The 144,179-nt window shown below is 39.8% G+C and overlaps 2 protein-coding genes across 3 annotated transcripts in view; both read left to right on the top strand.

Moving 5' to 3' along the window:
* The first annotated feature begins 35,153 nt into the window (after nucleotides 1–35,153).
* On the top strand, nucleotides 35,154–136,254 carry polg2 (polymerase (DNA directed), gamma 2, accessory subunit). Of its 2 annotated transcripts, XR_014608261.1 has the most exons (9): nucleotides 35,157–35,887; nucleotides 36,000–36,117; nucleotides 36,286–36,391; nucleotides 133,193–133,378; nucleotides 133,566–133,706; nucleotides 133,832–133,912; nucleotides 134,115–134,225; nucleotides 135,703–135,803; nucleotides 135,903–136,254. XR_014608261.1 is itself a non-coding variant. In XM_084129378.1 (8 exons), the coding sequence occupies exons 1-8, from the start codon at nucleotides 35,452–35,454 to the stop codon at nucleotides 136,066–136,068; spliced, it is 1,335 nt and encodes a 444-aa protein (XP_083985504.1). In that variant the 5' UTR covers nucleotides 35,154–35,451; the 3' UTR covers nucleotides 136,069–136,254. The 2 variants fall into 2 exon arrangements, 1 of the variants encoding a protein (XP_083985504.1); XM_084129378.1 differs by lacking the exon at nucleotides 134,115–134,225 and having other exon boundaries at nucleotides 35,154–35,887.
* Nucleotides 136,255–138,809: 2,555 nt separating this feature from the next.
* The window catches only part of srp68 (signal recognition particle 68), an 80,255-nt gene continuing 74,885 nt past the window's right edge, over nucleotides 138,810–144,179 (top strand). Inside the window, exons 1-5 of the mRNA XM_084129377.1 lie at nucleotides 138,810–138,966; nucleotides 139,364–139,430; nucleotides 139,526–139,639; nucleotides 139,737–139,932; nucleotides 140,077–140,159. Coding sequence (XP_083985503.1) covers nucleotides 138,879–138,966; nucleotides 139,364–139,430; nucleotides 139,526–139,639; nucleotides 139,737–139,932; nucleotides 140,077–140,159 — 548 coding nt within the window. The 5' untranslated portion in view covers nucleotides 138,810–138,878. The remainder of the gene's footprint in view (nucleotides 138,967–139,363; nucleotides 139,431–139,525; nucleotides 139,640–139,736; nucleotides 139,933–140,076; nucleotides 140,160–144,179) is intronic.

The following is a 144,179-nucleotide window of genomic DNA, read 5'->3' as shown; positions in this document are numbered from 1 at the left end:
AGGAGGAGTAGCTAAAAACTCAAGAGTCTGACATATCCAAAAAATCCACATTCAAACCAAAATATCTGACTTCCTGTTGCTCGGAGCTAATGACTGTAAATTAGAAAGTTGTCCGGCTCGATGAGACCAATATGCATACAGATTTTTGTAACTGTGGGTAAAGGTAACCCCCCCACTTTTGTCAAAAGCATTTTGAAAGTGACACACTTCCTGCTACCAGTTGGTGGCGCTATAACTTTGACTCACAATAGTTACATCCATCTGACCGGCCTCTTACCACGAACACACTGCTGAAGTTTCATCAAGATCAGTTAATGTATGCAGAAGTTATAACACTTCGTGTTTCTCTTTTCTCGCCATAAATTTGTGTCCTCGCCATGGCCAAACCGTTTGAGATATCAAAAATCCATCCGCAATTTAGAATCCTCAATGTCTTGACTTCATGCTGACCGAGTTTGGAGGCGAGTGGATGAATTCTGTAGGAGGAGTACATCAAATTCCACAGCATGCGTTTTTCAAACAACCTATAATAGCCGACTTCCTGTTGGGCGGAGCTAATAACTTAGAGTGCGGAAGTTGTTCAGCCCCATGAGATCTATATGTGTACCGAGTTTCATATTAATTCATGCAAGAGTTTTTGATATATGGACCAAGTTTTCAGACCGTGTTCAAGGGGGCGCTGTTACGCCTCCTGCCACGCCCGGGTACCAGCTTCAGCCCGGCCCTGATGACCGTGGGCTCTGACCTGTGTGCAAAGTTTCAAGAGTTTTTGAGCATGTTAAGAGCCCCAAAAGCCCCTGAAACCTTGAAAAACAAAGATTAAATGGAATAGACAAATCCCCCCCACCCCCTCCACACACACACACACACACACACACACACACACACACACAGAGACAGAGAGAGAGAGAGAAAATTCTCCAGAAAATCCACATTCAAACCAAAATATCTGACTTTCTGATGGTCTGAGCTAATGACTGTGAATTAGAAAGTTGTCCAGCTCGATGAGAACAATATACATACCGATTTTTGTGATTCTAGGAAAAACTAAGCCCCCATTTTTGACTAAAGGTGGCGCTACTGAGCCCCTCACCATGCCCATTTCTGAAACTTTGCACATGTCTACTGGCTAATAAATGTGATGTGTCTGTCGAGTTTCATGCATTTTCAAGCATGTGAAGAGTCTCAAAAGCATCCGAAAAGAATATTAAAGTTTGATGCATTGCCACGGCAACAGTATCTAAGATATCAATAATCCTTTCACAGGTCTACATCTGCCATGTGTCTACATTATACACATAAAGTTTGAAGCAAATCGGATAAAAATAAGAGGGTGATTTCAAAGCATTTTGAAAGTGACACACTTCCTGCTGCCAGTTGGTGGCGCTATAACTTTGACTCACAATAGTCACATCCATGTGATCGGCCTCTTAAAACAAACACACTGCTGAAGTTTCATCAAGATCAGTTAATGTATGCAGAAGTTATAACACACTTCCTGTTTCCATTATTCGCCATAAATTCGTTTCCTCGCCACGGCCAAACCGTTCGAGATATCAAAAATCCCCTGGCAATTTTTCATCCTCAATGCCTTGACTTCATGCACACCGAGTTTGGTGGCGATCGGGTGAATTCCCTAGGAGAAGTGTTTCAAATACCAGACCATGCGTTTCCAAACAACCCTTAATAGCTGACTTCCTGTTGGGCTGGCGTAAAAAGTAAAAGTACGAAAGTTGTTCGGCCCGATAAGATCTATATATGTACCGAGTTTCATATTATTATTACATGCAAGCGTGTCTGATTTATGGACCAAGTTTTCGGACCCCGTTCAAGGGGGCGCTGTTGAGCCCCCCTGCCATGCCCGGGTACCAGCTTCAGCCCGTCCCTGATGGCAGGGGGTTCTGACTTGTGTGCAAAGTTTCAAGAGTTTTTGAGCACGTTAAGGACCCCAAAAGCCCCTGAAACCTTGATTAACAATATAAAAGCAATAGTCAAATCCCCCCCTCCCCTCACACACACACAGACACAGAGAGGGAGAGAAAATTCTTCAGAAAATCCACATTCAAACCAAAATATCTCTCTTCCTGTTGGTTGGAGATAGTTAATGTAAATTAGAAAGTTGTCCGTCTTGATGAGATCAATACACATACCAAGTTTTGTTGCTGTTGATAAAACTAACCCCCCCACTTATGACTAAAGGTGGCGCTACTGAGCCCCTCACCACGCCCGTTTCTGAAACTTTGCACATGTCTACGGGCTAATAAATGTGATGTGTCTGTCGAGTTTCATCCAATTTCAAGTATGTTAAGAGTCTCAAAAGCATCAAAAAAGAATATTAAAGTTTGATGCGTTGCCACGGCAACAGTATCTAAGATATAAAAAATCCTTTCACAGGTCTACATCTGCCGTGTGTCTACATTATACACATAAAGTTTGAAGCAAATCGGGTAAAAATAAGAGAGTGATTTCAAAGCATTTTGAAAGTGACACACTTCCTGCTGCCAGTTGGTGGCACTATAACTTTGACTCACAATAGTCACATCCATGTGATCGGCCTCTTACAACAAACACACTGCTGAAGTTTCATCAAGATCAGTTAATGTATGCAGAAGTTATAACACACTTCCTGTTTCCATTATTCGCCATAAATTCATTTCCTCGCCATGGCCAAACCGTTCGAGATATCAAAAATCCGTCCGCAATTTAGCATCCTCAATGTCTTGACTTCATGCTGACCGAGTTTGGAGGAGATTGGATGAATTCTCTAGGAGGAGTACATCAAATTCCACAGCATGCGTTTCCAAACAACCCATAATAGCTGACTTCCTGTTGGGCTGGCATAAAACTTAGAGCACGAAAGTTGTTCGGCCCGATGAGATCTATATGTGTACCGAGTTTCATATTATTACATGCAAGTGTGTTTGATTTATGGACAAGTGTTCGGATCCCGTTCCAGGGGGCGCTGTCGAGCCCCCCTGCCACGCCCGGGTACCAGCTTCAGCCCAACCCTGATGGCCGCGGGTTCTGACCTGTGTGCAAAGTTTCAAGAGTTTTCGAGCACGTTAAGGGCCCCAAAAGTGCCCGAGAAGTAGAAAAAAAAATAATAAAAATAATCCTAACGAAAACAATAGGGCCTTCGCCCTTTCAGGGCTTGGGCCCTAATAATCCTACCGAAAACAATAGGGCCTTGCCTAAAGGCACCGGGGTGGCGGTGCCGCCGGCTTGGGCCCTCCATCGCTGCTCGCAGCTATATTTATATATATATATATATATATACAGTATATATATAACAAAAGATATATACATTATATATATATCAGACAAGTAATATTCTCTGTCTTGTCACTTCACAAAAAAATGGTACAAATTGTACTACTGACTATTTAAACAAAGCAGTGTAATTTTGATAAGTTAGGTTGACTATTTTATAATTATATTTTATTAGGGCTATAATGAACAGGCTGCGATGTCAAGATTGCAATGCTGGTGTGTGTGTGTGTGTGTGTGTGTGTCGTGGGCGTGATTGAACAGTGGAGACATAAAAATATACTTTATGGTGCTAACTTTAAAATTGAAATAAAATGCTCACGGCTGCACGGGAATTCATTCCTACTTCCATAGGAATTCATTGAAAAAGCTCGCTCTGCTCCCAACCATAATCAATGTCAGTGCGGACGAACATATTTTACTTTCGTTTTTAAGTTAGCGATTCAAAAGCCCCCAGCAGTGTCACACGTCGATTAACCGGTGGGAAATTTTTTATCACAGTCACATCCCTAATATATTTATATATAAATACAATAGGCCTACCTGAAAGAGAATTTTACTTGCCCGACCAGAGTATATCCTGATTAGAACGTCAATAACAAAAAAATAACTTGGGAATCACTAAAACGAGAGATTATTCTAATTTCATTGCATTCATTTTAAGTTGCAATCAGCAGTTAATAATAAATGTATTACTGATCAATGGTAACAAGGTTGCACTGCTGAGGCTCATGCAGCTTCTCCAGGAGAATTGTAAACAAATGAGCGCAGCACACAAAAAAGCAACCCAGTTAACAACATACTGACTATAAAAATTACAAATATGGAGTTTTTATATATTTTATAACATATGATAGAGTTAAGCAACCTCACTTGACGAGTAGGCAACTATTTCCTGAATACAATCACGATTGAAACTGTGACATTGATTTCATACAACAGGTTAATAAACAGTTACAATTAAGTCACTTACATTTTAGATGCAATATTGACTGTTTTTGTTCTGTTTCAGCAGCAAAAATAGTTAAAGATCACAGCAGAACCATCGCGCATCTCACAGCAACTTGTTTTCTCATTACTGAATGATTCAGCATTTTGAACGAATCGGTTGACTCAAAGATTCAATGACCAATCCATAAACATCTGTCTCAATCATGAATGACTCAGTCATTCGAACGAATCGTTTGAACGAATTAATTAATGACTCGCTCATTAAGACGATCGCCTGGCGACACCTAATGGCGGTTTAGTGTTATGTTTAAAAGTATCATTCTTTCCAACGTGTGTGCACCATTATCAATGTCTGTGCGGACGTCTTTACTTTCACTTTTATATTAGCGATTTAAAAGCACCCGCTCGTGTCACACATCGATTAACCAATGGGAAAATATCCTCACAGTCATATACCTAATAAATTTATATTTAAATACAATAGGCCTACCTAGTAAAACGTTTTATATACTATTTTGATATCCTTTTGGACACAAGAGGGCAGTATAGCCCTATGTTTGCTTTTTTTGTTGAACCAAATAGCACTAAATAGCCTGTTCATAACTTTTTCATACTTCTTGAATTGCAAAAACAGAATAAAATGGGTTTAGTTCTAATATTTGTATAATTTTATATAAAAATAAATGGTGCATAATTACATTTTTAGAAGGCAAGGCAAGGCAAGGCAAGTTTATTTATATAGCACATTTCATACACAATGGTAATTCAAAGTGCTTTACATACTATTAAAAATAATCAGAAGAAATAAGAATATACAGTTTAAAATAAAGAAACGAGAAAGAACTAAAAATAATTAAAATAGTTTAGAATAAAGAACAGTTTAAAATAGAGAAACGAGAAAGAACTAAAACTAATTAAAACAGTTTAGAATAAAGACTAAAATAAGACACAGTATAAACAGTCGGACAAACAGTGACACAGTGCTCATTCATTAAATGCAAAGTTAAACAGATGTGTTTTGAGTCTGGATTTGAATGTGACTAATGTAGGAGCACATCTGATCTCCTCTGGAAGCTGGTTCCAGCTGCGGCTGGCATAATAGCTAAAAGCAGACTCTCCATGCTTAGAGTGAACTCTTGGAACTTCTAGCTGATGTGATCCTAATGATCTGAGTAATCTGTTGGGTTTGTATTCCGTGAGCATATCTGCAATGTATTGAGGTCCTAGGCCATTAAATGATTTATATACTAGTAATAATACTTTAAAATCAATCCTATAAGTAATCCTATAATACATTAAAGATGCTAAATTGTGAACGGATATTGAATATCTCAAACGGTTTTGCTATGGCGAGGGATTAAATTAATGTCAAAAAGTTATGTTATGAGAAAAAGTTAGAAGTTATGAGATGTTTCCTGCTTCCTTTTTGACATTAATTTAATCCCTCGCCATAGCAAAACCGTTTGAGATATTCAATATCCGTTCACAATTTAGCATCTTTAATGTATTTTCATCATGTTGAAAAAGTTTGGTAGGAATAAAATAAATATTTTAAGAGGAGTGGCTAAAAATTCAGAGGCTGATTTTGCAAAAAAATCCACATTCAGACCAAAATATCTGACTTCCTCATGGCCGGAGCTAATGAATGTAAATTAGAAAGTTGTCCGGCTTGATGAGAACAATATACAAACTATTTTTTTTTTACTGTAGTTAAAACTAACCCCCCCACTTTTGTCAAAAGCATGTTGAAAGTGACACACTTCCTGCTGCCAGTTGGTGGCGCTATAACTTTGACTCACAATAGTTACATCCATCTGATCGGCCTCTTACCACGAACACACTGGTGAAGTTTCATCAAGATCAGTTAATGTATGCAGAAGTTATACCACTTCGTGTTTCTCTTTTCTCGCCATAAATTCGTTTCCTCGCCACGGCCAAACCGTTCGAGATATCAAAAATCCGTCCGCAATTTAGCATCCTCAATGTCTTGACTTCATGCACACCAAGTTTGGTGGGGATTGGATGAATTCTCTAGGAGGAGTACTTCGCATTCCACAGCGAGCGTTTTCCAAACAACCCATAATAGCCGACTTCCTGTTGGGCTGGCGTAAAACTTGACCTGGGGAAAGTTGTTCGGCACGATGAGATCTATATGTGTACCGAGTTTCATATTAATTCATGCAAGCGTGTTTGATATATGGACCAAGTTTTAGAACCCTGTTCAAGGGGGCGCTGTTGAGCCCCCCAGCCACGCCCGGGTACCAGCTTCTGCCCGTCCCTGATGGCAGGGGGTTCTGACTTGTGTGCAAAGTTTCAAGAGTTTTTGAGCACGTTAAGGACCCCAAAAGCCCCTGAAACCTTGATTAACAATATAAAAGCAATAGTCAAATCCCCCCTCCCCTCACACACACAGAGACACAGAGAGAGGGAGAGAAAATTCTTTAGAAAATCCACATTCAAACCAAAATATCTCTCTTCCTGTTGGTCGGAGATAGTTAATGTCAATTAGAAAGTTGTCCGTCTTGATGAGAACAATACACATACCAAGTTTTGTTGCTGTTGATAAAACTAACCCCCCCACTTATGACTAAAGGTGGCGCTACTGAGCCCCTCACCACGCCCGTTTCTGAAACTTTGCACATGTCTACGGGCTAATAAATGTGATGTGTCTGTCGAGTTTCATCCAATTTCAAGTATGTTAAGAGTCTCAAAAGCATCAAAAAAGAATATTAAAGTTTGATGCGTTGCCACGGCAACAGTATCTAAGATATCTATAATCCTTTCACAGGTCTACATCTGCCGTGTGTTTACATTATACACATAAAGTTTGAAGCAAATCGGGTAAAAATAAGAGGGTGATTTCAAAGCATTTTGAAAGTGACACACTTCCTGCTGCCAGTTGGTGGCGCTATAATTTTGACTCACAATAGTCACATCCATGTGATCGGCCTTTTACCACGAACACACTGCTGAAGTTTCATCAAGATCAGTTAATGTATGCAGGAGTTATAACACACTTCCTGTTTTCATTATTCGCCATAAATTCGTTTCCTCGCCACGGCCAAACCGTTCGAGATATCAAAAATCCGTCCGCAATTTAGCATCCTCAATGTCTTGACTTCATGCTGACCGAGTTTGCAGGCGATTGGATCAATTCCCTAGGAGGAGTACATTAAATTCCACAGCATGCGTTTCCAAACAACCCATAATAGCCGACTTCCTGTTGGGCTGGCGTAAAACTTAGAGCACGAAAGTTGTTCGGCCCGATGAGATCTATATGTGTTCTGAGTTTCATATTATTACATGCAAGTGTGTTTGATTTATGGACAAGTGTTCGGATCCCGTTCCAGGGGGCGCTGTCGAGCCCCCCTGCCACGCCCGGGTACCAGCTTCAGCCCGGCCCTGATGGCCGCGGGTTCTGACCCGTGTGCAAAGTTTCAAGAGTTTTCGAGCATGTTAAGGGCCCCAAAAGTGCCCGGAACCTTGACAAAATAATAATAATAATAATAATAATAAATATAGCTGCGAGCAGCGATTGCGGGCCCAAGCCGGTGGCACCGCAACCCCGGTACCTTTAGTTACCTAAAGGCACCGGGGTGGCGGTACCGCCGGCTTTGGCCCTCCATCGCTGCTCGCAGCTATATTTATATATATATATATATATATATATATACACACACACACACACACACACATACATATATATATATATATATATATATATATATATATATATATATATATTACCGTTCAAAAGTTTGGGGTCAGTAATATTTTTAATGTTTTTAGGAGAAGTCTCTTCTGCTCACCAAGGCTGCATTTATTTGATTAAAAATACAAACAAAAACAGTAATATTGTGAAATATTATTCCAATTTAAAACAGCTGTTTTCAATTTTAAAATATTTTACATAGTAATTAATTTCTGTGATCAAAGTTGAGTTTTCAGCATCATTACTCCAGTCTTCAGTCACATGATCCTTCAGAAATCATACTAATATGATGATTGATGCTCAATAAATATTCATTATTATTTTCAATGTTGAAAACAGTTGTGTACAGATTTTTTTTTTCTAAATGCTTTGATGAATGTAAAGTTCAAAAGAACAGCATATATTTCAAATATAATTTTTTTTTAACATTATAAATGTCTTTACTGTAACTGTTGATCAGTTTAACTCATCCTTCATAAATAAAAGTACTGATTTATTTTATTTCTTTCCCCCAAAAATAAAATTTTAATTATTACTAACCCCAAACTTTTGAGCAGTAGTGTTTAACGTTACAAAAGCTTTAGATTTCAGATAAATGCTGTTCTTTTGAACTTTCTATTCATCAAAGACTGTACACAACTGTTTTCGACATTTAAAATAATAATGAATGTTTCTTGAGCATCAATCATCATATTAGAATAATTTCTGAAGGATCATGTGACAGTGACGACTGGAGTAATGATGCTGAAAACTCAGCTTTGATCACAGGAATAAATAACAGTTTAAAATATATTCAAATAGAAAGCAGCTGTTTTAAATTGGAATAATATTTTACAATATTACTGTTTTTGTTTGTATTTTTAATCAAATAAATGCAGCCTTGGTGAGCAGAAGAAACTTCTCTGTTATGTGCGCGCCACAGACTGCACGCACGTCCGCTTAGAGTTCCGCCTTTTGCGTTCCGTCAATATTACGTTATTAGAAAAATATTTTTTTAGAGAATCGATTTTTTGACATTTGTGAATCGATTCAGAATCGTCCACGTCCGCATCGCGATGCATCTAAGAATCAATTTTTTCTCCCACCCCTAGATTTCATACAACAGGTTAATAAACAGTTACAATTAAGTCACTTACATTTTAGATGCAATGTTGACTGTTTTTGTTCTGTTTCAGCAGCGAAAATAGTTAAACAAAGATCACAGCAGAACCATCACGCATCACGTGTTTTCTCATAACTGAACGATTCAGCATTTTTAACGAATCGGTTGACTCAAAGATTGAATGATCAATCCATAAACATCTGTCTTAATCATGATCGACTCATTCGAACGAATCGTTTGAACGAATGAATCAATGACTCGCTTATTAAGATGGATGCCTGGCGACACCTAATGGCGGTTTAGTGTTGTTTAAAAGCATCATTCTTTCCAACGTGTTTTTCTTTCACTTTTATATTAGCGATTTAAAAGCACCCACTCGTGTCACACGTCGATTAACCGGTGGGAAAATATCCTCAGACACATACCTAATAAATGTATATTTAAATACAATATTGGCCTGGTAAAAAGTTTTATATACTATTTTGATGTCCTTTTGGACACAAGTGGGCAGTATAGCCCTATGTTTACTTTTTTTTGTTTAACCAAATAGCACTAAATAGCCTGTTTTTAACTTTTTCATTCTTCTTGAATTGCAAAAACAGAATAAAATGGGTTTAGTTGTGATATTTGTATACTTTTATATAGAAATAAATGGTATATAATTACATTTTTAGAAGATTTGTAGTGTTTCCTTTTTGGACATTACTTTAATCCCTCGCCATAGCAAAACCGTTTGAGATATTTATTATCCATTCACAATATAGCATATTTAATGTAGTTTCATCATGTTGAAAAAGTTTGGTGGGAATAAAATAAATAGTTTAAGAGGAGTGGCTAAAAATTCAGAGGCTGATTTAGCAAAAAAATCCACATTCAGACCAAAATATCTGACTTCCTGATGGCCAGAGCTAATGAATGTAAATTAGAAAGTTGTCCGGCTTGATGAGAACAATATACAAACTATTTTTATTTTACTGTAGTTAAAACTAACCCCCCCACTTTTGTCAAAAGCATGTTGAAAGTGACACACTTCCTGCTGCCAGTTGGTGGCGCTATAACTTTGACTCACAATAGCTACATCCATCTGATCGGCCTCTTACCACGAACACACTGCTGAAGTTTCATCAAGATCAGTTAATGTATGCAGAAGTTATTCCACTTCCGTGTTTCTCTTTTCTCGCCATAAATTCGATTCCTCGCCGCGGCCAAACCGTTCGAGATATCAAAAATCCGTCCGCAATTTAGCATCCTGAAAGTCTTGACTACATGCACACCGAGTTTGGAGGGGACACGGTGAATTTTCTAGGAGGAGTATTTCACATTCCACAGCAAGCGTTTTCCAAACAACCCATAATAGCCAACTTCCTGTTGGGCTGGCGTAAAACTTGACCAGGGGAAAGTTGTTCGGCACGATGAGATCTATATGTGTACCGAGTTTCATATTAATTCATGCAAGCGTGTTTGATATATGGACCAAGTTTTAGAACCCCGTTCAAGGGGGCGCTGTTGAGCCCCCCAGCCACGCCCGGGTACCAGCTTCAGCCCGGCCCTGATGGCCGTGGGTTCTGACCTGTGTGCAAAGTTTCAAGAGTTTTTGAGCACGTTAAGGACCCCAAAAGCCCCTGAAACCTTGATTAACAATATAAAAGCAATAGTCAAATCCCCCCCTCCCCTCACACACACACAGACACAGAGAGAGGGAGACAAAATTCTTCAGAAAATCCACATTCAAACCAAAATATCTCTCTTCCTGTTGGTCTGAGATGGTTAATGTAAATTAGAAAGTTGTCCGTCTTGATGAGAACAATACACATACCAATTTTTGTTGCTGTTGATAAAACTAACTCCCCCACTTATGACTAAAGGTGGCGCTACTGAGCCCCTCACCACGCCCGTTTCTGAAACTTTGCACATGTCTACGGGCTAATAAATGTGATGTGTCTGTCGAGTTTCATGCAATTTCAAGTATGTTAAGAGTCTCAAAAGCATCAAAAAAGAATATTAAAGTTTGAAGCGTTGCCATGGCAACATTATTAAAGATATCAAAAATCCTTTCACAGGTCTACATCTGCCGTGTGTTTACATTATACACATAAAGTTTGAAGCAAATTGGGTAAAAATAAGAGGGTGATTTTAAAGCATTTTGAAAGGGACACACTTCCTGCTGCCAGTTGGTGGCGCTATAACTTTGACTCACAGTAGTCACATCCATGTGATCGGCCTCTTACAACGAACACACTGCTGAAGTTTAATCAAGATCAGTTAATGTATGCAGAAGTTATAACACACTTCCTGTTTCCATTATTCGCCATAAATTCGTGTCCTCGCCACGGCCAAACCGTTCGAGATATCAAAAATCCGTCCGCAATTTAGCATCCTCAATGTCTTGACTTTATGCTGACCGAGTTTGGAGGCGATTGGATGAATTCCCTAGGAGGAGTACATTAAATTCCACAGCATGCGTTTCCAAACAACCCATAATAGCCGACTTCCTGTTGGGCTGGCGTAAAACTTAGAGCACGAAAGTTGTTCGACCCGATGAGATCTATATGTGTTCCGAGTTTCATATTATTACATGCAAGTGTGTTTGATTTATGGACAAGTGTTCGGATTCCGTACCAGGGGGCGCTGTTGAGCCCCCCTGCCACGCCCGGGTACCAGCTTCAGCCCGGCCCTAATGGCCGCGGGTTCTGACCTGCGTGCAAAGTTTCATGAGTTTTTGAGCACGTTAAAGGCCCCAAAAGCCCCCGAACCCTTGAAGAACAATAATAATAATAATAATAATAATAATAATAATCCTAACGAAAACAATAGGGCCTTCGCCCTTTGGGCTTGGGCCCTAATAATAATCCTACCGAAAACAATAGGGCCTTCGCCCTTTCAGGGCTTGGGCCCTAATAATAATAATAATAAATAATCCTACCGAAAACAATAGGGCCTTCGCCCTTTCAGGGCTTGGGCCCTAATAATAATAATAATAATAATAAATAATCCTACCGAAAACAATAGGGCCTTCGCCCTTTCAGGGCTTGGGCCCTAATAATCCTACCGAAAACAATAGGGCCTTCGCCCTTTCAGGGCTTGGGCCCTAATAATCCTACCGAAAACAATAGGGCCTTCGCCCTTTCAGGGCTTGGGCCCTAAAATAATAATAATCCTACCGAAAACAATAGGGCCTTCGCCCTTTCAGGGCTTGGGCCCTAATAATAAATAATCCTACCGAAAACAATAGGGCCTTCGCCCTTTCAGGGCTTGGGCCCTAATAATCCTACCGAAAACAATAGGGCCTTCGCCCTTTCAGGGCTTGGGCCCTAATAATCCTACCGAAAAAACAATAGGGCCTTCGCCCTTTCAGGGCTTGGGCCCTAATAAAACATAGCTGCGAGCAGCGATTACGGGCCCAAGCCGGTGGCACCGCAACCCCGGAGCCTTTAGTTACCTAAAGGCACCGGGGATGGCGGTGTCACCGGCTTGGGCCCTCCATCGCTGCTCGCAGCTATATTTATATATATATATATATATATATATATATATATATATATATATATATAAATAAAAAAAAATAAAAAAAAACATATATATATTTATATTACATTTTTTGGATGCTAAACATTTGTTTATTATAGGCTTTGTACTTCACTCACGTTCCACTGTTGAAGGGAAAAATTATCCTCTTCACATGTGCAAATATGTGCTTGGAAACATCACAGTTTAGCGGTGATTACTGTGTTTAAATAGTCAGTAGTACAATTCATACTATTCAGAGCAGTGTAATTTTTATATGTTCGGTTGACTATTTTATTATTATATTTTATTAAGGCTATAATGAACAGACTGCGATGTCAAGATTGCAATACGCTCGCTCTGCACCATTATCAATGTCCGTGCGGACGAACATATTTTACTTTCGTTTTTAAGTTACCGATTCAAAAGCCCCCAGCGGTGTCACACGTCGATTAACCGGTGTGAAAATTTTCCCACAGTCACATCCCTAATATATTTATATATAAATACAATAGGCCAACCTGAAAGAGAATTTTACTTGCCCGACCAGAGTAGCCTGATTAGAACGTCGATGACAAAAAAATAACTTGGGAATCACTAAAACGAGAGATTATTCTAATTTTATTTTCATTCTTTTTAAGTTGCAATCAACAGTTGATAATAAATGTATTACCAGTAATCAGTTGATCGATGGTAACAATTGGTTGCGCTGCTGAGGCTCGTGCAGCTTCTCCAGGAGAAATGTAAACAAATGAGATCAGCACACAAAAAACAAACTCAGTTAACAACTTACTGACTATAAAAAATATAAATATGGAGTTTTTATGTATTTTATAACAGCTAAGCAACCTCATTTGATGAGAAGGCTGTTTCCTGAATACAATCACGATTGAAACTGTGACATTGATTTCATACAACAGGTTAAAAAACAGTTACAATCAAGTCAATTTTAGATGCAGTATTGACTGTTTTTGTTCTGTTTCAGCAGCGAAAATAGTTAAACAAAGATCACAGCAGAACCATCACGCGCATCTCTCAGCAACGTGTTTTCTCATTTCTGAATGATTTAGCATTTTGAACGAATCGGTTGACTCAAAGATTGAATGATCAATCCATAAACATGTCTTAATCATGAATGACTCAGTCATTCAAACGAATCGTTTGAACGAATGAATCAATGACTCGCTCATTAAGACGGTCGCCTGGCGACACTTAAAGCCGGTTTAGTGTTATGTTTAAAAGTATCATTCTTTCCAACGTGTGTGTGATTTGTGTGTGCACCATTATCAATGTCCGTGCGGACGTCCGTATATTACTTTCACTTTTATATTAGTGATTTAAAAGCAACCGCTCGTGACACACGTCGATTAACCGGTGGGAAAATATCCTCACAGTCATATACCTAATACATTTATATTTAACTACAATATTGGCCTACCTGGTAAAATCTTGTATATACTATTTTGATATCCTTTTGGACACAAGAGGGCAGTATAGCCCTATGTTTGCTTTTTTTGTTTAACCAAATAGCACTAAATAGCCTGTCTTTTACTTTTTCATTCTACTTAATTTGCAAAAACAGAATAAAATGGGTTTAGATCTGATATTTGTATACTTTTATATAGAAATAAATGGTGTATAATTACATTTTTAGAAGATATTAGGCTTTTAGTGTTTCCTTTTTGTACATTATTTTAATCCCTCACTATATCAAAACCGTTTGAAATATTTAATATCCGTTCACAATTTAGCATATTTAATGTATTTTCATCGTGTTGAAAAAGTTTGCTGTGAATATAATAAACCACTTAGGAGGAGTAGCTAAAAACTGAGAGTCTGAAATTTTCAAAAAAATCCACATTAAGACCTAAATATCTGACTTCCAATAGGTCGAAGCTAATTACTGTAAATTAGAAAGTTGTCCGGCTCGATGAGACCAATGTACGTACTGATTTTTGTTACTGTATATACAACTAACCCCCCCCCCACTTTTGTCAAAAGCATTTTGAAAGTGACACACTTCCTGCTGCCAGTTGGTGGCGCTATAACTTTGACTCACAATAGTTACATCCATCTGATCGGCCTCTTACCACGAACACACTGGTGAAGTTTCATCAAGATCAGTTAATGTATGCAGAAGTTATACCACTTCGTGTTTCTCTTTTCTCGCCATAAATTCGTTTCCTCGCCACGGCCAAACCGTTCGAGATATCAAAAATCCGTCCGCATTTTAGAATCCTCAATGTCTTGACTTCATGCACACCGAGATTGGTGGGGATTGGATGAATTCTCTAGGAGGAGTACTTCGCATTCCACAGCAAGCGTTTTCCAAACAACCCATAATAGCCGACTTCCTGTTGGGCTGGCGTATAACTTGACCGGGGGAAAGTTGTTCGGCCCGTTGAGATCTATATGTGTACCGAGTTTCAAATTAATTCATGCAAGCGTGTTTGATCTATGGACCAAGTTTTGGGACCCCGTTCAAGGGGGCGCTGTTGAGCCCCCCTGCCACGCCCGGGTACCAGCTTCAACCCTGATGGCCGCGGGTTCTGACCTGTGTGCAAAGTTTCAAGAGTTTTCGAGCACGTTAAGGGTCTCAAAAGCCCCTGAAACCTTGATTAACAATATAAAAGCAATAGTCAATAGTCTCACACACACAGAGACACAGAGAGAGGGAGAGAAAATTCTTCAGAAAATCCACACTCTTGGTCGGAGATAGTTAATGTAAATTAGAAAGTTGTCCGTCTTGATGAGAACAATACACATACCAAGTTTTGTTGCTGTTGATAAAACTAACCCCCCCACTTATGACTAAAGGTGGCGCTACTGAGCCCCTCACCACACCCATTTCTGAAACTTTGCACATGTCTACTGGATAATAAATGTGATGTGTCGGTCGAGTTTCATGCATTTTCAAGCATGTGAAGAGTCTCAAAAGCATCCGAAAAGAATATTGAAGTTTGATGCGTTGCCACGGCAACAGTATCTAAGATATCAATAATCCTTTCACAGGCCTACATCTGCCGTGTGTCTATATTATACACATAAAGTTTGAAGCAAATCGGGTAAAAATAAGAGGGTGATTTCAAAGCATTTTGAAAGTGACACACTTCCTGTTGCCAGTTGGTGGCGCTATAACTTTGACTCACAAAGGTCACATCCATCTGATCGGCCTCTTACAACGAACACACTGCTGAAGTTTCATCAAGATCAGTTAATGTATGCAGAAGTTATAACACACTTCCTGTGTCCCTTATTCGCCATAAATTTGTTTCCTCGCCACGGCCAAACCGTTTGAGATATCAAAAATCCGTCCGCAATTTAGCATCCTCAATGTCTTGACTTCATGCTGACCGAGTTTGGTTGCGATTGGACGAATTCTCTAGGAGGAGTACATCAAATTCCAGAGGATGCGTTTTTCAAACAATCCATAATAGCTGACTTCCTGTTGGGCGGAGCTAATAACATAGAGTGCGGAAGTTGTTCGGCCTGATGAGATCTGTATGTGTACCGAGTTTCATACTAATACGTTCTTGTATGTGTCCAAGATTTCAGATTGTGTTCTAGGGGGCGCTATTGAGCCCCCCTGCCACGCCCCGGGTACCAGCTTCAGCCCGGCCCTGATGACCGTGGGCTCTGACCTGTGTGCAAAGTTTCAAGAGTTTTCGAGCACGTTAAGGGCCCTAAAAGTGCCAGAGAAGTAGAAAAAAATAATAATAAATATAGCTGCGAGCAGCGATTACGGGCCCAAGCCGGCTGTTCCGGCTTTATATATATATATATATATATATATATATATATATATATATAAAAGACAGAAAATATTACTTGACTTACCTTATTCTGATTTTATGATACACTCAAAATATTCCACAACAAATCCTTTAAATTTAATGTAAAAATAAAAATGAAAGTAAGCAGTGTTGGGCTCACGTAACCCTCTCATTAGAATCAAAATGTTTCAACATTTGCAATGTATTTGGATGCTAAACTATTCTTTATTATAGGCTTTGTTCTTCACTCGTGTTCCAATATCGACGGAAAAAATCATCCTCTTCACACGCGCAAAAATGTGCTTGAAACATCACAGTGGAGCGGTGCTTACTGTGAATGTACGAATTGTACTGACTATTTAGAGCAGTGTAATTTTTATATGTTAGGTTAACTATTTTATTATTATATTTTATTAAGGCTATAATGAACAGGCTGCGATGTCAAGATTGCAATGCTGGAATGTGTGTGTGTGTGTGTGTGTGTGTATGTGTGTTCATGTTTTTCTATCCCGGTGGGGACTTCAACCTGAATGCACACAGACTCATGGGGACTCGTGTCACAGTGGGGACCTAAATAGAGGTCCCCATGGGTAAACAAGCTTATAAATCATACAGAATGAGTTTTTTTGGAAATGTAAAAATGCAGAAAGTTTTCTGGGATAGGTAGGTTTAGGGGTAGGGTTAGTGTGAGGAGATAGAATATACAGTTTGTACAGTATAAAAACCATTAAGTCTATGGAGAGTCCCCACAAAGACAGTAAACCAGTGTGTGTGTGTGTGTGTGTGTGGCGTGGGCACGATTGAACAGTGGACACATAAAAACATACTCCGTCATTATACAGGACGACATTCAAACTGTAAAGTGTTAACTTATATTTGTGTACAGTCGCAATAAAACACAACATTGTGCTTTTGTAAAATAATTTCAAGCAATCCACCCCCCGAAAGGCGCTAATTTTAAAATGAAACTAAAATGCTCATGGCTGCACGGGCATTCATAACGGTGCGCATCCACGGCGAGGAACGAGCAGAACAGAGTGAACGTTTTTCAGTTAATTCCTACTTCCATAGGAATTCATTTGAAACGCTCGCTCAACCACTATCAATGTCAATGTGGACAAACATATTTTACTTTCGTTTTTAAGTTGTCGATTCAAAAGCCCCCAGCGGTGTCACACGTCGATTAACCGGTGGTAAAATATTCTCACCGTCACAAACCTAGTATATTTTTATGTAGATACAATAGGCCTACCTGATTTTGAACACAAGAGGGCAGTATAGCCCTATGTCTGACTTGACTTTTATGGGACTAAATAGTACAATTACTATTTTTAAACTTATAAATAATTATTAAATTGGAAAAAAATAAAATAAAATGGGTTTAGTTGTGATATTTGTATACTTTTATATAGAAATAAATGGTATATAATTGCATTTTTAGAAAATTTGAGGCTTTTAGTGTTTCCTTTTTGGACATTACTTTAATCCCTCGCCATAGCAAAACCGTTTGAGATATTTATTATCCGTTCACAATTTAGCATATTTAATGTATTTTCATCATGTTGAAAAAGTTTGGTGGGAATAAAATAAATAGTTTAAGAGGAGTGGCTAAAAATTCAGAGGCTGATTTTGCAAAAAAATCCACATTCAGACTAAAATATCTGACTTCCTGATGGCCGGAGCTAATGAATGTAAATTAGAAAGTTGTCCGGCTTGATGAGAACAATATAAAAACATTTTTTTTTTTACTGTATTTAAAACTAACCCCCCCACTTTTGTCAAAAGCATGTTGAAAGTGACACACTTCCTGCTGCCAGTTGGTGGCGCTATAACTTTGACTCACAATAGTTACATCCATCTGACCGGCCTCTTACCACAAACACACTGCTGAAGTTTCATCAAGATCAGTCAATGTATGCAGAAGTTATTCCACTTTGTGTTTCTCTTTTCTCGCCATAAATTCGATTCCTCGCCACGGCCAAACCGTTCGAGATATCAAAAATCCGTCCGCAATTTAGCATCCTCAAAGTCTTGACTACATGCACACCGAGTTTGGAGGGGACACGGTGAATTTTCTAGGAGGAGTATTTCACATTCCACAGCAAGCGTTTTCCAAACAACCCATAATAGCCAACTTCCTGTTGGGCTGGCGTAAAACTTGACCGGGGGAAAGTTGTTCGGCACGATGAGATCTATATGTGTACCGAGTTTCATATTAATTCATGCAAGCGTGTTTGATATATGGACCAAGTTTTAGAACCCCGTTCAAGGGGGCGCTGTTGAGCCCCCCAGCCACGCCCGGGTACCAGCTTCAGCCCGGCCCTGATGGCCGTGGGTTCTGACCTGTGTGCAAAGTTTCAAGAGTTTTCGAGCACGTTAAGGGTCCCAAAAGCCCCTGAAACCTTGAAAACAAACATTAAACTCAACAGACAAATCCATCCCACCCCTCACACACACAGAGACAGAAAGAGAGAGAGAAAATTCTCCAAATAATCACATTCAAACTAAAATATCTGACTTCCTTTTGGTTGGAGCTAATGAATGTAAATTAGAAAGTTGTCCGGCTTGATGAGAACAATATACGAACCGAGTTCCCTTTCAAGGGAACTCGCGTTGCGTCGAGAATGACGCTATGGGGAACGCTTTGCGTGATGACGTCTTGAAGCACATGTAAAATCAGTCCAATGGTGTGGCGGAACGTCAGAGGCGGGTGACGTCACGTACCAGGAAGCTATAAAAGCCGGCCTGAAACAGAAAACGAAAGCTTTCTGAGTCTTCAGTTGCGCTCTGTGTAAATCTGTCTTGTTATTTGGTGTTGTCTGTCAATATATATATTATCAGTATGGCGAGCAAGCAGCAGTTTAGAGTGTGTGTCCATCCCTGCCCGCGTTATTTAACGGGAGGTGACACACACACTCTTTGTGTTGTTTGTTTGGGAGAGGAGCATGCCCAGTCAGCACTCGAGGGTGGTGACTGTGTGCATTGCTGTGCGCTTCCATTGCGTACGCTCCGATCCCGCTTGGCTCGGTTCAATCCCGACCACGCTCCCCAGGGCTCGGGTCCCGCCGCTGCCGAGGCACGGCGTCGATCTCAGACCTGGGGTTCACAGATGGATTTATCAGTGGATGTTGAGACGGGCTCTGCCTTATCTCAGCATCCGTCTGATAGATCCAGTGCCTCTTATCAGGGTGTGGAAGCACGCGCTGCGGTTTCTTCCCCCCCGATAGAGGTACCAGTACTGCAACTATCCAGCTCTGAGGAGTTGGATGTTGTGAGTATTGAAGCTGAGTCTGAGGATTCGCCACCTCAGTCTCATGCGTTTGAGGAACTGCTCGATGTCATTACTAGAGCTGTTGACAGACTGTCTATTGAGTGGCCAGAAGATAGGCAGGACGTTCGTTCGAAAAGTAAGCTCGACGAACGCTTCCTGCCATCTCGTGCGCAGCCCCAGCGCAGGAGCCTGCCGTTTTTCCCCGATCTCCACACCGAGGTGTGGAGATCGTGGGCGAAACCAGTATCTCACAGAGTTTATACACCACAAACATCTCACTACTCCTCAATATCTAAATATAAAGAGTATGGTTATGGGGAGATGCCGAAGGTGGAAGAGACGCTTGCGGGCTATCTCTCTCCAGCAACGGCATCTTCTCTGAAAGCTCCTACACTTCCCTCTAAGCCAGTTAAAGTAACATCTTCCCTGGTTCATAAGTCGTATGCAGCCGCTGGTCAAGCTGCAGCGTGTCTGCATACGATGTCCATTTTACAAGCCTATCAGGCTGAATTATTGGGGGATTTGGAGGAGGGCGGGGGAATTGGTCCTGACACTGTGGCCGAACTTCGCAGAGCCACAGATTTGTCTCTCAGGGCCACCAAGGAGACCGCTAAATCTATCGGGCGGTCTATGGCAGCCCTGGTGGCCACTGAGAGGCATCTGTGGCTCAATCTAAGTGATATCAAGGATAAAGAAAAGCATGTTCTCTTAGATGCTCCGGTCTCCACTGTTGGTCTGTTTGGTGATGCAGTTAGTGTTGCGGTAGCAAAATCACAAGAAGCCGCTAAGCAAGCTGCTGCTCTCCAGAAACTTCTCCCCCGCCGTTCTTTCTATGAGGCTGCTGAGCGGGAGCAGCCTCACTCCTCTAGAAAGAGCGCTGAGCACCGTGCCACTCAGAAACAGAGCGTGTCCTCCCGTGCTCCCCCACAAAAATCTCGGGGACACGGAGGGCGCGCTCAAACCCAGCAGTCCTCGAGGGGTAAAGCGGATCTGCGGACCGTTATTACCGCCAAGAAGGCTGCTGGGAAGAAATCCTGACGTCCGAGGGCTCAGGACTAATGAGGGTAGTCCCCCCCGAAGCAGAGCGGTTAACACCTCTTTTTACGGTGCCCGTCTCTCTTCGGTACCCTCAGGGGACCGTTCTGCTAACCCTGCCGCCTCCGGTGTTACAGGGCGCAGCGGTCTCCGGCGAGCACATATCTCAAGGACCACCCGGAAACGTAGTGGCCTCGGGATGCCCGCCCCCTCCGAGGAGGGTGTTAGAGCAGTCTGTTCGATCGTTCCCTGCCGGTGCGCCGTTACAGGGCGACGAATTGACTGCTCAACAACAACAAATTCCAGAAACCAGTCTCGAGAGGCTGGTACCTCTAGTAGAATCTTTGACAGCGTGGAAGCTACTGTCAAATGTTTCTCGTTGGGTCCTGCAGACCGTGGAAAAAGGGTATCAGATACAATTCAAAAAACGCCCACCTCGGTTTATGGGGGTCCTGCCCACAGTGGTGGGCCCCGAGCAGGTTCTGGTCATGGAACAGGAAGTGAACACTCTGTTAGAGAAAGGGGCCATAGAATATGTACCTCCCTCCGACAGGGAAACCGGGTTTTACAGCCGGTACTTCATTGTTCCGAAAAAGGACGGGGGATTGCGTCCCATTTTAGATCTTCGAGTTCTGAACGATTCAGTCATGCAGCTCAAGTTCAAAATGTTAACATTGAGACAGATCGTGCCACAGATCAGGTCCGAGGACTGGTTTGTCACGATAGATCTCAAGGACGCATATTTCCATATTTCCATCCGTCCGTGTCATTGGAAGTTCCTGAGGTTTGCTTTCGGGGGCAAAGCATACCAATATCGTGTTCTTCCATTCGGCCTAGCTTTATCACCCCGCACTTTCACCAAATGCATGGATGCAGCTCTGGCGCCGCTGCGCCTCCAGGGTATTCGCATCATGAACTACATCGACGATTGGTTGATTTTAGCTCAGTCGCATCAGTTGGCGGTTCAACATCGAGATGTTGTTCTCGCCCACATGAAAGAGCTGGGGTTACGGCTGAACGCCAAGAAGAGTGTGCTTTCTCCACTCCAGAGGACCACTTTTTTAGGCGTGGTTTGGGACTCAGTGTCGATGCAGGCGCGCCTGTCACCGCCACGTATAGAGTCCATCCTTGCAGCTGTGAAAAGTGTAAAGCTAGGCCAGCTACTCACTGTCAAACAGTTCCAGAGACTGTTGGGTCTCATGGCAGCAGCTTCCAACGTGATACCTTTTGGACTGCTGCACATGAGGCCCCTGCAGTGGTGGCTCAGGACCAGGGGGTTTTCCCCGAGGGGCAACCCTTTTCGCACAATCAAGGTCACGCGGCGATGCCTACGTGCCTTGGTTATGTGGAAGAAACCGTGGTTCCTGTCCCAGGGCCCAGTGTTGGGAGCTCCTTGTCGTCGCAAACTGCTAACGACGGATGCTTCCCTCACGGGTTGGGGAGCGATCCTGGAGGGTCGCTCATCTCAAGGTCTGTGGGAAGACCATCATCGTTCCTGGCATATCAATCGCCTAGAGATGTTAGCTGTCTTCCGGGCTCTGAGGAGCTTTATCACAGATCTCAGGGGACACCATGTGTTAGTGCATACGGACAACACGTCGGTAGTCGCCTATATCAACCACCAAGGGGGTTTGCGCTCGCGCCCATTATCCAATCTGGCACGCCATATCCTCTTGTGGTCCCAGGGGAAGTTGCTGTCGCTCAGGGCAGCCTACATCCCCGGGGTTCAGAATATAGGAGCAGACACTCTGTCGAGGCAGGGGCCGAGGCCCGGGGAATGGAGGCTCCACCCCGAGGTGGTGGAGCTAATATGGAGGGAGTTTGGCCAAGCTCAAGTGGATCTGTTTGCGTCTCGAGAGACGTCTCACTGTCCACTTTGGTTCTCCCTCACGCATCCAGCTCCTCTGGGACTGGATGCTATGGTGCAGACGTGGCCGAGGCTACGTCTGTACGCTTTTCCCCCAGTTGCTCTGCTCCCGGGAGTTCTGGAGAGAGTTTGCAGGGACCGGGTTTGCCTGCTTCTTATAGCCCCGCGCTGGCCGGGCAGAGTATGGTTTCCCGATCTTGTGTCCCTCCTCGACGGGCCTCCTCTGGAGCTACCCGTCAGGAGGGACCTTCTGTCCCAGGCGGAGGGCTCGATATTTCACCCTCGGCCAGAACTGTGGAACCTGTGGGCTTGGCCTCTGAGGGGGCCCAGCTCATAGAGTCAGGTCTCTCAACTGAGGTTGTGGAGACCATTCTACAGTCTAGAGCTCCCTCCACGAGGAAACTTTATGCCCTGAAGTGGAGAGTATTCACTTCTTGGTGTAGTGACCGTCGGTTGGACCCAGTTAACTGCCCAGTTGGTACAGTGCTGGAGTTCCTGCAAGAGCGGTTCACTGCAGGTCTGACCCCGTCCACCTTAAAGGTTTATGTGGCGGCCATAGGTGCTTACCACATTCCTTTGGGTGGAATGTCTGTGGGGAAAGACCCTTTGGTATCTCGTTTCCTTCGTGGCACTTGGAGGCTGAGGCCTGCAGTTCGCTCTAGGGTGCCACCTTGGGATTTGTCCATTGCGCTGCAAGGCCTTTCCCTGGCCCCCTTTGAGCCCATTGAGGAGGTTCCTGAGAAATTCCTGACTCTGAAAGCTCTGTTCCTTCTCGCCATTTCTTCTCTCAAGAGAATAGGGGATCTCCAAGCGCTGTCAGTTGCTCCGTCGTGCTTGGAGTTTGCTCCGGGTATGGTTAAAGCCTTTCTTCATCCTAGACCGGGTTACATCCCCAAGGTCCCCACTAATGTGGCCAGACCTATTGTTCTGCAGGCCTTTTGTCCTCCTCCCTTTCAGAATGCGGACCAGGAGGCTAATAATTTGCTTTGCCCAGTTCGGGCGTTAGACGCTTATGTCCACAGAGCTGCCCTGTGGCGTAAAAGTGATCAGTTATTTGTATGCTTTGGGTCCCCTAACAAGGGAGGTCCGGTGTCTAAGCAAAGAATGAGCAAGTGGGTGGTCGAGGCTATCTCACTTGCTTATGAGGCGGCTGGGCAGCCTTCTCCTTTGGCTGTCCGGTCACACTCTACGAGGAGTATGGCGGCCTCTAAGGCCCTTATTTCAGGAGTGTCCTTACAGGACGTCTGTGATGCGGCAGGCTGGTCCTCACCGCACACCTTCGTCAGGTTCTACTCTTTGGATCTAGACTCTGCTCCAGGGTCTCATGTTTTGTCTTCCTAGTGTTGCTCTCCAGATTTCACACAGGACAGACACTTGTAGCTATGGAGGCGTTGGTATAGACGTTCCCCATAGCGTCATTCTCGACGCAACGCGAGTTCCCTTGAAAGGGAACGCCTCGGTTACGACTGTAACCTCGGTTCCCTGAAGAGGGAACGAGCGTTGCGTCGCCCTGCCATATCTCCTTCATGCCTGTCAGCCCGACTTCAGACTATACGAAGCTTTCGTTTTCTGTTTCAGGCCGGCTTTTATAGCTTCCTGGTACGTGACGTCACCCGCCTCTGACGTTCCGCCACACCATTGGACTGATTTTACATGTGCTTCAAGACGTCATCACGCAAAGCGTTCCCCATAGCGTCATTCTCGACGCAACGCTCGTTCCCTCTTCAGGGAACCGAGGTTACAGTCGTAACCGAGGCGTTTTGTGACTCTATGTAAAACTAAGCCCCCATTTTTGACTAAAGGTGGCGCTACTGAGCCCCTCACCACGCCCGTTTCTGAAACTTTGCACATGTCGACTGGCTAATAAGTGTGATGTGTCTGTCGAGTTTCATGCAATTTCAAATATGTTAAGAGTATCAAAAGCATAAAAAAAGAATTTTAAAGTTTGATGCGTTGCCACGGCAACATTATCTAAGATATCAATAATCCTTTCACAGGTCTACATCTGCCGTGTGTCTACATTGTACACATAAAGTTTGAAGCAAATCGGGTAAAAATAAGAGGGTGATTTCAAAGCATTTTGAAAGTGACACATTCCTGCTGCCAGTTGGTGGCGCTATAACTTTTACTCACAATAGTCACATCCATGTGATCGGCCTCTTACAACGAACACACTGCTGAAGTTTCATCAAGATTAGTTAATGTATGCAGAAGTTATAACACACTTCCTGTTTCATTTTTTCACCATAAATTTGTTTCCTCGCCAAGGCCAAACCGTTCGAGATATCAAAAATCCGTCCGCAATTTAGCATCCTCAAGGTCTTGACTTCACGCTGACCGAGTTTGGTGGCGAATTGTGGAATTCCCTAGGAGGAGTACATTAAATTCCACAGCATGCGTTTCCAAACAACCCTAAATAGCCGACTTCCTGTTGGGCTGGCGTAAAACTTAGAGCACGAAAGTTGTTCGGCCCGATGAGATCTATATGTGTACCGAGCAGCGATTGCGGGCCCAAGCCGGTGGCACCGCCACCCTGGTGCCTTTAGTTACACTAAGCCCTCCATCGCTGCTCGCAGCTATATTTATATATATATATATATATATATATATATATATATATATATGTATATATGTATATATGCCAGTTGGTGGCGCTATAACTTTGACTCCCAATAGTTACATCCATCTGATCGGCCTCTTACCACGAACACTGCTGAAGTTCGCCCTTTCAGGGCTTGGGCCCTAATAATCCTAACGAAAACAATAGGGCCTTCGCCCTTTCAGGGCTTGGGCCCTAATAATAAACAATAATCCTACCGAAAACAATAGGGCCTTCGCCCTTTCAGGGCTTGGGCCCTAATAATCCTTACGAAAACAATAGGGCCTTCGCCCTTTCAGGGCTTGGGCCCTAATAACAAATAATCCTAACGAAAACAATAGGGCTCTTCGCCCTTTCAGGGCTTGGGCCCTAATAATCCTACCGAAAACAATAGGGCTCTTCGCCCTTTCAGGGCTTGGGCCCTAATAATCCTTACGAAAACAATAGGGCCTTCGCCCTTTCAGGGCTTGGGCCCTAATAATAAAAAAATAAATAATAAATACAAAAACAAAAGTTTATAATATCAGGGCAGTTATATGTATTTGAAAAGCTTTAAAATTTGTATTGTTTTTAGAAGCTTTTTGTTTTGTGATCTCATGTTTGAAAGAGTTTCTAAGTATATTGTGAGATCAGTGTTATAAAAGGTAATATAGGAGGGTTTCTTTTGAGTTATTTTTGTCTTGTGAATATAAAACTTCGCCAAAATAATTAAAAGATTAATGATATAATTTTGTTTTTCAGAAAAATATGGGTTTTGGAAACAAAGTAAAATGTCATGAGGTTCTAAATTAAGACATCTGTTTAATTTTTTTGTCATGTCTATTTTAAAGTCAGTCCAAAAAGAAATAGAAAAAGGGCAATACAAAAATAAATGTTCAATATCTTGTCCGACCAAAAGTGATGTGTTACAAAAAGTGCATTTATCACAAACAGTAATATATCTACTAATGGTTGCATTTACAGGATAGCATCTATGAATAATTTTGTACATTACTTCTTTTAATTTATTAGAAATAACATACTTATAGGGTAATGTCCAAATGCTGTGCCAAGATATACAATAAGGTTTAAGCCATTTTGATTTACATGGAGGACTGGAACCGACATTAAAGGATTTTTTAATGAAATTGTTATTAAAACCTTTATAAAATAAGGAGAGACCATTTACAAAAAGTTGAGGATTTTGTAAGGTTGTGTTATTAATATCTACGTCTGAGAATTTGGTTAATATTATTATGCCATTAGGGATAGCTTTAATTACACTGTTAAATTCTTTTTCATTTACAAATAAACCATATTTTGAAATAAAATTAGGGTACGTGTAAAATTGCCCATTCTTGTCAATAAGCTGGTTTACAATTAAAATGTTGTGTCGAACCCAATTCTCAATGTACAATGATCTCTTATTATGAATTATATTACCATTGTTCCATATAAAACACCTGCTAGGAGAAAAATTGTGTTTGTATAAAAGTGACCAGTAGCCTATAGTAATGCTTGTTTGTGATAATTGGCCAAAGCAATTGGAAGTTTACCAGTTATATAAGGACAATGCAACAAAAAATGTAATCCCCCAAGTCTTTGAATAGAAAGATCTCGCATTAACCATGTCTATTTTAAAGTCAGTGTTGTAAAGTTTTTCTTGTTCGAAGCAGATCCAGGAGACGTTGGGATCACGTTCAAACAGAAGTATTCTTTATTGAGCGCGGCTGAGGATTCGTCCAACATGATCTAACTAACTTAACTTTACATGGTATCTTATAGGCATTTTAGGAGGAGGGACTTTTGGGGGTGGAGACAAATTCAAACAAAGCATGTAAATGAGTATACAGGTTAAGGTAACACCCTAGACTGAGGGTCTAGTCAATCCTAATTCAATCAGCATAAGGCTCCAAGGGCCATTTGGGTCTGAAAGCCATTTGCAGAACAAAAGGTGAGATTCTCAGTGAATCATTCGTGTGCTAATCCCATCAGTTCTGAGTGATACTGGGACTCAAAGAGCCATTAAAGACAATGAGGAGAAAACAGGAAAGGCAACTTTGCTGAGCAGAATCATTATCTTACCCTTAAACACTAAATACAATATTCTTTACCGTGATGTTATGTAAGGAAGCATATTTGAAATAGATTCTTAAATTTGAATCCTTCAGTCCAAAAAGAAATAGAAAAAGGGCAATACAAAAATAAATGTTCAATATCTTCAAGTGATGTTACAAAAAGTGCATTTATCACAAACAGTAATATATCTACTAATGGTTGCATTTACAGGATAACATCTATGAATAATTTTGTACATTACTTCTTTTAATTTATTAGAAATAACATACTTATAGGGTAATGTCCAAATGCTGTGCCAAGATATACAATAAGGTTTAAGCCATTTTGATTTACATGGAGGACTGAAACCGACATTAAAGGATTTTTTTATGAAATTGTTATTAAAACCTTTATCAAATGTGGAGAGACCATTTACAAAAAGTTGAGGATTTTGTAAGGTTGTGTTATTAATATCTACGTCTGAGAATTTGGTTAATATTATTATGCCATTAGGGATAGCTTTAATTACACTGTTAAATTATTTTTCATTTACAAATAAACCATATTTTGAAATAAAATTAGGGTACGTGTAAAATTGCCCATTCTTGTCAATAAGCTGGTTTACAATTAAAATGTTGTGTCGAACCCAATTCTCAATGTACAATGATCTCTTATTATGAATTATATTACCATTGTTCCATATAAAACACCTGCTTATAGGAGAAAAATTGTGTTTGTATAAAAGTGACCAGTAGCCTATAGTAATGCTTGTTTGTGATAATTGGCCAAAGCAATTGGAAGTTTACCAGTTATATAAGGACAATGCAACAAAAAATGTAATCCCCCAAGTCTTTGAATAGAAAGATCTCGCATTAACCATGAGTTATATTTATTTTGTATTTTTTCAATAACAGGCCTGAAATTAGAGTTGACCATTACATCACTGGTTTTAGAAATTTTAATTCCCAAATAGGTTACCATACTTTTAACAGGAATATTACACACAGTGGATAGGTTGTTGTTTTTAAGTTGTAGGATTTCACATTTAGACAAATTTAAATTCAATCCAGAGAATTTTGAGAAGCTATTAATCATATTCAGAGCCAAAGGTACCTCAGAACTATTACCAAAAAAGATTGTCGTGTCATCAGCAAGTTGCAATATTTTAATTTGTCTTTCATGAATTTCAATTCCTTTAAAGGGGTGTTGGTTTATCATATTACTCAACACTTGAGCTACAATTAAAAAAAGGAATGCAGAAATTGGGCAGCCTTGTCGGATGCCTCGGTTTATTTCAAATCTGGGAGATGTTCCGTTAGCAAGTTTAATAGAGCTATTACTACCATAGTACATAGTTTTTACACTTTTTATGAAATATCCCCCGAAACCAAAAAGTTTTAAGGAATCGAATATAAACTTATGGCTTACTGTATCGAAAGCTTTTCTAAAATCTAAAAAAAGTATTAAAGGGTCGCCATTTAGTAAATTGCTATATTGTACTAAATCAATAACTAAACAAACATTAGAAGAAATATGGCGTCCTTTCATGAATCCACATTGAGTTTCATCAATTATCTCATTTAAAGCATTTTTCATACGTTTGGCAAAAACTGCTGCCATTATTTTATAATCATTATTTAATAATGATATAGGTCGCCAATTTTCTAATAATAGTTGATCTTTTTGAGGTTTAGGGATCAATGTGATGACACTTTGTCTGAGTGATGTAGGTAAGGAACCCTTGATGATGGCCTCCTCATATACTGCTAACAGGAATTTAGATATATCGTTTATAAAGGCTTTATAGAATTCTGAAGAAAGGCCATCATTTCCAGGGGATTTGTTGTTTTTTAGTGTTTTTATACATAACTCAATTTCACTTAGAGAAAGGTTTTTGGAACATTCAATTTTACTTTCTAAACATAGCATTTTTGGACTTTAAGAGGAACTGAATTATCTTGATCTTCTCCTAATGAATATATATCTGTATAATATTCAGAAATAAATTTAGAAATCATGCCTAGGTCTTCAGTAACAATGTCATTTATTTTTAACTTTCTAATTAGGCACATTTCTGCATTCCTTTTCTCGAGACTAAAAAAATATTTACTGTTTCTTTCACCTTCTTCCATCCATTTTCTTCTAGATCTTACAAAAGCACCTTTGGCTTTTTCTTGATAAATGTGGTCTAATTCTTTCTGCAAATTATTTAAAACATCATTATTGGATGGGTGGGTAGATGTTTGAGTTAAATTTGAAATCTCTCTAATTATATCTTGAATACGTGTTCTTTTCTTCATGGCCAATTTTTTTCCAAATTGAATGCAAAATTTTCTTATTTCAAACTTTAATAGTTCCCATATCTTGCCATATTCCTTCTTAATATTTGCCTGTTTCCAGTATTTATTTATTAATAATTGGATTTGTTTCACATAATCTTCATGGTATAAAAGTGAATTGTTTAGTTTCCAATTGTCACGATGTGGTTTTGTGTCCTGTCATGTTTAGTGGTTCCCTGTCTGTCTATTAGTCATCCCAGGTGTTTCCCATTAACCATGCCCCCTTGTTATCCTGTCTAGCTCGTTTACCCCTGTATTTAAGCCCTGTGTTTCAGCCCTGTCTTTGTGAGTTCTTGTTTGACTGTTTTTGTATGTTGGCTGTTTGGTTCCTGTGTCCTGTTTCCCGAGTCTGTCTAGTTTTAGGTTTATTAAATAAAGTTTGCTGCATGTGGATCCGCTTCCTCCTATCATTCAGCCAGCAACGTTACAGAAGAACTCACCATCAAAATGGATCTAGCAGCAGCTTTGGAGAGTCTCCAGCCAAGAAGGCGGCCACGCCTAATTCTGGTTCCCAGGATGGCCGCCTTCACGCTTCCTGAGCTTCTTCATGTTCCTGAGCCTGAGCTTCTTCACGTCACTTCTGCCGATCCAGAGACTGTTCACGTCACATCTGCTGATCCAGAGACTGTTCACGTCACTTCTGCTGATCCAGAGACTGTTCACGTCGCTTCTGCCGATCCAGAGACTGTTCACGTCACTTCTGCCGATCCAGAGACTGTTCACGTCACGTCTGCCGAGCCAGAGACTGTTCACGTCACATCTGCCGATTCAGAGACTGTTCACGTCACATCTGCTGATCCAGAGACTGTTCACGTCACGCCCGCCGAGCCAGTGTCTCTGGACAAGATGGCTGCCGCCGAGCCAGTGTTTCTGGACAAGATGGCCGCCGCCGACGAGCCAGTGTCTCCGGACAAGATGGCCGCCGCCGAGCCAGAGTCTGTGATGGTCCTGCCCAGCTCAAAGCCCTCTTCGCCGCTGGTCCTGCCCAGTTCAAAGACCTCTTCGCTGCTGGTCCTGCCCAGCTCAAAGCCCTCTTCGCCGCTGGTCCTGCCCAGTTCAAAGCCCTCTTCGCCGCTGGTCCTGCCCAGCTCAAAGCCCTCTTCGCCGCTGGTCCTGTCCAGCCCAGAGCTGCCTTCGCCGCTGGTTCCGTCCAGTCCAGAGCTTCCTTCGCCGCTGGTTCCGTCCAGTTCAGAGCTTCCTTCGCCGCTGGTCTCGTCCAGTCCAGAGCTTCCTTCGCTGCTGGTCCTGTCCAGTCCAGAGCTTCCTTCGCCGCTGGTTCCGTCCAGTCCAGAGCTTCCTTCGCCGCTGGTCTCGTCCAGTCCAGAGCTTCCTTCGCCGCTGGTCCTGTCCAGTCCAGAGCTTCCTTCGCCGCTGGTCCCGTCCAGCACAGAGACTTTTCCGCCGCTGGTTCTGCCCAGTCCTGAGCCTGTCTCCATCCCAGAACCTCAGCCCTCACCAGAGATGGCCGCCGGCATGCCAGAACCTCAGCCCTCACCAGAGATGGCCGCCAACGTGCTTGTTCTTGAGACGGTGTCTGTTCCTGAGCCGGTGCCTGTTCCAGCCTATGTCTCCGTAGCTGTCCCCAAGAAAATTTTTTGGGGGGGCAGTAGGTCCCGTGATTGGACCATGGAGGCCGCGCCGCCATGGTCGCCTCTTCAGCCAGCTCCGCCCTGGCCGCCTGAAGGGTCGTCTCCGCCCGAAGGGTCGTCTCCTTCCTGGCCGCCCGAAGGGTCGTCGCCGCCTGCACAGCCTTCTCCGCCGTGGCCGCCCGAGGGGTCTTCGCCTTGGCCACCTGCACATCCTGCTCCGCTCCACCCTGGTTGCCCTCGCTCCACGGCCCAGGCCCGCCTTGCCTGTGTCCTGGTTCCGGTTCCCAGTACGGGCCTGACCCTCCGTTCCCTCCCCCAAGACCGCCTCCGCTTCACCGCCCTCCTGAACTTTTTGTTGTTGTTTTTATGGGCGTCAGGAGCCGCCCATGGGGGGGGGCTATGTCACGATGTGGTTTTGTGTCCTGTCATGTTTAGTGGTTCCCTGTCTGTCTATTAGTCATCCCAGGTGTTTCCCATTAACCACGCCCCCTTGTTATCCTGTCTAGCTCGTTTACCCCTGTATTTAAGCCCTGTGTTTCAGCCCTGTCTTTGTGAGTTCTTGTTTGACTGTTTTTGTGTGTTGGCTGTTTGGTTCCTGTGTCCTGTTTCCCGAGTCTGAGTTTGTCTAGTTTTAGGTTTATTAAATAAAGTTTGCTGCATGTGGATCCGCTTCCTCCTATCATTCAGCCAGCAACGTTACATCAATAGCCTAGATTTCGAGAGTTACACTGGATATCTCCAAATTTAATACTTAAGGTTAAAATTTTGTGATCAGTAAGAATATGGGGAAATTTCAGTTTGCAAAACTTTTTGTTCCAAGTTAAATTAGCCAAAAATTAGCCAAAAATCAATTTGCAATTGCTGAGTCATTTGCTTATTGCTCCATCTAACAAGGGGGTGTCTATCTCTCCATATGTCCATGAGAGCTAAATTATCACAAAAATTCTGGAGATTGTTATTCTTATTAAAGACTTTGGTGGGGAATCTATCTAGAACATTATCATGAACCATATTAAAATCTCCACCAATAATTATCTTTGCCATTGGAAATTTAGTTGAGAGAATATTGACATTTTCTTCTATTGTGTCTAACAAATCACAATTCAAAGAAGAAGAGTTGTATCCATAAACATTGCATAATATAAACAAATTACTGCCAGTTTCAATAACTATAATTACCCAATGCCCTTTCACATCACATTTGTTACAAAGAACTTTCCCTCTAAAGTTGCCTTTCAAAGTGCTCACACCGGCTGAATGATTATTTCCATGAGCTAACCAGAGATCCTCTCCCCACTGGTTCTTCCAAAATAAAACATCTTCCGCACTAGAGTGGGATTCTTGTAAAAAAATAAAATCCGCCTTCATTTCTTTGCAAAACAAAAATATAGCTTTTCTTTTAACAATATCTCGAATGCACTTTACATTAACTGAGATAAGTGATAACTCCATTATGAAATAACAACAGGAGAAAAAAGAACAGAAGTATGAGGAGGGTTTGGTCTATCCTCAATTTCAAGAGCAGAACAAACCTAATATAGCTCAATATATGAACATAAATTAAAGCACTTTAAGTTTGAACAAAAAAACATGCATGTGTTTGTTGCCATGCATCTTAGAGGTCAGCTTAACTGTAGTACTGTTCAGTTTATCTTTTGGCCTTCCACATTCAGTTTGATTTCGATACCTTCAATGAATGCCTTGGACACGACATAGTAGGCCTAGGCTTTTCTGTTATCTTCGTGTGCTTTCTTCACATGTGGCCATAAAAGCGATCGTCTGTCCTTTTCCTCTTTGGTCAAATCTTCCACGAAGCGAAGCTTGTGTTGTTTCAGGAATTCGTTGTTTTTGGCATTCTTCCAAATGGCATCTCGCACAGATCGCAAAGTGAATAAAACAATGATGGCACGAATCCTACCCGATTGCGGTTTACCAAGCCTGTAAGCAATGTCAATGACTTCAAACCCTTTTTTGCAAGACTCAGGGGCAACAGCGTTACAAATTTTGACAACTTTTGCTTTTACATCTTCGTTTGGTTGTTCAGAAAGGCCATAGAGACGTAGGCACCAGCGTCTTTTGTAACGTTCGGCATCAGCGACTCGTTCTTCCAGACTGACGAGAGATTTTTGCTGCTGCGCGAATTTCTCACCCAGCGTAGTTTTGTCATCCTTAAGATCCTGAATCTCAGCATAAAGATGATTTAAAGGATGTGTTGAGGTCCTCAATTGTGTTGGAATTGGTAATTATCATCTTCTCGAGTGAGTCTGCTCTTTGATTAATTTTCAGGGTGAGGGCCGTGATGATATTTTCCTGCAACTCAGGGAAGGTTCACCTCTGTTTTTCTTTGGCATGGGGCTGCTCAGTGGAGTGTCAGGGGCGGGAGGAAGAATTACTGGTAGGTCTCCTTTAGATGAATCAGTTGGAGAGGTGGGTTCAGCTGCGTAGAAATGGTCTGAGATCGCTTTCTTTCGTTTGTCTTTGGTGCTCATTTTAATCGCTTGTTGTGAGCCACGCGGTAACGGCTATCTAGATCAGCAACTTATTCTTAATATTTTTTTCAAGAAAAAAAATAAAGTTTTGCTATGACAGTATTTTACACTATGGTTTCAAGTTAGCTTTTTTAGAAAGATTTAACACATGAAAAGTCTTAGAAAAGAGGATAGAATCAAAACCCTTCAGAGCATTTCAACATACGTCTCGGTCGCCATCTTGTCTCGACCTTTAGAACAGATAAGTGAACTTAAAAATGCAATTTTCAGCTGAGTGTATTATCTTAGCCCCCCCTTTTGAATGCAACTTTCAAATTACTTGACAAAAAATTACATCCTGAGAAAAGTGGATTCTGGGGATCGAAACCCATATACAGTATATAAACTGGACACAGCGACCCCATAGGTTTCAACGGAGAAAAGTGAAGTCAATTAGAAGCTCTCACTTCCTGATGGTCGAGCATACTGCGCAGACTCAAACTGAGCTTGACGACGTAGATGTGACGTGAGCAACCCGTCTGTCTTCTAGTAGCTGTGCCAAGAGAAATCTGAATCATTCCTTTCCGAAACTTGCAGAGACAGGAGAAACTTTTGCTAAGTATTCTGATTAATTATTTTGTCATTTTGCCTCCACGTCCCCCCGATTGCCCGCAAGCTTCTCCTCCTGTCCATACGGTAATCTCTCTACTGTGCGGCAGAGAGTCGCATGGTTATGACGCAATCGTTAGCCTATTTTTTTACAAAAACGGCTTCTACGGGGCCATAACGTAAGATACAAGGTAATGGAGCCTTTTATACATTTTCGTGTTTCTTTAGAAATAAATAATGGACAAATGGACTCTTTAAACGCCTCAGATGTAAAGTTATTCGCTGTCAAAGTGACACCAAAATGAATGGGAGTCAATGGTCTGCTAATCAATGGTGGCGCCCGGGGAAGCTTCAATGTTTTCCGGAACACTGCCCCCCTGGGTGAAACCCCATAGACTCCCATTCATTCTGCACTCGCCTGCGAGCGCCCCCCCCCCCCCCCCCCAAAATGGACAGAGACGTGTTACTGCAGCCAGTCCAGAAACCGGAAGTAACCAGAGAGTGCCAATTCTCTTCCTTTTAGACATTCTCTAATAGTCTCTCACTTCCTCCAATATGGATCAATGATTTTGATGACATCACTCTGCACGTCAGCTTCTCTATAGGGGATAGGAAATGATTCATGCAGTGTAAATATTTTTTTCCATCGGGGCGAATGAAGTCTGGTTTTGTGTTAGTGTCAGGTGAACTGCTGCTGTGCGCATACAGTCTGCTCCGGTCCAGAGACACAAAAGCCCAGAGCGGGCCACCATTTCTCCAGCAACCTGTCTGTCACTCACAATTAGAGCATCTACTAAGCAACAATGATAGCCTTGTAAAATAACATAAAATAGCTTTGATAAGGTATCTAAAAGAAACAGGAAATTATACACGAGTATAGTTTTATTTGATTTATATTTACTACCATTATGATTAAGTTATTATCATTATTAATCATTATTGAATATTTTTTTCCTCTGAGCACTGCCGAACGCTCCACACTCCAGTTCAGTAGGTGGCGGCAATTGCACCGAAAGCATGTTTGCCAAGCGCCAATAAACAATACAAGAAGAAACATGCAGCATGAAAATTATTGCAGACTTCATTGCATGAGAAGAAAAGTACTGACCATCTCATGCAACACCCGCAGACATACGGAACACGAAGTAAAGGGTATATTATGAGACAGTTCTTTCAAACCTGCCATAGCGGTGAAGTCTTGTTAGCCAGTTTTTTTTATTTTGGACCGCTGCAGAAATTTTCACGCTTAATCTGGAGAATATATGGTTTTCTTCTTTTTTAATCCATTACTGCCAACTGCTAACGATTTACGTTAACCCTTTGGCAAAATGTTACTTAACTGCATCAGAAGGCGTCTCCAGCTTTTAAGCGAAAAGATCCCTTGGTATCATAGGAATATATCAAATTGCATTACCCGTGACGACAGATCTGATGAAACCAGCCTCTTGATGCAACTTTGCGCTGAGCGTTATTACATTTCTTCTGAAGCTTTTCACACCAGGTCATGTACATATGGGCCCTTAGGAACAGAACTAAAGAAAAACATTATTGAGCAGTGGACTTCAGCAATACGTTCAAGGGCATATGTATTTGGGATAAATACTTCAGCGTTAAGTAGAACGTGTGAGAAACCTGTCAGGATTGTTGACATAAGGGCTCTTAAAGAAATCCTTAACCAAGACCGTTTTACTAAAGAAGAAGCATCTCAAAAGATTCAAAAACTTTTGGAAGACAGTGTGTCTGTTCGGACGAGTCTCCTACAGGGTGAGTGCAGACCCGTCTTCTATGCAGTGCGCTTAGTTACCATAGGTCGCACACTTGGCGCAGTCCATGCGATGGTTTTAGTCATCTGGGATTTTATTATTTCCCCCTCAAGGTGCTTTACAGCAGTATACTCAGGCTTTGGAGCTTGTGAATAGGACATTGCCTTTTGGATTGGCAGAGATTGGTCTGTGCCATCATTTCGATAATCAGCTCAGACATTCATCCAGTTGGTGAGTGAGGCCTTATTATCTTATTTTTTATTTTTAGCAGCTGTGTTATTTTAATGAGTGACTTTTTTACTAGATCACTCTAATATCCACGATGAAATAATGTAAATTAGTCATTATTTTAATTGCTTTGCCTTTACATAATGCAACCTTTTCATTAACCTCTGTTAGTTCATTTGAGGTAACCGAATCATCTTTAGTCTGGTTCTGTTCTCCTCGGACTTCTTCACAGTGGATGGACTACTGGGCTCATCAAAGACTGCAGTGGTGGAGGAAGGTAAAGCATGGAAGCACAAATATGGGAGAATTGGGTACCGACACTTAGCAGTAATTCTCAACTGGTTGGGCCATGGGACCCACCATTTTCCCATGGTCATTAAGCTGTGACCCAAATATTTTCCATATTTTCTTAAAGATGGCTGACACACAAGTACAGTCCCTCTTTACTTAAAATTACATTAAAGGTATAGTTCTTTCTTCTGTTGAACACAAAAGGACATATTTTAAAGCAACACTAAGGAACATTTTTTACCTTAAAATAATGTTTCCAAAATCATATCAGTGGTTCTAAGTCCATCAAAATCATATCAGTGGTCGTAAGTCGCTTTGAAGCCCTATATCTGCTATAACCACACTATGCAAGTTTGCCAAAACGGGTCGCGTTTTTGTAGTTCGAATGAGACATAAGAAAACTACAAATTTTACTTTCTTTACGTCAAGCGTTACAATAGTCATTATTTAGTTTTTCTTTGTTTCTGATGTCGCAATACAGTGGTGTGAAAAGTGTTTGCCCCCTTGGTAAATATGATCAAATATGGCTGTAAAAAATAAATCTGCATTTTTAATCCTTTTGATATTTTATTTAAAAAATTTGCAAAAATCTAACCTTTCATTGAAGTAAAATAATTGAAAGTGGGGGGAAAATCACATTATGAAATAAATGTTTTTCTCCAAAACACGTTGGGAACAATTGTTTGCCCCCTTTTGTTAAATACTTTTTGCAACCTCTTTTTTCCAAGATAACAGCTCTGAGTTTTCTCCTATAATGCCTGATGAGTTTGGAGAACACCTGACAAGAGATCAGAGACCATTCCTCCATACAGAATCTCTCCATCCTGTTCTCCATTACAAGATTTCTAGCACAGGCTGTCAGGTTTAGATTTTTTATCTGTTGGTATTTGATCGAATCCGTGATGCCATGTATCTGAACAAGATGTCCAGGACCTCTGGCAGAAAATTAGGCCCACAGCATTAAAGATACAGCAGAGTATTTCATTTTACACACGGGGTACTTTTTTATCCCTGTATGAACCAAACCCATCTTAAGTGTTTGCTGCCAAAAAAGCTAATGTTTTTGTTTCATCTGACCATAGAACCCATCCCGTTTGAAGTTCCAATAGTGTCAGTTACTTTTCAAATGTTCTATGAGTTCTCCAAACTCATCAGGCATTATAGGAGAAAACTCAGAGCTGTTATCTTGGAAAAAAGAGGTTGCAAAAAGTATTTAATAAAAGGGGGCAAACAATTGTTCCCAATGTGTTTTGGAGATTATGATAATTTCATAATGTGATTTTCCCCCCACTTTCAATTATTTTACTTCAATGAAAGGTTAGATTTTTGCACATTTTTTTAAATAAAATATCAAAAGGATTAAAAATGCAGATTTATTTTTTACAGCCATATTTGATCATATTTACCAAGGGGGCAAACACTTTTTCACACCACTGTACATCATACTTTCATGAAATCATGCAACATACTCTACCTTGTCTGTGGACATCGTTCATTCCAAAGCCGGTGCTAGATAAACAGCGAGCCTGCGTGCGACAGTAGGCTGGGGGCGGTGAAATTATTTACGACAGCGGTAATGGACAATTTCGCTTCCAACCTGTAGGGCGACCGAAGAGGAAAAGTTCCTTAGTGTTGCTTTAAAGCAGGGGTGGGCAAACTTTTTGGCTCAAGGGCCACACTGGGTTTTAAAATTTGACAGAGGGCCGGCCCAGTAGCAGATTATGAAACACGATCTCATGAAAGTGCGTATCTATACCACAAATTTTATTTCTCGTGCCATTTATACGCCAAAAATGTTTTTTTGTTTTTTTTTTGCGTGCATATGCTACGCACTCTAAACCCCTTGGTTAGGATTAGGGGTGTGGAGTGCGTGCCTATTACACGCCATAAAGTGCGTATCATATGCACGCGAAAACTGCGTAACATAAGCACTACAAATACAATTCGTGGTATTCGCTCTTTCATGAGATCGGGCTGAGCAAACACATTTACGTTGTGGCAACGTCTGCGCGAAATTCAACAACTGAGAGACGACATTCTGACAATACATTTTTTATGCTAGATATCCCCCATTTAGCATGTTATGTTTTGAGGTTAATTTTTAATTAGTCAGATGCCTAATAATTATAGCCTATACTTTTTAAATATTGTTTATCCTTATTATTATTTAATGGGCCTAATAGTAAATTAGAAACAACACCTGCAAGTGCACACTTAGAAAAGTAAAAATGACAGAAGGTTACGTTAATTCAACTTTATTAAAACTGCATATGGCAATCAATTTGCACTTCCAAAAGTCATACATTTGTGGGGAAAAAACTAAATAAACGAATATACAAATTTATTTTAAGAATAATAAAATAAAACATAAAAAACAAAGGCAGATCAGAACATTTAATGAACAAAACTGGGTTCTGTACATGGCACACAGGGGGGAGTGTATTCGAAAGCCGGGCGATAAAGGTCAGTAAACGGAATCAGTCAGGATACATCCACAAATCCAGAGGAGCAAAGAAATAAATAGAAACTAATAAAAAACTAAACAGGTGTGCAAGCGGTTACCAAACATTTTTTTCTCTGTGAGTTTCCAAAAAAGGAAAAAACATTAACGTGCAACAAGTCTATGCGCTTAAGTCGCGGTCTGTTTGGTTTCCATGGTGACGCGCCATTGCTTGTTACGTGACACACCGCAGCCACAACAGCGCTGAATGAATGATGATCTGCTTTTATGTCATTTTTCCTTTTTTACATTTGTTAGCTATGGCATGAAATATCTGATATTCCGATTGTCAAATATATGCAACGCAATATATATATATATATATATATATATATATATATATATATATAACGCAAATTATTGCAAGAAAAAGGCAAAATGAATGCGATCTTAAGAGCATTTTTTAAATACTCGACGGGCCGGATTAAACAGCCTAACGGGCCGTATGTGGCCCGCGGGCTGTAGTTTGCCCACCCCTGCTTTAAAGAATGTTGGTAATCAGACAGTTGATGGTAGCCATTGACTTCCATAGTATTTTTTTCCTGCTATGGAATGGCTACCGTCAACTTTTTACTTTACGCCAAGACTGCACAGGATCAGTCAATTACCACGCGAGGTACACAAAACTGTGTGACGTTTTTGGGATGGGAAAACTCCCGTTATAACCAATATACGGTGCAATGATTCTCTTATTGATAGTGTGTTTGTACTTTGTTGGTAATAATGAAAGGATTCGCAAGCATGCAGAACTCGTGCTAAATAAACTCAGCGAATTCTGACTGAACACATCTGATTGGCCATTGCGTTCACATGCTCAACAGATATATATCTGATTGGTTACAAAGCTCAACACTGCAAAATCACGTTGTAAATGGAAACCTTTGACACTCTTCACAGAGCGCTTACACAAACACTCAGAGGCATGTTGTGAAGCATTTGAAATCAGTGGGTATCAGTGCTTATTTTTTTCCTAAGGAGCATGTGCTCGCGAATTAAAAAATTTAGGAGCGCGTTAAAAAAACTTAAGGGCCGCAATGCATATTTATCAAATAATGTGTTTTACCTTAATAAAGGGATACAAGGAGACATTTACAAGCAAATTGTTATATAGTAGACGCGTCACAATAATTGCTGAAGCTTTTATCACAGTATATGGTATTATCACGGTATTGAATTAAGTCACATAAAAAGTGTTGTCCTCCTAACAGGTTTAATAACTTTTTTTTATAGCAAAAAGAAGAACCTTTAAATACAATAAAATAATACACAAAAAATGTATAAAGTAAACAAATGTTTCAAACAATTAAAGTGCAAAATAATTATAAAGAACATTAGCACTTAACAATAAGGTCTCATTAGTTAACATTAGTTAATGCTTTACATAACATTAACTTATTATGAAAAATAGCATTTGTTGCAGTAGTTATTATTCTTTGTTAATAAAGATAAACAATTATTATATATATATTATATTATTTAATAAAAATACAACTGTTCATTGTTAGTTCATGTTAGCTCAGGTCCATTATATTATAATAATATGAACAGATACAACTTCTGATTTTAATGTATTAGTAAATGTTGACATTAACTAAGATTAATAAATGCTTTAGAACAATTTTTCATTGTTAATTCATGTTAAATAATGAATCAACTAATGTTAACTAATTATCGTAAAGTGTTACCGAACAGTAATAAAGAATCAGAACATTTTCAATCAATATCTAGGCCATTTTTTGAGTCCAGATTAAAATGTAAAGATGTATATGCCTGATTTCACAGACAAGGCTTAAGACTAGTCCCAGACTAAAATTGATGTTTGAGCTTTCTTAACTGAAAGCAACTTGTACTGACGTAACTTAAAATATGCCAGTTCCATTGTTTTGTCATGCACACCAGTAATATTTTTTTCTAAGGCACGTGTATAAAAGCTTCTTAAATGTCCTAAATTAAGTAAGGCTTACTTCTGTCTTAATTTAAGCCCTGTCTGTGAAACCGGGCCTTAAAGGCACACTATGTAACTTTTCTCATTCTCTGCAAAATCGGACTAGACAACAAGTTGTCTGTCACATCATACAGTGCGAATTAACCACTTTGCGCTGCACACAAGTTTCGTGTGTGCAGTGTGTTTTCATTTTCGTTTCAGTAACTTTCAGAGACAGAGATATAAGTTGTTATGTGTCTTCCATCGGAGCTGCATAAATCTGTGTGGTCTGTGCATGACTCAAAGGGCACCTATTATGACTCTTTTCACAAGATGTAAAATAAGTCTCTGATGTCCCCAGAGTGTGTATGTGAAGTTCTAGCTCAAAATACCCAACAGATAATTTTTTACAGCATGTTTAAATTGTCATTTTTTGGGGCTCAGAAAAACGCGCTGTTTTAGTGTGTGCCCTTTAAATGCAAATAAGCTGCTGCTGCACGGCACAGGGGGCGGAGCCTCACAAGCTCGCGCTCAGAGCCAGGACAATCTCATCTGATAATATCAGAACAGAAACTCTCAGTTGCGGTGTTCATTTCGACTTGGAGTCGGACAATAATGCCTACAGAGCCAGAGAATATATGCTGTATGGAGATAGAACAGGTATAGTTTAGTTTAATTATGGTTATAACTTATTTGTCATCTGCATTTATCCACTATTAATACAAGCCTGCTGTAGCAGACCCTGTCCGAATGATGACCAAAATATACTGATGAGTTCTATGAAGTTTATTGTACATCACACAAAAGATGAAGCGTTAGTTTTACTCCAGAGAATCACAGTAAGAGCTGAATAAACACAGTATAAGAAGTGAGCATTAAAGTCTTATCCATAAACTCTCTCTCCCTTTCATTATCATGGAACATACACAGCGAAGTACACAAAACACTCGTTACAACTAACAGTAAACAAATATATACACACCTTTTCAGTGGTTGCTTAATAAACTGGTAAACCTTATATCCGTAAAACGACTCCATGAGCTGTCATAAAGTGCACGCTCTCACTTTCATTTCTGCCGTGGTCAGTAACGTTAGTCCTGTCGCTCTGAAGACCGTAAGCTGGATCACAAACAGTACAGATCCATCCTCGAGTAACAACGAGAGTAAATGAAGACTGCTATGTTCATTCTTACATCCAACAACAAAACACCTCAATCGCTTAGGAGACATTCTTGTCTACAGCTGCTCAAGCGTCGAAACACTGGTGGAGTGTGTCCAGCTCACTCAGGGCGGGTCTATGCTCAAACTGTAGTGTCAATCAACAGTCGTGGGAGGGGCCTGTGCAAAGTGACGTCACATTGCCCCGAATCTGAGAACAGCTTGTTCTGAGACAGTGCTTATGATTTATGGGGATTATAAAAAAAGCACTGGATGGATTTTTAGCATTATAGGGTGGTTGTGTACACACACTGCCAACACACATTTATGTTCAAACACCATGTAAAAGTGAATTTTGCATAATAGGTGCCCTTTTAAATGTTTCGCTTTCCACTCAGGTATAGAAGCTGCTGTTGGTTAATTAAGATTTGACTGATGAACTCGTGCCGTGTCGGCTCACTGTGATAATAATTTCCAGTTTTTGGACGTCTTTGATATGTACTTTGATCACTCGCTATGGTTACAAGTGAAACTCATTGCAAGCGCGATAATAGAATATGGGTTTGTGACTTGGTTCGTTCATACAGAAAGTATTCAGGCCGCTACTGTAAGCTGCATACGCGAATTGGTCTGAACAACTTATTGGGTCATTCCGTGCTCCCTAGCTAAAATTTTAGATTTTGATAAAATAAAATAAAAATCTGATAAATGAAGAAGAAAGCCAAAATATTACATGTCATGGATGTATATTTACTGAGTAATCCACTATTTTGTAGAGGGCGGTCAAAATTACAATTTTCACCTGAGATTTGGAGCCAGATTACAGCAGGCCAGGGTAAAAATGACTTTAGAAAGATGGCAGTAGCATTTTTTTTTTTTTTTCACAGGGACTGGTTGGTCTATTAGTAAAATCGGTTGACTTTAGCAATCTTTGTTGCATTATATGCGAACGGTTAAAAATGGGAAAAGGGACTTCTTGTGTTTTTACCCAAAGTTTGCATGCCTGTAACTTAATATCCTTTTAGATTCTGGTTCTTAAAAAACTTCTCTTTTGATATCTTAATTTTTACAGCCCAATATGGTTCATTTCCAGAGATACTGTATGATGATTTCAACGTGGCTCCATGAGTAAATTGGTAAATTTTACACACAAAAACCAAATGTGTGTCACTTTGCATACAGCTGATGTTCTTTCTTTTAAAGAGGAATATCTGAAGAACAAATAATGTTGAAACTAGATGGTACATTTTACACACAAAAACCAAATGTGTGTCACTTTGTATACTAGTTTTAAATATCTAGTTTTAAAACTAGAAATCTAGTTTTAAATATACTTCTTTTGAAGTGTTGGTGCTTAATGTAAAAATATATAGTGTAAATGACAAATCACGTTTGAGATTTGTGCTGGCTACTGTATACAGGCCACCAGGGCACCATAAAGATTTTATCAAAGAATTTGCTGACTTTCTATCAGAGTTAGTATTGGCTGCAGATAAAGTACTAATTGTTGGTGATTTTAATATACATAAAGATAATGAAAAAGATGCATTGGGATTGGCATTTAAAGACATTCTGAACTCTATTGGAGTTAGACAACACGTGTCAGGACCTACTCATTGTCGTAATCACACTCTAGATCTAATATTATCACACGGAATAAATGTTGATGCTGTTGAAATTCTGCAGCAGAGCGATGACATCTCAGATCATTATCTAGTCTTGTGTAAATTACATTTAGCCAAGGCTGCAAAGCCGACTCCGTGTTACAAATATGTGAAACCTATCACTTCTGCCACTAAAGATTGCTTTATTAATAATCTTCCTAATCAGTTTCATCATCTCAGCATCCCGGATAGCTTAGAAGAACTCGATATTGCAACAGAAACTTTTAACTCTCTCTTTTTCAGCACTTTAGAGACACAGTTGCTCCGTTGCGCTTAAAGAAGATTAAAGAAAATAGTCCAACGCCATGGTACAATGAGCACACTCAGGCACTTAAGAGAGCAGCCAGAAAAATGGAACGCAACTGGAAGAAAACAAAACTAGAGGTATTTCGCATGTCATGGAAAGAGAGTTCGATTGCATACAGAGAGGCCTTAAAAGCTGCTAGATCTGCTTATTTTTCAACCCTATTAGAAGAAAATAAACAAAACCCTAGGTATTTATTTGAAACAGTGGCTAAACTAACGAAAAAGAAGGCTTCAAGCCCAGAAATTTCCAAGCAACACAGCAGTAATGACTTTATGAACTTCTTCACTTATAAGATTGATAATATCAGGGACAAAATTATAACTATGCAACCGTCTACTACAGTATCACATCAGGGAGTGCATTGTAGTCTCCCTAAGGAAAAATTCGATTCATTTATTGCTATAGGAGAGGAAGAATTCGCTAAACTCATTAAATCATCTAAACCGACAACATGTATGTTAGACCCTATACCGACTAAGCTACTGAAAGAGATGCTTCCAGAGGTTATAGATCCTCTTCTTACTATCATCAATTCATCTTTGTCTCTAGGATACGTACCAAAAACCTTTAAGCTGGCTATGATTAAACCGCTTGTTAAAAAAACGCAACTTGATCCTACAGAATTAGTCAATTACAGGCCGATCTCGAATCTACCCTTTCTGTCAAAAATACTAGAAAAGGCAGTATCTTCACAACTATGTTCCTTTTTAGAAAGAAATGATATCTGCAAGGATTTTCAGTCAGGATTTAGACCGTACCATAGTACTGAGACAGCTCTCATTAAAGTTACAAATGATTTGCTCTTATCATCCGATCGTGGTTGTATCTCTCTATTGGTGTTACTCGATCTTAGTGCTGCATTTGACACTATTGACCACAACATTCTTTTAAATAGACTTGAAAATTATGTTTGCATTAGTGGAATTGCTTTAGCATGGTTTAAATCATACTTATCTGACCGTTAACGGTTTGTAGCAGTAAATGAAGAGATGTCTTATCGATCACAAGTTCAGTATGGCGTACCACAAGGCTCAGTACTAGGACCACTGCTGTTCACTCTGTACATGCTACCATTAGGAGATATCATTAGGAAGCATGGAATTAGCTTTCACTGTTATGCCGATGATACTCAGCTCTATATTTCTTCACAACCTTATGAAAACTACCACTTCACAAAATTAACGGAATGCATAGCTGATATAAAAAATTGGATGACTAGTAATTTCCTACTACTAAATTCGGAAAAAACAGATTCTAATTAATGGACAAAAAACTTCCTCACGTAATAACCTAGAATACTGTCTAACACTCGATGGCTGCTCTGTTAAGTCTTCGTCGTCGAAGGAACCTGGGTGTGCTCTTTGATACCAATCTTTCATTTGAAAGTCACGTGTCTAGTGTCTGTAAAACCGCATTTTTCCATCTTACAAATATATCTAAATTACGTCATATGCTCTCATTGACAAATGTGTAACAATTAGTTAATGCGTTCATGACCTCAAGGCTAGATTATTGTAATGCTCTATTGGGTGGTTGCCCTGCACACTTAATAAACAAACTACAGCTGGTCCAAAACGCAGCAGCTCGAGTTCTTACCAGAACCAGGAAGTATGACCATATTAGCCCTGTTCTGTCAACACTGCATTGGCTCCCTATTAAACATCATATAAATTTTAAAATATTGCTGATTACTTACAAAGCACTAAATGGTTTAGCTCCGCAGTACTTGAGCGAGCTCTTAACGCATTATAGTCCTTCACGTCTATTGCGATCTCAAAATTCCGGCCAGTTGATAATACCTAGAATATCAAAATCAACTGCTGGTGGTAGATCCTTTTCCTATTTAGCACCAAAACTTTGGAACGGTCTTCCTAACATTGTCCGGGAAGCAGACACACTCTGTCAGTTCAAAGCTAGACTAAAAACACATCTCTTTGACCTAGCATACACATAACACATTATAGACTTTTATAATTCAATGTTAGGCTGCATAGATCAGGTCAGCCGGAACCGGGGACACTTCCCATAAATCATGATGTACTTGTTACATCATAAGAAGAATGGCATCTACGCTAATTTTAGTGTTTTTGTTTATTCCGATTTTTTCCGCAGCCTGCCGGATCCAGGCCGTATCCAGATCTGACGAAGGACCTTCGCCTGGACCCGATGTCATAGCGGGGTGCTAAAGTGCCAACTAGTTTCTCCTTATGGAGGATCCCTTTACAACTCTACAGATAAAGCGTAGTCGGGAAAATTCGGTTCGCGTATCTACCCCGAAATGATAAAATTCTGTATCAAAATGTTAAGGCCAGACAAGTAGTTTTTTAAGGCTTGGTTTGTAGGGAATTACAAACCTGCGCACATATATTCAAACGCCCATACCAAGACTGAACTCGTAATACGCATGTGCACGCCATCAGCGTTCTCACAGGTTTCGCGTTTAAAGTCTGTGTAGAGTTTCCTGTTAAAACGGTGTCGTGTTAGCAGCCCCTAAATTAATAACTAATGATCGTTGCGACGGAAGTGAATCAATCAAATTAACTTTAGCTGGAAAATAACTTTATTCAAGAACTGCTATAAAGCCAAAACAATCTCTGTTACTTTAAACTATCCTTGTATCTCTGTGAAGCTGCTTTGGAACAATCTACATTGTTAAAAGCGCTATATAAATGAAGATGACTTGACTTGACTTGACTTGCATACAGCTGATGTTTTTTCTTTTAAAGAGGAATATCTGAAGAACAAATAATGTTGAAACTAGAAATGTATCTTGTTTTGTTTTTCTTTTAGTTGTTTTTATCAGCACAATTTCATAGAACATACACAGTACCTCTCTGAGTGGCTTAAATATTGTTTTTCCAAAGTTTGCGTGCCTGTAACTCTAAAAGTATTAAAGATATCTTAATATCCTTCTAGATTCTCATTCTTAATAAACTATTCTTTTATAATCTTCATTTTTAAGGCCCTGTCTGGTTCAGTGCCAGATATATAGGATTTTGTTTTTAAGGCCCAGTGGTTCAGTCTCAGTGGTATTGGGATGTCAATGTGTATGTAGTTACGATACTGCATATTTGAACTCTTTCTAGCTTCAGAAACTGTTGAAACAATGATGCCTTCTTTCAAATATCCTTGAAGCTGATTCAAATATAGATTATTATAAAGGTAACACTTTACAATAAGGTTCCTTTATTAAACATTAGTTAATGTATTAACTAACATGAACTAACAATGAGCAATACATTTATTACTGTTTTTGTTAATCTTTGTTAATGTTAGTTAATAAAAATAAAGCTGTTCATTGTTTGTTCATGTTAGTTCACAGTGCATTAACTAATGTTAACAAGATTTTAATAAAGTATTAGTAAATGTTGAAATTAACATTAACAAAGATGAACAAATGCTGTATAAATGCAGTTCATTATTAGTTAATGTTAACTAATGTAGTTAACTAATGAACCTTATTGTAAAGTGTTACCGGTTTGTTCTATGCAGTTTTTATAGAGGGAAACAAGATACATTCCTAGTTTCAACATAATTTATTCTTCAGACATCCCCCTTTAAATGCAATAAGTATCAGCTGTGTGTAAAGGGACTCACATTTGGTTTTCGACCATTGAAATGGGTAAAATTCAACAATTTGAACATGGAGCTGCATTTAAATATCTATGGGATTGAACCATATACGGCCTTGGAAATTAAGATTTAAAAACACTCAGACTGGTATGTTCTATGCAATTGTTTTGATAGAGAAAAACTAGATAGATTTCTGGAACATTATTTGTTCTTCTTTTTTTTTTTTTTCTTTTTTTTTTTTTTACATTTTTGTGTGAAGCGCATTGTATTGCTGTTGAGTATGAAATGCGCTGTACAAATAAATTTGCCTTGCCTTGCCTTCAGCTGTTCTTCTTTGAAAAAAAAAAAAAAATCAGCAGTATGCAAAGTTACCCACATTTGGTTTTTAACCACTGAAAATGTGTACAATTTAACAATTTACTCTTAGAGACATATTGAGATTCCAATATGTATGGATTTGAACCAAATATGGCCTTAAAAATATGGATACCAAAAGAAAAGTTTGTTAAAAACCAAAATATAAAAGGATATTAAGATATTTTCAAGACTACTCGAGTTACAGGCAATATAATAAAATATTATATATAATTAAATATGTTACATGTTAATAGCCAAATTCCCCAACACATCTACTTACTTTGTGTTGATCACAAAGAAAAAAACTGCAAGGCCAAATTATGAGAAACAGAAACGATTAATTCATTGCTTGGCTGGGTCTTCAGGCTGTGTAGTCTGTTAGTTTACCTTACCTCCTGATATGAGTCATTCGTTTTTTTTCATCACTCTCTGACACAACTCATTGTTCCCGAGTCATATTAAAGGTTTGTTCAAAATCGACCCATCTCTAACACACATGCTATGCAACACAGGCAACAACTAACAGCTGGCAAATCAGACGGCTCTTGCACGTATGGATAATTCCGCTGTAATTCAATAACAACAACATTTATTGGTTTTGTGAAACATAGTAAAACCAATGTTATTTGCGTATCAAGCAGAAATAAAGCAACCGTTTTCAGGCCTTCCTGCTCTCTAATGTCGCTGCAGTGCTGAAAAGCTTTTCCAGTATTAATGCAGGTCCTAGCTCTTGCCTGATCATAACCCTTTTTAGGGGCCAAGCACCGAAGGTGCAGAGGCACCTATTGTATTTGTTCCGGTTCTTATTAGGGGCCAAGCACCGTAGGTGCGGAGGCACCTATTGTATCTGTTCCCGTTCTTATTAGGGGCCAAGCACCGAAGGTGCGGAGGCACCTATTGTATCTGTTCCCGTTCCTATTATTATTAGGGGCCAAGCACCGAAGGTGCGGAGGCACCTATTGTATCCGTTAGATTTCTTATTAGGGGCCAAGCACCGAAGGTGCGTAGGCACCTATTGTTTTCGTTCGCGTACTTATTATTAGGGGCCAAGCACCGAAGGTGCGGAGGCACCTATTGTATCCGTTCTTTTTCATCACTCTCTGACACAACTCATTGTTCCCGAGTCATATTAAAGGTTTGTTCAAAATCGACCCATCTCTAACACACATGCTATGCAACACAGGCAACAACTAACAGCTGGCAAATCAGACGGCTCTTGCACGTATGGATAATTCCGCTGTAATTCAATAACAACAACATTTATTGGTTTTGTGAAACATAGTAAAACCAATGTTATTTGCGTATCAAGCAGAAATAAAGCAACCGTTTTCAGGCCTTCCTGCTCTCTAATGTCGCTGCAGTGCTGAAAAGCTTTTCCAGTATTAATGCAGGTCCTAGCTCTTGCCTGATCATAACCCTTTTTAGGGGCCAAGCACCGAAGGTGCAGAGGCACCTATTGTATTTGTTCCGGTTCTTATTAGGGGCCAAGCACCGTAGGTGCGGAGGCACCTATTGTATCTGTTCCCGTTCTTATTAGGGGCCAAGCACCGAAGGTGCGGAGGCACCTATTGTATCTGTTCCCGTTCCTATTATTATTAGGGGCCAAGCACCGAAGGTGCGGAGGCACCTATTGTATCCGTTAGATTTCTTATTAGGGGCCAAGCACCGAAGGTGCGTAGGCACCTATTGTTTTCGTTCGCGTACTTATTATTAGGGGCCAAGCACCGAAGGTGCGGAGGCACCTATTGTATCCGTTCGGTTTCTTATTATTAGGGGTTCAAGCACGAAGTGCTGAAACCCTATTGTAATTGTGCTGATTTTTATTAGGGGTTCAAGCACGAAGTGCTGAAACCCTATTGTAATTGTACTGATTTTTATTAGGGGTTCAAGCACGAAGTGCTGAAACCCTATTGTAATTGTACCGATTTTTAGGGGTTCAAGCATGAAATGCTGAAACCCTATTGTTATTGTGCTGATTTTTATTATTAGGGGTTCAAGCACGAAGTGCTGAAACCCTATTGTAATTGTACTGATTTTTATTATTATTAGGGGTTCAAGCACGAAGTGCTGAACACCTATTGTAATTGTACTGATTTTTATTATTATTAGGGGTTCAAGCATGAAATGCTGAAACCCTATTGTAATTGTAAGGATTCGTAAAACGCATCGTGCAGGACAAACCGTAAGGCCTAGAGACTTGAAACCTGGCCAGATGGTAGGCCTCAATGTGGGGACAACCTATCAGAGTATGACCCCGATTGGCCCATAGGTGGTGCTACAGCAACCAAAAGTTCAAAATCGCTCATAACTCTTAGACCGTTTGTCCCAGGATCAAGTGTCTTATATCGTTGGAATCCTTGGCTCGAGGCGGACAAAATGGCTATCTCCGATTTGGATGTAGGCAGGGAAACATTTCTGCTATGTCGAATTTTGTCCAAAACCTACTTTTGCGAACTAGTCCCTGGTTTTTCGCCCGATCGGAACCAAACAAGTGCAGAAATGTTCTTTAGAGTCTGATTATTAATAATTATCGAAAAAAAAAGTGGAAATTTCCATTCACGGTTGCTAGCAGACGCAAAATTAACGTTGTGGGAGGAGCCTGTTTTACTAAAATGGCTATAACTCGAGAAGTAAATTAGCTGCCTTCACCAATCTAGATACACATGTGTAGGAGGTCAGTCTGGGGTCACACTAAAAAAATCGCGTCGATTGGCCACATGGTGGCGCTATAACATGAAAGAAACATATAAACACTGGACTTTTTGTCCGAATGACTTGAAATTTGGTATGCAGTGTCTTTGTCCAAGCTGCCATGTATGTCTATGAGGACATTGGCGTATCTCAAAAAACATGGCCGCCATCAGCCAATGAAGTTTGACCACCTATTAGACAAGGTTAATGGAGTCCGATCGGAACAAAACTCAGTAGGCATGTTTGGCTCAAGGCCATAGAGGTCTGTAAAAATTTTGAAAGAAATCGGACACTAGTTGGCGCTAACGAGTTTTAAGGCTCTGTAATCACGTGGTGTTACAAATTTCATCAGAAAATGCATATCATTTGATAGATCTCCTCATGCTGAACAACTTTGCCTCTAGAACCATTGCTGTCAATCAAACCGTTCATTAAATATTTGCGAACATGTTAAAAACCTACTTTTGCGAACTAGTCCCTGGTTTTTCGCCCAATCGGAACCAGACCAGTCTAGGACAATTCTCTGGACTCTCTAGATCAATAATTATCGAAAAAAAGTTGAACTTTTGCATTTGCCTGGCTGTAACAGGGTCATTTAGGAAAGGGGAGGGACAAAAAAACACTCAAAAGCCTATAAATCCTAAACGAAAACTCAGAACTTCACAATAATTGGTGAGCATATGTAACATAACATCATTAACAAGCATGCAAAATGTCATGAAGATCGGACTATAGGTGGCGCTATAACTGTTAAAAAGCTTTGAAAACCATATATTTCCTATGGTAAATTGCTTTGACCAAGTGTCCCAAAAGCCTATATCTTTTAAATGAATGCTATATTCTTAAAAACAAGTCAGAACATGAAATTACTCTTAATAAGCATGAAAAATTTCAGACAGATCAGACAAAATTTGCCTCTATAACAGTTAAAAAGGTGAAAATGATATAACGTCATATTAAGCCAATAAGTGGTATTTTACTGCCCCCTGCTGTCATTTCATCATACTGCTGCCTAATATTGTTATATAATTCATATTTAGACTTTATAAAATCATTATTTTAGCATTTACAATGACATTTTGTCAAAACTCATCTATTGGAGTATTGTGTCACAATTGTGATTGACAATTGTGTCACTGAGATATAGAAATGGAAAACGAAAGTAAAACGGGCATTTAAGCCACGCCCCCGAATACAAATTCACTCATAACTCGAAAACGGAAAGTCGTTGCGCGCTCAAATTTTGATGGTAAGGTCCTCTCCAGGCTCTTGATCGAAACGTGTCGTCACGGGCCTCGGGAGCGCGACCCCCGACTTTGAACAGCCGTAACTCCTGACCCAGACCACCCCGAACCTTGTGTGAGAGCTCGTTGGAAAGGGCCCGTCGTTGGCTAGCTTTGAACAGTCATAAGTCCCGGCCCTAATCGCCCAAAAACAAAGTGATGGTGTCATTCAACAGGGCTCCTCGAGCACTATCTATGCTCTGAGTTTCAGAATATTTCGCGTTCTGGTTCCCGAGATATAAGTGAAAAACCAAATTCCCATTCATTCACTCATTCATTCAAACACTTCAATTGTAAAATGCAAGCTATAATACCACTTTTGTCCACTTGAGGGAGCAGTAGGATTACACATTACGTTTTCATTAGCTTTCAGTATTGGGAAACAAACAAATGCTTTAAACAGCAATCTTTTTTATTATAATTGGACTGTAGCTATCGATTATTTTAGTAATCGAGTATTCTATTCAAGTAATCGGATAAAAAAATTTTGGTAAAAAATAGATTCAAGTTAACAACAGCCTTTAAAATTACTTAAAATACAAATATATAATAACAAGCCACAATAATTGGTTCAAGTAAAGTATCAAAGTAAGTAATTATATTGGTTTTACTGAAGAACACTGTTAAAATATACCCATGTAAAATAAATTATATAAACTAATATAAACATAACTTATGTACATAAATAACAAATGCCTGCAGAGGGCGCCAGCGGCCTGGTTGTTGTTACACTAAGCCTGGCATTATCAAATCCTTGTTTAATATTGTCCAAACAATTAATTCAAATGTCAACTTAACCTTTAATATTTGGCCACTTCTGTACGATAGAAATGCTACAGTCACTGTAATTTCTTGAACGAGAACATGTGCACATCAAAACACGCAAACTCAGAGCAAGAGTTTAAACTTATATTTTGAAATCGCAATGTTTAAACTTTTATTTTGAAATTGCGATGAACAGCAGTTTGAGAAACCCAGATGTGCTCCACAAATGATAACAGTGCAACTATGAAACACAAACTGCGTCCGACTTGCGTTCCCATATTTGCACGTCATTGGAAACCTAAATAAACAGCACTGCAGAGACTGAGTTTGCTTGGAGCAGCGTTTACTGTGGACGGAGCTGAGGTAATTTTAACATGTAGGCTAATCTGCACTCATGTAATTGAAGCGTCTTCTCTGTGAAAAAAACAAACAAACAAAAAACAGAGGATATATTTATTTAACTGAATCACAGCCTTTGTGATTTCACAATGGCACTATGCTAAATTATGACTGTACATGGTGGGCTCCAGACTGCGACCAATTGGTCGCATTTTGCGACCATTTTTCCTGCCGGTGCGACCAAATATTTATTTAGGTCGCGCTGGCGCGACCACAACGTTGCCGAGCAGCGAATCCAAACAAAATGAAAGCGGAACGAAAATGCGCTAACTTACTCCTTTATGCTTCACAGACCGTTTATTAGTTTGAATCAATAATAGACAGCGCAGCCCATAGATATAATATATAAACGCGTTTATATATGATATCTATGGCGCAGCCTATGAGCGCAGCAGCCCGAACTTGCCAGTCGCGGGCCGATCTCGATCACGCGACACTGTTACTAGGAGATCCAGACTCTGGAGATCCAGTGAAGAAATCCATTGAATTCGCCTCAGAATTAATAACATAATCAGATATCAGATCAAACAGCGCTGATGTGGAAACCAGGAGAAACACTGGGCTTTCAGACCACAAATCAGCGACATTCACCATGGATTTAATGTAGTAACTGTAACCATAATGTGACAGAAATAGTCAAACGCTTACAAGTACTAACTGTTAGGCTACTCATCTTTTTCCAGCACTTCAAAACTATCATATAGAAATGTTATTTTTAATGTGATGACCAACACATTTTTTTTGTTCATCCTTCAAAAATGGTCTTATTTAAACTCTTATTTATACACTTATTTAAAAATAATAAAATAAATAAATTACCATTGTAAACAGTAGGATGCTTATTGGCTATTTTCACTCCCTAATATAATTTATTTCACTCGGTTTGCTTTTTAATTAATATTAAGACATTATGAATGATAATAATTAAAGTTAATTTCATCTACACCCTAAACTAAGCTTAGTGCTTTATTGTCAGCCCCAGTGCTACCAGATATTTTTTTGTAAAACTCAGTGTCTGCGGTGCCGCTGCCCTCAGATGTTAGTCTGGTGCCTGTGAACTTAAAATAAAACTGCACATTGTAATATCTGTACATTAAGTCTATTTATTATTAAATAATAAATAAATAATTTGTCAGTAGTTATTTTGGGGGAAATTTGAATAATTGCATTGCAAGTTGATTTAAGGTGTGCCCCTAAATTTTCAGTCAGGGGCTACAGCGCTCCTAGTAAAAAAAGTTAGTCTGGAGCCCTGTTTAAATATCGCGTTGTCCTAGAAAACTGTAATTCTGCGGTTGTTGGATTCTCATCTGTGGAATGCACCACTTTCAGTATTTTGCCAATTACTCGAGGGGTAAATTGCAATCAAGGATTTTTTTAAATCGAGTACTTGACTATAATCGAGGAATCTTTACAGCCCTATACTGGTAACATAGTTTTATATTATTAGATCACAAAGAAATGCCTATTTTTATACAATTAAATATATTTTCTCAATAACATATCCAAAAAACATATTTGTGTGTGTGTGTGTGTGTAAGCATGCATTATTGAGTTAACATGGAAAGACTGGTTTGATTTAGTGCAGAAAACTGGTGCAAATCATGAAGTTTAAAGTGAAAGTGAGCCAATAAGTGGTCTTTTACTGGCTTCTGCTGGCCATTCTACTTATTAATGAAGTCTTTTCACATGTGCTTTTGGATTCATTCATATTTAGAGTAGACACAAAAAAAATCACTTGTATAACAATAACTATTATAACACAATCATATTTTGTCAGTGTTTATCACTTCATTTGCACTGACACTTCACATAATTGCTAGTAATGTGGTAAATCATGGTAAATCACGCTAGAAACATGGTAAGTCATAGTAAATAATAGTAGAATGTGGTGTATCAAGGTAAATCATGTAAGAATCCTAGTAAATCATTCTAGAACGTGGTATATCATGCTAGAACATGGTAAATCATGGTAAACTATGCTAGAACAGGGTAAATCATGGTAAACCATCATAAATCATGATGAACTATGGTAAATCATTTTAGAATGTGGTATATCATGGTAAATCATGCTAGAACATGATCTTTTCCATCTATGATGTCAGTGGTTACATGCTTGCTAAATAAAACTTAATAACTTTTTATGCTTTTGTGCTTTAAGGCCTTAAAGGCCTTAATTGCTTGAACCCCGATAAATGCTGCTTGCAGCTTTAATTATTATTATTATTATTATTATTATTATTCTTCTGCCGTAAAACGCATCGTGCAGCCCAAACCGTAAGGGCTAGAGCATTGAAACTTTGCCAGATGGTAGTACAAAAATCGAGGAGAGGTTCAGAGATTATGACCCCGATTGGCCCATAGGTGGCGCTATAGTGACCAAAAGCGTGAAACAGCTCATAACTCCTAGACCGTATGTCGTAGACTCAAGTGTCTTATATCATTGGAAAGCTGGACGTATATCTCCGATTTTATTTCCGTCATGATAGATTTTCCGCCATTTTGAATTTTGTCAAAAACCTACTTTTGCAAACTAGACCGTGGTTTTTTGTCCGATCGGAACCAAACCAGTGCAGAAATGTTCTCTGGAGTCTGATGATCAATAATAATCAAAAAAACGTTGAAATTTCGGTTCATGGTCGCTAGAGGGCATAAAATGAACGTTGTGGGAGGAGCCTATTTTACTAAAATGGCTATAACTCAAAAAGTAAATGAGATAGATTAACCAAACTCAGTACACTTGTGTATAGGTTCATTCTGGGGTCACAGTAAAAAAATCGTGACGATTGAACACTAGGTGGCGCTATAACATGAAAAAAACATGAAAAGGGCTATAACCACCTGACCGTTAGTCCGATTGACTTGAAAATTGGTATGCAGTGTCTTGGTCCAAGGTGCCATGTATGTCTATGAGGACATTGGTGTATCTCAAAAAACATGGCCGCCATTGGCCAATAAATTTGAGCACCTATTAGACAAGGTTAACGAAGTCCGATCGGAATGAAACTCGGTGGGCATGTTTAGCTCAAGCCCCTAGAGGTCTGTAAGAATTTTGAAAGAAATCGGCCACTAGTTGGCGCTAACGAGTTTTATGGCTCTGTAATCACGTGGTGTTACACATATCATCACAAAATGCATATCATTTGATAGATCTGCTCATGTTGAACAACTTTGCCTCAAGAACCAGTAATGTCAATCAAACCGTTCATTAAATATTTACGAATATGTTAAAAACCTACTTTTGCGAACTAGTCCTAGGTTTTTCACCCGATCGGAACCAAATCAGTCTAGGACAATTCTCTGGACTCTCTAGATCAATAATTATCAAAAAAAAGTTGAACTTTTGCATTTGGATGGCTGTAATAGGGTCATTTATAAAATGGGTGTGGCAAAATACATTAAAAAGCCTATAAATCCTAAATAAAAACCCAGAACTTCACAAAAATTGGTGAACTTATGTGACATAACATCATTAACAAGCATGCAAAATTTCATGGAGATCGGACCATAGTTGGCGCTATAACTGTTAAAAAGCTTTAAAACCATATATTTCCTATGGTACATTGCCTATATTGGCTGTAAATGGTGTTTTCCATCTATTATGTCAGTGGTTAAATGCTTGCTAAATAAAACTTGATAACTTTTGATGCTTTTGTGCTTAAAAACCCTTAAAGGCCTTAATAGCTTGAACCCCGATAAATGCTGCTTGCAGCTTTAATTAGGGGTTCAAGCACGAAGTGCTGAAACCCTATTGTAATTGTGCTGATTTTTAGGGGTTCAAGCACGAAGTGCTGAAACCCTATTGTAATTGTACTGATTTTTATTATTATTAGGGGTTCAAGCACGAAGTGCTGAAACCCTATTGTAATTGCTCTGATTTTTATTATTATTATTTTCCCCTAAAACGCATCGTGCAGCCCAAACCGTAAATGCTGGAGACTTGAAACTCAGCCAAATGGTAGTCCTCAATTTGGGGAGAACCTATCAAAGTATGGCCCCGATTGGTCAATAGGTGGCGCTATAGCAAGCAAAAGTATGAAATCAGCCATAACTCCTAGACGGTTTGTCATAGAATCAAGTGTCTTATATCACTGTAATCCTTGGCTCAAGACGGTCAAAACGTATATCTCCGATTTCATTTCCGCCTGGGAAAATTTTCCGCCATTTTGAATTTTCTCAAAAACCTACTTTTGCGAACTAGTCCTAGGTTTTTCGTCCGATTGGAACCAAACCAGTGCAGAAATGTTCTTTGGAGTCTGAATATCAATAATTATCGAAAAAAAGTTGAAATTTCGATTCACGGTCGCTAGGGGGCGCCAAAACGTACGTTGTGGGAGGAGCCTATTTTACTAAAACGGCTATAACTCGAGAAATAAATGAGGTATCTTCACCAAACTCGGTACACATGTGTAACAGTTCAATCTGAGGTCACAGTAAAAAAATCGCGACGATTGAACAGTAGGTGGCGCTATAACTTGAAAAAAACATGAAAAGGGCTATAACCACCTGACCGTTTGTCCGATTGACTTGAAAATTGGTATGCAGTGTCTTGGTCCAAGGTGCCATGTATGCCTATGAGGACATTGACGTATCTCAAAAAACATGGCCGCCATCGGCCAATGAAGTTTGAGCACCTATTAGACAAGGTTAACGGAGGCTGATCGGAACGAAACTCGATGGGCATGTTCGACTCATGGCCCAAGAGGTCTGTAAGAATTTTGAAAGAAATCGGCCACTAGTTGGCGCTAACGAGTTTTTTCGGCTCTGTAATCACGTGGTGTTGCATACATCCACACAATATGCATATCAGTTGATAGATCTCCTCATACTGAACAACTTTGCCTCAAGAACCATTGCTGTCAATCAAACCGTTCATTTAATATTCGCAAACATGTTAAAAACCTACTTTTGCGAACTAGTCCTAGGTTTTTTGCCCAATCGGAACCAAACCAGTCTAGGACAATTCTCTGGACTCTCTAGATCAATAATTATCAAAAAAAAGTTGAACTTTAGCATTTGGATGGCTGTAATAGGGTCATTTATAAAATGGGCGTGGCAAAATACACTAAAAAGCCTATAAATCCTAAATGAAAACTCAAAACTTCACAAAAATGGGTGAGCATATGTCACATAACATCATTAACAAGCATGCCAAATTTTATGGACATCGGACCAAAGGTGGCACTATAACTGTTAAAAAGCTTTAAAACCACATATTTCCTATGGTAAATTGCCTGTATTGGCTGTAAATGGACTTTTCAATCTATTATTTCAGTGGTTAAAAGCTTTCTAAATAAATCTTAATGTCTTAAATGCTTATGTGCTTAAAGGCCTTAAATGCTTGAACCCCGATAAATGCTGCTTGCAGCTTTAATTATTATTATTTTCCCCTAAAACGCATCGTGCAGACCAAACCGTAAGAGCTGGAACCTTGAAACTTGGCCAAATGGTAGTCCTCAATTTGGGGAGAACGTATCAAAGTATGACCCCGATTGGCCCATAGGTGGCGCTATAGCAACCAAAAGCGCGAAACTGCTCAGAACTCCTAGACCGTATGTCGTAGACTCAAGTGTCTTATATCATTTGAAAGCTGGACGCCTAACGAACAAAACGTATATCTCCGATTTCATTTCCGCCATGATAGATTTTCCGCCATTTTGAATTTTGTCAAAAACCTACTTTTGCGAACTAGTCCTAGGTTTTTCGCCCGATCGGAACCAAACCAGTGCAGAAATGTTCTCTAGAGACTGAAGATAAATAATTATCGAAAAAAAGTTGAAATTTCGATTCACGGACACTAAGGGGCGCCAAAACGTACGTTGTGGGAGGGGCCTATTTTACTAAAATGGCTATAACTCCAGAAGTAAATGAGGTATCTTCACCAAACTTGGTACACATGTGAAAGTGGTCAATCTGAGGTCACAGTAAAAAAATCGCGGCGATTGGCCACATGGTGGCGCTAAAACATGGAAAAAACATAAAACAGGCTATAACCACCTGACCGTTAGTCCGATTGACTTGAAAATTGGTATGCAGTGTCTTGGTCCAAGGTGCCATGTATATCTATGAGGACATTGGTGTATCTCGAAAAACATGGCCGCCATCGGCCAATGAAGTTTGAGCACCTATTAGACAAGGTTAACGGAGGCCAATCGGAACGAAACTCGATGGGCATATTCGACTCATGGCCCTAGAGGTCTGTAAGAATTTTGAAAGAAATCGGCCACTAGTTGGCGCTAACGAGTTTAATGGCTCTGTAATCACGTGGTGTTACACTTATTGTCACAAAATGCATATCATTTGATAGATCTGCTCATGCTGAACAACTTTGCCTCAAGAACCATTGCTGTCAATCAAACCGTTCATTAAATATTTGTAATTATGTTAAAAACCTACTTTTGCGAACTAGTCCTAGGTTTTTCGCCCGATCGGAACCAAACAAGTCTAGAACAATTCTATGGACTCTCTAGATAAATAATTATCAAAAAAAAGTTGAACTTTAGCATTTTTCACATGGGTATATTGGGTCATAAAGAAAATGGGCGTGGCAAAATGCACTCAAAAGCCTATAAATCCTAAACGAAAACTCAGAACTTCACGAAAATTGGTGAGCATATGTGACATATCATTCTAAACAAGCATGCAAAGTTTCATGTAGATCGGACCATAGGTGGCGCTATAACTGTTAAAAAGCTTTGAAAACCATATATTTCCTATGGTAAATTGCCTGTATTGGCTGTAAATGGACTTTACCATCTATTATTTCAGTGGTTAAAAGCTTTCTAAATAAATCTTAATGTCTTAAATGCTTATGTGCTTAAAGGCCTTAAATGCTTGAACCCCGATAAATGCTGCTTGCAGCTTTAATTATTATTATTATTATTTTCCCCTAAAACGCATTGTGCAGACCAAACCGTAAGAGCTGGAACCTTGAAACTTGGCCAAATGGTAGTCCTCAATTTGGGGAGAACCTATAAAAGTATGACCCCGATTGGCCCATAGGTGGCGCTATAGCAACCAAAAGCGCAAAACTGCTCATAACTACTAGACCGTATGACGTAGACTCAAGTGTCTTATATCATTGGAAAGCTGGACGCCTGACGAACAAAACGTATATCTCCGATTTCATTTCCGCCATGATAGATTTTCCGCCATTTTGAATTTTGTCAAAAACATACTTTTGCGAACTAGTCCTAGGTTTTTCGCCCGATCGGAACCAAACCAGTGCAGAAATGTTCTCTAGAGTCTGAATATCAAAAACTATCGAAAAAAAGTTGAAATTTCGATTCACGGACGCTAAGGGCCGCCAAAACGTACGTTGTGGGCGGGGCCTATTTTACTAAAATGGCTATAACTCCAGAAGTAAATGAGGTATCTTCACCAAACTTGGTACACATGTGTAAGAGGTCAATCTGACGTCACAGTAAAAAACCGCGGCGATTGGCCACATGGTGGCGCTATAACATGAAAAAAACATAAAACAGGCTATAACCACCTGACCGTTAGTCCGATTGACTTGAAAATTGGTATGCAGTGTCTTGGTCCAAGGTGCCATGTATGTGTATGAGGACATTGGCGTATCTCAAAAAACATGGCCGCCATCGGCCAATGAAATTTGAGCACCTATTAGACAAGGTTAACGGAGGCCGATCGGAACGAAACTCGATGGGCATGTTCGACTCAAGGCCCTAGAGGTCTGTAAGAATTTTGAAAGAAATCGGCCACTAGTTGGCGCTAACGAGTTTTACGGCTCTGTAATCACGTGGTGTTACAAATATCCACATAATATGCATATCATTTGATAGATCTCCTCATCCTGAACAACTTTGCCTCAAGAACCATTGCTGTCAATCAAACCGTTCATTAAATATTCGCAAACATGTTAAAAACCTACTTTTGCGAACTAGTCCTAGGTTTTTCACCCGATCGGAACCAGACCAGTCTAGGACAATTCTCTGGACTCTCTAGATCAAAAACTATCAAAAAAAAGTTGAAATTTTGCATTTGGATGGCTCTAATAGGGTCATTTAAAAAAAGGGCGTGGCAAAAAACATTAAAAATCCTATAAATCCTAAATGAAAACTCAGAACTTCACAAAAATCGGTGAGCATATGTGACATAACATCATTAACAAGCATGCCAAATTTTATGGAGATCGGACCATAGGTGGCGCTATAACTGTTAAAAAGCTTTAAAACCATATATTTCCTATGGTACATTGCCTATATTGGCTGTAAATGGTCTTTTCCATCTATTATGTCAGTGGTTACATGCTAAATAAAACCTGATAACTTTTGATGCTTTTGTGCTTAAAACCCCTTAAAGGCCTTAATAGCTTGAACCCCGATAAATGCTGCTTGCAGCTTTAATTAGGGGTTCAAGCACGAAGTGCTGAAACCCTATTGTAATTGTGCTGATTTTTATTATTATTATTATTCTTCTCCGCTAAAACGCATCGTGCAGCCCAAACCGTAAGTGCTAGAGACTTGAAACTTGGCCACAAGGTAGTACAAAAATCGAGGAGAGGTTATCAAAGTATGAGCCCGATTGGCCTATAGGTGGCGCTATAGCGCAAAAAACAAAAAAAAATCACTATTTTGCTCATATCTCAATAACCATTTGTCACATTTCCGGTATGCAAATTTTTCCGCCATTTTGGATTATGTCCAAAACCTACTTTTGCGAACTAGTCCTAGGTTTTTTGCCCGATCGGAACCAAACCAGTGCAGAAATGTTCACAGGAGTCTGAATATCAATAATTATCAAAAAAAAGTTGAAATTTCGATTCACGGTCGCTAAGGGGCGCCAAAATGTATGTTGTGGGAGGAGCCTATTTTACTAAAACGGCTATAACTCCAGAAGTAAATGAGGTATCTTCACCAAACTCGGTACACATGTGTAAGAGGTCAATCTGAGGTCACAGCAAAAAAATCGCGGTGATTGGCCTCATGGTGGCGCTATAACATGAAAAAAACATAAAACAGGCTATAACCACCTGACCGTTAGTCCGATTGACTTGAAAATTGGTATGCAGTGTCTTGGTCCAAGGTGTCATGTATGTCTATGAGGACATTGGTGTATCTCAAAAAACATGGCCGCCATCGGCCAATGAAGTTTGAGCACCTATTAGACAAGGTTAACGAAGTCCGATCGGAACGAAACTCGATGGGCATGTTCGACTCATGGCCCAAGAGGTCTGTAAGAATTTTGAAAGAAATCGGCCACTAGTTGGCGCTAACGAGTTTTAAGGCTCTGTAATCACGTGGTGTAACAAATTTAGTCAGAAAATGCATATCATTTGATAGATCTCCTCATATTGAACAACTTTGCCTCAAGAACCACTGCTGTCAATCAAACCATTCATTAAATATTCGCGAATATGTTAAAAACCTACTTTTGCGAACTAGTCCTAGGTTTTTCGCCCAATCGGAACCAAACCAGTCTAGGACAATTCTCTGGACTCTCTAGATCAATAATTATCAAAAAAAAGTTGAACTTTGGCATTTGGGTGGCTGTAACGGGGTCATTTAGAAAAGGGGCGTGGCAAAATACACTCAAAAGCCTATAAATCCCAAAGGAAAACTCAGAACTTGACCAAAATTGATGAGCATATGTGTCAGAACACGGTGAGGAAGCATGCAGAGTTTCATGGAGATCGGACCATAGGTGGCGCTATAACTGGCAAAAAGCCTTCATTCTTATTAGGGGTTCAAGCATGAAATGCTGAAACCCTATTGTAATTGTAAGGATTCGTAAAACGCATCGTGCAGGACAAACCGTAAGGCCTAGAGACTTGAAACCTGGCCAGATGGTAGGCCTCAATTTGGGGACAACCTATCAGAGTATGACCCCGATTGGCCCATAGGTGGCGCTACAGCAGCCAAAAGTTGAAAATCGCTCATAACTCTTAGACCGTTTGTCCCAGGATCAAGTGTCTTATATCGTTGGAATCCTTGGCTCAAGGCGGGCGACATGGCTATCTCCGATTTGGATGTGGGCAGGGAAAATTTTCTGCTATGTCGAATTTTGTCCAAAACCTACTTTTGCGAACTAGTCCTAGGTTTTTCGCCAGATCGGAACCAAACCAGTCTAGGACATTTCTCTGGACTCTCTAGATCAATAATTATCGAAAAAAAGTTGAACTTTTGCATTTGGGTGGCTGTAACAGGGTCATTTAGAAAAGGGGCGTGGCAAAATACACTAAAAAGCCTATAAATCCCAAATGAAAACTCAGAACTTCACCAAAATTGATGAGCATATGTGTCAGAACATGGTGAGGAAGCATGCAGAGTTTCATGGAGATCGGACCATAGGTGGCGCTATAACTGGCAAAAAGCCTTCATTCTTATTAGGGGTTCAAGCATGAAATGCTGAAACCCTATTGTAATTGTAAGGATTCGTAAAACGCATCGTGCAGGCCAAACCGTAAGGCCTAGAGACGTGAAACCTGGCCAGATGGTAGGCCTCAATTTGGGGACAACCTATCAGAGTATGACCCCGAATGGCCCATAGGTGGTGCTACAGCAACCAAAAGTTCAAAATTGCTCATAACTCTTAGACCGTTTGTCCCAGGATCAAGTGCCCCATATCGTTGGAATCCTTGGCTCAAGGCGTACAAAATGGCTATCTCCGATTTTGATTTAGGCAGGGACAATTTTCTGCTATGTCGAATTTTGTCCAAAACCTACTTTTGCGAACTAGTCCCTGGTTTTTCGCCCGATCGGAACCAAACCAGTCTAGGACATTTCTCTGGACTCTCTCGATCAATAGTTTTCGAAAAAAAAGTAGAATTTTTGCATTTGGTTGGCTATAACAGGGTCATTTGGAAAATGGGCGGGGCAAAATACAGTCGAAAGCCTATAAATCCTAAACAAAAACTCAGAACATCACGAAAATCGCTGAGCATATGTGTCATGACATGGTGAACAAGCGTGCCGAGTTTCATGCAGATCGTGACCATAGGTGGCGCTATAAATGGCAAAAAGGTTCCCTTATTATTAGGGGCCAAGCACAGAATGTGCGTAGGCACCTATTGTATCTGTTGGCGTACCAAAAATAATTCTTCTTCTTCTTCCGCTCTGGGAGTCTATGGCAGCCCATAGAACCGATCGCGGGAAAGTTGTAATGGTTTGACATTCTGATAGAGGACAGTCCCAACATTAAATACACCAATTTTGGTGTGTCTAAGTCATTCCCTCTAGCGCCACCAACTGTCCAAAGTTTCACTCATGTTTATTCTAATAACTTTTGAACCACAAGGGCTAGAAACAAAATTCTTTTTTCCTCTGATTCCTGACCCCATGACGATTCGATTGCACCCTATGACGTCATTTTCCGTCATGAAAAGTTTTCCGCCATTTTGAATTTTCCGGAAAAGCTACTTTTTCGAACTCCTCCTAGGCCGTTGCTCCAATTTCCATGAAAATTGAATCAGATCATCTACAGACCATGCCGACAAAAAGTTATGGAATTCAAGTTGATTCGCTTAGCAATTTTCGAAAAAACCCACAAACAAATTTTACGTAGCGCTTGCGAAAACAGACGTAAGGCTGTATCTCCGCAACGCTTTATTGGATTCAGACCAAACTTGGCACATGTCATCACAAGCATGACCTGAGGCTACATGCTGCGTTTCGGCACAGCGCCACCTACTGGTCCGGAGATATGAAAAATGGCTATTTTTGCTTATAACTTCTGAACAGTTTGCCCAAAAATCATCAAATTGGTCTCGTTAGATTCAGGCCAACATGCTGAGTCGACTGATATCCAATTTTACCATATCGGCCATTTTGGCTGTCGACCATTTTGAATTTTGTGCTAAAATGCTGTATTTTAAGAACGCATGAATGGATTGTTACGAAACATGGTATGGGTCATCAGCACGATGCCCTGAAGGAGCGTGAGAAGTTTCGAAACAGCGCCACCTTGTGGTCAAAAGTTATAACAACATTTCCAAAAAGGCTAATAACCTTTGAATAAATCTGCCTATTGAAATGCCACTGGTCTTAATAGATTCCCTGGGTCACGCTGAGAACATAGATACCAAGTTTGCCAAATTTGGCCGAACTTCCTGTCCGCCATCTTGATTTTCAGTCAAAACCTACTTTTTCGAACTCCTCCTAGACCGTTTGTCCGATTTTCACCAAAATCGAATCGTATCATCTCCACACTGTACCGACAAAAAGTTATGGAATTCGTGTTGATTCGTCAAACCGTTCTCGAATACCGCGCAAACAAATTTTACGTTGTGCTACAGCTACAGATTTAGTGCAAAAGTACTAAATCGCCCATAACTCCTAGACCGTTTGTCCTAGACTCGAGTGTCTTACAACACTGTGATCCCTGGCTCAAGGCGGACAAAATGGGCCAATTTCAATTTAGGCCAGAAAAATGTTCTGCTATGTCGAATTTTGTCCGAAACCTACTTTTGCCAACTAGTCCTAGGTTTTTCGCCAGATCGGAACCAAACCAGTCTAGGACATTTCTCTGGACTCTCTAGATCAATAATTATCGAAAAAAAGTTGAACTTTTGCATTTGGGTGGCTGTAACAGGGTCATTTAGAAAAGGGGCGTGGCAAAATACACTAAAAAGCCTATAAATCCCAAATGAAAACTCAGAACTTCACCAAAATTGATGAGCATATGTGTCAGAACATGGTGAGGAAGCATGCAGAGTTTCATGGAGATCGGACCATAGGTGGCGCTATAACTGGCAAAAAGCCTTCATTCTTATTAGGGGTTCAAGCATGAAATGCTGAAACCCTATTGTAATTGTAAGGATTCGTAAAACGCATCGTGCAGGCCAAACCGTAAGGCCTAGAGACGTGAAACCTGGCCAGATGGTAGGCCTCAATTTGGGGACAACCTATCAGAGTATGACCCCGAATGGCCCATAGGTGGCGCTACAGCAACCAAAAGTTCAAAATTGCTCATAACTCTTAGACCGTTTGTCCCAGGATCAAGTGCCCCATATCGTTGGAATCCTTGGCTCAAGGCGTACAAAATGGCTATCTCCGATTTTGATTTAGGCAGGGACAATTTTCTGCTATGTCGAATTTTGTCCAAAACCTACTTTTGCGAACTAGTCCCTGGTTTTTCGCCCGATCGGAACCAAACCAGTCTAGGACATTTCTCTGGACTCTCTCGATCAATAGTTTTCGAAAAAAAAGTAGAATTTTTGCATTTGGTTGGCTATAACAGGGTCATTTGGAAAATGGGCGGGGCAAAATACAGTCGAAAGCCTATAAATCCTAAACAAAAACTCAGAACATCACGAAAATCGCTGAGCATATGTGTCATGACATGGTGAACAAGCGTGCCGAGTTTCATGCAGATCGGGACCATAGGTGGCGCTATAAATGGCAAAAAGGTTCCCTTATTATTAGGGGCCAAGCACAGAATGTGCGTAGGCACCTATTGTATCTGTTGGCGTACCAAAAATAATTCTTCTTCTTCTTCCGCTCTGGGAGTCTATGGCAGCCCATAGAACCGATCGCGGGAAAGTTGTAATGGTTTGACATTCTGATAGAGGACAGTCCCAACATTAAATACACCAATTTTGGTGTGTCTAAGTCATTCCCTCTAGCGCCACCAACTGTCCAAAGTTTCACTCATGTTTATTCTAATAACTTTTGAACCACAAGGGCTAGAAACAAAATTCTTTTTTCCTCTGATTCCTGACCCCATGACGATTCGATTGCACCCTATGACGTCATTTTCCGTCATGAAAAGTTTTCCGCCATTTTGAATTTTCCGGAAAAGCTACTTTTTCGAACTCCTCCTAGGCCGTTGCTCCAATTTCCATGAAAATTGAATCAGATCATCTACAGACCATGCCGACAAAAAGTTATGGAATTCAAGTTGATTCGCTTGGCAATTTTCGAAAAAAACCCACAAACAAATTTTACGTAGCGCTTGCGAAAACAGACGTAAGGCTGTATCTCCGCAACGCTTTATTGGATTCAGACCAAACTTGGCACATGTCATCACAAGCATGACCTGAGGCTACATGCTGCGTTTCGGCGCAGCGCCACCTACTGGTCCGGAGATATGAAAAATGGCTATTTTTGCTTATAACTTCTGAACAGTTTGTCCAAAAATCATAAAATTGGTCTCGTTAGATTCAGGGCGACATGCCGAGTTGACTGATATCGAATTTTACCATATCGGCCATTTTGACTGTCAGCCATTTTGAATTTTGTGCTAAAATGCTGTATTTTAAGAACGCATGAACGGATTTTTACGAAACTTGGTATGGGTCATCAGCACGATGTCCTGAAGGATCCTGAGAAGTTTCGAAACAGCGCCACCTAGTGGTGAATTTTTTTTCCAAATGCTTATAACTTTGGGTGTGATCGACTTATTTTCACGAAACTCATCTCATTAGACTCCTGAATCGTTACCGAGTCCTACGATACCAAACATGCTAGGTTTCGCCTTACGGTTTGTGTAGCGTTGTGATTTAGCGCTTAAAAAACATTTGGCTATATCTTCGAAACCGTTTGTCCGATCGAGACGAAACCACCGTCAGAAGTTTGGAAACATAGGTCGATAGCTATACACCTATGCCCAAATGCGAAAATATTGATGTTTAGGGGTAGTAAATTCCAATCAAAGTCATGTGTCAGTCATTTTTTATGTGTTTTTTCATATAAATGTCTATAACTCTGAAGCGAATTGAGATATTTTCACCAAAATCGACACACATATGTATGGGCTCACTCTGAGGACACATAAAAAAAATGGTGGGACTTGAGCCTCTTGGTGGCGCTATAATAGAACAAAACATGAAATTCCCATTGACTTCAATACAGTTTTGTGAAATAAAATGCTATACTAAACAAATGCATTGGTGTAATTTAATGAAACTCAGAATGTGCCATCAACACCATCCCCTGAAAGTACCCAACATATTTCAAGACAGCGCCACCTTTTGGTCAAAAGTTATAACAAAATTTCTAAAAATGCTAATAACTTTTGAATAAATCTGCCTATTGAAATGCCACTGGTCTTAGTAGATTCCTTGGGTCAAGCCGAGAACATAGATACCAAGTTTTCCTTATTTGGCCGAACTTCCTGTCCGCCATCTTGATTTTCATTCAAAACCTACTTTTTCGAACTCCTCCTAGACCGTTTGTCCGTTTTTCACCAAAATCGAATCGTATCATCTCCAGACCGTGCCGACTAAAAGTTATTGATTTCGTGTCGCTAGATGAAACCGTTTTTGTATAGCGCAGCAGCAAAGTTGAGGCATGATGCCAAAAGCATTATTCAGGCTTAATGTCTGCAATGCCTTGACATATTGACACCAAACTTTTTACTTGTCATTGTCACTTCACTCTGACCACATCACATCAGTTTTGTAACTGCGCCACCTATTGCTCGAAAGTGATAATGCATTAAATCATATTTTTATTTACTGTTTCTATGATTTTTCAGGCATTTTGCCTAAAATCCTCTTTAATGTCTTTAATTGCTCGTTGCAGTTGGTCTGACACTTTCAGCAATGTTGGCATGTCTTGTCATCTGATTGTGCTTGGCCCCGATAATTGCTGCTTGCAGCTATATTTATTAGGGGCCAAGCACAGAATGTGCGTAGGCACCTATTGTATCTGTTGGCGTACCAAAAATAATTCTTCTTCTTCTTCCGCTCTGGGAGTCTATGGCAGCCCATAGAACCGATCGCGGGAAAGTTGTAATGGTTTGACATTCTGATAGAGGACAGTCCCAACATTAAATACACCAATTTTGGTGTGTCTAAGTCATTCCCTCTAGCGCCACCAACTGTCCAAAGTTTCACTCATGTTTATTCTAATAACTTTTGAACCACAAGGGCTAGAAACAAAATTCTTTTTCCCTCTGATTCCTGACCCCATGACGATTCGATTGCACCCTATGACGTCATTTTCCGTCATGAAAAGTTTTCCGCCATTTTGAATTTTCCGGAAAAGCTACTTTTTCGAACTCCTCCTAGGCCGTTGCTCCAATTTCCATGAAAATTGAATCAGATCATCTACAGACCATGCCGACAAAAAGTTATGGAATTCAAGTTGATTCGCTTAGCAATTTTCGAAAAAAACCCACAAACAAATTTTACGTAGCGCTTGCGAAAACAGACGTAAGGCTGTATCTCCGCAACGCTTTATTGGATTCAGACCAAACTTGGCACATGTCATCACAAGCATGACCTGAGGCTACATGCTGCGTTTCGGCGCAGCGCCACCTACTGGTCCGGAGATATGAAAAATGGCTATTTTTGCTTATAACTTCTGAACAGTTTGCCCAAAAATCATCAAATTGGTCTCGTTAGATTCAGGCCAACATGCTGAGTCGACTGATATCCAATTTTACCATATCGGCCATTTTGGCTGTCGACCATTTTGAATTTTGTGCTAAAATGCTGTATTTTAAGAACGCATGAATGGATTGTTACGAAACATGGTATGGGTCATCAGCACGATGCCCTGAAGGAGCGTGAGAAGTTTCGAAACAGCGCCACCTTGTGGTCAAAAGTTATAACAACATTTCCAAAAAGGCTAATAACCGTTGAATAAATCTGCCTATTGAAATGCCACTGGTCTTAATAGATTCCCTGGGTCACGCTGAGAACATAGATACCAAGTTTGCCAAATTTGGCCGAACTTCCTGTCCGCCATCTTGATTTTCAGTCAAAACCTACTTTTTCGAACTCCTCCTAGACCGTTTGTCCGATTTTCACCAAAATCGAATCGTATCATCTCCACACTGTACCGACAAAAAGTTATGGAATTCGTGTTGATTCGTCAAACCGTTCTCGAATACCGCGCAAACAAATTTTACGTTGTGCTACAGCTACAGATTTAGTGCAAAAGTACTAAATCGCCCATAACTCCTAGACCGTTTGTCCTAGACTCGAGTGTCTTACAACACTGTGATCCCTGGCTCAAGGCGGACAAAATGGCTATCTCCAATTTCAATTTAGGCCAGAAAAATGTTCTGCTATGTCGAATTTTGTCCGAAACCTACTTTTGCCAACTAGTCCTAGGTTTTTCGCCAGATCGGAACCAAACCAGTCTAGGACATTTCTCTGGACTCTCTAGATCAATAATTATCGAAAAAAAGTTGAACTTTTGCATTTGGGTGGCTGTAACAGGGTCATTTAGAAAAGGGGCGTGGCAAAATACACTAAAAAGCCTATAAATCCCAAATGAAAACTCAGAACTTCACCAAAATTGATGAGCATATGTGTCAGAACATGGTGAGGAAGCATGCAGAGTTTCATGGAGATCGGACCATAGGTGGCGCTATAACTGGCAAAAAGCCTTCATTCTTATTAGGGGTTCAAGCATGAAATGCTGAAACCCTATTGTAATTGTAAGGATTCGTAAAACGCATCGTGCAGGCCAAACCGTAAGGCCTAGAGACGTGAAACCTGGCCAGATGGTAGGCCTCAATTTGGGGACAACCTATCAGAGTATGACCCCGAATGGCCCATAGGTGGCGCTACAGCAACCAAAAGTTCAAAATTGCTCATAACTCTTAGACCGTTTGTCCCAGGATCAAGTGCCCCATATCGTTGGAATCCTTGGCTCAAGGCGTACAAAATGGCTATCTCCGATTTTGATTTAGGCAGGGACAATTTTCTGCTATGTCGAATTTTGTCCAAAACCTACTTTTGCGAACTAGTCCCTGGTTTTTCGCCCGATCGGAACCAAACCAGTCTAGGACATTTCTCTGGACTCTCTCGATCAATAGTTTTCGAAAAAAAAGTAGAATTTTTGCATTTGGTTGGCTATAACAGGGTCATTTGGAAAATGGGCGGGGCAAAATACAGTCGAAAGCCTATAAATCCTAAACAAAAACTCAGAACATCACGAAAATCGCTGAGCATATGTGTCATGACATGGTGAACAAGCGTGCCGAGTTTCATGCAGATCGGACCATAGGTGGCGCTATAAATGGCAAAAAGGTTCCCTTATTATTAGGGGCCAAGCACAGAATGTGCGTAGGCACCTATTGTATCTGTTGGCGTACCAAAAATAATTCTTCTTCTTCTTCCGCTCTGGGAGTCTATGGCAGCCCATAGAACCGATCGCGGGAAAGTTGTAATGGTTTGACATTCTGATAGAGGACAGTCCCAACATTAAATACACCAATTTTGGTGTGTCTAAGTCATTCCCTCTAGCGCCACCAACTGTCCAAAGTTTCACTCATGTTTATTCTAATAACTTTTGAACCACAAGGGCTAGAAACAAAATTCTTTTTCCCTCTGATTCCTGACCCCATGACGATTCGATTGCACCCTATGACGTCATTTTCCGTCATGAAAAGTTTTCCGCCATTTTGAATTTTCCGGAAAAGCTACTTTTTCGAACTCCTCCTAGGCCGTTGCTCCAATTTCCATGAAAATTGAATCAGATCATCTACAGACCATGCCGACAAAAAGTTATGGAATTCAAGTTGATTCGCTTAGCAATTTTCGAAAAAAACCCACAAACAAATTTTACGTAGCGCTTGCGAAAACAGACGTAAGGCTGTATCTCCGCAACGCTTTATTGGATTCAGACCAAACTTGGCACATGTCATCACAAGCATGACCTGAGGCTACATGCTGCGTTTCGGCGCAGCGCCACCTACTGGTCCGGAGATATGAAAAATGGCTATTTTTGCTTATAACTTCTGAACAGTTTGCCCAAAAATCATCAAATTGGTCTCGTTAGATTCAGGCCAACATGCTGAGTCGACTGATATCCAATTTTACCATATCGGCCATTTTGGCTGTCGACCATTTTGAATTTTGTGCTAAAATGCTGTATTTTAAGAACGCATGAATGGATTGTTACGAAACATGGTATGGGTCATCAGCACGATGCCCTGAAGGAGCGTGAGAAGTTTCGAAACAGCGCCACCTTGTGGTCAAAAGTTATAACAACATTTCCAAAAAGGCTAATAACCGTTGAATAAATCTGCCTATTGAAATGCCACTGGTCTTAATAGATTCCCTGGGTCACGCTGAGAACATAGATACCAAGTTTGCCAAATTTGGCCGAACTTCCTGTCCGCCATCTTGATTTTCAGTCAAAACCTACTTTTTCGAACTCCTCCTAGACCGTTTGTCCGATTTTCACCAAAATCGAATCGTATCATCTCCACACTGTACCGACAAAAAGTTATGGAATTCGTGTTGATTCGTCAAACCGTTCTCGAATACCGCGCAAACAAATTTTACGTTGTGCTACAGCTACAGATTTAGTGCAAAAGTACTAAATCGCCCATAACTCCTAGACCGTTTGTCCTAGACTCGAGTGTCTTACAACACTGTGATCCCTGGCTCAAGGCGGACAAAATGGCTATCTCCAATTTCAATTTAGGCCAGAAAAATGTTCTGCTATGTCGAATTTTGTCCGAAACCTACTTTTGCCAACTAGTCCTAGGTTTTTCTCCAGATCGGAACCAAACCAGTCTAGGACATTTCTCTGGACTCTCTAGATCAATAATTATCGAAAAAAAGTTGAACTTTTGCATTTGGGTGGCTGTAACAGGGTCATTTAGAAAAGGGGCGTGGCAAAATACACTAAAAAGCCTATAAATCCCAAATGAAAACTCAGAACTTCACCAAAATTGATGAGCATATGTGTCAGAACATGGTGAGGAAGCATGCAGAGTTTCATGGAGATCGGACCATAGGTGGCGCTATAACTGGCAAAAAGCCTTCATTCTTATTAGGGGTTCAAGCATGAAATGCTGAAACCCTATTGTAATTGTAAGGATTCGTAAAACGCATCGTGCAGGCCAAACCGTAAGGCCTAGAGACGTGAAACCTGGCCAGATGGTAGGCCTCAATTTGGGGACAACCTATCAGAGTATGACCCCGAATGGCCCATAGGTGGCGCTACAGCAACCAAAAGTTCAAAATTGCTCATAACTCTTAGACCGTTTGTCCCAGGATCAAGTGCCCCATATCGTTGGAATCCTTGGCTCAAGGCGTACAAAATGGCTATCTCCGATTTGCTCGCCCTTCAGGCACCAATTTCGAGTAAATTGCATTTTTTTGAAAAAACTATTTTTGCGAACTTCTCCTTGGTTTTTCACCCGATTGGAACCAAACCACTGCAAGAATATTCTCTGGAGTCTGACAATCAATAATCATCCAAAAAATTCTAAATTTCAATTAACGGTCGATAAGGGGAACCAAAATCTTTGATGGCACCAGGGCCACTTTTACTAAAACGGTTATAAATTGTGAACGGAAAGAGATTTTTTTGCTAAACTTGGGACACATCTTCCTGAGTTCAATCTGAGATCACTTGAAAAAAATCGCAACAATTGGCCACTAGGTAGCACTATAAAATGGTTATAACTTGTGAACGGAAAGAGATATTTTCACAAAACTTGGGACACATGTTCATGAGCTCATTCTGAGGTCACGTGAAAAAAAATCATGACAATTGGCCACTTGGTGGCGCTATAAAATGGTTATAACTTGTGAACGGAATGAGATATTTTCACTAAACTTGAGACACATGTTCATAAGCTCAATCTGAGTTGACATGAAAAAAATCGTGACAATTGGCCACTTGGTGGCGCTATAACAGTGAAAAAAATCATTAAAATAGCTATAAGCGCACACAACCGTTAGTCTACTGAAAATTGGCATGCAGTGTCTTTGTCCAGGGTGCCATGATAGTCTATGAGAACATTGGTGTATCTCAAAAAACTCAGTATACGTCATTGGCACAAAGCCTTGAAGGAGCCTCAGAAGTTTCAAGGAAGCCCATGTTTTTTTCACAGGAGTGACCTCCTAAGAATCCTTGCCGAGTCCAACAATACCAAACATGCCAGGTTTCGCCTTATGGTTTTTGTAAGTGTCATTTAGAGCTTTAAAAAATTGTGGTTATCCTTAAAGCCGATATTCTGATCTAGACAACAACAAAAAAACAAAGGAAATTTGAAAACATAGGTAAATAGTTAAACAATAACGCCAAAATGTTAAAATTCTGATAGGAACTGACAAAAAAATTAATTAAATCCAATCAGTTTCACCCATGGATCATTTTGATGCCCTCACATGTTTGAAACGAACAATGATGGATTGTGATGAAATTTGTTTTGAATTGGGACTGGCGAATCCCCGTCCATACTGTCAATGACCGGTCGCAAAGACCCGCCCACTTTAGTTACTGTTGCTATGTCTGACAAGCGACGCCACTCTCACACCACACCAAGTTCTCACGCAGTGAAAAATACATTGCGGATCAGAAAAAAGACTGCGCGCTGACAGACAAGTACTTTTGATATGAAACAAAGTCTCACCTTTCAAATGTAGTCATTTTTTAGAGACATTTAAACAATAAATACCGTTTTGTGACTCTTTAATGTGTCTGACAGATCGCTGTAGACTCGAGGCTCAGTTAAAGCTGCTTGTGAACCGATCATCTCTTCCTTCTAGTTAATTTATACCATTAAAATAAACATGAATGAACATAAAAGGAATGTTGTTTTAAAGTGCTAAGACGTCAGTACACTTTGTTTTTCAAATTTAAATCCTCCTATGTTAATCTACTAACTCTCCTGACTGCTTTGTTGGACAAAATGGCGGATTATGATTAGTCAGATCGCCTGTCAATAAAACTCCCTGCGAAGGGTCAATTGAGAATGCCTGTGCGCACAATCCTGATCTAATCGACAACTTTGCAGTTGCACATAGGAAAGCCCGGAAAATCCCGCTATAATGTAAGAGAGCATCTTTTTCATGTATTTGGACCTAGGCCTAACAATGTTTTATAGTGCGCTGTCCCCATTGTTTTTTTGTTGTTTTTTTTGTTTTGTTTTTGGTTGAGCGTAGGCTACTCCTGATTTTGTTAGTCATCTCATCTCTTATATGCTGTGTATGATCATATCCTGCCCTATTCATGGTAGCCTACTCGCGGACATTGAGTCATCAATGTCATCAATTGCATCATCAAGGGGCCCGCCTTGATAATCCTACTTAAGGGCCCGGTGTTGGCTCGTTACGCCACTGAATATAATTGTCTAAACTCCTTATCAAAATTAAATATTTACAACAAATCTAAAACATATATATGGGCACACTTTGAGTACTACTAATAAAAGTGGTGGAGATCAGGCAAGACTATAAGAGGACTAGGCAAAAGGTGCTATAACTGTAAAAAAGCTTTAGAACCATATTTCCTATGGTAAACTGCCTGTATTGGCTGTAAATTGACTTTTTCATCTATAATGGCAGTTGTTAAATGCTTGCTAAATAAAACTTGATGTCTTTTGATGCTTGTGTGCTTAAAGGCCTTAAAGGCCTTAAAGGACAAATCCAGTGAAAAATGAACCTAGGGGTAATTAATACATGGTAACCGAGTCCATCGTTCCCTGAGATGCGTTTTCATGATAATCGAATATAAAGTGTTTTATCTCTAAAAACAGATTAGCTCATAACAATAGTATATGGGGCACAGAATAAGTAAAAGTAAATCACTAGTTAATACCACTAACAAGGCTCAAAATAGCCTCACACTAACACGGTAGCATAATGAGGGTCCATACATGCAAACCGAAGCATTGAGAACTTTGTAAGTGTACAGACAGTTTAATAAGAAGATACTTTATAAAGACAGTACATTACGCGTTTACATGCAGGATCCATTTTGGAAAACAGTCTCGACTAATCGGGCCACAAACGCCGTGCTAAGTGAGCTGGTCGATAGGAATTATGTTTGTGAAATCTAACGTAGCACGGCGTTCGTGGCTCGATTAGTCGCGACTGTTTTCCTGTCACGAAACAGTTAACGTGAGACAAGGATACAGGTGCAGAGGAAATTTATTAGTAACATACAGACAAGGTACAAAAACTCAAAAAACTCAGGACTCCAGGAACGGGGAAACTCGGACAACGAACCAGCACAAGACTACAAACACAAGGAGGCTAAATAGGGGAACAAACAAAGGAGGGTAACGAGACAGACAGATGGGACAAATTAACCAATAATCAGATAACAAGATGGGAGGGGCTAGACAATAGACACGAGCACATGGCCCAAAATAACAAAACACCCATGTGCAGCACAAGACAGGACAGGCATGTGACATTTCCAAGATGGATCCTGCATGTAAACGCGTGAATTGAGAAGTGAATCGAGATATTTTCACCAAAATTGACACACATATGTATGGGCTCACTCTGAGGACACATAAAAAAAATTGTGGGACTGAGCCTCTTGGTGGCGCTATAATAGAACAAAACATGAAATTCCCATTGACTTCAATACAGTTTTGTGAAATAAAATGCTATACTAAACTGTGCTGACTAAAAGTTATGGAATTCGTGTCGATAGACGAAACCGTTTTCGTATAGCGCAGCAGCAAAGTTGAGGCATGATGCTAATAGCACTATTCAGAATTTATCTCTGCAATGCCTTGACATATTGACACCAAACTTTGAGTGTGTCATTGTCACTTCACTCTGACCACATCACATCAGTTTTGTAACTGCGCCACCTATTGGTCAAAACTGATAATCCATTAAATCATATTTTGAATGACTTTTTATATGATTTTTCAGCCATTTTGCCTAAAATCCTCTTTAAATGTATTTAATTGCTCATTGTTGCAGTTGGTCTGACACCTTCAGCCATGTTGGCATATCCTGTCATCTGCTTGCGCTTGGCCCCGATAATTGCTGCTTGCAGCTATATTTAGGGGCCAAGCACCGAAGGTGCGGAGGCACCTATTGTATCTGTTCCCGTTCTTATTATTAGGGGCCAAGCACCGAAGGTGCGGAGGCACCTATTGTATCTGTTCCGTTTCTTATTATTATTATTAGGGGCCAAGCACCGAAGGTGCGGAGGCACCTATTGTATCTGTTCCGTTTCTTATTATTATTATTATTAGGGGCCAAGCACCGAAGGTGCGGAGGCACCTATTGTATCTGTTCCGTTTCTTATTATTATTATTATTATTATTATTATTATTATTATTATTATTATTCTTCCGCCATGGGAGTCTATGGCAGCCCATAGAACCGATTGCGGGAAAGTTGTTTTGGTTTGACATTCTGATAGAGGACCGTCTCAACATTAAATACACCAATTTTGGTGTTTCTAAGTCATTCCCTCTAGCGCCACCACCTGTCCAAAGTTTCACTTTTATTTTGCTAATAACTTTTGAATCGTAAGGCCAATCAGCGAAATTCTTTTTTCCTCTGATTCCTGAGCTCATGGCGATTCGATTGCACCCTATGACGTCATTTGCCGTCATAAAAATATGGCCGCCATCTTGAATTTTCAAAAAAAGCTACTTTTTCGAACTCGTCCTAGACGGTTTGTCCGATTTGCACGAAAATTGAACCAGATCATCTTCAGGTAGTGCTGACAAAAAGTTATGGAATTCAAATGGATTCGTCAAACCGTTTTCAATAAACGCACAAATACATTTTACGTAGCGCTAGCAAAAACAGTCGTAAGGCCGTATCTCCGCAACGGTTTATCGTATTCAGACCAAACTTGGTACTTGTACTCACAAGCATGACCTGAGGCTACATGCTGTGTTTCGGCGCAGCGCCACCTACTGGTCCGGAGATATGAAAAATGGCTATTTTTGCTTATAACTTCTGAACAGTTTGTCCAAAAATCATACAATTGGTCTCGTTAGATTCAGGGCAACATGCCGAGTCGACTGATATCCAATTTGACCATATCGGTCATTTTGGCTGTCGGCCATTTTGAATTTTGTGCTAAAATTCTGTATTTTATGAACGCATGAACGGATTGTTACGAAATGTGGTATGGGTCATCAGCACAATGCCCTGAATGAGCCTGAGAAGTTTCGAAACAGCGCCACCTAGTGGTAAATTTTTTTTTTCAAATGCTTATAACTTTGGGTGTGGTCGACTTATTTTCACGAAACTCATCTTTTTAGACTCCTGAATCGTTGCCGAGTCCTACGATACCAAACATGCTAGGTTTCGCCTTACGGTTTGTGTAGCGTTGTGATTTAGCGCTTAAAAAACATTTGGCTATATCTTTGAAACCGCTAGTCCGATCGAGACGAAACCACCGTCAGAAGTTTGGAAACATAGGTCGATAGCTATACGCCAATGCCCAAATGCGAAAATATTGATGTTTAGGGGTACTAATTTCCAATCAAAGTCATGTGTCAGTCATTTTTTTCGTGTTTTTTCATATAAATGTCTATAACTCCGAAGCGAATTGAGATATTTTCACCAAAATTGACACACATATGTATGGGCTCACTCTGAGGACACGTAAAAAAAATTGTGGGACTGAGCCTCTTGGTGGCGCTATAATTGAACAAAATATGAAATTCCCATTGACTTCAATACAGTTTTGTGAAATAAAATGCTATACTAAACAAATGCATTGGTGTAATATTACGAAACTCAGATTGTGTCATCAGCACCATCCCCTGAAGGCAACCAAAATATTTCAAGACAGCGCCACCTAGTGGTCAAAAGTTATAACAAAATTTCCAAAAAGGCTAATAACTTTTGAATAAATCTGGCTATTGAAATGCCACGGGTCTTAATAGATTCCTTGGGTCAAGCCGAGAACATAGATACCAAGTTTTCCTTATTTGGCCAAACTTCCTGTCCGCCATCTTGATTTTCATTCAAAACCTACTTTTTCTAACTCCTCCTAGACCGTTTGTCCGATTTTCACCAAAATCGAATCGTATCATCTCCAGACTGTGCCGACAAAAAGTTATGGATTTCGTGTCGATTGATGAAACCGTTTTTGTATAGCACAGCAGCAAAGTTGAGGCATGATGCCAAAATGACTATTCAGGCTTTATATCTGCAATGCCTCGACATATTGACACAAAACTTTGTATGTGTCACTGTCTCCTTACTCTGACCACACCACATCAATTTTGTAACAGCGCCACCTTTTGGTCAAAAGTGACAATCCATTAAATCATATTTTGAATCACTTTTTACATGATTTTTCAGCCATTTCGCCTAAAATCCTCTTTAAATGTCTTTAATTGCTCATTGTTGCAGTTGGTCTGACACTTTCAGACATGTTGGCATGTCTTGTCGTCTTATTCTGCTTGGCCCCGGTAATTGCTGCTTGCAGCTATTTAGGGGCCAAGCACCGAAGGTGCGGAGGCACCTATTGTATCTGTTCCCGTTCTTATTAGGGGCCAAGCACCGAAGGTGCGGAGGCACCTATTGTTTTCGTTCGCGTTCTTATTATTATTATTATTATTATTATTCTTCCTTCTTCCGACTGGGAGTCTATGGCAGCCCATAGAACCGATCGCAGGAAAGTTGTAATGGTTTGACATTCTAATAGAGGACAGTCCCAACATTAAATACACCAATTTTGGTGTGTCTAAGTCATTCCCTCTAGCGCCACCAACTGTCCAAAGTTTCACTCATGTTTATGCTAATAACTTTTGAACCACAAGGGCTAGAAACAAAATTATTTTTTCCTCTGATTCCTGAGCTTATGGCGATTCGAGGGCACCATATGACGTCATTTTCCGTCATAATAATTTTTCCGCCATTTCGAATTTTCCGAAAAAGCTACTTTTTCGAACTCCTCCTAGGCCGTTTCTCCAATTTCCACGAAAATTGAATCAGATCATCTTCAGACCATGCTGACAAAAAGTTATGGAATTCGTGTTGATTCGTCAAACCGTTCTCGAATACCGCGCAAACAAATTTTATGTAGCGCTTGCAAAAATAGACACAAGCCAGTATCTCCTCAACACTTTATCATATTCAGACCAAACTTGGTACATGTCATCACAAGCATGACCTGAGGCTACATGCTGCGTTTCGGCGCAGCGCCACCTACTGGTCCGGAGATATGAAAAATGGCTGTTTTTGCTTATAACTTCTGAATGGTTTGTCCAAAAATCATAAAAGTGGTCTCGTTAGATTCAGGGCAGCATGCTGAGTCGACTGATATCCAATTTTCCCCGATCAGCCATTTTGGCTGTCGGCCATTTTGAATTATGTGCTAAAATGCTGTATTTTAGGAATGTATGAACGTATCGTTATGAAACTCGGTATGGGTCATCAGTACAAGGCCCTGAAGGTACTCAAAAGATTACAAGACAGCGCCACCTTTTGGTCAAAAGTTATAATTAAATTCCCAAAAATACTAATAACTGTTTACTACGTACGCTTACGCTTGTGGGAATGTTATGAAATTTGGCACACTGACAGAGGAGAGTCTGATCTATCAGCATAGCAAATTTGGAGTCTCCAACTCATTCCCTCTAGCGCCACCAACTGTCCAAAGTTGCACTCATGTTTATGCTAATAACTTTTGAACCACAAGGGTTAGAAACAAAATTCTTTTTTCCTCTTATTCCTTAGCTCAAGACGATTCGATTGCATCCTATGACGTCATTTTCCGTCATGGAAAGTTTTCCGCCATTTTGAATTTTCCGAAAAACCTACTTTTTCGAACTCCTCCTAGACCATTGCTCCGATTTTCACCAAAATCGAATCGTATCATCTCCAGACTGTGCTGACTAAAAGTTATGGATTTCGTGTCAATAGACGAAACCGTTTTCGTATAGTGCAGCAGCAAAGTTGAGGCATGATGCCAAAAGGACTATTCAGGCTTTATCTCTGCAATGCCTTGACATATTGACACCAAACTTTGTATGTGTCATTGTCACTTCACTCTGACCTCATCACATCAGTTTTGTAACTGCTCCACCTATTGGTCGAAAGTGATAATCCATTAAATCATATTTTGAATGACTTTTTATATGATTTTTCAGCCATTTCGAAAAAAATCCTTTCTAAATGTATTTAATTGCTCATTGTTGCAGTTGGTCTGACACCTTCAGCCATGTTGGCATATCCTGTCATCTGCTTGCGCTTGGCCCCGATAATTGCTGCTTGCAGCTATATTTATTATTCTTCTTCTTCTTCTTCCGCTCTTGGAGTCTATGGCAGCCCATAGAACCGATTGCGGGAAAGTTGTTTTGGTTTGACATTCTGATAGAGGACAGTCCCAACATTAAATACACCAATTTTGGTGTTTCTAAGTCATTCCCTGTAGCGCCACCACCTGTCCAAAGTTTCACTTTTACTTTGCTAATAACTTTTGAACCGTAAGGCCAATCAACAAAATTATTTTTCCCTCTGATTCCTGAGCTCATGGCGATTCGATTGCACCCTATGACGTCATTTTCCGTCATAAAAATATGGCCGCCATCTTGAATGTTCAAAAAAAGCTACTTTTTCGAACTCGTCCTAGACGGTTTGTCCGATTTGCATGAAAATTGAACCAGATCATCTTCAGGTAGTGCTGACCAAAAGTTATGGAATTCAAATTGATTCGTCAAACCGTTTTCGATAAACGCTCAAACTAATTTTACGTAGCGCCTGCAAAAACAGTCGTAAGGCTGTATCTCCGCAACGGTTTATCGTATTCAGACCAAACTTGGTACATGTACTCACAAGCATGACCTGAGGCAACATGCTGCGTTTCGGCGCAGCGCCACCTACTGGTCCGGAGATATGAAAAATGGCTATTTTTGCTTATAACTTCTGAACAGTTTGTCCAAAAATCATAAAATTGGTCTTGATAGATTCAGGACGACATGCCGAGTCGACTGATATCCAATTTTGCCATATCGGCCATTTTGACTGTCGGCCATTTTGAATTTTGTGCTAAAATGCTGTATTTTAACAACGCATGAACGGATTGTTACGAAACTTGGTATGGGTCATCAACACGATGTCCTGAAGGAGTGTGAGAAGTTTCGTAACAGCGCCACCTAGTGGTGAATTTTTTTTTTCAAATGCTTATAACTTTGGGTGTGATCGACTTATTTTCACGAAACTCATCTCATTGGACTCCTGAATCGTTGCCGAGTCCAACGATACCAAACATGTTAGGTTTCGCCTAACGGTTTGTGTAGCGTTGTGATTTAGCGCTTAAAAAACATTAGGCTATATCTTCGAAACCGCTTGTCCGATCGAGACGAAACCACCGTCAGAAGTTTGGAAACATAGGTCGATAGCTATACGCCAATGCCCAAATGCGAAAATATTGATGTTTAGGAGTAGTAATATTCAATCAAAGTCATGTGTCAGTCATTTTTTACGTGTTTTTTCATATAAATGTCTATAACTCCGAAGCAAATTGAGATTTTTGCACCAAAATCGACACATATATGTATGGGCTCACTCTGAGGACACATAAAAAAAATGGTGGGACTGAGCCTCTTGGTGGCGCTATAATAGAACAAAACATGAAATTCCCATTGACTTCAATGCAGTTTCGTGAAATAAAATGCTATACATAACAAATGCATTGGTGTAATATTACGAAACTCAGAATGTGCCATCAGCACCATCCCCTGAAGGTACCCAAAATATTTAGAGACAGCGCCACCTAGTGGTCAAAAGTTATAACAACATTTCCAAAACTGCTAATAACTTTTGAATACATCGGCCTATGTAAATGCCACTGGTCTTAATAGATTCCTTGGGTCAAGCCGAGAACATAGATACCAAATTTTCCTTATTTGGTCAAACTTCTTGTCCGCCATCTTGATTTTCATTCAAAACCTACTTTTTCGAACTCCTCCTAGACCGTTTGTCCGATTTTCACCAAAATCGAATCGTATCATCTCCAGACCGTGCCGACTAAAAGTTATGGATTTCGTGTCGATAGACGAAACCGTTTTCGTATAGCGCAGCAGCAAAGTTGAGGCATGATGCTAATAGCATTAATTAAGGCTTTATCTCTGCAATGCCTTGACATATTGACACCAAACTTTGTATGTGTCATTGTAACTTCACTCTGACCACATCACATCAGTTTTGTAACTGCGCCACCTATTGGTCGAAAGTGATAATCCATCAAATCATATTTTTAATTATTGTTTCTATGATTTTTCAGGCATTTTGCCTAAAATCCTCTTTAAATGTCTTTAATTGCTCATTGTTGCAGTTGGTCTGACACTTTCAGACATGTCGGCATGTCTTGTCGTCTTATTCTGCTTGGCCCCGGTAATGGCTGCTTGCAGCTATATTTATTATTATTATTATTATTCTTCCGCCATGGGAGTCTATGGCAGCCCATAGAACCGATTGCGGGAAAGTTGTTTTGGTTTGACATTCTGATAGAGGACCGTCTCAACATTAAATACACCAATTTTGGTGTTTCTAAGTCATTCCCTCTAGCGCCACCACCTGTCCAAAGTTTCACTTTTATTTTGCTAATAACTTTTGAACCGTAAGGCCAATCAGCGAAATTCTTTTTTCCTCTGATTCCTGAGCTCATGGCGATTCGATTGTACCCTATGACGTCATTTGCCGTCATAAAAATATGGCCGCCATCTTGAATTTTCAAAAAAAGCTACTTTTTCGAACTCGTCCTAGACGGTTTGTCCGATTTGCACGAAAATTGAACCAGATCATCTTCAGGTAGTGCTGACAAAAAGTTATGGAATTCAAATGGATTCGTCAAACCGTTTTCAATAAACGCACAAATACATTTTACGTAGCGCTAGCAAAAACAGTCGTAAGGCCGTATCTCCGCAACGGTTTATCGTATTCAGACCAAACTTGGTACTTGTACTCACAAGCATGACCTGAGGCTACATGCTGTGTTTCGGCGCAGCGCCACCTACTGGTCCGGAGATATGAAAAATGGCTATTTTTGCTTATAACTTCTGAACAGTTTGTCCAAAAATCATACAATTGGTCTCGTTAGATTCAGGGCAACATGCCGAGTCGACTGATATCCAATTTGACCATATCGGTCATTTTGGCTGTCGGCCATTTTGAATTTTGTGCTAAAATTCTGTATTTTATGAACGCATGAACGGATTGTTACGAAACGTGGTATGGGTCATCAGCACAATGCCCTGAATGAGCCTGAGAAGTTTCGAAACAGCGCCACCTAGTGGTGAATTTTTTTTTTCAAATGCTTATAACTTTGGGTGTGGTCGACTTATTTTCACGAAACTCATCTTTTTAGACTCCTGAATCGTTGCCGAGTCCTACGATACCAAACATGCTAGGTTTCGCCTTACGGTTTGTGTAGCGTTGTGATTTAGCGCTTAAAAAACATTTGGCTATATCTTTGAAACCGCTAGTCCGATCGAGACGAAACCACCGTCAGAAGTTTGGAAACATAGGTCGATAGCTATACGCCAATGCCCAAATGCGAAAATATTGATGTTTAGGGGTACTAATTTCCAATCAAAGTCATGTGTCAGTCATTTTTTTCATGTTTTTTCATATAAATGTCTATAACTCCGAAGCGAATTGAGATATTTTCACCAAAATTGACACACATATGTATGGGCTCACTCTGAGGACACGTAAAAAAAATTGTGGGACTGAGCCTCTTGGTGGCGCTATAATTGAACAAAATATGAAATTCCCATTGACTTCAATACAGTTTTGTGAAATAAAATGCTATACTAAACAAATGCATTGGTGTAATATTACGAAACTCAGATTGTGTCATCAGCACCATCCCCTGAAGGCAACCAAAATATTTCAAGACAGCGCCACCTAGTGGTCAAAAGTTATAACAAAATTTCCAAAAAGGCTAATAACTTTTGAATACATCTGGCTATTGAAATGCCACTGGTCTTAATAGATTCCTTGGGTCAAGCCGAGAACATAGATACCAAGTTTTCCTTATTTGGCCAAACTTCCTGTCCGCCATCTTGATTTTCATTCAAAACCTACTTTTTCGAACTCCTCCTAGACCGTTTGTCCGATTTTCACCAAAATCGAATCGTATCATCTCCAGACTGTGCCGACAAAAAGTTATGGATTTCGTGTCGATTGATGAAACCGTTTTCGTATAGCACAGCAGCAAAGTTGAGGCATGATGCCAAAATGACTATTCAGGCTTTATATCTGCAATGCCTCGACATATTGACACAAAACTTTGTATGTGTCACTGTCTCCTTACTCTGACCACACCACATCAATTTCGTAACAGCGCCACCTTTTGGTCAAAAGTGACAATCCATTAAATCATATTTTGAATCACTTTTTACATGATTTTTCAGCCATTTCGCCTAAAATCCTCTTTAAATGTCTTTAATTGCTCATTGTTGCAGTTGGTCTGACACTTTCAGACATGTTGGCATGTCTTGTCGTCTTATTCTGCTTGGCCCCGGTAATTGCTGCTTGCAGCTATATTTATTATTATTATTATTAGGGGCCAAGCACCGAAGGTGCGGAGGCACCTATTGTATCTGTTCCGTTTCTTATTATTATTATTATTATTAGGGGCCAAGCACCGAAGGTGCGGAGGCACCTATTGTATCTGTTCCGTTTCTTATTATTATTATTATTATTATTATTATTATTATTATTATTCTTCCGCCATGGGAGTCTATGGCAGCCCATAGAACCGATTGCGGGAAAGTTGTTTTGGTTTGACATTCTGATAGAGGACCGTCTCAACATTAAATACACCAATTTTGGTGTTTCTAAGTCATTCCCTCTAGCGCCACCACCTGTCCAAAGTTTCACTTTTATTTTGCTAATAACTTTTGAACCGTAAGGCCAATCAGCGAAATTCTTTTTTCCTCTGATTCCTGAGCTCATGGCGATTCGATTGCACCCTATGACGTCATTTGCCGTCATAAAAATATGGCCGCCATCTTGAATTTTCAAAAAAAGCTACTTTTTCGAACTCGTCCTAGACGGTTTGTCCGATTTGCACGAAAATTGAACCAGATCATCTTCAGGTAGTGCTGACAAAAAGTTATGGAATTCAAATGGATTCGTCAAACCGTTTTCAATAAACGCACAAATACATTTTACGTAGCGCTAGCAAAAACAGTCGTAAGGCCGTATCTCCGCAACGGTTTATCGTATTCAGACCAAACTTGGTACTTGTACTCACAAGCATGACCTGAGGCTACATGCTGTGTTTCGGCGCAGCGCCACCTACTGGTCCGGAGATATGAAAAATGGCTATTTTTGCTTATAACTTCTGAACAGTTTGTCCAAAAATCATACAATTGGTCTCGTTAGATTCAGGGCAACATGCCGAGTCGACTGATATCCAATTTGACCATATCGGTCATTTTGGCTGTCGGCCATTTTGAATTTTGTGCTAAAATTCTGTATTTTATGAACGCATGAACGGATTGTTACGAAATGTGGTATGGGTCATCAGCACAATGCCCTGAATGAGCCTGAGAAGTTTCGAAACAGCACCACCTAGTGGTGAATTTTTTTTTTCAAATGCTTATAACTTTGGGTGTGGTCGACTTATTTTCACGAAACTCATCTTTTTAGACTCCTGAATCGTTGCCGAGTCCTACGATACCAAACATGCTAGGTTTCGCCTTACGGTTTGTGTAGCGTTGTGATTTAGCGCTTAAAAAACATTTGGCTATATCTTTGAAACCGCTAGTCCGATCGAGACGAAACCACCGTCAGAAGTTTGGAAACATAGGTCGATAGCTATACGCCAATGCCCAAATGCGAAAATATTGATGTTTAGGGGTACTAATTTCCAATCAAAGTCATGTGTCAGTCATTTTTTTCGTGTTTTTTCATATAAATGTCTATAACTCCGAAGCGAATTGAGATATTTTCACCAAAATTGACACACATATGTATGGGCTCACTCTGAGGACACGTAAAAAAAATTGTGGGACTGAGCCTCTTGGTGGCGCTATAATTGAACAAAATATGAAATTCCCATTGACTTCAATACAGTTTTGTGAAATAAAATGCTATACTAAACAAATGCATTGGTGTAATATTACGAAACTCAGATTGTGTCATCAGCACCATCCCCTGAAGGCAACCAAAATATTTCAAGACAGCGCCACCTAGTGGTCAAAAGTTATAACAAAATTTCCAAAAAGGCTAATAACTTTTGAATAAATCTGGCTATTGAAATGCCACGGGTCTTAATAGATTCCTTGGGTCAAGCCGAGAACATAGATACCAAGTTTTCCTTATTTGGCCAAACTTCCTGTCCGCCATCTTGATTTTCATTCAAAACCTACTTTTTCGAACTCCTCCTAGACCGTTTGTCCGATTTTCACCAAAATCGAATCGTATCATCTCCACACTGTGCCGACAAAAAGTTATGGATTTCGTGTCGATTTATGAAACCGTTTTCGTATAGCACAGCAGAAAAGTTGAGGCATGATGCCAAAATGACTATTCAGGCTTTATATCTGCAATGCCTCGACATATTGACACAAAACTTTGTATGTGTCACTGTCTCCTTACTCTGACCACACCACATCAATTTCGTAACAGCGCCACCTTTTGGTCAAAAGTGACAATCCATTAAATCATATTTTGAATCACTTTTTACATGATTTTTCAGCCATTTCGCCTAAAATCCTCTTTAAATGTCTTTAATTGCTCATTGTTTCAGACATGTTGGCATGTCTTGTCGTCTTATTCTGCTTGGCCCCGGTAATTGCTGCTTGCAGCTATATTTATTATTATTATTATTATTCTTCCGCCATGGGAGTCTATGGCAGCCCATAGAACCGATTGCGGGAAAGTTGTTTTGGTTTGACATTCTGATAGAGGACCGTCTCAACATTAAATACACCAATTTTGGTGTTTCTAAGTCATTCCCTCTAGCGCCACCACCTGTCCAAAGTTTCACTTTTATTTTGCTAATAACTTTTGAACCGTAAGGCCAATCAGCGAAATTCTTTTTTCCTCTGATTCCTGAGCTCATGGCGATTCGATTGCACCCTATGACGTCATTTGCCGTCATAAAAATATGGCCGCCATCTTGAATTTTCAAAAAAAGCTACTTTTTCGAACTCGTCCTAGACGGTTTGTCCGATTTGCACGAAAATTGAACCAGATCATCTTCAGGTAGTGCTGACAAAAAGTTATGGAATTCAAATGGATTCGTCAAACCGTTTTCAATAAACGCACAAATACATTTTACGTAGCGCTAGCAAAAACAGTCGTAAGGCCGTATCTCCGCAACGGTTTATCGTATTCAGACCAAACTTGGTACTTGTACTCACAAGCATGACCTGAGGCTACATGCTGTGTTTCGGCGCAGCGCCACCTACTGGTCCGGAGATATGAAAAATGGCTATTTTTGCTTATAACTTCTGAACAGTTTGTCCAAAAATCATACAATTGGTCTCGTTAGATTCAGGGCAACATGCCGAGTCGACTGATATCCAATTTGACCATATCGGTCATTTTGGCTGTCGGCCATTTTGAATTTTGTGCTAAAATTCTGTATTTTATGAACGCATGAACGGATTGTTACGAAACGTGGTATGGGTCATCAGCACAATGCCCTGAATGAGCCTGAGAAGTTTCGAAACAGCGCCACCTAGTGGTGAATTTTTTTTTTCAAATGCTTATAACTTTGGGTGTGGTCGACTTATTTTCACGAAACTCATCTTTTTAGACTCCTGAATCGTTGCCGAGTCCTACGATACCAAACATGCTAGGTTTTGCCTTACGGTTTGTGTAGCGTTGTGATTTAGCGCTTAAAAAACATTTGGCTATATCTTTGAAACCGCTAGTCCGATCGAGACGAAACCACCGTCAGAAGTTTGGAAACATAGGTCGATAGCTATACGCCAATGCCCAAATGCGAAAATATTGATGTTTAGGGGTACTAATTTCCAATCAAAGTCATGTGTCAGTCATTTTTTTCGTGTTTTTTCATATAAATGTCTATAACTCCGAAGTGAATTGAGATATTTTCACCAAAATTGACACACATATGTATGGGCTCACTCTGAGGACACGTAAAAAAAATTGTGGGACTGAGCCTCTTGGTGGCGCTATAATTGAACAAAATATGAAATTCCCATTGACTTCAATACAGTTTTGTGAAATAAAATGCTATACTAAACAAATGCATTGGTGTAATATTACGAAACTCAGATTGTGTCATCAGCACCATCCCCTGAAGGCAACCAAAATATTTCAAGACAGCGCCACCTAGTGGTCAAAAGTTATAACAAAATTTCCAAAAAGGCTAATAACTTTTGAATAAATCTGGCTATTGAAATGCCACGGGTCTTAATAGATTCCTTGGGTCAAGCCGAGAACATAGATACCAAGTTTTCCTTATTTGGCCAAACTTCCTGTCCGCCATCTTGATTTTCATTCAAAACCTACTTTTTCTAACTCCTCCTAGACCGTTTGTCCGATTTTCACCAAAATCGAATCGTATCATCTCCAGACTGTGCCGACAAAAAGTTATGGATTTCGTGTCGATTGATGAAACCGTTTTTGTATAGCACAGCAGCAAAGTTGAGGCATGATGCCAAAATGACTATTCAGGCTTTATATCTGCAATGCCTCGACATATTGACACAAAACTTTGTATGTGTCACTGTCTCCTTACTCTGACCACACCACATCAATTTCGTAACAGCGCCACCTTTTGGTCAAAAGTGACAATCCATTAAATCATATTTTGAATCACTTTTTACATGATTTTTCAGCCATTTCGCCTAAAATCCTCTTTAAATGTCTTTAATTGCTCATTGTTGCAGTTGGTCTGACACTTTCAGACATGTTGGCATGTCTTGTCGTCTTATTCTGCTTGGCCCCGGTAATTGCTGCTTGCAGCTATATTTATTATTATTATTATTATTATTATTATTCTTCCGCTCTGGGAGTCTATGGCAGCCCATAGAACCGATTGCGGGAAAGTTGTTTTGGTTTGACATTCTGATAGAGGACAGTCCCAACATTAAATACACCAATTTTGGTGTTTCTAAGTCATTCCCTCTAGCGCCACCACCTGTCCAAAGTTTCACTTTTACTTTGCTAATAACTTTTGAACCGTAAGGCCAATCAACAAAATTATTTTTTCCTCTGATTCCTGAGCTCATGGCGATTCGATTGCACCCTATGACGTCATTTTCCGTCATAAAAATATGGCCGCCATCTTGAATTTTCAAAAAAAGCTACTTTTTCGAACTCGTCCTAGACGGTTTGTCCGATTTGCACGAAAATTGAACCAGATCATCTTCAGGTAGTGCTGACAAAAAGTTATGGAATTCAAATGGATTCGTCAAACCGTTTTCGATAAACGCACAAATACATTTTACGTAGCGCTAGCAAAAACAGTCGTAAGGCCGTATCTCCGCAACGGTTTATCGTATTCAGACCAAACTTGGTACTTGTACTCACAAGCATGACCTGAGGCTACATGCTGTGTTTCGGCGCAGCGCCACCTACTGGTCCGGAGATATGAAAAATGGCTATTTTTGCTTATAACTTCTGAACAGTTTGTCCAAAAATCATAAAATTGGTCTTGATAGATTCAGGACGACATGCCGAGTCGACTGATATCCAATTTTGCCATATCGGCCATTTTGACTGTCGGCCATTTTGAATTTTGTGCTAAAATGCTGTATTTTAACAACGCATGAACGGATTGTTACGAAACTTGGTATGGGTCATCAACACGATGTCCTGAAGGAGTGTGAGAAGTTTCGTAACAGCGCCACCTAGTGGTGAATTTTTTTTTTCAAATGCTTATAACTTTGGGTGTGATCGACTTATTTTCACGAAACTCATCTCATTGGACTCCTGAATCATTGCCGAGTCCAACGATACCAAACATGTTAGGTTTCGCCTAACGGTTTGTGTAGCGTTGTGATTTAGCGCTTAAAAAACATTAGGCTATATCTTCGAAACCGCTTGTCCGATCGAGACGAAACCACCGTCAGAAGTTTGGAAACATAGGTCGATAGCTATATGCCAATGCCCAAATGCGAAAATATTGATGTTTAGGGGTACTAATTTCCAATCAAAGTCATGTGTCAGTCATTTTTTACGTGTTTTTTCATATAAATGTCTATAACTCCGAAGCAAATTGAGATTTTTGCACCAAAATCGACACATATATGTATGGGCTCACTCTGATGACACATAAAAAAAATGGTGGGACTGAGCCTCTTGGTGGCGCTATAATAGAACAAAACATGAAATTCCCATTGATTTCAATACAGTTTTGTGAAATAAAATGCTATACTAAACAAATGCATTGGTGTAATATTACGAAACTCAGAATGTTCCTTCAGCACCATCCCCTGAAGGTATTCAAAATATTTCGAAACAGCGCCACCTAGTGGTCAAAAGTTATAACAAATTTTCCAAAAAGGCTAATAACTTTTGAATAAATCTGGCTATTGAAATGCCACTGGTCTTAATAGAGTCCTTGGGTCAAGCCGAGAACATAGATACCAAGTTTTCCTTATTTGGCCGAACTTCCTGTCCGCCATCTTGATTTTCAGTCAAAACCTACTTTTTCGAACTCCTCCTAGACCGTTTGTCCGATTTTCACCAAAATCGAATTGTATCATCTCCAGACCGTGCCGACAAAAAGTTATGGATTTCGTTTCGATAGACAAAACCGTTTTCGTATAGCGCAGCAGCAAAGTTGAGGCATGATGTTAATAGCACTATTCAGGCTTTATCTCTGCAATGCCTTGACATATTAACACCAAACTTTGTATGTGTCATTGTCACTTCACTCTGACCACATCACATCAGTTTTGTAACTGCGCCACCTATTGGTCGAAAGTGATAGTCCATTAAATCATATTTTTCTTCACTGTTTCTATGATTTTTCAGGCATTTTGCCTAAAATCCTCTTTAATGTCTTTAATTGCTCATTGGTCTGACACTTTCAGCAATGTTGGCATGTCTTGTCATCTGATTGTGCTTGGCCCCGGTAATTGCTGCTTGCAGCTATATTTATTATTATTATTATTATTCTTCCGCCATGGGAGTCTATGGCAGCCCATAGAACCGATTGCGGGAAAGTTGTTTTGGTTTGACATTCTGATAGAGGACCGTCTCAACATTAAATACACCAATTTTGGTGTTTCTAAGTCATTCCCTCTAGCGCCACCACCTGTCCAAAGTTTCACTTTTATTTTGCTAATAACTTTTGAACCGTAAGGCCAATCAGCGAAATTCTTTTTTCCTCTGATTCCTGAGCTCATGGCGATTCGATTGCACCCTATGACGTCATTTGCCGTCATAAAAATATGGCCGCCATCTTGAATTTTCAAAAAAAGCTACTTTTTCGAACTCGTCCTAGACGGTTTGTCCGATTTGCACGAAAATTGAACCAGATCATCTTCAGGTAGTGCTGACAAAAAGTTATGGAATTCAAATGGATTCGTCAAACCGTTTTCAATAAACGCACAAATACATTTTACGTAGCGCTAGCAAAAACAGTCGTAAGGCCGTATCTCCGCAACGGTTTATCGTATTCAGACCAAACTTGGTACTTGTACTCACAAGCATGACCTGAGGCTACATGCTGTGTTTCGGCGCAGCGCCACCTACTGGTCCGGAGATATGAAAAATGGCTATTTTTGCTTATAACTTCTGAACAGTTTGTCCAAAAATCATACAATTGGTCTCGTTAGATTCAGGGCAACATGCCGAGTCGACTGATATCCAATTTGACCATATCGGTCATTTTGGCTGTCGGCCATTTTGAATTTTGTGCTAAAATTCTGTATTTTATGAACGCATGAACGGATTGTTACGAAATGTGGTATGGGTCATCAGCACAATGCCCTGAATGAGCCTGAGAAGTTTCGAAACAGCGCCACCTAGTGGTGAATTTTTTTTTTCAAATGCTTATAACTTTGGGTGTGGTCGACTTATTTTCACGAAACTCATCTTTTTAGACTCCTGAATCGTTGCCGAGTCCTACGATACCAAACATGCTAGGTTTCGCCTTACGGTTTGTGTAGCGTTGTGATTTAGCGCTTAAAAAACATTTGGCTATATCTTTGAAACCGCTAGTCCGATCGAGACGAAACCACCGTCAGAAGTTTGGAAACATAGGTCGATAGCTATACGCCAATGCCCAAATGCGAAAATATTGATGTTTAGGGGTACTAATTTCCAATCAAAGTCATGTGTCAGTCATTTTTTTCGTGTTTTTTCATATAAATGTCTATAACTCCGAAGCGAATTGAGATATTTTCACCAAAATTGACACACATATGTATGGGCTCACTCTGAGGACACGTAAAAAAAATTGTGGGACTGAGCCTCTTGGTGGCGCTATAATTGAACAAAATATGAAATTCCCATTGACTTCAATACAGTTTTGTGAAATAAAATGCTATACTAAACAAATGCATTGGTGTAATATTACGAAACTCAGATTGTGTCATCAGCACCATCCCCTGAAGGCAACCAAAATATTTCAAGACAGCGCCACCTAGTGGTCAAAAGTTATAACAAAATTTCCAAAAAGGCTAATAACTTTTGAATAAATCTGGCTATTGAAATGCCACGGGTCTTAATAGATTCCTTGGGTCAAGCCGAGAACATAGATACCAAGTTTTCCTTATTTGGCCAAACTTCCTGTCCGCCATCTTGATTTTCATTCAAAACCTACTTTTTCTAACTCCTCCTAGACCGTTTGTCCGATTTTCACCAAAATCGAATCGTATCATCTCCAGACTGTGCCGACAAAAAGTTATGGATTTCGTGTCGATTGATGAAACCGTTTTTGTATAGCACAGCAGCAAAGTTGAGGCATGATGCCAAAATGACTATTCAGGCTTTATATCTGCAATGCCTCGACATATTGACACAAAACTTTGTATGTGTCACTGTCTCCTTACTCTGACCACACCACATCAATTTCGTAACAGCGCCACCTTTTGGTCAAAAGTGACAATCCATTAAATCATATTTTGAATCACTTTTTACATGATTTTTCAGCCATTTCGCCTAAAATCCTCTTTAAATGTCTTTAATTGCTCATTGTTGCAGTTGGTCTGACACTTTCAGACATGTTGGCATGTCTTGTCGTCTTATTCTGCTTGGCCCCGGTAATTGCTGCTTGCAGCTATATTTATTATTATTATTCTTCCGCCATGGGAGTCTATGGCAGCCCATAGAACCGATTGCGGGAAAGTTGTTTTGGTTTGACATTCTGATAGAGGACCGTCTCAACATTAAATACACCAATTTTGGTGTTTCTAAGTCATTCCCTCTAGCGCCACCACCTGTCCAAAGTTTCACTTTTATTTTGCTAATAACTTTTGAACCGTAAGGCCAATCAGCGAAATTCTTTTTTCCTCTGATTCCTGAGCTCATGGCGATTCGATTGCACCCTATGACGTCATTTGCCGTCATAAAAATATGGCCGCCATCTTGAATTTTCAAAAAAAGCTACTTTTTCGAACTCGTCCTAGACGGTTTGTCCGATTTGCACGAAAATTGAACCAGATCATCTTCAGGTAGTGCTGACAAAAAGTTATGGAATTCAAATGGATTCGTCAAACCGTTTTCAATAAACGCACAAATACATTTTACGTAGCGCTAGCAAAAACAGTCGTAAGGCCGTATCTCCGCAACGGTTTATCGTATTCAGACCAAACTTGGTACTTGTACTCACAAGCATGACCTGAGGCTACATGCTGTGTTTCGGCGCAGCGCCACCTACTGGTCCGGAGATATGAAAAATGGCTATTTTTGCTTATAACTTCTGAACAGTTTGTCCAAAAATCATACAATTGGTCTCGTTAGATTCAGGGCAACATGCCGAGTCGACTGATATCCAATTTGACCATATCGGTCATTTTGGCTGTCGGCCATTTTGAATTTTGTGCTAAAATTCTGTATTTTATGAACGCATGAACGGATTGTTACGAAATGTGGTATGGGTCATCAGCACAATGCCCTGAATGAGCCTGAGAAGTTTCGAAACAGCGCCACCTAGTGGTGAATTTTTTTTTCCAAATGCTTATAACTTTGGGTGTGGTCGACTTATTTTCACGAAACTCATCTTTTTAGACTCCTGAATCGTTGCCGAGTCCTACGATACCAAACATGCTAGGTTTCGCCTTACGGTTTGTGTAGCGTTGTGATTTAGCGCTTAAAAAACATTTGGCTATATCTTTGAAACCGCTAGTCCGATCGAGACGAAACCACCGTCAGAAGTTTGGAAACATAGGTCGATAACTATACGCCAATGCCCAAATGCGAAAATATTGATGTTTAGGGGTACTAATTTCCAATCAAAGTCATGTGTCAGTCATTTTTTTCGTGTTTTTTCATATAAATGTCTATAACTCCGAAGCGAATTGAGATATTTTCACCAAAATTGTCACACATATGTATGGGCTCACTCTGAGGACACGTAAAAAAAATTGTGGGACTGAGCCTCTTGGTGGCGCTATAATTGAACAAAATATGAAATTCCCATTGACTTCAATACAGTTTTGTGAAATAAAATGCTATACTAAACAAATGCATTGGTGTAATATTACGAAACTCAGATTGTGTCATCAGCACCATCCCCTGAAGGCAACCAAAATATTTCAAGACAGCGCCACCTAGTGGTCAAAAGTTATAACAAAATTTCCAAAAAGGCTAATAACTTTTGAATAAATCTGGCTATTGAAATGGCACGGGTCTTAATAGATTCCTTGGGTCAAGCCGAGAACATAGATACCAAGTTTTCCTTATTTGGCCAAACTTCCTGTCCGCCATCTTGATTTTCATTCAAAACCTACTTTTTCGAACTCCTCCTAGACCGTTTGTCCGATTTTCACCAAAATCGAATCGTATCATCTCCAGACTGTGCCGACAAAAAGTTATGGATTTCGTGTCGATTGATGAAACCGTTTTCGTATAGCACAGCAGCAAAGTTGAGGCATGATGCCAAAATGACTATTCAGGCTTTATATCTGCAATGCCTCGACATATTGACACAAAACTTTGTATGTGTCACTGTCTCCTTACTCTGACCACACCACATCAATTTCGTAACAGCGCCACCTTTTGGTCAAAAGTGACAATCCATTAAATCATATTTTGAATCACTTTTTACATGATTTTTCAGCCATTTCGCCTAAAATCCTCTTTAAATGTCTTTAATTGCTCATTGTTGCAGTTGGTCTGACACTTTCAGACATGTTGGCATGTCTTGTCGTCTTATTCTGCTTGGCCCCGGTAATTGCTGCTTGCAGCTATATTTAGGGGCCAAGCACCGAAGGTGCGGAGGCACCTATTGTATCTGTTCCCGTTCTTATTAGGGGCCAAGCACCGAAGGTGCGGAGGCACCTATTGTATCTGTTCCGTTTCTTATTATTAGGGGCCAAGCACCGAAGGTGCGGAGGCACCTATTGTATCCGTTCGCGTTCTTATTATTATTATTCTTCTTCTTCTTCTTCTTCTTCTTCTTCTTCCGCTCTTGGAGTCTATGGCAGCCCATAGAACCGATTGCGGGAAAGTTGTTTTGGTTTGACATTCTGATAGAGCACAGTCCCAACATTAAATACACCAATTTTGGTGTTTCTAAGTCATTCCCTCTAGCGCCACCACCTGTCCAAAGTTTCACTTTTATTTTGCTAATAACTTTTGAACTGTAAGGCCAATCAACAAAATTATTATTTCCTCTGATTCCTGAGCTCATGCCGATTCGATTGCATCCTATGACTTCATTTTCTGTAATAAAAATATGGCCGCCATTTTGATTCATTCGAAAAACCTACTTTTTCGAACTCGTCCTAGACGGTTTGTCCGATTTGCACGAAAATTGAACCAGATCATCTTCAGGCAGTGCTGACCAAAAGTTATGGAATTCAAATTGATTCGTCAAACCGTTTTCAATAAACGCACGAACAAATTTTACGTAGCGCCTGCAAAAACAGTCGTAAGGCTGTATCTCTGCAACGGTTTATCGTATTCAGACCAAACTTGGTACATGTCATCACAAGCATGACCTGAGGCTACATGCTGCGTTTCGGCGCAGCGCCACCTACTGGTCCGGAGATATGAAAAATGGCTATTTTTGCTTATAACTTCTGAACAGTTTGTCCAAAAATCATAAAATTGGTCTCGTTAGATTCAGGGCGACATGCCGAGTCGACTGATATCCAATTTTACCATATCGGCCATTTTGACTGTCGGCCATTTTGAATTATGTGCTAAAATGCTGTATTTTATGAACGCATGAACGGATTGTTACGAAACTTGGCATGGGTCATCAGCACGATGTCCTGAAGGAGTGTGAGAAGTTTCGAAACAGCGCCACCTAGTGGGGAATTTTTTTTTTCAAATGCTTATAACTTTGGGTGCGGTCGACTTATTTTCACGAGACTCATCTAATTAGACTCCTGAAACCTTGCCGAGTCCTACGATACCAAACATGCTAGGTTTCGCCTTACGGTTTGTGTAGCGTTGTGATTTAGCGCTTAAAAAACATTAGGCTATATCTTCGAAACCGCTTGTCCGATCGAGACGAAACCACCGTCAGAAGTTTGGAAACATAGGTCGATAGCTATACGCCAATGCCCAAATGCGAAAATATTGATGTTTAGGGGTAGTAAAATTCAAACAAAGTCATGTGTCAGTCATTTTTTACGTGTTTTTTCATATAAATGTTTATAACTCTAAAGCAAATTGAGATATTTTCACCAAAACTGACACACATATGTATGGGCTCACTCTGAGGACACGTAAAAAAAATTGTGGGACTGAGCCTCTTGGTGGCGCTATAATAGAACAAAACATGAAATTCCCATTGACTTCAATACAGTTTTGTGAGATAAAATGCTATTTTCATTCAAAACCTACTTTTTCGAACTCCTCCCACACCGTTTGTCCGATTTTCACCAAAATCGAATCGTATCATCCCCAGACTGTGCCGACTAAAAGTTATGGATTTCGTGTCAATTGACGAAACCGTTTTCGTATAGCGCAGCAGCAAATTTGAGGCATGATGCTAATAGCACTATTCAGGCTTTATCTCTGCAATGCCTTGACATATTGACACCAAACTTTGTATGTGTCATTGTCTCCTCACTCTGACCACATCACATCAGTTTTGTAACTGCGCCACCTATTTGTCGAAAGTGATAATCCATTAAATCATATTTTTAATTACTGTTTCTATGATTTTTCAGCCATTTCGTCTAAAATCCTCTTTAAATGTCTTTAATTGCTCATTGTTGCAGTTGGTCTGACACTTTCAGACATGTCGGCATGTCTTGTCGTCTTATTCTGCTTGGCCCCGGTAATTGCTGCTTGCAGCTATATTTATTATTCTTCTTCTTCTTCTTCCGCCATGGGAGTCTATGGCAGCCCATAGAACCGATTGCGGGAAAGTTGTTTTGGTTTGACATTCTGATAGAGGACAGTCCCAACATTAAATACACCAATTTTGGTGTTTCTAAGTCATTCCCTCTAGCGCCACCACCTGTCCAAAGTTTCACTTTTACTTTGCTAATAACTTTTGAACCGTAAGGCCAATCAACAAAATTATTTTTTCCTCTGATTCCTGAGCTCATGGCGATTCGATTGCACCCTATGACGTCATTTTCCGTCATAAAAATATGGCCGCCATCTTGAATTTTCAAAAAAAGCTACTTTTTCGAACTCGTCCTAGACGGTTTGTCCGATTTGTACGAAAATTGAACCAGATCATCTTAAGGTAGTGCTGACAAAAAGTTATGGAATTCAAATTGATTCGTCAAACCGTTTTCGATAAACGCACGAATACATTTTACGTAGCGCCAGCAAAAACAGTCGTAAGGCCATATCTCCGCAACGGTTTATCGTATTCAGACCAAACTTGGTACTTGTACTCACAAGCATGACCTGAGGCTACATGCTGTGTTTCGGCGCAGTGCCACCTACTGGTCCGGAGATATGAAAAATGGCTATTTTTGCTTATAACTTCTGAACAGTTTGTCCAAAAATCATAAAATTGGTCTCGTTAGATTCAGGGCAACATGCCGAGTCGACTGATATCCAATTTGACCATATCGGTCATTTTGGCTGTCGGCCATTTTGAATTTTGTGCTAAAATTCTGTATTTTATGAACGCATGAACGGATTGTTACGAAACGTGGTATGGGTCATCAGCACAATGCCCTGAATGAGCCTGAGAAGTTTCGAAACAGCGCCACCTAGTGGTGAATTTTTTTTTTCAAATGCTTATAACTTTGGGTGTGGTCGACTTATTTTCACGAAACTCATCTTTTTAGACTCCTGAATCATTGCCGAGTCCTACGATACCAAACATGCTAGGTTTCGCCTTACGGTTTGTGTAGCGTTGTGATTTAGCGCTTAAAAAACATTTGGCTATATCTTTGAAACCGCTAGTCCGATCGAGACGAAACCACCGTCAGAAGTTTGGAAACATAGGTCGATAGCTATATGCCAATGCCCAAATGCGAAAATATTGATGTTTAGGGGTACTAATTTCCAATCAAAGTCATGTGTCAGTCATTTTTTTCGTGTTTTTTCATATAAATGTCTATAACTCCGAAGCGAATTGAGATATTTTCACCAAAATTGACACACATATGTATGGGCTCACTCTGAGGACACGTAAAAAAAATTGTGGGACTGAGCCTCTTGCTGGCGCTATAATTGAACAAAATATGAAATTCCCATTGACTTCAATACAGTTTTGTGAAATAAAATGCTATACTAAACAAATGCATTGGTGTAATATTACGAAACTCAGATTGTGTCATCAGCACCATCCCCTGAAGGCAACCAAAATATTTCAAGACAGCGCCACCTAGTGGTCAAAAGTTATAACAAAATTTCCAAAAAGGCTAATAACTTTTGAATAAATCTGGCTATTGAAATGCCACGGGTCTTAATAGATTCCTTGGGTCAAGCCGAGAACATAGATACCAAGTTTTCCTTATTTGGCCAAACTTCCTGTCCGCCATCTTGATTTTCATTCAAAACCTACTTTTTCGAACTCCTCCTAGACCGTTTGTCCGATTTTCACCAAAATCGAATCGTATCATCTCCAGACTGTGCCGACAAAAAGTTATGGATTTCGTGTCGATTGATGAAACCGTTTTCGTATAGCACAGCAGCAAAGTTGAGGCATGATGCCAAAATGACTATTCAGGCTTTATATCTGCAATGCCTCGACATATTGACACAAAACTTTGTATGTGTCACTGTCTACTTACTCTGACCACACCACATCAATTTCGTAACAGCGCCACCTTTTGGTCAAAAGTGACAATCCATTAAATCATATTTTGAATCACTTTTTACATGATTTTTCAGCCATTTCGCCTAAAATCCTCTTTAAATGTCTTTAATTGCTCATTGTTGCAGTTGGTCTGACACTTTCAGACATTTTGGCATGTCTTGTCGTCTTATTCTGCTTGGCCCCGGTAATTGCTGCTTGCAGCTATATTTATTAGGGGCCAAGCACCGAAGGTGCGGAGGCACCTATTGTATCTGTTCCGTTTCTTATTATTATTATTATTATTATTATTCTTCCGCCATGGGAGTCTATGGCAGCCCATAGAACCGATTGCGGGAAAGTTGTTTTGGTTTGACATTCTGATAGAGGACCGTCTCAACATTAAATACACCAATTTTGGTGTTTCTAAGTCATTCCCTCTAGCGCCACCACCTGTCCAAAGTTTCACTTTTATTTTGCTAATAACTTTTGAACCGTAAGGCCAATCAGCGAAATTCTTTTTTCCTCTGATTCCTGAGCTCATGGCGATTCGATTGCACCCTATGACGTCATTTGCCGTCATAAAAATATGGCCGCCATCTTGAATTTTCAAAAAAAGCTACTTTTTCGAACTCGTCCTAGACGGTTTGTCCGATTTGCACGAAAATTGAACCAGATCATCTTCAGGTAGTGCTGACAAAAAGTTATGGAATTCAAATGGATTCGTCAAACCGTTTTCGATAAACGCACAAATACATTTTACGTAGCGCTAGCAAAAACAGTCGTAAGGCCGTATCTCCGCAACGGTTTATCGTATTCAGACCAATCTTGGTACTTGTACTCACAAGCATGACCTGAGGCTACATGCTGTGTTTCGGCGCAGCGCCACCTACTGGTCCGGAGATATGAAAAATGGCTATTTTTGCTTATAACTTCTGAACAGTTTGTCCAAAAATCATACAATTGGTCTCGTTAGATTCAGGGCAACATGCCGAGTCGACTGATATCCAATTTGACCATATCGGTCATTTTGGCTGTCGGCCATTTTGAATTTTGTGCTAAAATGCTGTATTTTAACAACGCATGAACGGATTGTTACAAATCTTGGTATGGGTCATCAGCACGATGTCTTGAAGAAGTGTGAGAAGTTTCGAAACAGCGCCACCTAGTGGTGAATTTTTTTTTTCAAATGCTTATAACTTTGGGTGTGGTCGACGTATTTTCACGAAACTCATCTCCTTAGACTCCTGAATCGTTGCCGAGTCCAACGATACCAAACATGCTAGGTTTCGCCTTACGGTTTGTGTAGCGTTGTGATTTAGCGCTTAAAAAACATTAGGCTATATCTTCGAAACCGTTTGTCCGATCGAGACGAAACCACCGTCAGAAGTTTGGAAACATAGGTCGATAGCTATACGCCAATGCCCAAATGCGAAAATATTGATGTTTAGGGGTAGTAATATTCAATCAAAGTCATGTGTCAGTCATTTTTTACGTGTTTTTTCATATAAATGTCTATAACTCCGAAGCAAATTGAGATTTTTGCACCAAAATCGACACATATATGTATGGGCTCACTCTGAGGACACATAAAAAAAATGGTGGGACTGAGCCTCTTGGTGGCGCTATAATAGAACAAAACATGAAATTCCCATTGACTTCAATGCAGTTTTGTGAAATAAAATGCTATACTTAACAAATGCATTGGTGTAATATTACGAAACTCAGAATGTGCCATCAGCACCATCCCCTGAAGGTACCCAAAATATTTAGAGACAGCGTCACCTAGTGGTCAAAAGTTATAATAGCATTTCCAAAACTGCTAATAACTTTTGAATACATCGGCCTATGTAAATACCACTGGTCTTAATAGATTCCTTGGATCAAGCCGAGAACATATATACCAAATTTTCCTTATTTGGTCAAACTTCTTGTCCGCCATCTTGATTTTCATTCAAAACCTACTTTTTCGAACTCCTCCTAGACCGTTTGTCCGATTTTCACCAAAATCGAATCGTATCATCTCCAGACTGTGCCGACTAAAAGTTATGGATTTCGTGTCGATAGACGAAACCGTTTTCGTATAGCGCAGCAGCAAAGTTGAGACATGATGCTAATAGCACTAATTAAGGCTTTATCTCTGCAATGCCTTGAAATATTGACACCAAACTTTGTATGTGTCATTGTAACTTCATTCTGACCACATCACATCAGTTTTGTAACTGCGCCACCTATTGGTCGAAAGTGATAATCCATCAAATCATATTTTTAATTATTGTTTCTATGATTTTTCAGGCATTTTGCCTAAAATCCTCTTTAAATGTCTTTATTGCTCATTGTTGCAGTTGGTCTGACACTTTCAGACATGTTGGCATGTCTTGTCGTCTTATTCTGCTTGGCCCCGGTAATGGCTGCTTGCAGCTATTTATTAGGGGCCAAGCACCGAAGGTGCGGAGGCACCTATTGTATCTGTTCCGTTTCTTCTTATTATTATTAGGGGCCAAGCACCGAAGGTGCGGAGGCACCTATTGTATCTGTTCCGTTTCTTATTATTATTATTATTATTATTATTATTATTATTATTATTCTTCCGCTCTGGGAGTCTATGGCAGCCCATAGAACCGATTGCGGGAAAGTTGTTTTGGTTTGACATTCTGATAGAGGACAGTCCCAACATTAAATACACCAATTTTGGTGTTTCTAAGTCATTCCCTCTAGCGCCACCACCTGTCCAAAGTTTCACTTTTACTTTGCTAATAACTTTTGAACCGTAAGGCCAATCAACAAAATTATTTTTTCCTCTGATTCCTGAGCTCATGGCGATTCGATTGCACCCTATGACGTCATTTTCCGTCATAAAAATATGGCCGCCATCTTGAATTTTCAAAAAAAGCTACTTTTTCGAACTCGTCCTAGACGGTTTGTCCGATTTGCACGAAAATTGAACCAGATCATCTTCAGGTAGTGCTGACAAAAAGTTATGGAATTCAAATGGATTCGTCAAACCGTTTTCGATAAACGCACAAATACATTTTACGTAGCGCTAGCAAAAACAGTCGTAAGGCCGTATCTCCGCAACGGTTTATCGTATTCAGACCAAACTTGGTACTTGTACTCACAAGCATGACCTGAGGCTACATGCTGTGTTTCGGCGCAGCGCCACCTACTGGTCCGGAGATATGAAAAATGGCTATTTTTGCTTATAACTTCTGAACAGTTTGTCCAAAAATCATAAAATTGGTCTCGTTAGATTCAGGGCAACATGCCGAGTCGACTGATATCCAATTTGACCATATCGGTCATTTTGGCTGTCGGCCATTTTGAATTTTGTGCTAAAATTCTGTATTTTATGAACGCATGAACGGATTGTTACGAAACGTGGTATGGGTCATCAGCACAATGCCCTGAATGAGCCTGAGAAGTTTCGAAACAGCGCCACCTAGTGGTGATTTTTTTTTTCCAAATGCTTATAACTTTGGGTGTGGTCGACTTATTTTCACGAAACTCATCTTTTTAGACTCCTGAATCGTTGCCGAGTCCTACGATACCAAACATGCTAGGTTTCGCCTTACGGTTTGTGTAGCGTTGTGATTTAGTGCTTAAAAAACATTTGGCTATATCTTTGAAACCGCTAGTCCGATCGAGACGAAACCACCGTCAGAAGTTTGGAAACATAGGTCGATAGCTATACGCCAATGCCCAAATGCGAAAATATTGATGTTTAGGGGTACTAATTTCCAATCAAAGTCATGTGTCAGTCATTTTTTTCGTGTTTTTTCATATAAATGTCTATAACTCCGAAGCGAATTGAGATATTTTCACCAAAATTGACACACATATGTATGGGCTCACTCTGAGGACACGTAAAAAAAATTGTGGGACTGAGCCTCTTGGTGGCGCTATAATTGAACAAAATATGAAATTCCCATTGACTTCAATACAGTTTTGTGAAATAAAATGCTATACTAAACAAATGCATTGGTGTAATATTACGAAACTCAGATTGTGTCATCAGCACCATCCCCTGAAGGCAACCAAAATATTTCAAGACAGCGCCACCTAGTGGTCAAAAGTTATAACAAAATTTCCAAAAAGGCTAATAACTTTTGAATAAATCTGGCTATTGAAATTCCACGGTTCTTAATAGATTCCTTGGGTCAAGCCGAGAGCATAGATACCAAGTTTTCCTTATTTGGCCAAACTTCCTGTCCGCCATCTTGATTTTCATTCAAAACCTACTTTTTCGAACTCCTCCTAGACCGTTTGTCCGATTTTCACCAAAATCGAATCGTATCATCTCCAGACTGTGCCGACAAAAAGTTATGGATTTCGTGTCGATTGATGAAACCGTTTTCGTATAGCACAGCAGCAAAGTTGAGGCATGATGCCAAAATGACTATTCAGGCTTTATATCTGCAATGCCTCGACATATTGACACAAAACTTTGTATGTGTCACTGTCTACTTACTCTGACCACACCACATCAATTTCGTAACAGCGCCACCTTTTGGTCAAAAGTGACAATCCATTAAATCATATTTTGAATCACTTTTTACATGATTTTTCAGCCATTTCGCCTAAAATCCTCTTTAAATGTCTTTAATTGCTCATTGTTGCAGTTGGTCTGACACTTTCAGACATTTTGGCATGTCTTGTCGTCTTATTCTGCTTGGCCCCGGTAATTGCTGCTTGCAGCTATATTTATTATTATTATTATTATTCTTCCGCCATGGGAGTCTATGGCAGCCCATAGAACCGATTGCGGGAAAGTTGTTTTGGTTTGACATTCTGATAGAGGACCGTCTCAACATTAAATACACCAATTTTGGTGTTTCTAAGTCATTCCCTCTAGCGCCACCACCTGTCCAAAGTTTCACTTTTATTTTGCTAATAACTTTTGAACCGTAAGGCCAATCAGCGAAATTCTTTTTTCCTCTGATTCCTGAGCTCATGGCGATTCGATTGCACCCTATGACGTCATTTGCCGTCATAAAAATATGGCCGCCATCTTGAATTTTCAAAAAAAGCTACTTTTTCGAACTCGTCCTAGACGGTTTGTCCGATTTGCACGAAAATTGAACCAGATCATCTTCAGGTAGTGCTGACAAAAAGTTATGGAATTCAAATGGATTCGTCAAACCGTTTTCAATAAACGCACAAATACATTTTACGTAGCGCTAGCAAAAACAGTCGTAAGGCCGTATCTCCGCAACGGTTTATCGTATTCAGACCAAACTTGGTACTTGTACTCACAAGCATGACCTGAGGCTACATGCTGTGTTTCGGCGCAGCGCCACCTACTGGTCCGGAGATATGAAAAATGGCTATTTTTGCTTATAACTTCTGAACAGTTTGTCCAAAAATCATACAATTGGTCTCGTTAGATTCAGGGCAACATGCCGAGTCGACTGATATCCAATTTGACCATATCGGTCATTTTGGCTGTCGGCCATTTTGAATTTTGTGCTAAAATTCTGTATTTTATGAACGCATGAACGGATTGTTACGAAATGTGGTATGGGTCATCAGCACAATGCCCTGAATGAGCCTGAGAAGTTTCGAAACAGCGCCACCTAGTGGTGAATTTTTTTTTTCAAATGCTTATAACTTTGGGTGTGGTCGACTTATTTTCACGAAACTCATCTTTTTAGACTCCTGAATCGTTGCCGAGTCCTACGATACCAAACATGCTAGGTTTCGCCTTACGGTTTGTGTAGCGTTGTGATTTAGCGCTTAAAAAACATTTGGCTATATCTTTGAAACCGCTAGTCCGATCGAGACGAAACCACCGTCAGAAGTTTGGAAACATAGGTCGATAGCTATACGCCAATGCCCAAATGCGAAAATATTGATGTTTAGGGGTACTAATTTCCAATCAAAGTCATGTGTCAGTCATTTTTTTCGTGTTTTTTCATATAAATGTCTATAACTCCGAAGCGAATTGAGATATTTTCACCAAAATTGACACACATATGTATGGGCTCACTCTGAGGACACGTAAAAAAAATTGTGGGACTGAGCCTCTTGGTGGCGCTATAATTGAACAAAATATGAAATTCCCATTGACTTCAATACAGTTTTGTGAAATAAAATGCTATACTAAACAAATGCATTGGTGTAATATTACGAAACTCAGATTGTGTCATCAGCACCATCCCCTGAAGGCAAACAAAATATTTCAAGACAGCGCCACCTAGTGGTCAAAAGTTATAACAAAATTTCCAAAAAGGCTAATAACTTTTGAATAAATCTGGCTATTGAAATGCCACGGGTCTTAATAGATTCCTTGGGTCAAGCCGAGAAAATAGATACCAAGTTTTCCTTATTTGGCCAAACTTCCTGTCCGCCATCTTGATTTTCATTCAAAACCTACTTTTTCTAACTCCTCCTAGACCGTTTGTCCGATTTTCACCAAAATCGAATCGTATCATCTCCAGACTGTGCCGACAAAAAGTTATGGATTTCGTGTCGATTGATGAAACCGTTTTTGTATAGCACAGCAGCAAAGTTGAGGCATGATGCCAAAGTGACTATTCAGGCTTTATATCTGCAATGCCTCGACATATTGACACAAAACTTTGTATGTGTCACTGTCTCCTTACTCTGACCACACCACATCAATTTCGTAACAGCGCCACCTTTTGGTCAAAAGTGACAATCCATTAAATCATATTTTGAATCACTTTTTACATGATTTTTCAGCCATTTCGCCTAAAATCCTCTTTAAATGTCTTTAATTGCTCATTGTTGCAGTTGGTCTGACACTTTCAGCCATGTTGGCATGTCTTGTCGTCTTATTCTGCTTGGCCCCGGTAATTGCTGCTTGCAGCTATATTTATTATTATTATTATTCTTCTTCCGCCATGGGAGTCTATGGCAGCCCATAGAACCGATTGCGGGAAAGTTATGAAATTTGGCACAATGATAGAGGACAGTCCAAAAAGTCACCATACCAAATTTGGTGTCTTAAAACCAATCCCTCTAGCGCCACCAACTGTCCAAAATTTCACTTTTATTTTGCTAATAACTTTTGAACCGTTTGGCCAATCAACAAAATTCTTTTTTCCTCTGATTCCCGAGCTCATGCCGATTCGATTGCACCCTATGACGTCATTTTCCGGCTTATAAATATGGCCGCCATTTTTAATGGGCTGAAAAAGCTACTTTTTCGAACTCGTCCTAGACGGTTTGTCCGATTTGCACGAAAATTGAACCAGATCATCTTCAGGCAGTGCTGACCAAAAGTTATGGAATTCAAATTGATTCGTCAAACCGTTTTTGATAAACGCACGAATACATTTTACGTAGCCCTAGCAAAAACAGTCGTAAGGCTGTATCTCCGCAACGGTTTATCATATTCAGACCAAACTTGGTACATATACTCACAAGCATGACCTGAGGCTACATGCTGCGTTTCGGCGCAGCGCCACCTACTGGTCCGGAGATATGAAAAATGGATATTTTTGCTTATAACTTCTGAACAGTTTGTCCAAAAATCATAAAATTGGTCTTGATAGATTCAGGACGACATGCCGAGTCGACTGATATCCAATTTTGCCATATCGGCCATTTTGACTGTCGGCCATTTTGAATTTTGTGCTAAAATGCTGTATTTTAACAACGCATGAACAGATTGTTACGAAACTTGGTATGGGTCATCAACACGATGTCCTGAAGGAGTGTGAGAAGTTTCGTAACAGCGCCACCTAGTGGTGAATTTTTTTTTTCAAAAGCTTATAACTTTGGGTGTGATCGACTTATTTTCACGAAACTCATCTCATTGGACTCCTGAATCGTTGCCGAGTCCAACGATACCAAACATGTTAGGTTTCGCCTAACGGTTTGTGTAGCGTTGTGATTTAGCGCTTAAAAAACATTTGGCTATATCTTCGAAACCGCTTGTCCGATCGAGACGAAACCACCGTCAGAAGTTTGGAAACATAGGTCGATAGCTATACGCCAATGCCCAAATGCGAAAATATTGATGTTTAGGGGTAGTAATATTCAATCAAAGTCATGTGTCAGTCATTTTTTTCGTGTTTTTTCATATAAATGTCTATAACTCCGAAGCAAATTGAGATTTTTGCACCAAAATCGACACATATATGTATGGGCTCACTCTGAGGACACATAAAAAAAATGGTGGGACTGAGCCTCTTGGTGGCGCTATAATAGAACAAAACATGAAATTCCCATTGACTTCAATGCAGTTTTGTGAAATAAAATGCTATACTAAACAAATGCATTGGTGTAATATTACGAAACTCAGAATGTGCCATCAGCACCATCCCCTGAAGGTACCCAAAATATTTAGAGACAGCGCCACCTAGTGGTCAAAAGTTATAACAACATTTCCAAAACTGCTAATAACTTTTGAATACATCGGCCTATGTAAATGCCACTGGTCTTAATAGATTCCTTGGGTCAAGCCGAGAACATAGATACCAAATTTTCCTTATTTGGTCAAACTTCTTGTCCGCCATCTTGATTTTCATTCAAAACCTACTTTTTCGAACTCCTCCTAGACCGTTTGTCCGATTTTCACCAAAATCGAATCGTATCATCTCCAGACCGTGCCGACTAAAAGTTATGGATTTCGTGTCGATAGACGAAACCGTTTTCGTATAGCGCAGCAGCAAAGTTGAGGCATGATGCTAATAGCATTAATTAAGGCTTTATCTCTGCAATGCCTTGACATATTGACACCAAACTTTGTATGTGTCATTGTAACTTCACTCTGACCACATCACATCAGTTTTGTAACTGCGCCACCTATTGGTCGAAAGTGATAATCCATCAAATCATATTTTTAATTATTGTTTCTATGATTTTTCAGGCATTTTGCCTAAAATCCTCTTTAAATGTCTTTAATTGCTCATTGTTGCAGTTGGTCTGACACTTTCAGACATGTCGGCATGTCTTGTCGTCTTATTGTGCTTGGCCCCGGTAATGGCTGCTTGCAGCTATATTTATTATTATTATTCTTCCGCTCTGGGAGTCTATGGCAGCCCATAGAACCGATTGCGGGAAAGTTGTTTTGGTTTGACATTCTGATAGAGGACCGTCTCAACATTAAATACACCAATTTTGGTGTTTCTAAGTCATTCCCTCTAGCGCCACCACCTGTCCAAAGTTTCACTTTTATTTTGCTAATAACTTTTGAACCATAAGGCCAATCAGCGAAATTCTTTTTTCCTCTGATTCCTGAGCTCATGGCGATTCGATTGCATCCTATGACGTCATTTGCCGTCATAAAAATATGGCCGCCATCTTGAATTTTCAAAAAAAGCTACTTTTTCGAACTCGTCCTAGACGGTTTGTCCGATTTGCACGAAAATTGAACCAGATCATCTTCAGGTAGTGCTGACAAAAAGTTATGGAATTCAAATGGATTCGTCAAACCGTTTTCGATAAACGCACAAATACATTTTACGTAGCGCTAGCAAAAACAGTCGTAAGGTTGTATCTCCGCAACGGTTTATCGTATTCAGACCAAACTTGGTACTTGTACTCACAAGCATGACCTGAGGCTACATGCTGTGTTTCGGCGCAGCGCCACCTACTGGTCCGGAGATATGAAAAATGGCTATTTTTGCTTATAACTTCTGAACAGTTTGTCCAAAAATCATACAATTGGTCTCGTTAGATTCAGGGCAACATGCTGAGTCGACTGATATCCAATTTGACCATATCGGTCATTTTGGCTGTCGGCCATTTTGAATTTTGTGCTAAAATTCTGTATTTTATGAACGCATGAACGGATTGTTACGAAACGTGGTATGGGTCATCAGCACAATGCCCTGAATGAGCCTGAGAAGTTTCGAAACAGCGCCACCTAGTGGTGAATTTTTTTTTTCAAATGCTTATAACTTTGGGTGTGGTCGACTTATTTTCACGAAACTCATCTTTTTAGACTCCTGAATCGTTGCCGAGTCCTACGATACCAAACATGCTAGGTTTCGCCTTACGGTTTGTGTAGCGTTGTGATTTAGCGCTTAAAAAACATTTGGCTATATCTTTGAAACCGCTAGTCCAATCGAGACGAAACCACCGTCAGAAGTTTGGAAACATAGGTCGATAGCTATACGCCAATGCCCAAATGCGAAAATATTGATGTTTAGGGGTACTAATTTCCAATCAAAGTCATGTGTCAGTCATTTTTTTCGTGTTTTTTCATATAAATGTCTATAACTCCGAAGCGAATTGAGATATTTTCACCAAAATTGACACACATATGTATGGGCTCACTCTGAGGACACGTAAAAAAAATTGTGGGACTGAGCCTCTTGGTGGCGCTATAATTGAACAAAATATGAAATTCCCATTGACTTCAATACAGTTTTGTGAAATAAAATGCTATACTAAACAAATGCATTGGTGTAATATTACGAAACTCAGATTGTGTCATCAGCACCATCCCCTGAAGGCAACCAAAATATTTCAAGACAGCGCCACCTAGTGGTCAAAAGTTATAACAAAATTTCCAAAAAGGCTAATAACTTTTGAATAAATCTGGCTATTGAAATGCCACGGGTCTTAATAGATTCCTTGGGTCAAGCCGAGAACATAGATACCAAGTTTTCCTTATTTGGCCAAACTTCCTGTCCGCCATCTTGATTTTCATTCAAAACCTACTTTTTCAAACTCCTCCTAGACCGTTTGTCCGATTTTCACCAAAATCGAATCGTATCATCTCCAGACTGTGCCGACAAAAAGTTATGGATTTCGTGTCGATTGATGAAACCGTTTTCGTATAGCACAGCAGAAAAGTTGAGGCATGATGCCAAAATGACTATTCAGGCTTTATATCTGCAATGCCTCGACATATTGACACAAAACTTTGTATGTGTCACTGTCTCCTTACTCTGACCACACCACATCAATTTCGTAACAGCGCCACCTTTTGGTCAAAAGTGACAATCCATTAAATCATATTTTGAATCACTTTTTACATGATTTTTCAGCCATTTCGCCTAAAATCCTCTTTAAATGTCTTTAATTGCTCATTGTTGCAGTTGGTCTGACACTTTCAGACATGTTGGCATGTCTTGTCGTCTTATTCTGCTTGGCCCCGGTAATGGCTGCTTGCAGCTATATTTAGGGGCCAAGCACCGAAGGTGCGGAGGCACCTATTGTATCTGTTCCCGTTCTTATTATTATTATTCTTCTTCTTCCGCCATGGGAGTCTATGGCAGCCCATAGAACCGATTGCGGGAAAGTTGTTTTGGTTTGACATTCTGATAGAGGACAGTCCCAACATTAAGTACACCAATTTTGGTGTGTCTAAGTCATTCCCTCTAGCGCCACCACCTGTCCAAAGTTTCACTTTTACTTTGCTAATAACTTTTGAACCGTAAGGCCAATCAGCGAAATCCTTTTTTCCTCTGATTCCTGAGCTCATGACGATTCGATTGCACCCTATATCGTCATTTTCCGTCATAAAAACATGGCCGCCATTTTGAATTTTCCTAAAAAGGTACTTTTTCGAACTCGTCCTAGACGGTTTGTCCGATTTGCACGAAAATTGAATCGGATCATCTTCAGGCAGGGTTGACAAAAAGTTATTAAAATCTTGTTGATTCGTCAAACCGTTTTCGATAAACGCTCGAACAAATTTTACGTAGCGCTTGCAAAAACAGTCGTAAGGCTGTATCTCCGCAACGGTTTATCGTATTCAGACCAAACTTGGTACATGTACTCACAAGCATGACCTGAGGCTACATGCTGCGTTTCGGCACAGCGCCACCTACAGGTCCGGAGATATGAAAAATGGCTATTTTTGCTTATAACTTCTGAACAGTTTGTCCAAAAATCATAAAATTGGTCTTGATAGATTCAGGGCGTCATGCCGAGTCGACTGATATCCAATTTTGCCATATCGGCCAATTTGACTGTCGGCCATTTTGAATTTTGTGCTAAAATGCTGTATTTTAACAACGCATGAACGGATTGTTACGAAACTTGGTATGGGTCATCAGCACGATGTCCTGAAGGAGTGTGAGAAGTTTCGAAACAGCGCCACCTAGTGGTGAATTTTTTTTTTCAAATGCTTATAACTTTGGGTGTGATCGACTTATTTTCACGAAACTCATCTCATTGGACTCCTGAATCGTTGCCGAGTCCAACGATACCAAACATGTTAGGTTTCGCCTAACGGTTTGTGTAGCATTGTGATTTAGCGCTTAAAAAACATTAGGCTATATCTTCGAAACCGTTTGTCCGATTGAGACGAAACCACCGTCAGAAGTTTGGAATCATAGCTTGTTAACTATATGCTAATGCCCAAATGTGAAAATATTGATGTTTAGGGGTAGTAATACTCAATCAAAGTCATGTGTCAGTAATTTTTTACGTGTTTTTTCATATAAATGTCTATAACTCCGAAGCAAATTGAGATTTTTGCACCAAAATCGACACATATATGTATGGGCTCACTCTGATGACACATAAAAAAAATGGTGGGACTGAGCCTCTTGGTGGCGCTATAATAGAACAAAACATGAAATTCCCATTGATTTCAATAGAGTTTTGTGAAATAAAATGCTATACTAAACAAATGCATTGGTGTAATATTACGAAACTCAGAATGTGCCTTCAGCACCATCCCCTGAAGGTACTCAAAATATTTCGAAACAGCGCCACCTAGTGGTCAAAAGTTATAACAAAATTTCCAAAAAGGCTAATAACTTTTGAATAAATCTATCTATTGAAATGCCACTGGTCTTAATAGATTCCTTGGGTCAAGCCGAGAACATAGATACCAAGTTTTCCTTATTTGGCCGAACTTCCTGTCCGCCATCTTGATGTTCAGTCAAAACCTACTTTTTCGAACTCCTCCTAGACCGTTTGTCCGATTTTCACCAAAATCGAATCGTATCATCTCCAGACCGTGCCGACTAAAAGTTATGGATTTCGTGTCGATAGACGAAACCGTTTTCGTATAGCGCAGCAGCAAAGTTGAGGCATGATGCTAATAGCACTATTCAGGCTTTATCTCTGCAATGCCTTGACATATTGACACCAAACTTTGTATGTGTCATTGTCACTTCACTCTGACCACATCACATCAGTTTTGTAACTGCGCCACCTATTGGTCGAAAGTGATAATCCATAAAATCATATTTTTAATTATTGTTTCTATGATTTTTCAGGCATTTTGCATAAAATCCTCTTTAAAGTCTATAATTGCTCATTGTTGCAGTTGGTCTGACACTTTCAGACATGTTGGCATGTCTTGTCGTCTTATTCTGCTTGGCCCCGGTAATTGCTGCTTGCAGCTATATTTATTAGGGGCCAAGCACCGAAGGTGCGGAGGCACCTATTGTATCTGTTCCGTTTCTTATTATTAGGGGCCAAGCACCGAAGGTGCGGAGGCACCTATTGTATCTGTTCCGTTTCTTATTATTATTATTAGGGGCCAAGCACCGAAGGTGCGTAGGCACCTATTGTATCTGTTCCCGTTCTTATTATTATTATTCTTCCTTCTTCCAACTGGGAGTCTATGGCAGCCCATAGAACCGATTGCGGGAAAGTTGTTTTGGTTTGACATTCTGATAGAGGACCGTCTCAACATTAAATACACCAATTTTGGTGTTTCTAAGTCATTCCCTCTAGCGCCACCACCTGTCCAAAGTTTCACTTTTATTTTGCTAATAACTTTTGAACCGTAAGGCCAATCAGCGAAATTCTTTTTTCCTCTGATTCCTGAGCTCATGGCGATTCGATTGCACCCTATGACGTCATTTTCCGTCATAAAAATATGGCCGCCATCTTGAATTTTCAAAAAAAGCTACTTTTTCGAACTCGTCCTAGACGGTTTGTCCGATTTGCACGAAAATTGAACCAGATCATCTTCAGGTAGTGCTGACAAAAAGTTATGGAATTCAAATGGATTCGTCAAACCGTTTTCAATAAACGCACAAATACATTTTACGTAGCGCTAGCAAAAACAGTCGTAAGGCCGTATCTCCGCAACGGTTTATCGTATTCAGACCAAACTTGGTACTTGTACTCACAAGCATGACCTGAGGCTACATGCTGTGTTTCGGCGCAGCGCCACCTACTGGTCCGGAGATATGAAAAATGGCTATTTTTGCTTATAACTTCTGAACAGTTTGTCCAAAAATCATACAATTGGTCTCGTTAGATTCAGGGCAACATGCCGAGTCGACTGATATCCAATTTGACCATATCGGTCATTTTGGCTGTCGGCCATTTTGAATTTTGTGCTAAAATTCTGTATTTTATGAACGCATGAACGGATTGTTACGAAATGTGGTATGGGTCATCAGCACAATGCCCTGAATGAGCCTGAGAAGTTTCGAAACAGCGCCACCTAGTGGTGAATTTTTTTTTTCAAATGCTTATAACTTTGGGTGTGGTCGACTTATTTTCACGAAACTCATCTTTTTAGACTCCTGAATCGTTGCCGAGTCCTACGATACCAAACATGCTAGGTTTCGCCTTACGGTTTGTGTAGCGTTGTGATTTAGCGCTTAAAAAACATTTGGCTATATCTTTGAAACCGCTAGTCCGATCGAGACGAAACCACCGTCAGAAGTTTGGAAACATAGGTCGATAGCTATACGCCAATGCCCAAATGCGAAAATATTGATGTTTAGGGGTACTAATTTCCAATCAAAGTCATGTGTCAGTCATTTTTTTCGTGTTTTTTCATATAAATGTCTATAACTCCGAAGCGAATTGAGATATTTTCACCAAAATTGACACACATATGTATGGGCTCACTCTGAGGACACGTAAAAAAAATTGTGGGACTGAGCCTCTTGGTGGCGCTATAATTGAACAAAATATGAAATTCCCATTGACTTCAATACAGTTTTGTGAAATAAAATGCTATACTAAACAAATGCATTGGTGTAATATTACGAAACTCAGATTGTGTCATCAGCACCATCCCCTGAAGGCAACCAAAATATTTCAAGACAGCGCCACCTAGTGGTCAAAAGTTATAACAAAATTTCCAAAAAGGCTAATAACTTTTGAATAAATCTGGCTATTGAAATGCCACGGGTCTTAATAGATTCCTTGGGTCAAGCCGAGAACATAGATACCAAGTTTTCCTTATTTGGCCAAACTTCCTGTCCGCCATCTTGATTTTCATTCAAAACCTACTTTTTCTAACTCCTCCTAGACCGTTTGTCCGATTTTCACCAAAATCGAATCGTATCATCTCCAGACTGTGCCGACAAAAAGTTATGGATTTCGTGTCGATTGATGAAACCGTTTTTGTATAGCACAGCAGCAAAGTTGAGGCATGATGCCAAAATGACTATTCAGGCTTTATATCTGCAATGCCTCGACATATTGACACAAAACTTTGTATGTGTCACTGTCTCCTTACTCTGACCACACCACATCAATTTCGTAACAGCGCCACCTTTTGGTCAAAAGTGACAATCCATTAAATCATATTTTGAATCACTTTTTACATGATTTTTCAGCCATTTCGCCTAAAATCCTCTTTAAATGTCTTTAATTGCTCATTGTTGCAGTTGGTCTGACACTTTCAGACATGTTGGCATGTCTTGTCGTCTTATTCTGCTTGGCCCCGGTAATTGCTGCTTGCAGCTATATTTATTATTATTATTATTATTATTCTTCCGCCATGGGAGTCTATGGCAGCCCATAGAACCGATTGCGGGAAAGTTGTTTTGGTTTGACATTCTGATAGAGGACCGTCTCAACATTAAATACACCAATTTTGGTGTTTCTAAGTCATTCCCTCTAGCGCCACCACCTGTCCAAAGTTTCACTTTTATTTTGCTAATAACTTTTGAACCGTAAGGCCAATCAGCGAAATTCTTTTTTCCTCTGATTCCTGAGCTCATGGCGATTCGATTGCACCCTATGACGTCATTTGCCGTCATAAAAATATGGCCGCCATCTTGAATTTTCAAAAAAAGCTACTTTTTCGAACTCGTCCTAGACGGTTTGTCCGATTTGCACGAAAATTGAACCAGATCATCTTCAGGTAGTGCTGACAAAAAGTTATGGAATTCAAATGGATTCGTCAAACCGTTTTCAATAAACGCACAAATACATTTTACGTAGCGCTAGCAAAAACAGTCGTAAGGCCGTATCTCCGCAACGGTTTATCGTATTCAGACCAAACTTGGTACATGTACTCACAAGCATGACCTGAGGCTACATGCTGTGTTTCGGCGCAGCGCCACCTACTGGTCCGGAGATATGAAAAATGGCTATTTTTGCTTATAACTTCTGAACAGTTTGTCCAAAAATCATACAATTGGTCTCGTTAGATTCAGGGCAACATGCCGAGTCGACTGATATCCAATTTGACCATATCGGTCATTTTGGCTGTCGGCCATTTTGAATTTTGTGCTAAAATTCTGTATTTTATGAACGCATGAACGGATTGTTACGAAACGTGGTATGGGTCATCAGCACAATGCCCTGAATGAGCCTGAGAAGTTTCGAAACAGCGCCACCTAGTGGTGAATTTTTTTTTTCAAATGCTTATAACTTTGGGTGTGGTCGACTTATTTTCACGAAACTCATCTTTTTAGACTCCTGAATCGTTGCCGAGTCCTACGATACCAAACATGCTAGGTTTCGCCTTACGGTTTGTGTAGCGTTGTGATTTAGCGCTTAAAAAACATTTGGCTATATCTTTGAAACCGCTAGTCCGATCGAGACGAAACCACCGTCAGAAGTTTGGAAACATAGGTCGATAGCTATACGCCAATGCCCAAATGCGAAAATATTGATGTTTAGGGGTACTAATTTCCAATCAAAGTCATGTGTCAGTCATTTTTTTCGTGTTTTTTCATATAAATGTCTATAACTCCGAAGCGAATTGAGATATTTTCACCAAAATTGACACACATATGTATGGGCTCACTCTGAGGACACGTAAAAAAAATTGTGGGACTGAGCCTCTTGGTGGCGCTATAATTGAACAAAATATGAAATTCCCATTGACTTCAATACAGTTTTGTGAAATAAAATGCTATACTAAACAAATGCATTGGTGTAATATTACGAAACTCAGATTGTGTCATCAGCACCATCCCCTGAAGGCAACCAAAATATTTCAAGACAGCGCCACCTAGTGGTCAAAAGTTATAACAAAATTTCCAAAAAGGCTAATAACTTTTGAATACATCTGGCTATTGAAATGCCACTGGTCTTAATAGATTCCTTGGGTCAAGCCGAGAACATAGATACCAAGTTTTCCTTATTTGGCCAAACTTCCTGTCCGCCATCTTGATTTTCATTCAAAACCTACTTTTTCGAACTCCTCCTAGACCGTTTGTCCGATTTTCACCAAAATCGAATCGTATCATCTCCAGACTGTGCCGACAAAAAGTTATGGATTTCGTGTCGATTGATGAAACCGTTTTCGTATAGCACAGCAGCAAAGTTGAGGCATGATGCCAAAATGACTATTCAGGCTTTATATCTGCAATGCCTCGACATATTGACACAAAACTTTGTATGTGTCACTGTCTCCTTACTCTGACCACACCACATCAATTTCGTAACAGCGCCACCTTTTGGTCAAAAGTGACAATCCATTAAATCATATTTTGAATCACTTTTTACATGATTTTTCAGCCATTTCGCCTAAAATCCTCTTTAAATGTCTTTAATTGCTCATTGTTGCAGTTGGTCTGACACTTTCAGACATGTTGGCATGTCTTGTCGTCTTATTCTGCTTGGCCCCGGTAATTGCTGCTTGCAGCTATATTTATTAGGGGCCAAGCACCGAAGGTGCGGAGGCACCTATTGTATCTGTTCCCGTTCTTATTATTATTCTTCTTCTTCTTCTTCTTCTTCTTCCGCCATGGGAGTCTATGGCAGCCCATAGAACCGATTGCGGGAAAGTTGTTTTGGTTTGACATTCTGATAGAGGACCGTCTCAACATTAAATACACCAATTTTGGTGTTTCTAAGTCATTCCCTCTAGCGCCACCACCTGTCCAAAGTTTCACTTTTATTTTGCTAATAACTTTTGAACCGTAAGGCCAATCAGCGAAATTCTTTTTTCCTCTGATTCCTGAGCTCATGGCGATTCGATTGCACCCTATGACGTCATTTGCCGTCATAAAAATATGGCCGCCATCTTGAATTTTCAAAAAAAGCTACTTTTTCGAACTCGTCCTAGACGGTTTGTCCGATTTGCACGAAAATTGAACCAGATCATCTTCAGGTAGTGCTGACAAAAAGTTATGGAATTCAAATGGATTCGTCAAACCGTTTTCGATAAACGCACGAATACATTTTACGTAGCGCTAGCAAAAACAGTCGTAAGGCCGTATCTCCGCAACGGTTTATCGTATTCAGACCAAACTTGGTACTTGTACTCACAAGCATGACCTGAGGCTACATGCTGTGTTTCGGCGCAGCGCCACCTACTGGTCCGGAGATATGAAAAATGGCTATTTTTGCTTATAACTTCTGAACAGTTTGTCCAAAAATCATACAATTGGTCTCGTTAGATTCAGGGCAACATGCCGAGTCGACTGATATCCAATTTTGCCATATCGGTCATTTTGGCTGTCGGCCATTTTGAATTTTGTGCTAAAATTCTGTATTTTATGAACGCATGAACGGATTGTTACGAAACGTGGTATGGGTCATCAGCACGATGCCCTGAATGAGCCTGAGAAGTTTCGAAACAGCGCCACCTAGTGGTGAATTTTTTTTTTCAAATGCTTATAACTTTGGGTGTGGTCGACTTATTTTCACGAAACTCATCTTTTTAGACTCCTGAATCGTTGCCGAGTCCTACGATACCAAACATGCTAGGTTTTGCATTACGGTTTGTGTAGCGTTGTGATTTAGCGCTTAAAAAACATTTGGCTATATCTTTGAAACCGCTAGTCCGATCGAGACGAAACCACCGTCAGAAGTTTGGAAACATAGGTCGATAGCTATACGCCAATGCCCAAATGCGAAAATATTGATGTTTAGGGGTACTAATTTCCAATCAAAGTCATGTGTCAGTCATTTTTTTCGTGTTTTTCCATATAAATGTCTATAACTCCGAAGCGAATTGAGATATTTTCACCAAAATTGACACAAATATGTATGGGCTCACTCTGAGGACACGTAAAAAAAATTGTGGGACTGAGCCTCTTGGTGACGCTATAACAGAATAAAACATGAAATTCCCATTGACTTCAATACAGTTTTGTGAAATAAAATGCTATACTAAACAAATGCATTGGTGTAATATTACGAAACTCAGAATGTGCCATCAGCTCCATCCCCTGAAGGTACCCAAAATATTTCGAGACAGCGCCACCTAGTGGTCAAAAGTTATAACAAAATTTTCAAAAAGGCTAATAACTTTTGAATAAATCTGGCTATTGAAATGCCACTGGTCTTAATAGATTCCCTGGGTCAAGCCGAGAACATAGATACCAAGTTTTCCTTATTTGGCCAAACTTCCTGTCCGCCATCTTGATTTTCATTCAAAACCTACTTTTTCGAACTCCTCCTAGACCGTTTGTCCGATTTTCACCAAAATCGAATCGTATCATCTCCAGACTGTGCCGACTAAAAGTTATGGATTTCGTGTCGATAGACGAAACCGTTTTCGTATAGCGCAGCAGCAAAGTTGAGGCATGATGCCAAAAGCACTATTCAGGCTTTATCTCTGAAATCCCTTGAAATATTGACACCAAACTTTGTATATGTCATTGTCACTTCACTCTGACCACATCACATCAGTTTTGTAACTGCTCCACCTATTGGTCGAAAGTGATAATCCATTAAATTATATTCTGAATTACTTTTTATATGATTTTTCAGCCATTTCGCCTAAAATCCTCTCTAAATGTCTTTAATTGCTCATTGTTGCAGTTGGTCTGACACCTCCAGCCATGTTGGCATATCCTGTCATCTGCTTGCGCTTGGCCCCGATAATTGCTGCTTGCAGCTATATTTATTATTATTATTATTCTTCCGCCATGGGAGTCTATGGCAGCCCATAGAACCGATTGCGGGAAAGTTGTTTTGGTTTGACATTCTGATAGAGGACCGTCTCAACATTAAATACACCAATTTTGGTGTTTCTAAGTCATTCCCTCTAGCGCCACCACCTGTCCAAAGTTTCACTTTTATTTTGCTAATAACTTTTGAACCGTAAGGCCAATCAGCGAAATTCTTTTTTCCTCTGATTCCTGAGCTCATGGCGATTCGATTGCACCCTATGACGTCATTTGCCGTCATAAAAATATGGCCGCCATCTTGAATTTTCAAAAAAAGCTACTTTTTCGAACTCGTCCTAGACGGTTTGTCCGATTTGCACGAAAATTGAACCAGATCATCTTCAGGTAGTGCTGACAAAAAGTTATGGAATTCAAATGGATTCGTCAAACCGTTTTCGATAAACGCACAAATACATTTTACGTAGCGCTAGCAAAAACAGTCGTAAGGCCGTATCTCCGCAACGGTTTATCGTATTCAGACCAAACTTGGTACTTGTACTCACAAGCATGACCTGAGGCTACATGCTGTGTTTCGGCGCAGCGCCACCTACTGGTCCGGAGATATGAAAAATGGCTATTTTTGCTTATAACTTCTGAACAGTTTGTCCAAAAATCATACAATTGGTCTCGTTAGATTCAGGGCAACATGCCGAGTCGACTGATATCTAATTTGACCATATCGGTCATTTTGGCTGTCGGCCATTTTGAATTTTGTGCTAAAATGCTGTATTTTAACAACGCATGAACGGATTGTTACAAATCTTGGTATGGGTCATCAGCACGATGTCTTGAAGAAGTGTGAGAAGTTTCGAAACAGCGCCACCTAGTGGTGAATTTTTTTTTTCAAATGCTTATAACTTTGGGTGTGGTCGACGTATTTTCACGAAACTCATCTCCTTAGACTCCTGAATCGTTGCCGAGTCCAACGATACCAAACATGCTAGGTTTCGCCTTACGGTTTGTGTAGCGTTGTGATTTAGCGCTTAAAAAACATTAGGCTATATCTTCGAAACCGTTTGTCCGATCGAGACGAAACCACCGTCAGAAGTTTGGAAACATAGGTCGATAGCTATACGCCAATGCCCAAATGCGAAAATATTGATGTTTAGGGGTAGTAATATTCAATCAAAGTCATGTGTCAGTCATTTTTTACGTGTTTTTTCATATAAATGTCTATAACTCCGAAGCAAATTGAGATTTTTGCACCAAAATCGACACATATATGTATGGGCTCACTCTGAGGACACATAAAAAAAATGGTGGGACTGAGCCTCTTGGTGGCGCTATAATAGAACAAAACATGAAATTCCCATTGACTTCAATGCAGTTTTGTGAAATAAAATGCTATACTTAACAAATGCATTGGTGTAATATTACGAAACTCAGAATGTGCCATCAGCACCATCCCCTGAAGGTACCCAAAATATTTAGAGACAGCGTCACCTAGTGGTCAAAAGTTATAATAGCATTTCCAAAACTGCTAATAACTTTTGAATACATCGGCCTATGTAAATACCACTGGTCTTAATAGATTCCTTGGATCAAGCCGAGAACATATATACCAAATTTTCCTTATTTGGTCAAACTTCTTGTCCGCCATCTTGATTTTCATTCAAAACCTACTTTTTCGAACTCCTCCTAGACCGTTTGTCCGATTTTCACCAAAATCGAATCGTATCATCTCCAGACTGTGCCGACTAAAAGTTATGGATTTCGTGTCGATAGACGAAACCGTTTTCGTATAGCGCAGCAGCAAAGTTGAGACATGATGCTAATAGCACTAATTAAGGCTTTATCTCTGCAATGCCTTGAAATATTGACACCAAACTTTGTATGTGTCATTGTAACTTCATTCTGACCACATCACATCAGTTTTGTAACTGCGCCACCTATTGGTCGAAAGTGATAATCCATCAAATCATATTTTTAATTATTGTTTCTATGATTTTTCAGGCATTTTGCCTAAAATCCTCTTTAAATGTCTTTATTGCTCATTGTTGCAGTTGGTCTGACACTTTCAGACATGTTGGCATGTCTTGTCGTCTTATTCTGCTTGGCCCCGGTAATGGCTGCTTGCAGCTATATTTCTTCTTCTTCTTCTTCTTCTTCTTCCGCCATGGGAGTCTATGGCAGCCCATAGAACCGATTGCGGGAAACTTGTTTTGGTTTGACATTCTGATAGAGGACCGTCTCAACATTAAATACACCAATTTTGGTGTTTCTAAGTCATTCCCTCTAGCGCCACCACCTGTCCAAAGTTTCACTTTTATTTTGCTAATAACTTTTGAACCGTAAGGCCAATCAGCGAAATTCTTTTTTCCTCTGATTCCTGAGCTCATGACGATTCGATTGCACCCTATGACGTCATTTGCCGTCATAAAAATATGGCCACCATCTTGAATTTTCAAAAAAAGCTACTTTTTCGAACTCGTCCTAGACGGTTTGTCCAATTTGCACGAAAATTGAACCAGATCATCTTCAGGTAGTGCTGACAAAAAGTTATGGAATTCAAATGGATTCGTCAAACCGTTTTCGATAAACGCACGAATACATTTTACGTAGCGCTAGCAAAAACAGTCGTAAGGCCGTATCTCCGCAACGGTTTATCGTATTCAGACCAAACTTGGTACTTGTACTCACAAGCATGACCTGAGGCTACATGCTGTGTTTCGGCGCAGCGCCACCTACTGGTCCGGAGATATGAAAAATGGCTATTTTTGCTTATAACTTCTGAACAGTTTGTCCAAAAATCATACAATTGGTCTCGTTAGATTCAGGGCAACATGCCGAGTCGACTGATATCCAATTTTGCCATATCGGTCATTTTGGCTGTCGGCCATTTTGAATTTTGTGCTAAAATTCTGTATTTTATGAACGCATGAACGGATTGTTACGAAACGTGGTATGGGTCATCAGCACGATGCCCTGAATGAGCCTGAGAAGTTTCGAAACAGCGCCACCTAGTGGTGAATTTTTTTTTTCAAATGCTTATAACTTTGGGTGTGGTCGACTTATTTTCACGAAACTCATCTTTTTAGACTCTTGAATCGTTGCCGAGTCCTACGATACCAAACATGCTAGGTTTTGCATTACGGTTTGTGTAGCGTTGTGATTTAGCGCTTAAAAAACATTTGGCTATATCTTTGAAACCGCTAGTCCGATCGAGACGAAACCACCGTCAGAAGTTTGGAAACATAGGTCGATAGCTATACGCCAATGCCCAAATGCGAAAATATTGATGTTTAGGGGTACTAATTTCCAATCAAAGTCATGTGTCAGTCATTTTTTTCGTGTTTTTTCATATAAATGTCTATAACTCCGAAGCGAATTGAGATATTTTCACCAAAATTGACACACATATGTATGGGCTCACTCTGAGGACACGTAAAAAAAATTGTGGGACTGAGCCTCTTGGTGGCGCTATAACTGAACAAAATATGAAATTCCCATTGACTTCAATACAGTTTTGTGAAATAAAATGCTATACTAAACAAATGCATTGGTGTAATATTACGAAACTCAGATTGTGTCATCAGCACCATCCCCTGAAGGCAACCAAAATATTTCAAGACAGCGCCACCTAGTGGTCAAAAGTTATAACAACATTTCCAAAAAGGCTAATAACTTTTGAATAAATCTGGCTATTGAAATGGCACGGGTCTTAATAGATTCCTTGGGTCAAGCCGAGAACATAGATACCAAGTTTTCCTTATTTGGCCAAACTTCCTGTCCGCCATCTTGATTTTCATTCAAAACCTACTTTTTCGAACTCCTCCTAGACCGTTTGTCCGATTTTCACCAAAATCGAATCGTATCATCTCCAGACTGTGCCGACAAAAAGTTATGGATTTCGTGTCGATTGATGAAACCGTTTTCGTATAGCACAGCAGCAAAGTTGAGGCATGATGCCAAAATGACTATTCAGGCTTTATATCTGCAATGCCTCGACATATTGACACAAAACTTTGTATGTGTCACTGTCTCCTTACTCTGACCACACCACATCAATTTCGTAACAGCGCCACCTTTTGGTCAAAAGTAACAATCCATTAAATCATATTTTGAATCACTTTTTACATGATTTTTCAGCCATTTCGCCTAAAATCCTCTTTAAATGTCTTTAATTGCTCATTGTTGCAGTTGGTCTGACACTTTCAGACATGTTGGCATGTCTTGTCGTCTTATTCTGCTTGGCCCCGGTAATTGCTGCTTGCAGCTATATTTATTATTCTTCTTCTTCCGACTGGGCGTCTATGGCAGCCCATAGAACCGATTGCGGGAAAGTTGTTTTGGTTTTACATTCTGATAGAGGACAGTCCCAACATTAAGTACACCAATTTTGGTGTGTCTAAGTCATTCCCTCTAGCGCCACCACCTGTCCAAAGTTTCACTTTTCTTTTGCTAATAACTTTTGAACCGTAAGGCCAATCAACAAAATTCCTGTTTCCTCTGATTCCTGAGCTCATGACAATTCGATTGCATGCTATGACGTCATTTTCCCTCATAAAAACATGGCTGCCATTTTGAATTTTCCTAAAAAGCTACTTTTTCGAACTCGTCCTAGACGGTTTGTCCGATTTGCACGAAAATTTAATCAGATCATCTTCAGGCAGTGGTGACAAAAAGTTATTAAAATCTAGTTAATTCGTCAAACCGTTTTCGATAAACACTCGAACAAATTTTACGTAGCGCTTGCAAAAACAGACGTAAGGCTGTGTCTCCGCAACGCTTTATCGTATTCAGACCAAACTTGGTACAAGTCATCACAAGCATGACCTGAGGCAACATGCTGCGTTTCGGCGCAGCGCCACCTACTGGTCCGGAGATATGAAAAATGGCTATTTTTGCTTATAACCTAGGAACAGTTTGTCCAAAAATCATAAAATTGGTCTTGTTAGATTCAGGGCAACATGCCGAGTTGACTGATATCCAATTTTGCCATATCAGCCATTTTGACTGTCGGCCATTTTGAATTTTGTGCTAAAATTCTGTATTTTATGAACGCATGAACGGATTGTTACGAAACGTGGTATGGGTCATCAGCACAATGCCCTGAATGAGCCTGAGAAGTTTCGAAACAGCGCCACCTAGTGGTGAATTTTTTTTTCCAAATGCTTATAACTTTGGGTGTGGTCGACTTATTTTCACGAAACTCATCTTTTTAGACTCCTGAATCGTTGCCGAGTCCTACGATACCAAACATGCTAGGTTTCGCCTTACGGTTTGTGTAGCGTTGTGATTTAGCGCTTAAAAAACATTTGGCTATATCTTTGAAACCGCTAGTCCAATCGAGACGAAACCACCGTCAGAAGTTTGGAAACATAGGTCGATAGCTATACGCCAATGCCCAAATGCGAAAATATTGATGTTTAGGGGTACTAATTTCCAATCAAAGTCATGTGTCAGTCATTTTTTTCGTGTTTTTTCATATAAATGTCTATAACTCCGAAGCGAATTGAGATATTTTCACCAAAATTGACACACATATGTATGGGCTCACTCTGAGGACACGTAAAAAAAATTGTGGGACTGAGCCTCTTGGTGGCGCTATAATTGAACAAAATATGAAATTCCCATTGACTTCAATACAGTTTTGTGAAATAAAATGCTATACTAAACAAATGCATTGGTGTAATATTACGAAACTCAGATTGTGTCATCAGCACCATCCCCTGAAGGCAACCAAAATATTTCAAGACAGCGCCACCTAGTGGTCAAAAGTTATAACAAAATTTCCAAAAAGGCTAATAACTTTTGAATAAATCTGGCTATTGAAATGCCACTGGTCTTAATAGATTCCTTGGGTCAAGCCGAGAACATAGATACCAAGTTTTCCTTATTTGGCCAAACTTCCTGTCCGCCATCTTGATTTTCATTCAAAACCTACTTTTTCGAACTCCTCCTAGACCGTTTGTCCGATTTTCACCAAAATCGAATCGTATCATCTCCAGACTGTGCCGACAAAAAGTTATGGATTTCGTGTCGATTGATGAAACCGTTTTCGTATAGCACAGCAGCAAAGTTGAGGCATGATGCCAAAATGACTATTCAGGCTTTATATCTGCAATGCCTCGACATATTGACACAAAACTTTGTATGTGTCACTGTCTCCTTACTCTGACCACACCACATCAATTTCGTAACAGCGCCACCTTTTGGTCAAAAGTGACAATCCATTAAATCATATTTTGAATCACTTTTTACATGATTTTTCAGCCATTTCGCCTAAAATCCTCTTTAAATGTCTTTAATTGCTCATTGTTGCAGTTGGTCTGACACTTTCAGACATGTTGGCATGTCTTGTCGTCTTATTCTGCTTGGCCCCGGTAATGGCTGCTTGCAGCTATATTTAGGGGCCAAGCACCGAAGGTGCGGAGGCACCTATTGTATCTGTTCCCGTTCTTATTCTTCTTCTTCTTCTTCTTCTTCTTCTTCTTCCGCCATGGGAGTCTATGGCAGCCCATAGAACCGATTGCGGGAAAGTTGTTTTGGTTTGACATTCTGATAGAGGACCGTCTCAACATTAAATACACCAATTTTGGTGTTTCTAAGTCATTCCCTCTAGCGCCACCACCTGTCCAAATTTTCACTTTTATATTGCTAATAACTTTTGAACCGTAAGGCCAATCAGCGAAATTCTTTTTTCCTCTGATTCCTGAGCTCATGGCGATTCGATTGCACCCTATGACGTCATTTGCCGTCATAAAAATATGGCCGCCATCTTGAATTTTCAAAAAAAGCTACTTTTTCGAACTCGTCCTAGATGGTTTGTCCGATTTGCACGAAAATTGAACCAGATCATCTTCAGGTAGTGCTGACAAAAAGTTATGGAATTCAAATGGATTCGTCAAACCGTTTTCGATAAACGCACGAATACATTTTACGTAGCGCTAGCAAAAACAGTCGTAAGGCCGTATCTCCGCAACGGTTTATCGTATTCAGACCAAACTTGGTACTTGTACTCACAAGCATGACCTGAGGCTACATGCTGTGTTTCGGCGCAGCGCCACCTACTGGTCCGGAGATATGAAAAATGGCTATTTTTGCTTATAACTTCTGAACAGTTTGTCCAAAAATCATACAATTGGTCTCGTTAGATTCAGGGCAACATGCCGAGTCGACTGATATCCAATTTTGCCATATCGGTCATTTTGGCTGTCGGCCATTTTGAATTTTGTGCTAAAATTCTGTATTTTATGAACGCATGAATGGATTGTTACGAAACGTGGTATGGGTCATCAGCACGATGCCCTGAATGAGCCTGAGAAGTTTCGAAACAGCGCCACCTAGTGGTGAATTTTTTTTTTTTTCAAATGCTTATAACTTTGGGTGTGGTCGACTTATTTTCACGAAACTCATCTTTTTAGACTCCTGAATCGTTGCCGAGTCCTACGATACCAAACATGCTAGGTTTCGCCTTACGGTTTGTGTAGCGTTGTGATTTAGCGCTTAAAAAACATTTGGCTATATCTTTGAAACCGCTAGTCCGATCGAGACGAAACCACCGTCAGAAGTTTGGAAACATAGGTCGATAGCTATACGCCAATGCCCAAATGCGAAAATATTGATGTTTAGGGGTACTAATTTCCAATCAAAGTCATGTGTCAGTCATTTTTTTCGTGTTTTTTCATATAAATGTCTATAACTCCGAAGCGAATTGAGATATTTTCACCAAAATTGACACACATATGTATGGGCTCACTCTGAGGACACGTAAAAAAAATTGTGGGACTGAGCCTCTTGGTGGCGCTATAATTGAACAAAATATGAAATTCCCATTGACTTCAATACAGTTTTGTGAAATAAAATGCTATACTAAACAAATGCATTGGTGTAATATTACGAAACTCAGATTGTGTCATCAGCACCATCCCCTGAAGGCAACCAAAATATTTCAAGACAGCGCCACCTAGTGGTCAAAAGTTATAACAAAATTTCCAAAAAGGCTAATAACTTTTGAATAAATCTGGCTATTGAAATGGCACGGGTCTTAATAGATTCCTTGGGTCAAGCCGAGAACATAGATACCAAGTTTTCCTTATTTGGCCAAACTTCCTGTCCGCCATCTTGATTTTCATTCAAAACCTACTTTTTCGAACTCCTCCTAGACCGTTTGTCCGATTTTCACCAAAATCGAATCGTATCATCTCCAGACTGTGCCGACAAAAAGTTATGGATTTCGTGTCGATTGATGAAACCGTTTTCGTATAGCACAGCAGCAAAGTTGAGGCATGATGCCAAAATGACTATTCAGGCTTTATATCTGCAATGCCTCGACATATTGACACAAAACTTTGTATGTGTCACTGTCTCCTTACTCTGACCACACCACATCAATTTCGTAACAGCGCCACCTTTTGGTCAAAAGTGACAATCCATTAAATCATATTTTGAATCACTTTTTACATGATTTTTCAGCCATTTCGCCTAAAATCCTCTTTAAATGTCTTTAATTGCTCATTGTTGCAGTTGGTCTGACACTTTCAGACATGTTGGCATGTCTTGTCGTCTTATTCTGCTTGGCCCCGGTAATTGCTGCTTGCAGCTATATTTATTATTATTATTCCTTCTTCCGACTCGGAGTCTATGGCAGCCCATAGAACCGATTGCGGGAAAGTTGTAATGGTTTGACATTCTGATAGAGGACAGTCCCAACATTAAATACACCAATTTTAGTGTGTCTAAGTCATTCCCTCTAGCGCCACCAACTGTCCAAAGTTGCACTCATGTTTATGCTAGTAACTTTTGAACCACAAGGGCTAGAAACAAAATTCCTGTTTCCTCTGATTTCTGAGCTCATGACGATTCGATTGCACCCTATGACGTCATTTTCCGTCATAATAATTTTTCCGCCATTTTGAGTTTTCTGAAAAACCTACTTTTTCGAACTCCTCCTAGGCCGTTGCTCCAATTTCCATGAAAATTGAATCAGATCATCTTCAGACCATGCCGACAAAAAGTTATGGAATTCATGTTGATTCGTCAAACCGTTCTCGAATACCGTGCAAACAAATTTTACGTAGCGCTTGCGAAAACAGACACAAGCCTGTATCTCTGCAACGCTTTATCGTATTCAGACCAAACTAAGCACATATCATCACAAGCATGACCTGAGCCTACATGCTGCGTTTCGGCGCAGTGCCACCTACTGGTCCGGAGAAATGAAAAATGGCTCTTTTTGCTTGGCTGAATGGTTTGTCCAAAAATCATAAAATTGGTCTCGTTAGATTCAGGGCGTCATGCTGAGTCGACTGATATCCAATTTTCCCAGATCAGCCATTTTGGCTGTCGGCCATTTTGAATTATGTGCTAAAATGCTGTATTTTAGGAATGCATGAACGTATCGTTACGAAACTCGGTATGGGTCATCAGCACGATGTCCTGAAGGAGCCTGAGAAGTTTCGAAACAGTGCCATCTAGTGGTGAATTTTTCCCCCCAAATGCTTCCAAATGCTTATAACTTTGGGTGTGGTCAACTTATTTTCACAAGACTCATCTTTTTAGACTCCTGAATCGTTGCCGAGTCCAACGATACCAAACATGTTAGGTTTCGCCTTATGGTTTGTGTAGCGTTGTGATTTAGCGCTTAAAAAACATTTGGCTATATCTTTGAAACCGCTTGTCCGATCGAGACGAAACCACCGTCAGAAGTTTGGAAACATAGGTCGATAGCTATACGCCAATGCCCAAATGCGAAAATATTGATGTTTAGGGGTAGTAAATTCCAATCAGAGTCATGTGTCAGTCATTTTTTACGTGTTTTTTCATATAAATGTCTATAACTCCGAAGCGAATTGAGATATTTTCACCAAAATTGACACAAATATGCATGGGCTCACTCTGAGGACACATAAAAAAATGGTGGGACTGAGTCTCTTGGTGGCGATATAACAGAACAAAACATGAAATTGCCATTGACTTCAATACAGTTTTGTGAATTAAAATGCTATAGTAAACAAATGCATTGGTGTAATATTACGAAACTCAGAATGTGCCATCAGCACCATCCCCTGAAGGTACCCAAAATATTTCGAGACAGCGCCACCTAGTGATCAAATGTTATGACAAAATTTCCAAAAAGGCTAATAACTTTTTAATAAATCTGGCTTTTGAAATGCCACTGGTCGTAATAGATTCCTTGGGTCAAGCCGAAAACATAGATACCAGGTTTTTCTTATTTGGCCGAACTTCCTGTCCGCCATCTTGATTTTCAGTCAAAACCTACTTTTTCGAACTCCTCCTAGACCGTTTGTTCGATTTTCACCAAAATCGAATCGTATCATCTCCAGACCCATCCATCCATCCATCTTCTATCGCTTATCCGGGGCCAGGTCGCGGGGGCAGCAGTCTAAGCAGGGATGCCCAGACTTCCCTCTCCCTAGACACTTCCTCCAGCTCTTCTGGGGGGACACCGAGGCGTTCCCAGGCCAGCCGGGAGACATAGTCTCTCCAGCGTGTCCTAGGTCTTCCCCGGGGTCTCCTCCCGGTGGGACATGCCCGGAACACCTTTCCGGGAAGGCGTCCAGGAGGCATCCGGAAAAGATGCCCGAGCCACCTCAACTGACCCCTCTCGATGTGGAGGAGCAGCGGCTCTACTCTGAGCTCCTCCCGAGTGACCGAGCTTCTCACCCTATCTCTAAGGGATCGCCCAGCCACCCTGCGGAGAAAGCTCATTTCGGCCGCTTGTATCCGGGATCTTGTCCTTTCGGTCATGACCCACAGCTCATGACCATAGGTGAGAGTAGGAACGTAGATTGACTGGTAAATCGAGAGCTTCGCCTTGCGGCTCAGCTCCTTCTTTACCACGACAGACCGGTACAGGGACCGCATTACTGCAGAAGCTGCACCGATCCGCCTGTCAATCTCCCGTTCCATCCTTCCCTCACTCGTGAACAAGACCCCAAGATACTTGAACTCCTCCACTTGAGGCAGGAGCTCTCCACCAACCTGAAGCGGGCAAACCACCCTTTTCCGACTGAGAAAGTTATGGATTTCGTGTCGATAGACGAAACCGTTTTTGTATAGCGCAGCAGCAAAGTTGAGGCATGATGCTAATAGCACTATTCAGGCTTTATCTCTGCAATGCCTTGACATATTGACACCAAACTTTGTATGTGTCATTGTTACTTCACTCTGACCACATCACATCAGTTTTGTAACTGCGCCACCTATTGGTCGAAAGTGATAATCCATTAAATCATATTTTTAATCATTGTTTCTCTGATTTTTCAGGCATTTTGCCTAAAATCCTCTTTAAATGTCTTTAATTGCTCATTGTTGCAGTTGGTCTGACACTTTCAGACATGTTGGCATGTCTTGTCGTCTTATTCTGCTTGGCCCCGGTAATTGCTGCTTGCAGCTATTTTTCTAATTATTTTTAATTATCACAGAGCTTATTGCAATTATTGGTTGTTAATGGCTGTTAAAAGTGGTTAATAGGCTACAATGCTGTATTCGTTGTGTATGCAAGACATTTACTGAAAATTCTCGGTTCAAATAAGTGTACCGTTATATCCCTAATTAACTGTGCCACTATTCCGATTTAATAGAGCTTTTAACACTTAAAATAGTTAACCCTGTGTAATTCTAAACCTTGGGTAATTGGAATCCTGGGTTGTCTTGCATCACGTTTCACACTGCTCATACTTAACCCGGGGTTAAAAGTTATTCCTGGGTATTCATTAGCTGATGTTTCACAAGCTACATTCCTAAACCCTGGGTTAATGTCCGTATTTGAGGTGTCAGTGTAATTGATTGGGCGAATGCCACACACAACCTGCTCTAGCATAGTGTTTTCTCAAATTACATTGTCAACTGTACTATCAAGTTTTTTAAAAAGACTATAAAGCTAAAAATCCACTCCAAATTATGTTGGTTTTTTTCATCACCGTTTGACATTTTTCCTGTTAAACGATGAAACGACTGTGTATGTACAACACGGAGTGTTTTACGTGACTGTCCAAAGCATCTGAATATGAGGCATGCGACTGTTGTGTGTTGCATCAAGTCATAATATTACAACGCATCATTTCACAATGCGCACATTTGGCACCGCAATGTGGGATTAAAGGCCCATTCACACCAAGGATGATAACTATAAAGATAACGATAAAGATATAGTTCTAAAATATTACTTCTCAATATTAAAGAATAGCAGAGTTATATTACCATATAACCGATAAACGATATCATTGGATTCACCAGCTGATGAACGATGAAAACATTAATAGACAATCAGAATCCATCCTTCTGTGAGGAGCTCGACAATTTAAAGCGGCAGACAAGCATGTGCTTAGAATAAACAGAACAATATTGTCCGCTGGTGTGGACCCTATATACAGTAGTTATCTTTATAGTTATCGTTCTTGGTGTGAATGGGCCTTAACACCGCGAAAGCGTGCTAACCCTGCTCCAGAGGGTCCATCAATTTAATTACGTGTAGAAAGACGGAAGAGAGAGACCAATTTGCAATCTGTTTTGTCATTTAAAGTAGAGTTTCAGGGAACTCTTTATTCACTCACACGTCTATTGTTGTCGTCTCCAGTAATTTGTTGTTGTTCCTTCTCATTGTTTCTTTTTCAACTTTGAAACAACGGGCCTGGGCTGCGTTTCCCAAAAGCATTGTAAGCCTAAGTTGATCGTAGAGACCATTGGTGGCAATTATTCTACGATCAACTTAAGCTTACGATGTTTTTGGGAAACCCACCCCTGGGCAGTGTTGCCACCTTATGTAGTAATTAGTGAGGAGAAAAAACCTAATGACTTATGCACATCTTGGCATTTCCATCCTCCTAATTTTATGCGCAATTTGGGATATAGCATAAAAAAATGCTGGATGGAAACGCCATTTTGGGCATTTTAGAATTGAACTAATATATTCAATATATTTTTTTTTGTTGTTGTTGATTTTATTCAACTGCACACTGAAGATAGACAAATGTGGATACCAAAATATGTTTTAATTGGTGTAAAATATGTTTTAATATGTAAAAAATTCATTGTGTACTGTATTTTAGTGTATATTACCTGGTCTTTATTGAGAAAAAGTGATTCTCAGTGTGCAAAAATGGCAGAGTGCAGTGTTGGTTACAATAAATTAATTGCAGCAATGTTGTGCCTGTTAAATATTATCTTTTATTTGTGACTTCTTATCAGTCATGTCATGAAAAACCATACTGGTCATCCACTTTTAAAGTATATGAAACATTTTTAAGGAATATTGGTGTAGTGCAGGAATATAATTTCTTGAACACCTACTGAAGTTTGCTTTAGGTCCGTCTGACTTCAGCATGTGCAATGTGGTGGATGACGAACTGAGAGAGGGGACATCTCATGGTGTTAAAATCCTTTATAAGTTCCCCTGGGGCTCAGAGACACTGGAGACACTGTGGAGCCTGGGGGACACACAACTGATAAAGACTCACCAAGGATCTTGCATCAATCTACAGGTCAGAGCAAAACTTAGATTATGTTTAAGGTGTAATTTAGTTTGTTTGTCAAATTAATTTGACTAACTTTGATCTGAATTATATATTATGTACAAGGGTAACTCAAAGTGAAAAATAGTATACTTGAAGTAGTATAAATTAATTGAATTTTTTTATTAAAAGACTGCTATGATCATGTAACTTTCAGTGCAGAGATGGAAGAAAGTCTGTGGTTCCTCATGTCATCTCTGTCAGTGTGAATGTGGATCAAGGAATGCTGGCTTACCTGTTTAACTCACTTCAACTGCTGAAAAAAACTGACAGCAAACAGAAGCTTCATCAGAGGACAGTGAGTAAGCTAAGTTTCCCTATTTTTTTTTTGCATTAATAAGTGGTTGGAAAATGATGCTTAATATGTCATTTTTAATGTAAAAATGTCAGGGAAGTTGACCACGGTTTCTTTGCTTTATTCAGGTTTTAAAGCTGCATCCCAGTTTAACTCCAGTGAAAGTGGCTTTGGATATGGGACGAGGCTCTAATTCAGAGCTTAGACAGGTATAGAGGGATAAACAATCACCAAAACTACTGTTCAAAAGTTCAAGATCATGTTTAGTGGTAACATGTTGAAGATTAGCGAATAGTCTGTTAGTTCATAAAGTGATCAGTCATTTCCTCTCAAAAGTGAGCTTACTGAATTAAAAGTGTTGAAGCCTCTCTCCCATCGACGTCCATAAAAGACAATCCATTCTCATTCCAGTGGCCTCATCTGCTAGGACTCCATTCACATACCAGACAAGAAGCACCGCACAGCGACTAGGACAGTCACACACCGGACGTGTCATTCTGTACTCGCGTTCTCAAGTTCAAGGTGGTAGTCCGAAAAAGTGAAACTAATCACTAGTATTCAGGCAAAAGTTTACTTAAAGAATAAAGTGGCATCAATAAGTTTGAAGATTTTTGAAAAAAAGTACAAATTGTGATCTACAGAAAGGGTGATCTATATTGTAATAATTCTGAAGCATAGAATTAAATTTTATTTAAGCCACAAAGTTGAAGTAGCAATTGGGCACCCCGACAGATGCTGAGTGGTGCTGCTGGTGTGAGTACACTTATAAAAACAATATATATTAGAATTTTTTTTCTTTAGGAGGATATATATGAAAAAATAATATGCCAAACTGGCTATTGAATTGATTGTGTTACCAGACATGGTTGATTTTCACCTGCATTTGGTAGGTGTTAATATCAAACCCTGTACCTAGGTAAATATAGTGTGCATTGTAGAGTGGCCACCTTAAATAATTTCTAGGCCTATAATCTGTGTGAATGGATAGGAGAGCTTTAAATGTGTGAAAAAAGTGTTTTATCCCTCCTTTTTTTTTATTTAAAGAGGGATGTCTTTTCTAAAATAATTTTGCAAGCAGTCAACCAAACCCGTTCGGTGTGCTGCTGAACATTGGTATTCTGTTTGTTTGATCCTCAACTCTTCCTTGAGCAGAGTACATCTAAAGATTCCAACACAATCTTTCTGGTGAATATCCACAAGGGTTGAAACTCAAGCGATAACGGTTACATTTCAAAGACTGGCACAAATTATTCCATGCAAAATGCTCAGCAACTCAGTTCCATGTCTCCACTTTCCTCACCTCTTCACCTGTACTTTTTGTTTCCTTTAGCAAACCACACCTTTTTTTAGTCATCTTTTTTATTTTCGTTCAGATAAATAATGAAGATCATTACTGTAATGAATTGGTTTAAAACTTAATTATTTACTTTATTTGTTCCTTGAAGGTAATAAAGTGAAACAACAACTCTGAATCTGCGTCAAAGTTTGATGATCCGTTACAGCATGCCGAGTTTGAGATTCCACTGGTTACTGAGCTAGGGCTTGCAGAAATTTTGTTAAAAGCCTACTTTGTTTTTTGAGAATAAATAGATGTAATATGCAAGTATAACAAATAATACAAATTACCAGTATTTTACAATAAAATGCCATTTCTAGCCAACATATAAATTAAGAGAAATCTCAAATGTGACACGTGACAAAAAGAGTCTAAAAAAAATCCCTCTCCATTTTAAATTGACGCTAAAACTGGAACTTTTAGCAATCTTGATCATTACATTTAGATTTAAATTCTAATCTCAAATTTTTAGTCTAAGTTAAAGTCTAAGAAACAAGAGTGTGCAAAATCTGTAATCTCTGATCTGGTGGTTTTGCAATACCAAAACATAGAGGTAATCACTCAAAAAACAAAAAGGTAAATTAAAAATGGTCACGCAACCAACTTTACAAATTTGTGGACCACTTGAGATGGACTGACCTTAAGACAATTGTTTCTCTTAAGGTTTGTGAGGGTTTACTCCAAGAGTTTCTTGAAGTTGGAATTTCCACATGGCCTGGATACTTGGACACAATGTCATTATCTCTGGAGAATTTACACACAAAGTAACTGACTATCTATTTTCTATACAATTCTGAGTAATCTTTTGAGTAAAGTTTTCATGATGAAATAAATGTTGAGAGAAAGTTTTCTTTATGCTGCAGGTATGATGAGATGGGTGTCCTCTTCACAGTGGTGGTCAGTGAGAGCACACTAAAAAGCGGCCTTCTGCTGGTCCGTAACAGAGACACCACCATCAGAGAGACCATGCACATCTCAGAAATCAAATGCTACCTGCTCAAATACATATCTGCCTCAGACAATATCTGACTTTTATCATCTGAATCTTAATGGAATACATATTGTAAAGTACATAATGTGGTGATATGATAACTGTTGGGAGTGATGTAACTCTTTCAAAATTGTTTCTCTGTAAAATGCTATTAGTGTATACCATTTTGAAAAAAACAAAACAAAAAAAAACATAAGATTTAATATTAAACTTTATCATCAGCAGTTCCATCCTGTTTGCATTTATTTTTGACCATGCTAACTAATATCTACTGTATATCTCTCGCTTTGACTTTGCCCCAGAGTTTATTTTGATGTTATATGGTAGGAGTTTAGTGGTTAAAAATCTGGCCCAGATAATCAAAGAATTAGGGTTAGTTCACATTTTGCAAAGGTTGGAAAATGCCATTGTTTTTTAGGCATGAAATGCACTTGAATTTTGAATGACGTCCTTGAAATTGTTTGATATATGTTCTTAGAATGTCCAGTGTGAGTAAAAAAAAAGAAACTTGATGTTATGGATCCCTTGTGCATCATGAGTCGCATTGCTTTGATATTGCACAAGTACATGTGATACATTGCATAATGGGTCTACTCGGATGCTAAGGGGACCCAAATGACCACTTTGGATTTGTACATTATACATGGCCAATTTTTAACTATTAATCAGGTAGTAAAATAAAATTTAAATCTTTAATAATAATCCACACATAAGATGAAGTCACATGCAAAAGTATCTTGAATGAAGCTCATTTGAATTCGGTATAGCCTACATGTTTACTCTGTTACAGAGGAAGTCAAAACCAAATTACCCTACCTTTTTCTGACGATGAATTATACTGCCATATCAAATTTCACGTAATCACCTAAATTGGATGAAAACTGCCCAAGCTTTATTCGTACAGTCTTTTTATTTAATAGAGAAAACATCACGGGCATAAATTAATATCAGCATGTCTGTGCTTCGTATTAAATTAATGACAGTTTAAACTTGCGAATGTGAATTGTGTTTGTTCTGAGAATAGTAATTACTTTCTTTTCCTCAATGGAATTCCTCCACAACTTGTAACATTCTAAAACAACATTCTGAGGCAACCAAGACAGCATTCTATGGGCCCTATTTTAATGATCTAAGCGTATGGTCTAAAGCACACAGTGCAAGTGCACTTAAGGCGTGTCTGAATCCACTTTTGCTAGTTTAATGACGGGAAATATTTGTCGGCGTGCCCGCCGCATGGTCTAAAAGGGTTGTCCCTATTCTCTTAATGAGTAATGGGTGTGTTTTGGGCGTAACGTGCAATAAACCAATCAGAATTTCATCTCCCATTCCCTTTAAAAGCTAGTTGCGCTCGCGCCATGGCAGATTTGCTATTTACATGGTGGAATTGTGGACCCGCCTATAGGTGCATATTACTAACGCACTCTTTAAAGAACAAAAAAATATTGTGCCATTGACTTTAGACCAGGTTTCAGTTGGTCAATGGCGCAGTCTATTTCAGTTGCCTCAAAATAGCAACGCACCAACAATGCGCCCGAACACTCCTCGTTTTCAGACCAGAATGCCCATGGGTGCACAACTGGGCGCAAATGCATTTGCTATTTAAACAACATGGCGCAGGATGTGAAAATGATAACGTCGAGCTGAAACTAGCAAAAAACACTTTCATTGCACCGTGTGTGTGATAGGGGCCCTATGTGTGCCTGTCAATCAACATTAGAGCTCTACCCTCAGGCTGAATAACGCAAGGACGTTAGACCTTTGCCAAAAGTGTGTCTGCATGTGTTCAGCGATTAGAATGTATTAAGTTTACAAAAAATGTATCATAAACTAGCGCTAAAATCCATAATCTGCCCTACCTAAATTTATGGTCCGGAGCTGCTACTGGATACAGGGGGAGTGACTTTGCTCCAGAGCAGGTTAGCGTTAAATAACCATGGTGATGAACACCGCAAAAAAACCTATCTTCTTGAACCCGAAAAAATAAAACTGCTCAAAATTACCTGGGTAGCCATTGAAATCGGCTGCGTGAATAGGCCACATCTTTCTTTAATTATTTACTAGGCTACTACCCATTATTTAGTCAGATTGATGTCACCAGTAATATAATAAAAAATCTGTAGGAATTAAGGGTGATTGGAACATAAGGGCAAATGGGACAATATAACTATACAGAGTTTATTTTCTTGCCTAATGAGCAAGATAAACTTAAAAAAATCAACTTTTTTACTGAGACCAAGCTGTGACCTCATAATCAAAATTGGATATCCTCATTTGTGTGACATCATGTAGGTGGCGGCAGCCATCAAACAGGATGCTGACCCTTAAATGCATAATATGCTTTTAAGCTTTTGCTAGTTTTCATAATAAGGGGGCTGTTTACATAAAAGTGTATGTCATACATCCTTTCACAATATAAACTTGTTTCCAGTTCAAATGGATAGGTAACATATTCAGTATTAGATAAACGTATTATGTGTTGGGCTGATGTTTTTACTTTATGGCAAGAAACTTTACATAAGGCTGAAATTCATAAACTGTCCCAATCACTCTTAATTCACGCAAGTAACTAGTTATATTCTTTGTCAACCACTAATTAACAAACTCGCTTGGAAAGAAATTCAGGCTTGTGGATACAGAAATAAAGCACATAACCCCTTAAGCAACCAGTTAACCTATCTAAAATACATTTTTATAGTATCATGAATGTAGTTTTTTTTTTTTTTTTTTTTTTCGTGCTACAGCTCAGTAGGTGGCGGTAATGCTATTTAGTTTGTGACACAATAGAAGAAGAAGACGGATTATCCTCATCCGCTGGTTGAAGGTTCATCAGACGTGTGCTTGCTGAGAAATGGCCGCTGAGAGGCAGAATGAGGTGAAAATATCGACAATGGAGGAAAATAAAGAGAACAGCATCGATGGAAGTCTTGGCCTGGAGAGTATCCTCAATGTTAAACTCACGGTGTCAGTTAGCTAGTGCTGGAGAGTAGCATTAAAGCAGCAGTTTAGTGGAGGACGGCTGCTACGGGGGTCTAATGGGATACGTGTCACTTGATCTCAGAAGTACTGAGTAGAAAATTATTTTCTGTATAATTAAGAGATTCAATAGGGTTTTCATAAATATTTATGAGTGTTGATTAAAGTAGTGGATTATGACTTTGGTGGATAATGATTTAATGGAAAGCCAAATTGAGCCCTTTTCTGAGAGATGTGTTATACTGTCTCGTTTTAATATGTATTTCTTGCTGTGTACACTCTTGGTAGTACATTAAAATCCTAGCATGCTGTATTTGAATTGAAATGTCCTGGGTTTATTGTCCTTAGCAATGACTTCAGTTTTGCAGATCATTAAGGACTCTCAGCAACAGCATGGGCTTAGGCATGGAGATTACCAGCGCTACAGGTAAGGCAGAGGGGAGGTAGCAAGGACACCTTTTTTTTCAGTTAAATAACAAAGTTGTCTTGAAATAATGTTGATCCTCTCCTCTGACACCAAAGGGGTTATTGCTCCCGACGACTGCGTCGATTGAGAAAGACTCTGGGCTTTAAAATGGGCAATAGACACAAGTTTACTGGCAAGAAAGTGACTATGGAGATGCTTTCAGACAACAGGTAATTTAGCACTTAAAAAAATGTGCACTTAAAGCAAGATGCTTTATCTTTGGTCTTAGTCTCTCTTCCTCTCCCCATCTCTATCTGTCTACTCCAGACATCTCTTGTTAGTGTTAATTGAAGCAGAAAGAGCATGGAGTTATGCCATGCAGCTGAAACAGGAAGCTAACACTGAGCCCCGAAAGCGTTTTCATCTGTTGGCTCGCCTGCGAAAGGCCGCCAAACATGGGGAGAAGCTGGAGAAGCTGTGTGAAAGTCCTCGTGTGGACGCAAAGACCAAACTTGAGGCTCAGGTTGGTCAAAGATGCATTTGATTTGATAATTTTTTTCCCCAATGTGATTTCAGGGAGAACATCAGAAGAAGTTTTACACAACGTTTTTATGTCCACTAATAGTTGCTGATGTTCCGCTGTAAGTGTGTTTGATGTTTTCCGCAGGCTTATACTGCTTATCTTACTGGAATGGTTCAGTTTGAGCTGCAGGAATGGAAATCTGCAATGGAGGCCTTTAACAAGTGCAAGTCAGTGCTTCCTTTTATTCTCAATTTTTTATTGCTATGCATTTGTTGCACTCTGCAGACACCATTACTGTATCATTATTGTATGACCATGTCTACTTATTGGTGAGGTTGTAATTGACCATTGTTTTCCTTAACTTTTTTCATGAGGTATTGTCTGTCTTTGTGCACCTTTTTATAGCCAGTGCAGTGTTTCCCACAGGATTTTGTGAGACTGTGGTACTTGTTGACGTTCTAAGTATTGTCAAACAAAACGGAGGCTAGCTAGACCCTCCTTCCTCCTCATCCGTGCACTAACCCCCCAAACCCCACCCCCAAATCCTTCTTGTCGATTATTGGCTGGAACAGTTTATGTTTCGTGGTGCGGGTTAGCCCAGTTTGTTTTTGTTGCCGTTTGTGGAGCCTGGGCTGTCTACAGAGACTGCATTTTTTTTTACAGTGTGTTCAGGGGACAGGCAGCTAGCACATAGTGAGGAGATGTTTGCTGTAAGTGACAAAAAATGTTTTGGCCTAAAAAAATGCGTAACATCGTGTGCACTTTGAGAGCAAAATAAAAACCTGAACACAGTAAAAAAAAAAAAAAAAAAGTATTTTTACTAACTTGTAGCTGATCTTTAAAGTGAACTCAAATCTCTTTTTAGTTGTGGTAGTATCTCAGGATTGGGCAATATGATGATATAACCTATATTGGTGATCTCACAAGTAGGGCTGGTCCGAATACCATTTTTTGAGCTTCGAAGCTTCGGTAGTAATGAACATCGAATATTCGAAGCTTCGGAGAGAGGGTGCTGAACATATTCTTCTCTCTAATAAAGGCAGGAATCTCTGTGTCTGTATATCCGTTTGCATTTTGATTATTTCGAGAACCGTTCATCCAATCGACTTCACAAGGGAGTGCAGTGTTGCATTTGGTGCAATATAGATGGACACGTGAGACGCGACACGTTCAGAATTAATAAACTTTTAGTAAACTACAGAACAGCGCGAGCGGGAAGCGGTGCGCCTCACGCGGGCAGGGCTTATATGAGAACGAGAACGGACACTGCACTAGTGATATAAAATGCGCACACACAGGTCTGTTAAATTAAGCAATACTTTTAAGGTAGTCTAATATTTTTCTGACTAACAAATTACTGACACAGTAAAGGGCAGATTTAAATAAAGAAAAACGAAATTTAAATAAAGAAAAAATGAAATTTAAATAAAGAAAAATGAAATTTAAATAAAGAAAAAACAAAATTTAAATAAAGAAAAACAAAATTTAAATAAAGAAAAACGAAATTAAGTTAAATTAAAAACGAGATTAATTTAGATTGATAATAAGGGGTAAAAAGGTTAATACATTTTGTTTCTATTATTCTATTTTCCACAATGTCAAAGCAAGGCAGCTTAACCCAAAACACAAGCTCAGACATGCACTTCGGTCCATACAAACTCCGCTGTTCTGCGCTCTAGCCAGAGAACACTCCCGGCGTCGGTTCTATTTCTAGCATGCACGCGTTTTCCGCATGGCTCGAGCCGCGCCTGAGACGCGTGTCTCATGCAGGCAGTGTGCAAACTCCAACCTGTTAACATGGGAGCCGAAATAAAAACGGACATGCCACGCAGCCTGTGTGTTGCAGGCCTTATTCAAGCGTGAATGAGAACCGTTTCGCGGGGGTTCCCAGGTGTGCAAAAAACAAACAAAACAAAAACGAATATTCGAATGTCAAATTTTCAAATCGAATACCAACCCACCGAACGAATATTCGAACATTCGAATATTCGGGTCCAGCCCTACTCACAAGTGACCCGATGTCTAACAACATTGAACCATCTACAATATCGGCAAAAAAAACTAGGAATTTGTTAAATTAATTAGTAGTTTTATTGACATCTTTCCGCTGCGTGATACATTTAAGTACGTTTTATTTTTTCTTACGTTTTATTTTTCTTCCTTTGTTCATATTTATTTCGTGCTATAACTAGTAGTACATTGAATAGATGATCTCGGTAGACAGTGAGGGTGTAAAGGTTCTCTGTAAAAAATCGAACTGTACTGCTCTCCACTAGTGTTGTCAAAAGACCCGGTACTTCGGTACCAAGTCGGTACTATTTTTTTTTTAAACGTCACGGTACCAGGTTTTCTCAAACCCGGTACTTGATGCGCGTGCATGCCCGAAGCGCGTGCAGTTGCGTCCTCTTCATAAAAGCGCTGATGGCGATCGGCGGTGCTGCTGCTGATGTGGTGCTGATGTTTTTGCGCGTGCAGATATGTTATTTCAAATGGCGCGCGGCAAGCGCGCTCATAATAGAAGCGGCGCGCTCGCTTTTCCATGCGCGTTCATGGATGCATAGCAACGACAGACGCCACGGGAGTACTACAAACGCTTGTGCGAACTGCGCTCTCCATGACGACGAGGAAGTGTGACATAGGCCTATTAATTGATTTCTAGCCCTTGCATTAGCTTTACTACTAGATATATTTATGGAGATGAGAAATAAAAAGCCGTCATTAAAGGCAGGGTAGGTAGGAATGGTCTAAAAAACTTCTTTTTCAAATTTGTTTAAACTTTATGTACATATCAATACATAATTAAAATGTAAGTACTCTGAAAAAGAAAGTATAAAAATCGAGTGTCTGTAGACCTCTCACGACTGTTTTAAAGACAGTTCATTATTTCCATTCACTCCACCCCCTCCCTTCTGGGCTCCTTCCAAAGCCACGCCCCCAAAACACATGAACGCGCGACTCCAACCGCTGAGCTGAAGACGCATTATTTACCTGAGACAAGCAGAGAGGAAGGAGCACAGTGCATGTAGTGACATCATGTCAGAATCACATGTAATAAAAAAATCTAACACTAATTGCTTATGAATATAAACAAATAAGATGTATTTTAGTACTCACTATCAAGCTTGCATATTGATATTGGTAAATTTAAAATATATATTTTTTGATTCGCTAACGAGCTAGTTATATAAGCTAAAAACAGGTTGCATTGATACACTTTTTTACATTACCATCAGTTATATTGTGATGAAGATGAATTTCGTGTAAGATTCATAACATATATGGTGTTCTGCATGTAGGGGTGGGAGATATTGACAAAAATGAATATCTCGATATTTTTTTCCAATATCTAGATATCGATATTCAGGCGATATTTTTGCCATCCTTCAAAGAAATGTGAGCAAACTGGCAAAGAAGGTCCAGTTGGTCTTTTGACTTGCTGCATTTGACCTATATTATTCTAGGCTATAGAAAAAAACAATAAAGGAGCTAACTAAACATAATCTGTGGCAGCCCCTACTTTTTCCACTTAAAAAAAAAAAAAAAAAAAAAAAACTTAACTAGGCACTTCTTGCAACAGTGATTATTAAATCAAACAACAATATTGTTGATGATCAATTCAAAGTAAAAAAAAAATAACATTTTCAAAACGGTATAAATCCATTCATTTTTCCCCCAAAACGCTATAAATCCATCTTTTTTTTCTTTTTTTTTTTCTAAATTTATGGTTTGTCTTTTTAAAAAAGTTTTTGTCTTTTATTTTTCGTGTTTGCATTTATGAGGAAAAAACAATATTACTTGACAGTTCTCCATTATGGACGCGAGCGCTCTGAAAGCTGCACTAAGACTTTCAAACTTTAACAGAGACCTCAAAACAGAAAGCACAAAGCCTTTCTTTAAAACGAATTTCGTTTTGTATTAATTGTATCTTAATTTTAATATATATTTTTTTCATTAATTCATTAATATTTTCATTCCTGGATTAAATACATAAAGTAAATATAGGCTATCAATCACAACATAAGGTGCTTGAACTGGAGATTATATCATCGTGAACCGAACCGTAGCCTCGCCTCACAGGCCTAAAAAATGTGGAATATATTTACAGAAATCTGGTTCTAAACAAAACCATCCAAAACAAAATAAAACTATGTAGCCTAAATGTGCATTTCTCCGGTGCATGCGTTCACTAGCCTACTGCGAAGATCGCGAGTCAAATATCGTCAACTTCATCTTTGCAGCCGACACAG

Source organism: Abramis brama (genome assembly GCF_963993115.1).
Source record: "Abramis brama genome assembly, chromosome: 11".
Lineage (NCBI taxonomy): Eukaryota > Metazoa > Chordata > Actinopteri > Cypriniformes > Leuciscidae > Abramis > Abramis brama.
The sequence above is the reverse complement of the archived record's forward strand: the minus strand, read 5'-3'. Positions and strand labels throughout refer to the sequence as shown.

Coding starts and splice junctions, on each gene's coding strand:
- polg2 (XM_084129378.1), top strand. CDS start 35,452: ATGTTACTTAACTGCATCAGAAGGCGTCTCCAGCTTTTAAGCGAAAAG. Junction 36,392..133,192: donor GACTGCAGTGGTGGAGGAAG/GTAAAGCATGGA, acceptor CACCTACTGAAG/TTTGCTTTAGGTCCGTCTGA. Junction 133,379..133,565: donor GATCTTGCATCAATCTACAG/GTCAGAGCAAAA, acceptor TGTAACTTTCAG/TGCAGAGATGGAAGAAAGTC.